The sequence below is a fragment of the Corvus cornix genome, chromosome 17, assembly GCF_000738735.6.
Source record: "Corvus cornix cornix isolate S_Up_H32 chromosome 17, ASM73873v5, whole genome shotgun sequence".
In the NCBI taxonomy this organism is placed as follows: domain Eukaryota; kingdom Metazoa; phylum Chordata; class Aves; order Passeriformes; family Corvidae; genus Corvus; species Corvus cornix.
In genome coordinates, this window is record NC_046346.1 from 6,949,838 (window position 1) to 7,093,535 (window position 143,698).

General features: G+C 45.6%; 1 protein-coding gene and 2 long non-coding RNA genes across 4 annotated transcripts; 2 read left to right on the forward strand and 1 right to left on the reverse strand.

Annotated features, from left to right (window-relative positions):
- The first annotated feature begins 4,911 nt into the window (after positions 1-4,911).
- On the forward strand, positions 4,912-92,609 carry BRINP1 (BMP/retinoic acid inducible neural specific 1). Of its 2 annotated transcripts, none has more exons than XM_039561678.1 (8): positions 4,912-5,361; positions 32,753-33,020; positions 65,256-65,446; positions 70,855-71,024; positions 72,296-72,401; positions 79,146-79,382; positions 84,708-84,930; positions 90,095-92,609. In XM_039561678.1, exons 2-8 carry the CDS (start codon positions 32,803-32,805, stop codon positions 91,233-91,235), a joined length of 2,286 nt encoding a protein of 761 aa, XP_039417612.1. In that variant the 5' UTR covers positions 4,912-5,361; positions 32,753-32,802; the 3' UTR covers positions 91,236-92,609. The 2 variants fall into 2 exon arrangements, with proteins under 2 accessions (XP_039417612.1, XP_010395953.1); XM_010397651.3 differs by lacking the exon at positions 4,912-5,361 and adding an exon at positions 18,639-18,663.
- On the reverse strand, positions 5,134-7,945 carry LOC120410906. Its single transcript, XR_005603249.1, has 2 exons — positions 6,701-7,945; positions 5,134-6,428 (listed from the first exon to the last, which is right to left on the reverse strand). It is a non-coding gene; the product is annotated as an uncharacterized LOC120410906 (long non-coding RNA).
- A 19,606-nt stretch (positions 92,610-112,215) lies between the features above and the next one.
- On the forward strand, positions 112,216-114,244 carry LOC104688247. Its single transcript, XR_751655.3, has 3 exons — positions 112,216-112,436; positions 113,299-113,405; positions 114,016-114,244. It is a non-coding gene; the product is annotated as an uncharacterized LOC104688247 (long non-coding RNA).
- The last annotated feature ends 29,454 nt before the right edge of the window (positions 114,245-143,698 follow it).

A 143,698-nucleotide genomic window follows, 5' to 3' on the forward strand; every position in this document is an offset into this window, starting at 1 on the left:
TTTAGAGTCAACACAGAGAAAGAGAACTTCAGAAGGCAATTCAAGCCATGTCAAAGACATGTCAAAGATAACAGGAAGATTACACCTGTAGAATTAAAATTACCACTTTCTGTTAACTGCAGAGAATGTTTAGATGAATACCTGAAACCAAATGTCTGGCCTGTTCTAATTCCCCATTAATCCAATGGACCAAATAATTAATTTGTATCATCTAGTCTTGGCCAGGAACTGTCATATCAGTGACAGTCAGGAAACAGTCTTCAGAGCTGGGAAACAACCAATTCCCACTGTTCTTTCTGCCCACTACATTTTCTGAGAGTTCACCTCAGAATGGTCGCTGCCTTATTTTAAACTTCAGTGAAAGAAAAATCACTATTATTTCTTTCTCACAAGACATCTGCTAAGAAGCAGAACAGCAGGGAAAAATACTAGAAAAGCTAATTAGAAAGCTGGATTTCAGGAAATTGAAAATCTCATTCTGCAGCTTCAGAAGTTCATGGTGCTTAGAACAAGTGTCCTGAAAGGTGCTGCCCAGGACAGCTGGAGTTCAATTCTGAAGTTAAGGCATTCTGCCTTTGTTAGTTTGAAGCTGGAAAGAGATTTATCTGAAACGATAAATCTGGGATATGTTAATTTAGGAACAATGCAAAGGTGGGGAAGTACCTATTTGGAAAGATTAATGAGTTCAGAATTTTTAAGGTATCTAAGAACTGCACTGAGGATGATGCTTCAGTTTAATGCAGGGGAACTAGATATCAGAAACTCCTTTTAGAAAAAGCCCCAAACATTTCCCAACTGCTTCTTCCCACCCTGTTGGGACCTGCCAGCATTTTGTCTTGGCTGGGGATTCCAGCCTTTCCCCAGCCACTGCTGAAGATTCGACTTACACCTTTAATTCTGCATTTGGGGGTGGTGGAAACAGGCTCTGCTTACTCCTTGCCTCTTGGCCTGACCCTTGAGCCCATTCACAGCCTTCTTGCCATTATCCATCAGAACAGCCTGGTAGTTGTCTGGCCACAGAGCCCTTTGTGTCACCCATCCTGCTTGGGGAACACTGAGACACTCATCCAGGTGTTCAGGGATACCAACAGCAGATGAATCTGGTTGGTGCATAGGATATCTCTGCAACCAGCACAAAGCACAGTCTGAGTAAGATCACTGCTTGCTGTGATATTGTTCGCAGAGGAGAAAGAGGAAATATATTTCACAAGAGACTGGGAAAGCACCAGAATATCAATACAATGCTCACAAAGCAAATTTAATCCATTTTTAGCCTGTAATAAACAATGAAGTCTGTGAAACCTTGACAAGAATACATTGTGCATTCTCAAGGAGGACAACACAACAGGATATGTAGGAAAGAAAAGTTTGCCAGTAGCATGCGAAGAACTGAGAGTGGAGTCTGAATATCTTCACCAGCTCAAGGGACTCTGGAGTGAGTTTTGCTGTAGAATCACAAATAGAGATGAAGAATTCACTGTGTGCAGCTGGCACATACAGCTCCTTTTGCAAGAGACAATAATGGCACTTTGTGCTGGCCTGTTTGGGGTAGAGTGAATTTCCCTTATAGCAGCTCATAGGATCCTGTTGTAGGTCTGTGACCAAAAACTGCTGTTCATACACTGATAATTTCAATAATGAACATCATGCTCAGCAATGGAAAGGGAAAAAAGAGGATTTTAGTTAGATTAGTCATCTTTTGTTTGAGATCCAGCTAGGTATTGATCTACCTGTGAGATGTGGTGAGTGATTGCCTTCATCTCACTTCTTTTGTTTTCTTTTAGTCATCTTCTACTGCTTCAATTTTGAAAATTTTTTCTCTTGACCACCAAGTTTTCTTGCTTTTATTTGCCCTTTCCTCTTCCCCCAGGTCCCTGGAGTGAGGGCTGGAGGGCAGTGAGGGGATGACTATGCTGTGTTGAGTTGAACACTGGAGTTAACCCATACCCACAGCACACCTGGCACACACTGTGGGAACCTCTTTGTTCATCATTGTGGCACTCTTAAGTGACCAACTTCTCTGCTTTCTAGATCTCTCAGTTCCATGTGTTTTCTTCCTAAACTTCTAATAAAGAGTACAAATTACTGTTTCCCCATCCTCGTCACTACCACAATTTTTTTTTTTCCCAGTGCTTGCAAATTGGAGACTCTCTCTTTTCACCCTGTGTGTTGTGAATTTCTGTTCTCATTCATATCCTCTCCTGATACACTGGTCTCTATTTTCATCATGGGAACAATATTATAGTTTAAAGAAGTCCACACATTGCTTTTAAGACATCTGTGGAAAGAAGGGCAAAAAAAGTGAGGATTGGATGTGCTAAAATTGTTAAAAGCTCAAAAAAAAATTCCTTACTGGAAGAAGATATAGAAATCCTTGTTCAATGGAGCTTTGCTGATTTGGGGTGAAGATCCAGGCTTTGCTCGTTGTAGGGAGAAGGTGACTTGAAATACCCCAGACTAAAAACAAGAGACCACTGAAAAGAGAAAGCTACTGAAGTGAAATAATTTTGTTTTTAAAAATGGCATCCAGAAACCTTATCTTTGACACATAAGAACAGACACATAGCTAAATATACTGTAACCTGCTTAGGTTTCCAAAGCAGCAAATTAAACCAGTGGACTATGCAGTGAGTGTCCATTCAGATGAGCAAAGCTCATTGAACACAACAATACTGTAAGAGAACATGTTGAATACTCAATGCACCAAATAATCCGCTTTTGATACAGAGACAGTCACAGCTGTGGGAAAAGATGCAGCAACAGTGTGTGTGTGATTTGGGGGGGAACAGGGAAAACATTCTGGACAGGAAAATGATAAGCAAAACGATTCTTTTTGCATTATGTTTTCCTCTAATTATATTTTTATTATATTCATAGAAAATCTTATTTCCAGGCAGGACAACTGCCCCAGGAGTTGGTTGACTTAGACTTTCTGGATGGAGGTGTTACTTTGTAGAGTTTTTATCACAGAATTACAGAATCATGGAATATCCTGAGTTGGAAGGGATCCACAGGGATCATCCAGTCCAACTCCTGCTCCTGCACAGACACCCCAACCATCCCACCCTGTGCCTGAGAGTGCTGTCAAAGCACTCCTTGAGCTCTGGCAGCCTTGGGGCTGTGACCATTCCCTGGGGAGCCTGGGCAGTGCCTCACAGCCCTCTGGGGGAAGAACCTTTTCCTGATATCCTCCCCTGACACAGCTCCAGCCCTTGGGTGATGAAATGTTCCCTAGGTCTGTGAGACCTTTGGGTGCCTGAAGAGTATCATCTCACTTGTTTTCTCTCTCTCCCTCTTCACAGGAATATGAAATGTCATTCTGGGTGGTGCCAAATCCTGCCAGACCAAATCACAGAAGCCATCTCAGGTGTACTGAGGAAAGACACACAGAACTGTTGCATTGGTTGAGTTGGTAAATCCCATGTGGCTACACTGCAGGTTAATTTCAAACAGCCTCATGTAGGACACAAAGGTTCCTCTTCTATTTCTGGTAAATGCCAAGAGCATCAATGAAAGAACACACTGATGATAACCCCAAGCACCATTTATTTGTTTAAACAACGGCTTTGACCTTGTTTATAGGTTCTGTATAAGACCCAGTTCCTGAATATTCCCTGCTGTGGAGTTTCCTCTGAGGCCTTGCACCAGGGGAATCTGTGAGAATGATTTCAGACTATTATTTGAGCCAGTGTGACAGAATCCAAGGTGGCTTACCAGGAAGTGTGCTTTGTGGCTGAACAGTCACTTGGAAAAAGGCACAACTCGGGAGATTTGGGTATTCTGTAACTGAGATAAGCTAAGCTTTAGCCCTGTCGGAGCAGCTTGGAGTTTAACAAAACAGCTTCTTATTCTGCTTAGGAAAGATTTGCTGAAGATTTAGCCTAAGACAATGTTCTGTAGCCACAGGGGATGGGTGAGAGAAGGACAGAATGTCCTTGCAGGCCAGAGAAGGGCTTGTCCTTGCAGGAAGGAAGGCGTCTCCCATTGCCCTCCTTTCCCCACATACCCTGCACGAGGTGGCTGATTTTTTCCCTGATTTTTTTCCAGCCCAGCCCAGCCCAGCCCAGCCCCGCCCCGCGCCTCCCAGCCACTGGCTTTTCTTAGGGGTCCCTGTCTGGAAACCTCACATCACAGTGTTGTGACGCTCTGCTCGTACCCTGGGCTGCCTTTGCTGAGCTGCTGAGATTTATCTGGGTGGGTCATGCCCTTGAATCGGCCCCATCTCCATTCCTCATCCCAAGTCATCTCCATGCCCAGCGGCGGGACTTTCCCCTGGGGGGCACAGCCGGGCCGGGAGCGCAGCCGGCTGCCGCTGCCTCCAGCCTTGGCTGGGCTCGGTTCCGCCCGCGGCAGCTCAGCCCGGCTCCGCTCGGCTCTCCCGGCTCTCCCGGCACGGCCGCCGCTCTCCGCGGTGCTGAACCGCGCCCGCCCGCCGGGGATGCGGAGAGGCTCGTCCCCACCGCACCTCCCCAAGGAGAGCTGGGATCCCTCCAGCGTGGCGCCAGGCTGGGAGCATCCTGCTCTCCCATCAGCTCCCAGCTCGGCCGAACGAGCCGTGCGCTGTCCGAGTCCGCAAGGAGAAAATAGAAGGCGTGGGGGTGTAGGAAAAAAAATTTAAAAAAATAGATGGGGTCTTCCTGGAATGGCAACCAGCGCCGCTGCAGCCTCCTCCCCAAACCCCCTCTTATTCCCTCTCGGCAGACAAGTTTTTACCCCTCCCGCAGCTCCATCCGACGGCCCTTCCTACTCCCACCCTCCCTTCCCACGGCCCAGGCTCCGTCTGGCCCGACCTTAAGTCCCTCCTTTTTGCCACCGGCCCCTCCCCTTCTCTAATTATGTACGAAACACTTCTTAGAATAAAATGGCCAAGCTGGGGCTCCGCCCTGCTTTCCTCTTCCCCATTCATCCTCTCCAGCCCGCTCCAAGTCCCTCCTCCGGTGGCAAGCCCAGCCTCTCGCTTCCCTCCTGGAGCTCTTTTCATTTTTATTTCTAACCCCCTCTCCATTCTTCCTGCTGCCTCTGCTCTTTCCCCCGATGGCTACGAACTGAGCAGCAGAAGAGGGGAGGGGGGGGGCACAGGAAAGGGGGAAAAAAAGCAAGAAAAAGGAAAAGGAAGAAGGGGAGAAAAGGAAATTTTTTTTTTTTTTTTTTTGCCCTTAATGCCCGCGATCTGGATCAAGGAAGGGGATTTTCTGTCTGAGCATGAAAAGGACTGCTAGAGCCCCAGGATTTTCACGCCTGCAGTATCAGCCCCGCACCCAGTATGCGAGCTGGACAGAAAAGCTCTCCCACAAGTTCCTACCGAGCCGAATAAAACCCACGGGCGACCCGATCTCCGCCAGGGAGGGACATTAGCATCAGGTAAGGCGAGCGCTGCGCTGCGGCTGCGGCGCTGCCCCTGCCCGGGGCCGGCTCCCCCGTCCTGCCGCGCGTTGTGTAACGCGCCCGCGGCCCCTCCGCTCCCCCTGCCTGCACCTCCGCCCTGGGCGGCGCGGAGTGACGAGGGGGGATGGATGGCAGAGTCCCGCGGATCCGTTAGCCATTCTGCGTGCGTGGTGCTGAGCGAGGGGCCGAGATTCGCGCACTGGGAAGACTGGGAGCGCTGGTTTTTACTGGGGCGAGACGCAGCCCCCCCGGAGGATGCCCGGCAACTGGGGTTCAGCCCCGACTCGGCTGGGCTGGCGGCGAGGCGGGTATGGCGGTGGGGGTGGGAGACAGCCAGGATCCATCTGTATTCCAGAGTATCGATACATCCCGGAGCAGGGGGGACCGTCCCCAGGGAGATGGTGTCATCTCCACTTAATCCACTGCTCCGCTTTCGCAAGTGACAAGCAAATCGCGGAGGAAAAGGAAAGTCTGTCGCCTCGAATTCCACACTGGGCTGATTGCCTCTACTTCCAGCGGGGATGGGAGACAGCGGCAGAACCGGGGGAGGGCAGCGATGGCGGGGAGCTGCACCCCACGGTGCTGGAGATGGCTTTTCCCCACTCGGCATTCAGTGCTGCTTGCGAGGCTGGTGTGGAGCATAACTTTGCCTTTTTCCAGTCCTTGGGGAACGGGGGGACGGAGAGCATCTCCATGCCATTGCATCATCCCCGAGGTCCAGCACAGCCTGGGTCTAAAGACTCAGAGACGATCTAGAGAGAGGAGGGAGGTTATAGGTGTGTGTGTTTTGGCTTTGGAGAGTTCCCCCGTGCTGGTACCTGGGAGTGGGTAAGGGGAGGAGGTGTCACTTCTTGGATGCAGTCTCCTCTTCATGGAGGAACCCAGCAGCAGATTAAATGCTGGCAGAATTCGTGTTTGAATTTAGCCGTGTGATTGACATCTGCACTAGGCAGGACAGGAAGGTCCTTCATGCTTTACTCTGGCTGCTCATCTGGCTGCATAATAATAATTTCTTAATGGCAGTAAATCTGCTTTCCCAGGAGCTGTAGAGAAGTATTTGGGAGACAGTGAGAGAAGGAGGGAGTGAGTAAAGAGGCTTTGGTGTAAGGAACATGAAAGATTTTTTTTAAAAAAATTCCTTATAAAGCAAAAATATCAATCAGCTCTCCTTGTGAGTAGCAGGCAGACAGCCCCGGACTCTCTCCCTCCCACACACCCCAGACAAGCCACCGTGATCTCCCTGAAGCATGTACACGCCAAGCAATCCAGCACATGCTGTGGAACTCACAGCCCACCCCGTGCTCAGACACAGTACCTCGGGCTTGCTCTCCCGTGGATGCAAACACCTCTCCAAGCTCTGCGGCCCCACAGTTCCCACACGCTCAGCCGCACAGGTGGGATCCACGCACACTGGAACGTGCAGAAATAGCTGCATTGATATTCTTATTATGTAAATCAAACCTTCAGAAGTTCACATGAGCACACACATGCTGTCTTCTTTGCAGGGCTCGCAGTAGGTGGTTTGTTCCTCCAGTGTAGTTTTCTATCTTGTAGTTGGCTCCTGGCATTGATTTGGGGTTTGTCTGACTCCAAAGCCCTTTTCAACTCAGCAGAAAAGCCTACTACGTTTGGTGTGTGTACGTTTGTTTTATGGCTCTTTGCAGATTCCCAAGACTCTGGAATGATTTCACTACTGGAAAGGCAGATGAGCAGCAGACAGGGAAGCAGGGAAATGGCTGGGGGCGCGGTGGCAATTCCATACCCATCATGCCTTCTCTGATCAAGAGCTGGAGTCTGGGAGTATGGGAAGAGCTCTGCTGGAGTTACATAGCTTTTTAATGTGTGTGAGTGTGTGTGTGAGCAGAACCACACACACATCTATGGCTAAAACACACAATGCAAAGCTCCACTTCAGTCTTACCCTGGTTCAGAGCAAAATCCTTCCGTCCTCAGGGGACAGATACTCCCTTTGCAAGCCCCTTTGGTGAGAAATGACAGAGTAGGCACAGGGGAGATTATGTCCCTGGTGTTAGAGGTGTTTAACATCCCCCTCTGACCTTCCTCCTCTTCCCCTCTTTCCATAGGGCCTAGTGAGGAGACAAGCCTCCAAGAGCAGGAATATAATGAGGCCAACTAAAGTCTGTGTTAAAACTTTGGAGAGGAGGAACATATGGTGAATTGGCTTGTTCTAGGTAAAACGTGTCCCAAAGGAAACGACACAGAATGTGTATCTGTTCCCTCCTAGCCACCACTGTTTACTACGTTGGAAGTATGTGTAAGGCTGATGCTAAACACTATGTGGGAATGGGTCTGCCAGCAGACAAGAATCATTGTTGTCTGTATGACAGAAATAGTTCAAAGCCAAATCCTCCCATCTTTGCTCAGGCAGGAGCCCCACCACCTTCTCCAGGCGCATTGCTCAGGAGAGCACGGCAGGAACTGACTCCAGAACCAGGGATCCGTGCCCAGCTCCCTGTCCACCTCCAGGAATGGACGTGGATTTCCTTTATCCAGGACTTGGTATTTACAGCTGATGCAGAGATGTTGAGAAAGCAGGAAAAAATTGATCGGGTGGGGTGGTGGGGGGGGGAGGCGGGGAAATCGCTGAAGAACAGAAACGAGGGTGAAGAACTCCCCGAGCACCGCGAGGCACGGCATTCGGAGGTGGGCAATCAGGGAGGGACCCCCCTGGGAAGGGAGCACCCCCCTCGCCCTGCGCAGCCCCGCGCAGCTCCGCGCAGCCCCGCGCAGCCCCGCGCCCCGCTGCGCCAGCGCGGCGGGCGGGCGGCGCCGCCGGGCCCCAGGAGGGGGCGCTGTGGCTCCACGCAGCGCCGGGCGCGGAGCAGCGCGGAGCGGAGCGGGGCTCGTCCTCATCCCTGCGCGCACCCCTGTCCGCACCCCTGCCCGCACCCCTGTCCGCACTCCTGCCCGCATCCCTGTCCGCACCCCTGCCCGCACCCCTGTCCGCACTCCTGCCCGCATCCCTGCCCGCATCCCTGCCCGCACCCCTGCCCGCATCCCTGTCCGCATCCCTGCCCGCATCCCTGCCCGCACCCCTGTCCGCACCCCCGCCCGCATTCCGCGGCAGCATCCCCTGTCCGCATTCCCCGGCAGCATCCCCCTCCCGCATCCTCGCCCGCATCCCCTGCCCGCATTCCAAGCCGCGGATAAAGCGGAGGGGCCGGGGGTGGGCGCTCGGTGCCGGCGGGGCTCTGCTCCTGGAGCCCAGGTGCGGCTGGAGGGGTGCGGGCCGCGTCCTCTCGCTACGGAGCCGCGGGGCGAGCGGGAGCCGTACGGGGAGCCGGCCCGGTGCGCGCAGGGATCGTTCACCCGGTGATAAAATGCAGCTACTTCTGGGACAGAGCCCAGCAGCTTTTCCGTGCCAGCAAATACTACAGGGGAAGTGAAAAATCACTTCATGCATTGGAAGTGCAGAGATGAACTTAGTGAGGCAGAATATAAATTACCCGGACCGAGGGAGCTTGTGCCCAGTTGTTTGATTTACACCATCCTGCTTGCAAAAGTATCGTGAGATTTTTAACAATCATAAGGACCTTGGCCCATTTCCTTCCAGGCCACACAGAGCAACTTTTCAGAAAGGAAGAATATCCACATACACAGACAGATCTGGCCTCTAAACACATCCACGGACCGGCGGCTGGTCCTGCGGTTCTCCCCATCTTCCTCAGCCTGGAATATGGCTGCCAGGATGCCGAGGCTGGCTGAGCAGGATGCCGAGTTAGGGAATGGTGCTGAGCTAAGTCAGGGCAAAACATCTCCCCCCAGCAATGTGTGGTACTCCAGTGTGTTCTTGGATGCCAGGGAAGGTTTTCCCCTGCTTGCTGTGCCTCTGCATGGCCATGTCCAGCAGACGTGCTGGGCCTGGAGCACGTCAGGCCAGGGCTGCAGCGGGCTCATGGCTACAGTTGGTGTGGAAAAGGGAAATGTTGTCAAGCAGAGAGACCTGGGGAAGCAAACTGGATATATCTGCTAGGAACTTCTGTCTGGAGAGAGGATGGGTAGAGCTGGACCAGACAAACGAGGTGACATTCCCAGGGTTTGGAGTAGGCACAGGACAGCTGTTGCTGGCTTGATGAGCTAAGCTATGCAGTGCCAGGGAAGGAAAAGTCCTGACTGGTGGGAGGGAGGAATGGGAGAAAGAGCAGAAACCAGAGGAGCAGCTGATTTAGACTGAGCTGAAGGCTATTGAAGGACTTACGTTTATTTCAGGAATGCTGGATCACATCCCAAGTGGAGGTGGCATAAACTGGGTATATGAACATGTCATTTTGGAAAGAAAACAAGACTCAGGCCCAGGATTCCCCTGAGCCTGGGCTGGGGAATTTAACACAATGTTTACAGCCCCCTGCTCAGGGAGCTGTTTTCCTGCAGCCTTGAGGCAGGACCTGCAAGCAGCTTCACAGGAGAAAGATGCTTATTTATTTTTGCTATTTGTTCTTCTGAAGTCATGTGTTCTACATCCATTTTATTGTTGCCTGCACAGCGCAGCTGGCAGAGCTCAGCTCTGCACAGAGCTGCTGCTTTGTCCGCTGCAGTGCTGGGTGAGAGTGGGACCCATGTTGGCCCCAGTGGTGGTGGCATGTTTCTGGGTGTTCACCTAGCATTCCCCAGTGCTTGAACTCTCACACACATGATTCCTGGCTCTTGTTCCAGAAACACAACCAGTTGCACTGCTAATGGATCACCTCTTCCAGTGGCAATAGGAATAACAGTAAGTCATAGAGGAGTGAATAATTAAACCAGCTTCAGAGGGTGGCCTGCAGAGGAGGATGGAGTGAATTGCCTTTGCCAGACACATGCTGTTGTTCACTGTACTGGGGATGGAAATGCTGGACAGAGGTAGAAACTGAGGTGCCAGAAGCACCAGTGCAGCTTTGAAGCCCTGGAACAATTCTGTGTGTGTGTGTTAGCAGAGGGCACCATTCGGTGGAGTATTTCCATCACAGAGACATCTTCCCTTCCAGAGAGTCATGAATTACAGCAAAGTCAGCTCAGGGCTGACACACACCAAGCTTGCAAACGAAGCTGTGAGAGGTTCTCACACAGAAGCTCCAGAAAACCAACAAAACCCCAACAATTTGCTCCAGGGCTTTTGGTTGGATATCAAAAGAGAATATAGGAGTAGAGGGAGCTCTCACTCCCATCTGTTCTCCGTACTCCCAGCTTCCAGTAGAGTAGCTCTGGATCTTGTAGTCTTTTCATGCCTGGGACCTGTCTCATTGCTATCCTGACAGGAAGCATGTCCTTTACCCTGGTATTTAGAGAAGATACATCCTGAAGCCTTACAACAGGTCTTCTTACAGCCTGGAGTTTTATATCTTCGCATGTTACAGCTGGAATATGTTGTACAAGCGAGTTCCTGTGAAAAGCTCACAGCCTCTTGCTGTAAATCACTGCAACCTGTCGAAGCCAGGGCTGTTAACTGGCTCTGTGGTGAGTGAGGATCTCTTTCTTAGGCTTTGATTTAAAGTGTGATTTAGATCCCAGCCTGTGCTCTGGACTCCACTGTGGCCATCATGGTTTTGGATGCAGTTTTGGCCAGAAGTCCTGAGTCAGCACAACTGATTCCATTTAGCCATTTCTTTACCCTGCCCTAGCTGCGTGTGGCTGTCAGATACATTGGTAACACTGGAGACCTCTGTGGTAATTTATCCTTTCAGCTGTTGATGTTGACTTGCTAAGCAGGGTGGAAGACAGGGAGGGTGAGCTTTAAAACCATTGCCTCATGCAGGCAGCACATTCCAGGTGAGGCTGCAGAAACCAGAAAAACAAATAAAAGGAGTTTGTGGAAAATTACAAAGAAACTAAAACTAACCAGGGAAGAATGACCAGAAATGAGCTGTTACTCCAGGGAGGAAGCTGGGGATTCAGAGCAGGCAGGAGGACCAGGATGAGCAGGTGTGAATCCTTAGCTAGACTTCTGGGATCAGTGGAACAGACACCAGCAAGGCAGGATGCGGGTGCTGGAGCAGTCAGTCTGCTCTTGGCACGTGGCTGCTCTTCAGGCAGGTGCAGATGGTGAGTGGGTAAGCAGAGCCCTCAGACATATGCTGGGGTATGTATATGGCTCTGGGTCCCTCCTGGCTCAGACCATCTCCCTGCCTGGAACAGGAGTGTTATTCCAGCCATTTCCCACACTGCTCCATTCTGGGTGAGGTTTACAGTCAAAATCAAAGGTGTGTTTTGAGGCAGCAGCAAGAGCTTAGAAGGTACAAGCTGAGACCAAAGAATGCCTAAGAAATACCAAGAAAGTCAAAGAAAAGAACTAAGCGCAGTGTTTGTGCTAAAATTGTGAACAGAGAGAAGAAAGCAGCAGCAAGGATCCCTGTAACATAGCCTTAAGACCAGCAGCTATTTCTAGAATTGCTTATTGTCATGTCGTCCAAATTCGGAGTTGCTTCTGCAAAACAACTCCAGGCTTTGCTGGGATTTTTTGCTGGAGAATGCTAATAATGTGGTTTATCTGCTATTTCCACTCTCCTAAAAGAGAACTGTAAAGTATTTGAAAATGATGGACCATGTTTTAGTCCAGTGAATAGATAAATCTGGTCAACCAGGGAAAAGAGACCAGTTAGGATTTTCCCACAATACTTACCTAAAGTAACCAAAGACTGGAAATTTCTAGAAATATTTAGATAAAACCCTTTCTGTTCAATTAGAGATACATATGCAGCAATCCTTTTATTTGCTTCTTGGGGGGAAGAGTTAAGGTAAAAAGACTGATTGGAACTGGAAGTGTTGCTCAGGGAGTTTGCTGGAGGATGAGAGATGAAGGAGGGATATATTTTGCTGATGGAGCTGGATTGGGCCTTGTTAAGACTGGAAAAAAGAAAGACATGGATGAGCGCTGTCACTCCTGGGATAACCTTTCAGCCGTGTGGCGACGTGCAAAGTCAGTGGTTGTCTGAGGACTGTCATCTGCAGTGCCAGCTGGAATATCCTGTGTGTGACTACTTCTTTATTGATTCCTTTCATGCTTTGTGTTTTCATAACATTCTGCAGTAATGGAGTAAGTTACGAGTCATCTATGGAAGTTCTTTTTTGGGGGAGGTTTTAGATCTGGTACCACATAATTTCCTTGTGTGTCTCTCAGCTTTCTATGGGAAAGAGAAGGGGTGAATAACCATATCTCAGTTCTCTCCCCGCTTTGTGACGGGATAGATGCCAAAATCACTCCTCTTGTCTCAAAAGCCCTGCTGCTGCTGGATGTGTCACTGAGTGCTCAGATATTGCTCAAAATTTATCAAACATAGACTTATTTTCACACCTGGGCTCAATTGTCAACTGACCCAGAGCAATCACAACCACAAAGACCCCGATCCTGCAATTGGAATCACACAGAAATTTTTAATTACAGCCCCATGGACATAATGAAACTGATTTCCAAGATCAAAGCCTAAGCAACAGCAAATCCATACACAGGCTGAGTGCAGAGTGAATCATGTTTATGGTCCATCAGTGTTCAGCTTCTTTGTTCCAAAATGCTGGTCAGGAAGGCAGAAGAAATATTCCCCGGGATATTATAAAGACTAACATATCATCAGAGGGAGAATCAATGGAGATGGATGGCAAATTAGATGGACACTTGAGACATTAAAAGGAAGGATGGAAAATGGAAGTGATATTATAATTGAACCATATTAATACATTTTAAATTGCTTTACAAATATTAACAAGTTAAATAAGGGAAGCCTGGAAATAATAGTTCATCTAGTCTAGGAAAGATGGGAGTGAGAAGGGACATTCAGGTTCCAGTACAAAGGTATATGAAGGTTAAAATGAAAAGTGATCAGAAGCATTTTAACACTTTGATGATACAAGAACAAGAGGACACATCAAAATTAAAGGGCACAACTTTTAAAGCAAATTAAAAGGAAATAGTCCTTTCTTCAGTGTATAGTGAAGGCAGACAATTCCCTGCTGCAGGATGTTGCTGAGATGAAAGTCCGGATGGATTTGAAGTGTAAAAGGCTACATAACTTTGTAGCAATTAATAGCATTTGCAGCCCTACAATCTGGGACAATGGTAATCAGGTCCCAGGCTTCAAAGCAAGGGATGACCATCTTCTGGGGTCAGGAAGGACATTTTCTGTCTGCATAAAAAGAACATAATATGGTTGGCCAGGTGATGTGACTGCCTATGGTCAATCCCGCTGGAAGCTAAGTCAGCAAGAGATTAGCAAATTGCTTCTGTGGGTGCTGGATTAAGGTATTATAAAAAGGTTTTCATCAATGCCAGACAGAATATCAATCCAGCAATCTCCTCTTCTGTGTCAGCTCCCACAAAAGTAATTTCAATGATTAGAGTAGATATTGAAGTAGGACATGAAATGGGTGGTTATAGGTGGCAGCCGTGACCCTGAGTTGCACAACTCAGTTTCCTCTATCAGAACCGGTATCTGCGGGCTGGTGCAGAGCTGGGATGAGCCTGGAGTCTGCCAGCACCAGGTTCTGTATGGATACAAGCTCCCTGACCCTAAGGGCCTGCTGCCTGGACAGAGGAGGGGGAAAAGAAACAGGGAATGCTGTTACCTCTGCTCAGTACCAGAGGAAATGCAGCACAAGGCTCGGAGATCAGGTCAAATCCTGTCAGTAGAAGCATTTCAGTTTGCAATTTTGCCTTGACGGATTTTCAAAGTAGTTGGTGGCAACGTAGCAGAACATTATAGAAAACAGGACCTTAAATACTGCCGTGGGATAGGGGGAACATTTGGAAAATCAGCCTCCAAGGTGCTTGTAAGATGTCACCTTAAAGAATCAGCCCAAGCTGATGCAGGGAGGCTGCGACAAAGGTAAGTGGGTGCATGAAACCTTGAGACTTAACCAAAGCAGCCTGGTAGGAGTGACAGGGCGGACAGAGATCAGCTATGGAGCCATCTCCTCTCCCTATATTTTCCCCACAGTCCCATCCCCCTGAGGGTCCCAGGGTGACTCCCCCTGTCTGCCTTGTGTTGGGCACAGTCCTGCCTCCTGCCCAGGGTCATCCATTATCACCATGCTGATGGGAGGAAGGAGGAATGTGCTTTTCTCCATAACTTTCCTCTCCCATCAGCCATTCTTTTCCTGCTGTTGAAGACAGAGGTTGGGTGAAGAGAAAACAAGGCTGTTGAGTACAGACAGGGAAGTTCAGCTTCAACAACTTCTGCAGTGGCCATGAGCATCTCTAGGTGAACAGAGAAGAAACTACTCTCCCCTGGTCAGGTAATACAGCAGTACTTCTTTCAGAAAGGTGGAATGTGTGGGCAGCTGTTGGCTGTGAGGAAAACACATCAATAGATGGGATAAAGTTCTGACAGGTGTGTGACTGGGAGGAGGGAAGGGGGAGCTGAATGGTGGGAACACAAAGTTCACTGGTGGGGCAGGTGTGAATGCTCAGACAAATTGACACATTGGGACAAACGATTCCTTTGCTTCCTGGATCGAAACAAGAGAGGGATGTGAGTGGCAGATGTAAATCTGCTAGTGAGGTGTTGTGTAGGTGTGATGATTACTGTGCTCATGGCCTGGGCTGGGAAGGATGGACAAAGGAGTTTTTGTTCTGCAAAATTCATCAGAAAGATGCATGCAAAAAAAAAAAAAAAAAAAGCTATAAGGTAGGACTGCAATTTACCTGCATCACTGGAAGATTGATTTCTGATTAAAGGAGCAAAAAAAGGAGGAGAATAAAATTTTATGAATGGCAAGAATGGGGATCAGAGGTCTAAAATGGGAGCTGTTAGTATTCTTGAAGGATTGGTTCAAATGGGACTGCAGAGACCAGTGCAAGCTTCTGATTTCCAACCACTTGCATTTAGAAAAGAGAGGGAGACCAGCAGGCTGGCCTCAGTGAAATTCTGCTGGATTTCCCCCAAGAATCAGAATTGTCCCTGCATTTCAAGTACCTGAAAGCCTTAAAACTGACAAGGCTGAAAGGTGAGGTGAGGGTCAAAAGCGAGAACGGCTGATAGGAATAAGTAGATTGTAGTCTAGGCTGCTTAATTCAGGGATCTGTAATAAAACTGCCCAGTGACAGATAGTGAATAAAAGACTACAGGTATATTATGGTTTACGGAGCACAGGACAGATGTGTCTCTAAGGAGGATGAGATAAGGAGAGGAAGGCAGCAGCGGACCGGGAGCAGCAGCTGTTTTGGGATGCAGCAGCACTGTGTGAATAAAGCAGCGCTGTAGCAAGATAGTTCAGTTGTGGTACTGTCACTGACATGTTATATATGACCTTGAGTAGGTCACTTAGGCTGGGAGCTTTTCAGAAGAGCTTTTTAAATGCATGTGTTTCCATGCACAGGAGCTGAATCCCTTCAGTGCTGCGGCTCTGAGATTCCAGCTCACACAGCGGATGGGAACTACCCAGGGAGCTCAGATCCAAGTTTGGCATGAGGGAAAATGTGGATTTTTTTAAGAATTCAGCAACCCCTGTACTCATGAAATATAATCCCCCAAAGCCTGGTAGTCAGCAGTGCTGACTCTTTACACTTCCAGTGCTGGGCAAAAGCAGTACTGGTTTGCCTCTGTCTCCCCTCCACCCCAGTAAAATGGCTCCATCTTCACAAATCTGGCCTGAATGAATTTCTCTCCTCATTGCCTAAGATCACTGGCAGAGTTGGCCTTTCACTGGAATAGATAAGGGAAAAAGAACATGCTGACTGCATCTTTTTGCTTCCCTTGCACACAGAAATGAGTGTGTTACATACACAAAATATAAAATGGAGTTTGCAAGTGCACACACACACACAGACATGTGCATTGTGCTTTAAGAATGCTGAATCAAGGCTGCTGTTTCATATTAATCTTTTTACCAACTTCAGCATTTGCAGTAAATAGCAAATAATGATAAAGCTGCTTGCACTAAATGGAAGAGCAAAAGAGGCTGATAGGTCCTTCCTACCAGTGGATCCTCCTGCAGTGCTTCTCATTACTTTGTTAAGTTTGAAGACAGACATTTTGTCCGTGGCTGCACTTTTTTTCTCATTCCTGCTCCTCTTAGGCAGCTCTTCTGTAAAGCCTTGACACCAGTGAATGCAGTCCCCAAACCCTCGTGTCTTACACCACAGGGATACATACCCCTTTGATGCTGGGGCATGACCCTCCCTCGGGGGCTGTGGCAGTGGTGAATGGAAGGGCTGGGGACAAACACACTCTGCTGCCCTTGCACAGTGTTGCTCTGGTCTCCAGACCTCCACCAGTAACATTTGGAGTCAGGGAAAAGGAAATCAACAGGACAGCTAAGACACACTCTGGATTTTATTTTTAGGTGTAAGTTTAAAATTCCAGGCACTTGAAAGGATATGAGGACTGATTCCCAGCTCAGTAATACAGTATTTTTGTGTTAAGAGACTCAGGGTGCATTTTCCATGCCCCACATGCAGAGTGTTCAAGCTTGCAGCATCTGCTGGGACAATGCTGCAGGACTGTGGAAGATGACAATAAACCACTGGAGGATTTGTGCTTGCTCATATTGCCCAACACTGATGTTAATAAAGCGAAATATACCCAAAACTGGGTTATTTCTGAGGGGAAGCTTGTTTCCTCCTGGAGAAACTCCAAGAGCAAACTAATACAGGGAGCTGAGATCTTTGGCAATGTAGAAACATCCAGAGATATTAGATGCTCAATTCCTACACACATACCTAGTTTTCTTAAATCCTCTGGATACAGGAAGCTGAGCAGCTGCTGCTTCCCTAAATACCCCTGGGACAAAGACTGCTGTGAGCACCGTCCTGTGCTGGAGAAACCAGACACAAAAATGGGTGCGGACACTGTCTGAGGAGCAGGATCCCTGGAACAGGCTGTTCCCATCCCTGCATGCCTGTGTCTCACTCCAAGTGCTCTTCAGGGGCTTGAGTCAGGGATGGCTGATGGAGGGAGTTCTGCTGCTTTTTTTTTGGCTTAATGTCTTAGGCACTTGGACGTCACACGTTCCAATTTTCTGCTGGGACTTTGTGCCTGTTTGGTTCTGTGGTGATTAAAAAAAAACAAACAGAAAGCCAGGAGAAGTGAAAAGGAGGAATTCAGAGAAATAGAGGGTAAAAAGGGATGGTGTCACCATCTTAAAATAAACCAGAAGCATATGACAATTTCTAATGGAAGAAGTGAATTCACTCTCAGATTATTTCCTGGGAACTTTTCACTCATTTTTTATACAGGGCTTTGCTCATCTATTTTGCTGTAAATCTAATTATTTCATTTTAAGTTCTCTGTTGAATGCAGGTTTAGACTAGAAGAGAGCAAAGGACTCTGAAAGTCATCAGCTTAAGGAACTCACAGAAACTCAGCCTTGCTGAGATCCCTCATGTTGTTATGAAGATCTGACAGACAGTTATTGGAATTCCTGGTAGGAATAGGTGAATAATGATTTCTCTCTTTTTTTTTTTTTTTCATCAGTTTAGTTCTGGAAGAAAAAATGAAGGGAAAAAATTACTTTTAGGTATTTAACTATAATTAGTGTGGTGGGGGAAAAATGAAAAGATTTTATATTTGAGACTAAAAGGAAAAGAGAGTAGAAAATCACTTCAAAACGTAATTTTTTCATAAATGAATAAATTTTTTTTCGTGACCATAGTATTTCCCTTTTGGTTGGTTTATTTTTTTTAATATTTCCTTCTAGATCCACTTTATAAACATCTCATCATGAAGCATTTAAGCTAAGAAATAATGCAGTCATGTACTTTGAATATTTTAATTTTTTCCCATCCCACTTTTTGACAGTAACTATCTAATGAATTCAATCTGAGTTAATAAACATTGGCAGACAATCCCCAAGCACTTTTCTGAGCCTAATTTTAGGATGTGTTAAAAACAATGTCTTGCATCCTTTAGTGCCTATGATTGCAGTTTCCTTTATGCTGCACGTGGTTAAAGACAATTCCTACCTCAAATAACAGATACTCAAAGGGTCCAGAGTGATGGGAGATAAAAGGAGAAAGTAAAAAGATCTGTCTGAAGTCAGTCAGGAGCAGAACCATTTAGAGAAGCGTATGGTCTTGACTTCATTCCCTGCTTTCTCACCAGCCTGGGGATTAATTATAAATCTCTTTCTCACCCGTTAGATTTTTCTCATCCTCCTTCTACTCCTGCACTTTCTCATTCACACCTTCAAGTCTTTGCTACTCTTCCTTTAATCCAACTTTCCTGACTCTCCAATTTTTGTACACTTTCCCGTTTTCTCCTCTGCTCCTCCTGGAGAAGATTGCAAACGAAGTGGCAAGTGTTAATAACACGTCTTGGCTGTGCCTGCTGCGATGGAGAAAGGAGGAGCAAGGTGGGTGAAGGAAAGTTGCAAAGAAGGAGGGAGGGGATGATCTGAACTGATTTCAGACTCTGGGCAAAGGTGCAGGAAGGCAGAGGAAGCCCCTGCACGCTCAGAAACCTCATTGCAATGGGAGCAGAGTCTGAACTGATTGTCTCAGGAGGAGAACATCAACATATCTGGAGGGTGGGACTTGTCTCCTCAGGGATACAGGGGCCAAAGCAAAGACTTCCAGGACTGGGAGGTATGTAAGGGGAACCAGCAGGCCTCTGTGCTGTGCTGTGACAGGAGCTCAGACATCCTGCACTTGATTTGTGTGGCTGGGTTTGTGCACAGGGACTTGTGGTGCTGCTGGAATAAAATCAGCTGTGGGTGTGCACATTCAATGAGACAGGGCTGATGGTGCTCCCTGTGCTGCTGGCAGGGGTTCCACAGCCATCTGCTCTGGGCCACCCGCTCCACAGGGCCCCACCTGAGCCCGGGATGTCACTGCACCTCTTGCTGGCTTCCTCGAGTCCTACAGGATCCCCTGCTTGTCACTGGAGCCTCTGCTGTGTGGTTGCTGGGAAAATCTGGGCAGAACCTGTGGTTTTAGGGGTCTGAAGTGTTTAAGGGGTACACAGGAGAGCCCCTGTTTTGGGCTGGCAGCTGCAGCTCCCTGAGGAACACAGGCTAAGCCCACAACAGCTGGTGGGGACAAACTGTGTTGGTCCTATTGGAACAGAGTTGTTGTCTAGTCTGCAGGAGGAGGGATGAAACAGAGGTGTAAATTACAGGGAAGTTTCCTTGAGCTGCTCTGGTCTGAGAATGTTATACCAGAAATAAAGTGTCCAAGAATAGCTGCCTGTCATTGTAAACAGTCACATAAGCCATGATAGATAACTTCAGGCTGTGTCTTTGTGAGCACAGCAGACTCTAAATACTCTTCTTTCTTTGGAAACTCTTTCCCAACACCTTTGATTTCACAGGGATAAGCCAGCTGTATTTCTGCTCTGCATTTAATTTAACACTCATACAAAATTATGTATCTAGCCAGCTATTTATTATCTAATTTGATGTCTGCAGTTGAGGAAAGACTATTTATCCTTTCCCACAGCAGTGTCTCTTTCTCTGGCAGCTCTGACTAGCTGCTAGGTGCCCTGGGAAATGTCAAGGCAGAATTAATTAGTCATGACCAGCCATGGAGGTGTTTTTCAGATTTGGATTTGGCCAGCTGATTGCACGGGATCTTTCTGGGAGTCAGGCTGTTGAAGACACGTGTGATGCTTGCTCTGGATTGCTTTCAAAGTCACTTTAGGAAGCTGCAGAGGCGTGCAGGATCCATCCAGGGTGAGGAGTTCTAGCAGGAGAATGTGTGGTGGAGGGGACTGCTCGCGGCCTTTGGCAGGACACCATGCCAGGGAAACTGTAAAGTACCACTCAGCATGTCCTGTCCTTCCCCCAGCCCACAAAGGTGTAAATCTCTCAGCATTCCCGTGGAAGCTTTGTAGGCATTCATTCTGAATGTCCTCCTTGGAGCGGGAGGAGCTGTGATGGCACCTGGCACTTGCCAAACTGGAAGTCACCCCTCGGCCTGCCCGCGAGTGATGGCAGCACCAGCCAACTGCACAGGTTGTGCTGAAACTGTAGTGTTTGCTTTATAAATAGCTCTGAATTCTTCCAGACCTTCTTGCCTGCCTTTGTAGAGCCTGGTCGAGCATGTGCTGTTCTTCCTGGTCAGTGATTTCCTCCTGGCATTGAGGAAAGGTCAAGTGTCCACGCCAATTCTTTTGGATCTGTCAGCAGCCCTCAGTCCCTCTGGCAATGAAGGGCTAATGATTTGCAGTGTCTGGCTCGGATGGGCAATATTTCCCTGCAGGAGCATTCCTCCTTTCCAAAGACACTCCACAATGTAACTTGGAATAATATAGCATTTCCCTCAAGGACTCTTCCAGGGGGTAATTCCATGCTCAGTTGTACTCTTGCTGTCAGAGAGATGGGGCTCCAATCTTACAGATGTGCTGGTGACAAGGGGTAAGGTCAACTTTCAAGTAAATTATCCAGAGTTTTCAAAATTGATCATCCTCAAACCTCCTTTCCTGCCTTCAACTTGTTCCATTGTTGCCTAACACAGACAAATTGAGGCACTTTGCTCCTTCCCCACCCCAGAGATAAGGCCGTATGCACAGAAACGTCAGCTGGGATGGGATGGAGCCATTTGTGGGGCGGGGAGGTGGGAACATCAGCTTTTAATGGAAATCTCAGACTCCAGCAGTGCTCACTATTAGCCAAGAGCTGTAATCCATAGTGACAGGCCAGCTGGAGCACGGGGACACATCCAGGCAGATCTGCATTCAGAGGTGCACTCCTGGCAGCTGCATGGGGGAATTCAGATTTCCAACCATGGAGCCTAGCGCTCCAGGCATGTCCCGTTAAGAGGAAAAGCAGACAGAAAAGCCCCTCTTCCACTGTAAATAAATCTCCAGAAGTTTGGGATGCTTCTTTTTATTCCCAATTCACAAACACAGCTCTCCCTGGGAGAGGTGGTGAGGACTGATCCCTCTCTCTGAGGGTGCTGAGCCTTCCATGGGAAGGAGCAGCCCTTAGCATGTATTGGGACTTCCTTTAATCCTGTTGAGAGGGAGGAGGGGGAAGGAGAATGGTCGTGCATGACCATGCTCTGCTATCTCTCCATCACCATCCCACACAGCCTCGCTGGGGTCCTGCCTCTCTCCACATTTAGAATGGGCTCTGTGTCCTCCAACCATCCAGCACTGCCTCCGTCTCTTACCGAACCTGTGGCTGCACAGGGGACCTTGGGGACATTTTTCTCCTTTAAAAGAGGAATCGATGGAGTTGCCTCTTGCAGGCTCAGCTCCGTGCTGCTGTTCTTGCCTTCCCTTTTGCCACTTGCTTTGCCCTTCTTTTCAACCCACTTTTCCCACCACCTACACAGAGGTGGCAGCAGAAATTCACAGGGAGCGATTCCCCTCTGCTACACATGGAGGAGCAGACATGTGGTTTCAAACAAGCAAAAAAAAAAAAAAATCAGGTAGACTTCCAGGAAGGAGGTGGAATATATCTCTTAAAAGTACATAAGTGGTTTGAAAGACAAAGGCCCCAGGTGGTCAGTGATATTCAGATTTTTAAATCCCTGATGCTTATGAAAACATTGCATACAAGTTCTGCTCTGGGAAAACCTGCATTTTCTTCTTCTTCTTTTTTTTTTTCTTTAACAAGTAGAGAAGTTGGTTTTCTGGTGTGCAGAGGGGAGAGGAGCTGTACTATGCTGTCATTGACAGAGCTGCTTGGAAAATGGGCAATTTCCTTGGGAAATTCCTGCCTTTTGATTCTTGGTTGGTTTTTTTTAAACTTCAATGTGAAGGAGAACCATGATCCCACAAGGCTCTTATGACCTAAAAATTTAAAAGCAATAATAATTTGAGATCACTGATATCTTCTGTTCCTGTGGTGCTGAAGCACTAAGATACTGTGGGAAATATTTAGCACTGTATGATAATACATAAAATAAACAGCACTAAATGTTTTATGCAATATATAATGCATTCTAAACGTGTAATACAATACATTCTAAACATATATCAATACAATACATAATATCTGAAAATGTCAAAACAAATTAATTGAAACAACACAAAAATAGTGTGTTTATTTCCTCAAAATTAAACATTTCAACATGACTGAAATGAAGAGAGAAAATCCAAATTATTTGTTTTGACACTTTAAACATAAAAAAGTTTGTCAAAATTGACATGTTCCCATGCAACGTTTCGATTTTGAGGGAACTGTGTTTTCCTGCAAAAAACTGTTCTGTCAAAATTTTTTGACCAGCTCTACTTACAGTCTATCTAAACAGACAAGCATCACAGCCAAGACTCTCAAACACTCCAGGTGGTCAGGAGATGGATTAAGCACAGAGCAGAACAGTCTCAGAGAAGGAAATAAATAAAGCTCACAGCTAGAGGTGGCCTCAAACGTGGGTACCAAAGGGCTGCAATGTTTGAGATGCTCAGACCTGAGTGGTGTTGAACTTTAATCCCACAAAGGACTTAATTCCTTCAGTTTCTAATTTTTTTTAGCATATCTGTGTTGCAGAACTGGTGCACTGATGGGAGAGGGTGTTTGTGATGCCAGTGCAGATCCTCAGTATCCTCTGGGATTTTCCAGTTCTTGGCTTTGGTTGGAGTTTAGCTGGTACCAGCCTTCTGTGCTTGACAGATTAATACTGGTAAGGATGAGATGGCTTTATTTTCCACACATCCTTCTGGCCCAGTGGAAATCCCAGGCTTAGAGCTTGGGGAATAGGTAGAAGTGCAGTGCTCCAGGTGGATTGGCTCTGGGATTCATGGCTGAGAACAGCTTTGGGTAGGTGTTCTCCCACCTTCATGGTACACAGATTTTAAATCTTCTCATTATATAAATGCAGTTCCAGGTTAATGTGAGTTTCTAATTTAATATGTTGTTCCAAATTAAGAGTTAAAATGATATTTGATTATCTTTTTGCAGTGAGATCCAACCCAAGGCTCATTGACTTCAATAGACCTTCCAGGAGAACCTGCAGTGGCAGAGCCTGCGCTTCAGATTTCTGACTTCTGCTGCAGAAGCTGCCCATGAAATGCTGTTATTTGGGGCTAATACTCATTCTAGCTCACATTCCTAACCTGAATTGAAGTGCAGTGCATCTAACTTCTCCTCTGTGGGGTAGCAGGGCTGCAGAAGGGGCAGATCCTGGGTGTTTTCAGCCTCAGAGCAGTGTCCTGCATACCTAAAGCAGTGATTTGTGTAACTCACCTTTAAGTCATCCCCCAGGGAATTGCAGGGATACCAAGCTCACATCAGGGACTACCTGTGCTCACCCTGGCCCTACCTGCAGCTCTGTTTCTCCACAGACGCCTGAGCCATGCCATTCTCAGCAGATCCCACCCTGCTTCCAGAGTGTCCTGGCAGGGGTATGCACAAGGGTGTGAGACAGTGGCTGCAGGAGCCAGGGGGACTAAATGCACAGAGAGTTTTATGGCCACAACAAATTCCTGATCCACTCAGTGGGATAAGGAAGGTGGAGCTGCCCAAGGCTGGAATTTGCAGCTGCCAGCTCAGAGTCCCTTTTCTCTCCCCTCTTCAGCTGCCCCTGCTTCTCTTGTCTCCATCCAGCTGAGTGGTGGCTAAATATGGTGCCCTGAGGAAGCTCTGATGGTGCTTTTCATCTGGCAGGCAGGGCTGGCATTATCCAAGCAGCAGGAGCTGTACCAGGAGGATGGCTTGTGGATTTTAACCCCTTCAGCTCCTCCAGCAAGAGTGGAGGAACACAATAACCCAGTCAAAGGCTAAGCTCCTTTTTGAGGGACAAGACAAATGGGAAGATAAACCATTTGCGAGGATCATTAGGCAACCTCAACTTCTTTTACTGAAAGAAGCAGTGGTAGTTAGCATTTCCCAAGCCCTATGGAGTGGGATCACTCCATGTGGCTTCAGTGGTAAAGTCTCTTCCCAGGAATGAACTTCAGAACAGAAATACTGCACAGACTGTCAGGTGTGGGATAAGAGTTGACTTTCTTGGATTGAATATTACATTATTGCTCTCCAGAGGAGTTCTGGCATCAATTTTTCCTTCAGCCTCTCAGCTCACAGGTCTCAATCGTTGCAGTGGAATATGTTAGAAAGGCAAGACTGGCACCAGGACAGAAGAGTAGTGAAAGCAAAGCCCACGATTTCTGGACTCTGTCACAGGCCTCATTAAACTGAGCATTCAGATTACTCTTTCCGAAATTTCTAGTGAAAATTGCAGGGAATTGCATGATTTTTGTTCAGTTTATTGTGTCTGGTTTGCAGGTGTTTCTTTTTCCAAACTGTAGGAACAGTATTAAATGAATTTGGATATTTCCTCTTGTGCATAAATTACAAAATCTATTTCAGCTCAGTCAAAACACACAGCTTAAGAAAACACTTCATTTTGATTTTGAATGTATGTTACTCAACATGTAATGAAAAACAAAACACAATCTTGAACCAGTCCCTTCCAAACAGAACACTCAACACATTCTGTTCCAAAGAAAAGCTGACTTTATCAAAATGCCTTTTGTTTCCCCCTTAAATCAACAAATTTCTACAAAGTATTTTGCCTCTGATGAATTGGCATTTTCCTGACATGAAATGAGCAATCCAAAATAATTCTAAGCAGCTCTGTGGCAAGTCCCAGCTAATTCTGGAATAGTAGCATGAAGGTGCGTAGGAAGGGTACTGCAAGGAGATGTAGCACTGAGCTGAGACGTAAGAAATTTGGGTTGAATTCCTGAAGCAGTTTTAAAATGATCTGGAACAAGCCATTAATGTACCCTGTGTCTCAATTCCCATCCTGCAGAATGAAAAAAAGCAGCGTTTCCCCATCTAAAGCTACTGCAAGGATAAAAATCTACTAAAGCTTGTAAGGTTACTGGACTTAGATGTGAGGTGTATAAGTAGTAAGGAAGACAGAAGATAGAGCTGCATTTTTGTATAACTTTGAAAGAAATTATGGGGAAGTGGACTCGCTAGGACAGTACTTTAACAATAGCAGGAATAATTCCAAGTTCAGGGCAGTGCTTAATAGAAATCACTGCTCAACACCCACCATATTTTCTTTTTTAATAAGCAGCTCAGAAAAGTGCAATTTATCATTATTATTATTATTATCATCTATATTCATTCTATCTCTGCCATTTCATAAATGAGAGGAGTTCCTCACAAACATCTACAAAAGCGAGCTCATTATCCAGTCTCGCTATTTTTAACTCTCATTTGTGACAATAGCTATCAAACTCTTGCCAACAGTTGGGCTGCTGGTGTGCTGACACCGCTGCTCCACAGCCCGCTGAGCGGGATTAGCTCACTGTTCCCTTGCGTTCCCCCATCTGTCCCCGGCCATCTGCTCTCCTTGCTCTCCTAAATAGATTGTGTGCTTTTTGGGGCATGGACCGCCTTGCTGGTTGCTGTCTGTGCAGCACCCACTGTTCCAGTCTCGGATTCAGCAGGACTGGCTTCAGAATCACAAAATCGTGGAATGTCTTGAGTGGGAAAGGACCCACAAGGACCAGAGTCCAGCTCCTAGCCCTGGCCAGGGCACCCCAACAATCCCATCCCATGCATCCCTGAGAGCGTTGTCCAAACATTTCTGGAGCTCTGTCAGCCTTGGGGCCGTGCCCATTCCCTGGGGAGCCTGTTCAGTGCCCAGCATCCTCTGGGGGAAGAACTTTTCCCTGATATCCAACCTAAACCCCCCTGGCCCAACTCCAGCTGTTCCCTCAGATCCCATCACTGGTCACCAGAGAGAAGAGATCCATGCCTCCCCTTCCACCTCCCCTTGTGAGGAATCTGAATACCACAAGTTCTCCTGAGTCCTGTCTTCTCCAGGCTGGACAAACCTCAGCAGCTCCTCTTACGGCTTCTCCTCTAGACCCTTCACCATCTTCATAACCCTGTGACACTTCACCATAAACCTGTGTGCATGAGCAGAAGTTCCTTTTAACTAATTTCCCAACCTATGGAGCGCTGTGAGAAGGTTTCCAAGCAGAGCCCTGACCCAAGTGTCTGTGGAGCCTGGAATTCAGAGCAGTGACTTTGGCACCTTGACCAGTAGATTTATGATCAGGACTTTTGGGGTTTGACTCCTTCTGTCCAGCGCCACCTGATTTTGTGACTTGGTGGAGGTACCTGCTACTCTTGTTTGGTTGGAAGCTGCCCCTCATCCTCCTCATCATCACACCAGGATTTTATAATTCGCTGAAGTGGAGGGACAAACGAGCTGAGAGCAGGTACAGAGCTTTTTGAATTCTCTCCTCCTTAAAGGCAGGGAGTAATTGGAGTTTCTGCACAAAAACTGCTCCGTTTAGGCTGCTGGTTGAACTCCATTAATAAAAAAGGGTTTGTGGAGTGGTTTTGGTTCACTGAATATTCTGACAAGTTGTAAGCAAAGTGTTGACAAACTGAAAAGAAGAAAAAATCTCTTCTCCTACAAGACATTTGGGGTCAAAAGTGATATTTTTATCACTGTTCCATCTTAAGGGGGTGGAAAGACAAATCAAAAGGAGAAAAAGCTCCAGTAATTTCAAATAGAGATTTGGAAACATTTCCCCTTTGAGCTCTCACAACCCAAACACTGACATCTCCCAATCATTATTTTTTTCTGCATGAGCAATTTGGCAAAAGTGAAGTGAATTTGTGGACTCTGTTGGTGTTATTGAAGAAGTATTTCTCATCTCCTTGCCTTTCCTCACCCAAAAATATTTCGGCGGATGAATATCCCGCAGGTCTAACCACTCATGCATATTTAAAACTGGAGTGGTTAAAGAGTAATGCAAATTTAGACACTAATCAGAACAGAATTACGGAGATTTGGGGAGGCATTAGCCAATCACTGCCTGAAATAGTGAAATCCCACTTCCATAAAGAAATAGCTTTACAACCATTTGGGATTTTACGATGCTGTATGCCACAGTCACCCAGAGAGTCAGAGCCACTGCTGAGTTGCAGCTCCAGCCCTGACTCAGGCAGATATCAGTGTCTCCAGTCTGAGCTATGAAGACATCTAGGTCAGAAGTGGCCAAATTCTGTTTTCCCAGAGCTCAGGTTTATCCACAGCAGTTCATATGACTTAAACTCTGCCAGATTGGCTTCCCTTTCCATCCACGTTCCCTGTATTCCTCTGGCCCTGACAGAGGAAAGGTGTCCCCAGCTGGGTTGGGTTGCTGGGCAGGGTTTCCAAAGGACAAGCAGGGCTGCTCCTGGCTGTTGTCTTTCCAATACTTTCAGGGGCCATCTCTCAGTTAGGGGCAGGACAGAAATGTTACTGCTCCACAAGTTAAATTAAATCGTAAAGGTGTGGGGCAGTAATTACCTGTCCAGGAATCTGAGTGCACAAACTCGAAGCAGGGATAGCTGAATAAAATCTAGAGTAGCACATCCCATACTTAAAATTAAGGGTACACTTAAGCTGCTCACTGAAAGGAGGTCAGATGTTCGTCACTTTACAGGGTCGAGCTCTAAACTAACATAAACTGTTTCATCTCTCCCCTGACACTTCAGCCTCTTACTAATTTATCAGCATCCCAAAGCAGTGTGTGAAGTTGCTGAAGAGCAGAAGTGTTTCAGATACAAATAGCAATTGTTAGCCTCTTCCTTCTGGTAAATGGCAGCAGGCAGAAACCTCTCTCAACCTGCCAAAGACCAAATGTAGGACACAAGGAAGAATTATTGGTGCGTGAAGCTTAAAGAGATAGGGGACTTATTCCTTTACTGCAAATAATGTGTCCAGTAATTTCTTTTTCCTGAGTCTGCATTTCTGATGGAAATAGTTCACACAATGAGCATGGGAAAACAGAAGGGATGTGTTTGAGATCAATTTGGATCTAATGGAAGGGATAAATGAAAGGTACAGGGGTTAGAGGAAAGGTAGAAAATCCCAGGAGGCAGAGGAGTGTTCACAGCAAACGATGGAGAGTCAGAGCACCTGCATCCTGTCTGCCTGTTTATAGCAGGGATCTGGGGCTGCACAGCCTCCCTTGGATGAAACAGACCTTGCAATATAATTTTGTGCAAAATCTATCACTCTGAGCTCTCCCACTGTATAAAAATTACCTTTTAAGTGGCTAAGTAGACATCCAGCTCTATTCTTCTTATTTCAAGAAACAATGGGAGTAACTGCACTTGCCTGCCTTACTAGAGTGCTGAGAGCTTTAATTAATGTCTCTAATTCAATTTGAACTCCTTGGATAAAAGGCACTGCCTTGTGACAGCAAAGGTATTGCCAAAAATAGAATATAATTAACACACAGATATCAATCACAAAGAAATTAAGTGTACATTCAAATGCAACTTGCACTTTACAGAAAATACTTGCCTATTTTTCCTCCAAGAATCCTGAACACTCATAAGATAAGGAACATTTAATGTTCCAGGCTGAATTTGTATTAGAAAAAGGGCATCTTAAGCCACCTAACAAACTCCAAGGGGTTTTAAGAAGGATCTCCATGTGCACTGGGGGATGTGCCTCCATGCTGGACGGTGCTGGAAAATGACTGTACTATGACTCAGAGTCAGCACATCCAACTTTTTCTTCTCCCACTGCTTGTTTGCTGTGAACTGGAGCCATGTCCTGGCTCACCCACAGATCATGTTTATTAACAGATGTGATGATTGCATGATTGTGTTTGTTGACATGAGCCAGAAGGACCCAGCTCACTCACTGCTCATGCTTCTCAGTGGAAATGGGCTTTATAGCTGGATATTGTTAACAGCTGCCTTGCAAAGCTTGCTGAGATGGTTGTCATTCACTGCTTGTAGGACAGAAACACCACTGGAGTCACATGGGCAGCAGGTTTGTGTTTCAGGAGGTGCTACAGCCCGATTCGGGCCTCTCCAACAAGTTCATGATACAAACAGTCACACAAATGTGTTGTGGCTCCACGTTGATAATTGGAAAGTGAGGCCAAGACCCCACACATAAGGGCACTGCCAAAGGTCGTAGGGGGTGTTTGGGGCAGAGTTGAGCAAAACACTGGATTCTTGGATCAAAACTCAGTGTCTGACTCCCCTGAGGCTACCCTTTAGTCCACAGATTGCTTCTGTGCCAGATTTAGCTTTTAGTTAGCCTTGGGTCTCCCACCTAAGAGCTCTATACTTGGAGACTTCCCCTCCCTGCTTCTTCCCTGGTTCCTTTTGCCAAATCCATGAAACATATTTCACATCACTGGAGCCCCATAAAGACACCTAAAAAATTAATTTCAGATTCAAGCTTGTTAGGAGGTAGATTGAATGCACCTCACAATATTGTCTTAGACACAAGATAATCCCACTTTAGTAAGCTTTATAGCTTCCATGGGGACCAGCCCTGTGGAGTGGATTAATCTTTAATGTGAAACAACATCTCTACAGCAGCTACAGGGGGGAAAAAGACACTACTAAAAAATTAAAGTTGATGGTGTGATAGTAGTCTGGACCCAGTTGTGCTCCACCATCCTCCATTGCCTCAGGCACCATTCCCTGCTCTCAGAACTGATTCAGGCAGCTTCCATGCTGGAGATGTGATCACTTCTTCAGTGGTCTCAAGGCATGTTCTCCCCATATCTTACCTCTTGGATAAGAACATCACAGCCCAAATCATCCTGACTCCAACTGTGCCCCAAAGGAAAGGAAAAGAGGATGAAGACGTGTGTGTGGGGAATTAGGGACTATCTCCTCTCTTTCACAAGCTGATATTTCTCCAGTGTATGATATTCACATGTAGGAGGACACACTGGGCTTTCTCTGAGGCCCATTTTGTTTGGCTCTTCTCATATTTCAGTTCTCACTTGCATCGTGCCGGGAACTGGAGGCGGGGCTGTCCCCAACTTGCGTACATAAGAGCTCCCTTCTCTCTGCCATAGAAATCCAATAGACAGTGAAATATTTAAGGGAAAACTGATCCAGGCTGGCAGATGAGGGGAGTAGCTATGGATGAGTTTAATGAACAGACAACCAAGGAGGCTGGGACAGCATGTACAGAGCAGCTGATTGTTACCTGCACACCCAGCTCACGGCAAATATGCTGAGTTTGCAGCTGCTCACCCTGATGGGACAAGAGCAACCAGGCAGGGAAGGAACCAGGGTGGAGAAGCAGTAGAAATACACTTCTGAACTGGAATTTGGAGATCCTGAGGTGGGATGTAGCTGGGAGCATTCCCCAGTAATCCCCTTGGGCTCATGAGTGAGTGGAAGCAGGGATGTTCTGTGGCCCACTTGGAATGTGCTCTGTTGCCCTCAGTTTGAGGCTAGAAACTATCCTGTTTTGTAATGTAAGGTAGAACCAGTCCTTGTGTGATGTGAGGGACTAAGCACTGAGAACTGCCCTGTTTAGGGCTGAAATAGGAGTCAGTGGTGAAGGCTGATGTTAAAAACATGTCTCCAGAACGGGAACAACCTCCTCAGCCAGGAGCTGCAGGTACCACCAGGTTTAATAACAGTAATATTCCATCTGCAATTAGAAAGAAGTTTACATGAGACCAACAGAAAAATCAAACATTGGCTGACTTTCCCATACTTGATTTTTTTTCCCATTTCTTCCTGTAATGCAACAGCTGAGTGTCGTCTTTAACCAGACGTACACAACTCGGTTCTGGCAAGTGCTGCTGAGCTTACTGCAGCTCCTCGAACACATGCTGTGCACACGTGCAGGCTCCCACACACTCTGGCACACACAGAGGGCTCCTGAGCTCCCCGGCACACCCAGGGCTCCAATCCACCTGCACAGCAGCCTCACACACTCATTGCCATGGGATGCAGCTCCGACATGCTCCAGGGAAAGCTCCTGGAGCAGAGGAGATAGCCATGCTGACCACCAATGCTGATGGCCTCTGGTCTGTGCTCTGCTGCTCACACCAGCCAAGGTTCACACACAGTGCTGTGAATGCGGGTGGCACCTCTAGCACACCTCTCCTACACTTTTAGCAAAACCTTTTCTTTCTGGGAATTACAAACTTTTCAAATGCTTATAGAGGACTCAGACTCAAAACCAGAAGGTCTTCTGGAGATGTGCAAAAAAGCCTGACGTGAAATCTCACTGTGGCAAAGCTTTGAGTAGCCTAATTTCTCCTGCTTTAAAAAATATCTGTAGTCTCTCTGCACTGTATTTTACAGGAACAGGTGGGTATCACCTGTCCTGAGGACAACTTGTGCTCCCAGAGTTGGGGGAGCAGCCTTAAGATCACTGCTGGCCCAGCTATGCCCACAGTGTTGGCATATCCTTCACAAAACCCAGAAGGCAGGAGGAGAAACCAGTTGTAAGTGTGGAGAGGACTTTTTCCAAGGAGCTCCCACGGGCGAGGAGCACAACCCGACAGGCTGAGCTGCTGCAGCCACGTAGTGCTTTGGAAGAAGGAGGGGACTGTGCTGGGTGTGGGGTGACAGCTAAGCAAGCCCCTCACCTGCCACCACAAGAGCACATGGCTTTGCCTGGAGAGGGGCACGGTGCCAGCAGCCCGACTGCGGAGGCGGATGAGCTAATGGCTGAGATGCTGGAAATGGGAGTCAGGAGACCAGGGCTCTCTTCCAGCTGTATCCATGGCTTGCTGGGTAACCTTCGGCAAGGCACCTTACCCCCTGGTTCTCTTCCCACTCACCATATGTCTTGTCACATGCCTGGCAGAGGAGCTGGTGTGGCGCAGGGCTGGCTCTAGCCTCGCTTTGCCGGGGGTGCAGCAGGACAGCCACTCTTCCACCACGGCAGTGAGAGCGTGTCCTGCTCCAGGTGCTGGGAAGGATCCCCTGAAGCTCCCTAGTAAATCTCCCTTGCTGAATATGCATGTTCAGCATTCACTGTGTCATCTGCAGAGCCTTGATCTTGGGAAGAGCCTCGAGGTCCCACCATATGAAATAGCAACAGACCCCATCCCCTGCACCACACACACCTCCCCAACACCGCAGCAGGAAAGCAGGGTGAGGACATTTTTATCTGTCAGAGTCTGGCAGGATTTCATAGTTGTGTGTGTCTGTGTGTGCGTGCCTGCGTGTCTGCGTGTGCTTGTCGCTGAAGCCTGGGTAATTATTTTGTTTTATTTCTTTTTTTGGCAGCACTTGAAAGTAAGAGCTGGGTCTTTATAGATTGCTCAGGTTGCACAGAGTAGATTACAGATCATCAGAGAGACATGAAAGCAGAAGACACGTTTCTCTGGCACAGCATTAAAGGGACAATAAAGGGGTAATTGTAGCCTAGGGTGCAGCCACCTCCTGTACCCAGCCTTCACTTGCCTTTGCAGCACTGTGGAGAACTTCATGAGGGAAATGATGGAGAAGTTGGGGTGAGGATGTCTCAGGTCAGGACCTGGTTATTTCAAAGGTGATATATGCTCAGGAGGTTAAAGGCACCACTTAAATACATGAATAAAACACTGCCAAATACTCTAAGCTGTAACACAGGCAAACCAAAGTCTTTTAAAACTTGATTTTTCACGTCTGTTTTCACCCTGAGAGATGGTTGTCAAAGGATCAGAGCAATTCCCGTTTTTAATCTCTCTTTTTCTTTCCCTCCTCCCTCTCCTCCCTTTCATTTCTCTTTCTCTCTCTCCTTCCTCCTATCCCCTCTCTCTTTCAACAGGACTCCACAGAATGGAGCAAGAATGAGAGGAAAAAGGCAGACAGAAAAGCATGAACTGGAGGCTTGTTGAGTTCCTCTACCTCCTGTTTATATGGGACCATATACTCGTACAGCCCTCCCACCAGGACCCAGCTGCTACCAACCAACATGTCTCCAAGGAGTTTGATTGGCTTATTTCAGACAGGGGGCCTTTCCACCACTCACGGAGCTACTTATCCTTTGTGGAAAGACATCGTCAAGGATTTACAACCAGATATAAAATATACAGGTATGCCGGGTTCCTGGGGCTTGGATGAGTTTTTAGGTGGTGGGAACTCTGCCAGTTCCCATGGGCTCCAGGCTGGGAGTCAATGGGAGATGCACTATTGTCCCTGTTCCACCTGGAAATGCTCCTTTGGTTCCCCATGGCCCTCAGCTGCCAATGCAAATTGCTTCGAAGGCTCGGGTGGAGTGCTCTGCTAGTGAGATGAAGGCACTGCAGTGTCATGGCAATGTGCAAAGCACAGAGTGAGATGAAAAGGAACTGAGGGGGTGGGTGTTCTTCATTCGTGGTGACAGACAGTTCACAGGCAGGTTCCCAAGCAGCTTTTTCAAATCAATGGAGCTCTGGACAGCCCAAGCCTCTGTACCAAACTCATACATGTGAACTGCCAATAGCTTCAGGTTCACATAAAGATGTCACCATGCACGTCAGTGTGACAGTTCTCACGCTGCTGTGTGGGAGCCTTGGCTGTGTGCTGCCTACCACAGACTCTCTGAGGATTTATCTCCGTGTGTAAGTTGGACTTGCCTGCAGAACTGTGATCTTGGTTTAAAAAACTACAGAGAATTAAAAAATCCTACAGAGGATAGGCAGAATTTGGATTTTATTTTGCCTTCTAGGTTTCTAAGCCTTAGTTGTTGCTTGTTTCAAACTCTTCTTGCCAGCTTTGCTATCTAGAACCACACTTTTTCCTCTTCATTTTAATCTGAAAAGCTGGGGTGCCTACATGAACATCCTATTAAATCAGCAAGCACTTTGGAGTGAAGGGGAATAAGCCAGCAAGTGTCAGGAGATTTGTGCTAAAACCCAAAGAGACTGGAAAACTCTCCCAGGCATGTGTGCATTTACATAATTATATGGTCCTGTTGTGCTTCAGAAAGACACTTGCAAATGCAGCTATGCAAAGTGGTGGGCAGGGAAGTGCTGGTGAACAGCCCATGGCACTGTGAACGTGGAGACATGGACATGGGGATGGGGGAGCAGGGAATCACAGAGAATCGCTGTGTGCAGGGGGTGTTGTCCCATGAGCACGGAGCCAGAAGCAGAGTAACAGAGATGTGTGAGGCATCAGCTCTGTGTGGGGAAGAAAAATGAGTTGTTCTTGTCGTGCAGCCTCCAGGGAGTGCAGCACCCCCTCCCCTTGCAGCAGCAAGGGCAGGTTAAAAATATTGTCCTGGCTTGTCCTCTCCAAAACAGCTCAGGGGGAAGACAGCCCCAAAACCTAAAAAATATGCTGCCTTGCTTCCACTGGTGAGGTCTCACTGCCTGTGCACAGAGAAGCAGAGAAAATGCCTTTTCCCAAAAGCCTTTCTCCCTGGCTGTGCTCTGCCCAGCTCCCCTCCTGCCCTGCCTGCCAACACACACAGTGACCCAGCCTGCAGATCCCTGCCCTGCTCCTCGCCTCTGGCACTGGCTCTGCCCTTTGCTAAAGAGCTGTGCAGCCTGGGATGCCACCACGGAGTCTGCAGGGGCTGGGGGGAGAGAACCACACGATGGATGTGTTCAGACGCATCTATGAACTGTCAGTGTGGGTCAGGCCACAGATCCATCAAGCCTGGGATCCTGTCTCTAAGCATCATGGAGAAACGGGTCTGGAAGGACCTTGAGAGGTCATTTAATCCGTGCCTCTTCCCCAAGGCAGACTCAGACATACCTGTGTCATGTCTGGCAGAGGTTTGTGGGGAACCTGGAAGGTTTCCCGTGACAGAGGATTCACACCCTGAGCAGGCAGCCTGTGCCGTGGCTTTGCCTCCTCCACTTTCATAAAGGAACCAAAATCTTGTTTTCATGTGAAGCCTGTGATTTGTTGTCCTATCTGTCAGGGGGTAAGGAACAAATTCCCTTTCAGTTTGTAGGAAACTAATATGAATTTGAAGTCTTACCTCAGTTCAGGATGGACTTTATGTGGAAAGGGATCTGTTTTCTCTGTTTCTGCTGAGTATTGCTGAACCATTTACAAAAGCCACGTGGAGCAGGCAGAGAACACAACACCCTCCTTCCAGCATGGGAGAAAACAGGCATCAGCATTCTGTGTGTTAGGGAGGTGTCTGAGAGGGGTCTTGCAGATGGTGACCATACTGGAGAAGTCACCATTCCCAAAAGAAACTGGAGATGAGACAAAGTCCAGTGGAAGTCATTAGGGAGAGAGTTTAGAGAGGACTGCAAGGGTACCCAGGGCATCTCATGGTGAAACCCCACACACTGAGCTGCAGGAGGGATCTGACTGCTTGGGGAACACCAGCCATGTGTGTGGTGGTTGGAGCTGCTGGGAGCTGAGCACTTTGGAAATACAAGTCTGGGACAAACCTGCTCCCACTGTGGTCAGCTGAGGAGGAGGGGAAAGCCTCATGTGCTTCAGCAGAGCAGATGGAACGATCAGGTGGGAGTCTGGCTGGATGCTGGAGGGCTGTTTGTTTTTAATATCTGTCTCTGCTGGCAGAATTGGTCACTTAAAAGCTGAACCCATGCATTTTTGAAGGGATATCAGACTCAGTCTGGCTACAGAGAATTAGTGGAACCACAGTCAATTCTCACAGTTAAGAGCTAGACCGTGCACACACTCTCCCAGAACATTCCATTTTACTGAACCCCACAGGGGTAAAATCTCATTTTGTGGGCTCCTTAAATTGACTTTGAGAATCTGTACAGCTGCTGGGATTTTGTCAACTGTTTAATTCCAGCATAGAAGCCTCTTTCCTACCAAAAGATGTCTCTCAATTGCTCTTTGCACTAGACTAGCCCAAGGGAGGCACATATCCTGCATTAAGGACATCACTCCTTTCCTTAGAAAAGCAGCTGATATGGAGCACGAGAATTTTCTGTGCAATCTTCTCCTTCAATGTCCCTTTCCTCCCATACTCTTCTAGGTTGGCTGGTTTTTAGTTTGTTGCTCTGTCAGGCAGTTCCTTGGGGCACTTGTGATTTTGTTGAGTGAGGTTTGGCCTGACCCCTGCTCTTCTCCCAAGGCCAATGGCATCAGATCTCAAACCAGCCACAGTGACCAAGGGTTTGGAGAGGATGTGAAATCAGGGAATCTCTGGGAGCTTCACCCATCCCTAATTGAAACGCTGTTGGCTGTTTAGTGGTGATTTCCCCGGTGTCCTGCTTTGTGGGAACATGGACACAGCACATTAGCACCATGTCATTTACACTGGAAAACCACCAAGACAAAGCCACTGGTGGTGCTAAGAGCAGCATAAGGCAAAATGCAGCATTTTCTCCTTTTTACAGGTGATGCTATAAAGGAAGCAACATAAAATCACGGAGGAGTCCTCCTTCCATCACTACTGAAGTCCAAAGGTCTGTCAGCAGCAAGCACACAGGGCTATTTTATATTCTGCATAAGCGGAATTGCTGTAGAATCTCAGAGCTGATGAGCTCTTTCATAGGAAGCCTGGATCCAGGTCTACCATCCTAGCATGGAAAGATGCTTCACTGTTACAACCTCCAAAGTCCTGTTCCCTCCTTCCATGCATTTCATTTCAGTGGATTTTAGGTCTGTTTCTTGTAAAACTTGGATCACTGATTCTCCTGGTGCCCTCAGTCAAGGCTCACACCTTGCACGTGGTGTTAGGAGGAAGACAAGCAAGGGGGGAGATGTTCTATGTTAAATCATGAACAGTAGGAGTGGATACCATTGCACGAGGGAAGCACATTAATCAGCATTGATTCATACTAATAAGGTGGTTTAGGGGGGCCTCTGGCAGGAAAATGCTGCTTTGATCATTATCTGTGCACACTGCTGCTAATGCAGATAGGATGGCAGATGCTGAGACTGGTTTGTGGGATGTCTGAATATTCATTGTCACCATCCTTGTTCCTAGTCATGAGAGCCTTGGGTACGAGGTACTGCAGGAAGGCTGGAAAACAGATGAAGCTTGGCTTGGCTTTGGGACTGGGGTTCTGCTCAGACCAGAAAGCATCCCTGTTACCACTGAACAGTTAACAGCTTCAGCCCACTGCTTTGAAGTGTGTTGTCATGTTGTCCTTTTTTTCTTCTCTCAGAAGTTGATTATTTAGCTATAAGGTAAAGCAAAAAGTGGGCTGAGCACAGGAATACTCCATGCAAATAGCCAGGCAGAGACACGGAGACAGGAATTTCCCTGATGATGCTGCTCAGTTGAAGCAAGTTCTCGAAAACACAAATATTTTCTAGAAAAAAAGAAAGAAAAAGAAAAACCTTTTCTAGGAAAAAAAAAAAAAGAGGTTTTGTTGTTCAATGTCAGAGGTGGGAGGCAGAGGGATGAGGTGAGATGGGCTCATCCAGCTGAGCAGAGAGGCTGCCACTGCCAGTTCAATGGAAAACAGGGACAGGACACAGTGCCTTGGAAAGAGGAGCCCGCAGGCAGGATGGCAGAGAGGTGACACAAGCAGGATCTGGATTTTTGTCCCAGGCTCGTGGTGTGGCTGTGGGTGACCTCATTTCTGTGTGCTTCAATTCCCTCCCCACCCCCTGAGAAGGGGAGATGAGGAGATGACAGCACTTGCCTGCTCTGCATTGCTGGGCAGACTTAATTAAAAGCTGCAAGACGTTTGGACATAAGGGAAAACAGCAATATAAAATGGATGATCACACGGGGCTGCAAGTGGAATGTCCATGTGCAAGAAGAAATGCATATTTTCTATGCGTGGGAGTTTAATTCCATTTTCTACAATGACAGTGGGGATGGGGAAATCTGGCTCTCTGTGTAAGAGAGCAGGGAAACCCTGGGGTATAAAAAGGAGATCTGCTTGCCTTGCAACTTCTTCTGCAGTGGGACCAGTTAGAGGCTGCCTAATTTCACAAAACCTGCAAATAGAGAATCCTTCTGAGACCTCTGTCAGGTCTGCTTAAAATACACCAGCAGATTCAAAACTTAGTGGGGGTGGTGACACCAAAGCAGTCAGTTCTGCCCCATCCCTCCCTCTGCAGAGTGACAGGACAGATGTATGACAATTGCTGACATACACTTGGTACAGCAAGGTCCTGGTTAGTAAAAAGGAAAAGGAGCTCCTGAGACAGGAAAGGTTAAGGTAACTTGCTGCACAAGCTGGACAGAAATTGGTTGGGATGCTGCCTGGAGAAAGAAGCTGATTTTATTTTTCTCCCAAAATGTTGTTTCATCAGGAGAACAGTGCAGGTCTAGGACAAGTCAGTGGAGAGGTGGGAGGTGTCTCCACCCACGGTGGCTTTCAAAGCTTGGCTGGACAAAGCCCCAGCTGATGTGCTCAAGAGCTGGTCCTGCTTCCAGTGGGAGGTTGGATTAGGGACCCCCAGGGTCCCATCTAACCAACATTTCTGTTATTTCCCTGTTTCTCCAATTCAGAGTGGACACTAAACTGTGTGCTCATAAAGGGATTTGCTCTAGTGAATGCATTCAGCCACACTAGAGATTTTTATTTAGTCCTAGGAAACCCACAAATCTGAGCAGCTACATGCTCCCTAAACATGTCACTCCCTCAGTGAAGAGGAAGAGAAGGATGCTGAAGCCAGAATCTTTGCTGTGCATGTAGCACAGGCTACAACACTTAGAAATGCATATGCTGTTCTACTGCTTGAATTTTCCCTTCAAGGAAAAAAAATAAAGGAGAAAAAAGATTGGTCTCACAAAACTGTCTCACAAAACTTTCAAAGTTTTATGGCACCACAAATTAAAAACAATGAGCCAGATTCTCTGTGACTTAAATATGTGAAACTGTTGACTTCAAGGAAAATTCACCAGTTTATTGGCTGGAGAATGTGTTCCAGCACATCCAGCACTGCCCAGTGCCCAGAGCTGCAAACACAGGACCAGGGTTTGTACGGCTGCCTGCCTTGGCTGGGAGGACAACGAGCTTTTATTATTTCTGGGCAAAAGCAAAATGTGACTCTTATGTCAGGCACTGGGCTTGGCCAAGCTGGTCAGTGATTGTGAGGGTTTTATGGGTGGTTTTATATCAGAAGCACAGATCACAGAATTGTTTTGGCTGGAAAAAACTTCCAAGATCTAGTCCAACCTGTGCCTGATCCCCAGCTTGTCACCCAGCCCAGAGCACTGAGTGCCACATCCAGGCCTTCCTTGGACACCTCCAGGGGTAGGGACTCCACCACCTCCCTGGGCAGCCCCTTCCAAGGCCTGACCACCCTTTCCACGAAAAAATTCTTCCTGATGTCCAACCTGAGCCTCCCCTGGCACGGCTTGAGGCCATTTCCTCTTGTCACTTGTTCCTTGTCACTTGTCACTCCTTTCAGGGAGTTGTAGAGAGAAAGAAGGTCCCCCCTGAGCCTCCTTTTCTCCAGGCTAAAGTTTACTCCAACCTACAGAAGTTTGGCCTTTCCTGACTGGAACTTCTAGGCAGATTTCATGCAAACCTGTGATTTCCAGAGCTGAGGAACTGATCTGGCAGAAAAAGCAGTCTGACAGGTAAAAAAAGGAAAAGAAAAAAAAAAAGTTAATTTTTAACTAGATCACTTTGTGGTCTCATTCATTCTGTGGTCAGGGGATAGCAAAGGAACAGGGATGTGTGGATGGAGGCAGGAGGGTGACAAAAAGGACTGGTGACGCTGCTCTTTCCAGCAGCAATGTGCATAAATTCTTTTGAAGTGGTTGTGAAGTTGTTTTGGTTGTGCTAAGTTCTGGCAGAGACAAAATCTATTAGAGCTGCTTCTATCATCTTTTCAGGCTGTTCTTCTCCCATCTCTACATTCCTCATTGACTCTTTTTGCTGTCTCTCTATTGCATTGAATTTAATCTACTGGTCACTAGAGCAGTACAAATAATTGATTTTGTGGTTCACTGGTTGTACAGAACAAAAATAACATTAAAAATGTGTTGATATGAAATGGATGTTTATTCAACTTTTCAGTAAAATGAAAAAATTAAAACATTTCATTTCAGGCTCAGTGAAAGTTCCAAGCCTTGCTGTTTATTTTCACTTTATTAATCCAGTGAATCTTTTTTTTTTTAATTTTTAAGGTGCAAAAGTTCATCTCAAGACATGAAGTCAAGTAGTGCCACTTGAAAAATGTCAAAAGAGAAACAGTTTGATTTTCAGTGTATTGTGTTTAGCTGTTTGTTCTTCAGTTTGAATTTGCAAGGAGTTTTTATATCCTTGAGTTAGGGAAGGAGGGAAAAAAAAAGACTGTCCTTGTTGTTCGCTCTTCGTGACTTTGAAATCTTGAAATTCCCTAGGGTCCAGCTTTGATTTTCCCTGGGTTCAGCATCTTAGGAAAAAAAAAAACCAATAATAATTTCCCCAGCACGGCTGGGCAGAGGAATGAGAGCCAAGATGAGCAGCCGGAGTGCAGCTCTGCCTGGGAAGGCTCGTGGTGCTTCCCAAACCCAGGCTGGGTGCTGGGACCTGGGTGCTGTGACTGTGACAAATTATGCCACGGCTGCACTCACAGATGCTCTCTTCACACACACACCCTGGCAAGCTTTCAGTCCTGTTCCGCTTGTTTGGATGCCTGAAGCATCCAAGAAAGCGCCGTGAACGTTCTTCTCAAACAGCATTAAGGTGGTGCTTAGCTCTGGTATGAATTGATAGGCGCTGTTAGGCCTTTTAATCTTTGCTTGGGCTTTTCTGGTTGCGCTGGAGTTCTGCTGACAAGGTTTTCTTATTAGGGGTTTATGCTATCTGTTTAAAGGGGACATCAACTTTGTTGTTTTCCAGTCAGAGGCAAGGCTTTTTTAGGAGAGACAACACAGCAACTGAAGGACAGAGGGAGCTGAAAGAGATGAAAGGAGGTTCTTTTCTCCGTGTGGAATGAGCAATGGAAATCCATACAGGCAAAAATACAGAATCTCCCTGGTTTATGTTATGCCTGTAAATGAGCAATGTACATTGGTTTGTAATCAGTAAATGCTGTGTAAATAAATGTGTGTAAACCAAAACCTGAAATCCATTTCCATAGTGCTTGTAAACAATGAAGCCTTCTAGTGTTGTCTTCAATGTAAATGCTAATCTAAAAGTGACATCACTACACGTTTATGCAACTTTATGAAAGCCACAATTTACATTCCTGTCTCAGCATCTCTAAAAGCAGTTTGGCAAACAGAAGCCATTCAGTGATGGGCATAAACCAGACAATTCCATCACACAGCATCTCCTTCAGCCCCAACCTTCATTCTTCATGCAGTGCAGGGACTGCTGTGTTTACATCCCCTGCATAATGCAACTCCCTGCATATGTGCAGCTTTTCATGGATTTGCACGAGCAGAATAAGGCAGGAGTAGGGGCTGGCAGGGAATGGCTGGGGCTGAGCTGTGCAGAGCTTCATCCTGGGGTGTCTGAGCAGGCACAAAGCTTGGCTCTGGTCAGGTTGGAGGAGCAGCTGCTCTGGCTGCCTTTGGATTCGGATGGTGATAGCTTGGGAACATCCCTGGCAGCTGCAGGACTTGACAGAAGGACACACCTCTCCTTCTCTTTGATATTCTTGAGAACAGAGGGCAAGAGGAAGGATAAGTGGCACCAGCCTTTGATATGCTTGGAGCTGCTGAGATGTGGGAGCAGAAAATCTGTCCAGGCTTGGGGAAGGGCAGCCCCGCATCCGAAGGCAGCAGCGCACACCCTGTCCACCACAGGACAGCGTGGAGGCAAAGCAGTTGATAAGTTCACATTCTGATAAGGCTCCTGTGGTTAGGACAACGCCAGTTCCTCTGGAGAAAATCACTGCTGTGAGCTGTGTGCCTGCAAAGGCAGATCAGTGCCTGCCTGCTGATCCAGGGGAGCTCTTAGCTGCATTGGCCAAGTGCTAGCACAGATCTGCAGAGTTGCGTCTTCCAGCACAAAAATTCCCCTTCTCAATCCATAAAGAAATATTTTGATCCTCCTTCCAGTGAATCCCAGAAGCAGCACAGAAATATTTTAGTCACTGAACCTTTCCAAAGAGATCTGCATCCTGCTGGGCTTGGACAAGGATGTCCACATCCTGTCCCCTTGGAGACTTCTCGCACGGTGAGGGAGTATTCCCCTCCACATGTCAAGCAGAGGCTGTGCCCAGCAGGGCTGCTCCCAGCATGCTGTGACAGCAATGACTCTGCACGTTCCTCTCAGATTCCTCCAGGGCAGCAGACTATGGTCCAGTGGCTTGGGAACATATTTTAAAGGCTAACAAGGCAAAGAGAAGCTTTCATTCTCTTTCTTAAAAAAAAAATATTTTTAGCTGTTTTTTTTTTTTTTTTTAATGAGCAGATTATTAATTCTGTTTTCAAATCAGGCGGATGCTTATTTCAGCAGAGAAGCTGTTATATTAAAATAAAAAGTGATCATGTTAGATGGACAGAATAATTTTGTTCTGGCACAAGTAGCACTGGGAGAAGGCATTATAAGGGTTTTTTTTTTATTTCTGAATCCCTCCAATGTTTCCCTTAGGTTCCAGAAAGTATGTTTTTTTCCCTTTCTTTTATGCTGATTGCCACCCACTAGGCTCTGTAAATGGAACAAGATGTGTCCCACCAGGGCAGCCGGAGCCATCCAGGCAGTTTTCCTGGGCTAAGCTGCTAAGAGCAGGTACAGAACCCAAGGACACAAAGAAACCCTGGAATCAGCTTTGCCTGCAGCAGGGTTTGGGTCAGCCCTTTGTGCCAGGATCTCCTCTGCAGGCAGTGTGATATCAAATGTTCCTGTGCAGAGCCAGCACTTTGTGCTGCTGCCCACGTGTGCCTGGAGAAGGAGCTGATGCAGCATCCAGGTGTCCTGGCACAGCCCAGCTTCCCTCAGGAGAGCCTGGGGCAGGTGAGACCTGCTCTGCTCCTCAGCACGGGGTTGATGGAGGCAGCACTTGGCTGCCAGGGGTGTGCACCAGGGCTCTGTTTGCTGCTGGCCAAGCCTGGGAGCTCTTATGAGCAGACCCATTTCACACCTGCAGCTCTTCACCCTTCCAGAACTCGCATGGTGGCCATGAAGTATTTACAGGAAGCTGCCATGAGGTTTCCTTCACCATGGAATGGTTTTTTTCCTGGTCAAATACATCCCATCAAGTTAAAAGCATGGAGAGAGGGAGGAGAGGGGCAGGGATGGTGTTTACACCCACCCAGCTCTCTGGGCTGAGGCACTGCAGTGCAGGCTGCTGGCAGCTGCCGCCTCCTCCTCCTCCTCTTCCTCCTCCTCCTTGTCCCTCCCTGCCAGACTCCTCGCAGCTGCCTGGCTCTGGAACCACTATTCCAAGAAGACAGAGATCCTCCCCCTTCCCACGCTCTGTGGCGTGGGAAAGCCTCTGACCTGCTCCAGCACCTGCCTGAGAGGGAGCCTTGAGGTCTGGCAGTGGCAGCTGCCAGCAGGGCCAGGCTGGGGCTTCCAGAGGGATGGGATCCTCTAAAGGATCTGTGATGCTTCTAAATCAAAGTCCTGCTGACAACACAGAGTACTAAATGCCTGCCTGGGGATCTGCTCCTACAGTCATGTGATGACATCAGAATTTAAGCTTTAATTAAGAAATGAGTGCAGGCAGGGAGGAAGAATCTCTAGTCCTTATGGCTACAAAAGAAAGCTTGGCAACATGACCTGAGTGCAACCAACATCTGCTTTAATGTGCAGATGGCTCCCAGCAGAGGGGTGAGCAGCCAGGAGAGGAAGCCATTCCATCAAATTCTCAATCAGGTCAAGCCAGCTTGTGCTTCTGCTTGCAATGAAAGAGCTTTTTTGGAGAGAGATTCCAAAAAAGCTGTGCTACGACAGAGTTAAATAGAACCGTGGAAGCCTAGAAAGGCTTGGGTTGGAAGGGACCTTAAAGATCATCTAGTCCAGACACCTTGCCATGGGCAGGAATGCCACCCATGAGATCAAGTTGCTCAGGGCTGTCCTGCAGCCTTGCAGGGCCAGGTTTCACACTGACACAGCCCCTGCTCATGGACAAACGTCTGGAGGTGTGAGAGCTGCCTGATTGGACCTGCCAATGATGTGCAGCACTTTTTAGGCAGCAGCATGGAAATTATCTGCTCTGGGATTGAGGCAAGAGGTGTTTTGCCTCCTGGAGTTCCTTAAATTGAAGGGACTCCTTTAATATACCCTTGCTGGCCCAAAACCCCATGCTGTGCTTTCTCCTGCCATCAGTTTCAGCAAGGGTAGGGAGCAACCAGGCATTTTAGAGGCCAGTTAAAGAAAAACCCCTGGATACTGTCCATCTCCCAGGGATATACAAGGCTTGTTGAAGGAGAGCCCTGTTTGATGGCTATGCTCTCACCAGGGTCTGGAGGCTCAAAAATGCCTGATATTGCAACAGCCTCTCATTCCCCTGTGTGAGTGTCATGGAAAAGCCACTGGAAGGGTACCCCTGTAACTTACAGGGGGGACCAGTCTCTGGACTCTGACTCAGTGAAGCATCCTGACACTGGAAGCCTATGCTTCTGCAATAAAAGTGCCTTTTGCAAGCTGCAAGCAGAGGTTTCATGGTGGCTGGCAGCTCTGCTGGAGCATGGGCTGGGCTTGAGCACTGGTTTGAGATCTGAACATCACGGAGCATATCGGGCATTCAGGTTGGATGAGGATGCACTGACCAGTGAGGGACACTTCCACCCCATGGCGACCTGCAGGTGGAAGAAGCTGTGTTACGTCAGGAGAGCAAAGGTGTTTTATTGCCTGTGCATCCCTGCAAAATTGTTTTCATCATCCATGCATCTCTGAAAGGTATTTTCATTGTCCATGCACCCCTGAAAGGTGTTTTCATAGCCCATGCACCCTTGCCCAGCCTCACTTTGCTTTCCCTCCCCTTTCTCTCATACTGGTTAATTTTTTTTCAGCAAAGGCAAACCTGCCCATCGAGTATTCAGCATTAAATATTTCAGTGTTATCTTCCAGCTCTTGAGCGAAAACCCCAGAAAGAACATTACTTTTAACTCCCCTCCAAATGTCTGGGGCTGTCCCTGGGGAGTGCAGGTGCACAGCCAGGGTGAGGCTAATCAGAGAGCTTGGTACACAGGGAAAAGCATGTGTTGCATGGTTAAGAGCAAGCAGGAAATACAGGAATAAGACAAAAAGTTTTTTAGCTTCCTCTCTGATTAAAGTGAAATGAATAGTCCCACAGTCCTTGTTCTCCTTGTTTTCCTTCCCCTGTTTTCCTCCCCTTCTCCCCCATTCATGTGCAGACTGTGGAAGTGTCAGATTCCCCCCTCCCACCCATAAAAGACTCTTCTCTGTTCCTTGGGAGTATTTGATATTTGGAGTCTCTGCTGTACTGTTCAGCAGTGAGTGTTGCCAAGTCACATGATGAACTGTATCTCAAGACTATTTAATGTCTCTTCAAAGCCCACACTTTCAGAGTCCTGTGATTATGTAAATGTCTCAACTCAATTTTTAAAGTAAGTTTACGGCCCTCATAATTGCAGAGGAAAACTTGATAATACGACTCCTACATACTCAGAAAGCAGAAAGCAAAAAAAGAGAAGAAAAAAACCCTCTAAAGTTTATCAGATTTTAAAAGTCTCATGAATTTTAAAACCAATCTCTTAATTCTTTTTTTGAGCTTGACTCATGATTTTCAAACTGTCACCAGTGTGGCTGTAGGGATTGTACGGCTGGTTTGTTATCTTATTAGGTAACTTACATAAAATATCCAAGCCCATGGAGACTCAGAAATGGAGTATTGCACTTCAGTGCCCATCTGGAGACAACAGTGTCTTTCCTTCTGTGGAGTTGCCGAGGATCTCCTCTTTAATCCAGGTCTCCAGTCATTACTGCAGCATAAATATTTCCCCAAATTATATTAGTGTTAATCATATGAATGAGAATAGCCATAATATTGATCTTCATAATACTTAGGTTATTAAATTTGAGTTTGAAGGTAGTTCTGTGGTGCAATTCATAATAGCAAATCTCCTCAGCATGCATAAGCAGGGAGAGCAGGCCACAGAGCAATAGCACTGCAAAGCCAGGGAGAAATATATTCCAGAATTTTCCATTCTACCACAGGATTGGAGAGGGAACAGACACTTGTGGCTAAGTTACCGATGCCACAACTGAAGTTTTGCTAATTGTTTGATGATGTCAGATGAACTGAATTGATCTGAAAGGACAAAAAAGCCTCTGAATGTTGAAATGAATAGTTCCAATATTTCTGTGGGTATAGGCACCACCCAGGGGCTCTTTACTCGTCACAGAATCACAGAATGCTTTGGGTTGGAAGGGATCTTAAAAAAAACCCACTTCCAACCCCCTGCCATGGGCAGGGCCACCTTCCACTCTCCCAGGTTGCTCCAAGCCCCATCCAGCCTGGCTTGGGCACTTCCAGACGTGTGGCATCCACAATAATATTCCTGGAATGTTTACAGACACAAAACCAGGGATGCTGGTGTGGCAAGATGAAGAGGGATCACCAGTGTCATCTGCCTTCCCCATGCAGGCGTACTCAGGCTGTGTCATTCTATTTAGGAGCCACACACACTGAAGGGTGGGGAGGGGACAGAGCAAACAGGGCTCTGCTGGTCACTCCTAAGTGACTCCATGCCCACAGAACCATTGATGTCTGAGGTGCACACAGCTATTGAGGTGTCTGCAGCATCTTGCACAGCCTACAGTGGATTAAATGAAATCTGAGAATGCTTCCCTGTGAAATGACTCTGTAATAAGGGACAGAAATTACCAGCTCTTCCAGCATGTAAAAAAAGAGGAACCAAGAGTGTGCAAGAGGGTGAGTGCTACTATGTAATAAGCTTACAGGATAATTGCCAACTGTACTTGGACTTAATTTTTTCCTGCAGAAGAGTCATAAAAATAAGTTTATTGTTTTCACTCTGGGGAACTGAGATATTTGGATCAGGTCTTTAAAAAAGACAGTTCTTTATCTCCCCCTGAATATATAAGCTCCACTGGTGACCATCTCCTGCACAATTGTGAGTGAGCACCCAAAGGAAAAGATTTTCTGTGCACAGTTGCTGTCTGTGAGCTGGCATAGAAGTATCTCAGCTCCTTGTCAAGGTCTCACAAGTGTTTGTAACACTGAAGCAGGATTTTCACTCATAGTGGTAGGGACTGTGCACCAAAAGGGGAGCAGAACTGATGAAATTCTATGAGCGTGGAGGAAAACAACAGAATGGCAAAGTCTTTGTATTTTAGGTGCAATAAAATTGTCTCAGTGAAGTAGAAAAACATTTTCTCCACAGTAAGGTTTTGTCAAAATGCTTTATTTTGTTAGCAGTAAAGTGTTTCAGACTGATGGATTGGGTTCAACATATTTTTGATGTGTGCCTCTCTGGGCACCAGTGACTATGGTGAAAGCAAGAGATCTAAGAAATGAGCTATTTTGACAAAATTTTGTCTAGTGAAAACATTACAAGCTGTTCCAGATTGTTCCAACATGGAACAAAGACAGATTCTGCAGGCCTGAAAGTAGCTACTAAAAGGAATCCTCTCCTGGGCAGCTCCAGCCACAGCTGAAGCTGGAGCTCTCCCAAAAGTGAGCGATTTAAGCTTTGTCTGGAGACACAGAACTGGAGCCCTTACCAATTACAGATGAGTTATCCTCAGGTGCCACGGGGAGAGTGCACGGGGACCGAGGAGTAAAGGATTAGCCAGTGCACACAGAAATATTGAGCAACTCACTACTACCTCCTATTGTGCTCGTGCCAGTGGAAATCCTTCTCAGAATGGCATATTTTATTCAATTTTTAAGAGCTCTCAATTTTTCATTTAGGAAGGGAAAGTGGAACAGCCTCCGATCTGTAATCAATCAGCCCCCTCCCTCACAGGAAAGCTCTGAGGAAGAGCTCTTGCTCTTTGGTCCTTTATCTTCTCTGAGAACTCACAGAAATTGTATTTCTGAATGGGATTGAGAGTGAGGGAGAGAGAAAAGCACAGCCAGGGCAATCCTCAACTAAATCTCACAGACCTCCGTCCTGTAGTAAATATCCTGTAGTAACTAACCCTAGGGACAATATCCCAAACAACATTTCTTCAGTCAGAATGTTTCAGATAAGCTTGGCCCAGACTTAAAAAAGATATTTAGGCACATTGTGTGGGTAAATAACTACCTAAGTACCAAATTCCTGTAGATTTTAGTGGGCATTACAAAATCAAGAGTTTTTAAACAGGATCTGCTACTATCAGAAATGCAGCCATCCATAACATAAGCCATGAATTTATTGTCCCTGGTAATAAATCACTAGAAATACACAATGATAAAAAGAGGAATAACAGACATGGCTCATCCAGGGATCTCAAAGCCCTTTGCAGCCATAAGAGTTCTTTAGGATAGTGGAGGAAAAGGCTGGGCTTTGTTTGTTTGTTTTGAATGAATAAATTAATCATTAGTAAAATATTATGCAGTTCATCAGATATATTATTCACTAGCTATTTGTCAAAATAACAGCTCAGTCATATATCATCAGAACTAAACATTTATAATGTGTGTATATCTAGTCCTGAGATGATTTATTCAGGCTTATGGTATTTTAGTTATTGACTGTTAAAGCTCTGCTCCCTAGGGAGGCAGAGACATGGAAGGTTGGGAGCTCATGGTGAACTTGGACCCTCTCTTTTTGCTGAGGTTTTGGTCAGGACCTGATATCACAAGCAGAATCCCACATCTGCGTTTTCTTTTGGCACTGCCTCAATAGATCAGCCTTAATTCTGGTTATCTCTAGCCAATGCTAGGTCTACCTCAGGTAGGGAAATCCATCCACTTACTCAAAGTCAAACTGTGACCTGAGTTCTCTGTGTTCTCTCAGGACCAGTGTTTGACCCCAACACCAAGGTCCTCATCCCTTCTGAGTTATCTCAACTGTTTAGTATCTCCCCACCTCACAGCTGCTGTGCAAGAAGGTTTAGGGATCCCAACTCACTGCTCCACGTGATAAATCACAGTTTTGGAAATACTGGGGAAGAACAGAGCAGTCTTCTACCGGGTCCCTCCCAGCTCCCTTTCCTGTGCCAGTGAGCTGGACTCCTTCCAAAAGTGCCTCAGCAGGGGGAAGCTACGTGACTGACACTCCCAACTCCCCTTGTCATTCATGACCAGCATCCCAGAAGGTTGCAGGTGCTTCCAGACCTTTACTGGAGTCAAACATTGCAGCCTCTCCCCTGGGTTTTATTCGGGAAGCTGGTGCCAAATCACCCAGCTCCCTCCTACTCAATAAAAAATGTTTATAACCCAGTAAATTCTAACATATCAGCAGCTTGTTATGGAGGGAGAAGGTCACTGGGAGAGAAAGGGAAAAAACGTTACCCTTCCATTTGAAATGCTGGCTGGGTACAGATGAAGGAGTCAGCACTAGGAAAATATCTTTTGATATGATAAAGTCTCATAATAGAAAATGTTGCTGCAGTACAGGCCTCGTTTCTTCAGATAAATATTTAATATAGATCACTAAAGATTAATCGAGTACAGAAAAGTGTCTCTTATACGGTTGGTGTAAAGAAAACATCTTCTCGTTAATTTATTATGGAGCCTGAAATGAGAAAAACCCTATGGAGGGAAATGCAGGGTACGGTTTCCATAGAGAAGCAGAGCGCCACACCAGAATTTATTTAGTGTGTGGGCAGAAGACTTCCCAGAACCAGCTGCAGCGTGGCGTTTGCATGATAAAAAAATCCCAGTGTAGGAAGAAGCCTCACAGAGACACTCGTGTCTTGCTGCTCTGACTCCTGCACATCCCAGGGGTTCCTGAAATGGTGAGACCAGAGGACCTGTGGGCATTCCAGAGCTTGGATGAAGACTGTAAATGCCAGGTGTAACATCCCAGCTGCTCACTCAGGAAAGGGCATTCAGTCCTTTTGGAGTAAGGTGATGCCCTAAGCTCACTGTGAGGAGAGGAGCCCCACATCCTGGAGGCTCCTTGCTTTAGCCAGGATTCCCAATAACCATCCCCCTGACAGTCTCCAAGACACTGTGGCATTTCACAGTATTGGGCAGTAAGGAATTCAGGGTGCTGCTGGGGATTCCCATCTCCCACAGTGCTGGGACATATTCAGTCAGTTCCTCTGTGATGGGTAAAGGACAGGATCCTTCTGCTTTCTTCCACCATCCACAGAAACCATCATCCCAACCATTTAGCAGCATTAAATAGGACAGCGACAGAGAATAAATCATAAATAGCAGCAGATACAGTATGAGGGGGAAAATAAGAGTCACAGGCAAGGGAGGAGAGATAAAAGATCCAATTTCAGCTGAGACTGAAATGGAACAAAGTCAATGAGATGAAGAGATACACGGGGTTTGTTCCAGATGGCCAACTCCACTGCCATGGAGCCTCTGGCACCACCAGCATCTTGTGATGAACTTGTGAACAAGGTACCTCTTGTTTTTAGCTGAAGTGGGCAGGAAAATCCAGCAGATCTGTCTGTGCTCAGGAGTGGGGGAAATAGAGGAGCTCTCTCCAGAAATGCATATTCTAGAGAGCAGAAACAGCTCTGGAGAGAAGGAGGCTGGAACATTTTTCCACCTCTCCAAGAAGCTATGTCTAGTTGTTTCTCCAGAGGTAAAACTTTCTTTTTCTCCTTGGCCTTTTTCTGAGGACACCTTCCCTGTTTTAGGGAATGTTTTTGCCAAGCAACTGACAGAATGCGAGTCTGCATGTTTAGTTCTCCCCGAGAGAGAGGCTGAGGGGAGGAAGGTTGAATGCCACTAGTCACACCCTCTGTGCATGACTGGGAGGTGAACAGGGAATGGAGCTGGGAGGAACATGGGAAAACCATGGCTAAAAGGGATGGTTACCTCCATTTCTGGGCCATATGCAACTCCAGGGGTGTCTTCTGGCTGAACTCACAGTATGCCATTTGTTTGTCTCACATGGAAGGTGGTGGAAGGACAGAGTGGCTTTAGCACCTGGTATCTTAACCCAAGGAACATGGCGCTAAGAGGACCCACCAGGGTCACAGCTTCCCACCTCCCACTCTTCCATTTGAAGAACTGAAGTCTTAAACCTCTGGGATGCTGGGGGTGCTCTCTTTGCAGCCAGCATCTCTCAGGTCTTGACTGCTCCCAGAACCCAAGGAATAACCAAAATCCTAAACAATAATTTTCTCTGGTTCTAGCACAGGCTGTTGGACTCTATACAGGTGCAAATGAACAGCAGCTCTAAGCTGGGACTATCTAGAGGAAAGCCCGAGAGATTTTTAATAGCAGTGGGAACTGTTGCAGTCATTTAATATGAAACTATTCTGTGTTTAAAACATTTATTTGTGGCAGATGGCATGGATCTGGCCAGGAGAATTGCAACAGCTAATTATTAACAGTTATCCCACCCATCCCACCCCCAGTATAACCCACAGCTGACCAAGGGGCTCTTGTTTTGTCCCCTGCAAGCACCACAACCGCACTGCAGCTCGGTCCCTGTCACCTTGGTCTCCGACTCTGCCTGTCATGCTCTGCACTCCCGCCGCAGTGAGCCACAGATATAATCTATGGAACACAGATATGATTTTATAATAAGTTTTCTATGCAGCCAGGATAAAATGCCAAACAGAATCAGAAAACAATCAGTCAGTGAAACTCTGCCCCAGCGATGAGTGTGCTGCTGGGCACGGTCCAGTGCCCAGGAAGATTGAGGTTTTAAATACAGGTTCCACATGCCCATCCAGAGATGGGGATAAGTGGGGCAAGGAGAGACAGGCAGGGGAGGTGGGACTACCCCGTGCATCTCCTGTTGGGAATAAGTTAAACCAGGAACAGTATCAGAGCTGCACAAAGACACCTCAGTACGGGGTTGCTTCTCCCTATCCTGTCTCCCTGCAGCTGGGATTTGGCAGCAGCTGGGGTTTAGCCGTGGCAGTGGAAGGAGCAGGGACAGGCAGGGCTGATGCAGGGACAGATCTCAGTGAGATAAACATGTGCTTGTTGTGGAGGCCTCTGGGTGCTGCTCTTGCACAGAGGTGGATAATTTATTCCTCCCACAGTTTTAGGAGCCCTCCATTAGGTTTTCAGGTTGGGTTAAGTTTACATCAGGTTCTATGTCCTACCACAGAATATGGTGTGTAGGACCCTATGTCTGTCCTGCTCTGCATACTGAAGGAGCTGCGGAGAGAAAAACAGAAAGGATGGCTGGGAATCATGAGGAGGGAAAGGAACTCCACCAAAAGGCAGGAGAAAGGAGAAAGCTGGATGCCTCAGTGTAGAGGGAAGTGCTGAAATGCATCCCACTGGCTGGAGCATCACTCAGCTACTCTGAGGGTTTATCCTAGTCCAGGGAGGGCAGAGCTGTATCCCAGGGATAATGACCTAGACCAGGGCAAGGAAGCAGCTGTTCTGTCCCCCTTCCTCCTAGCACTTGCTCAGGCACTGGGGATTGTGTGGTTTCCAGTCAGTAAGAGAAAAGATCAGGACCCGCTCTCTATTAGACTGCAAAGATACTGCTTTTTATTTTCTGTTCCTCCAGTATTTGTAAGAGTTGGGGGATTCACATTAGCTTTTTTCCTGTCTTCTTTAAGCACTCCAGGCTTGAGTCATATAATTGTATAACTCACAACTTCCATTTAAAAAATAAGAATAGGCTGTCTTTTAGGATTGCGGAGGAAAGCCAGAAAATACAAGTCTTTAAATCTCAAAACACAGAAGGCAAATAAAAAGCATTGCAGATATGGTTGTTTTGCTCGGTAGATAAATATATACATATGCATATGCTTCTAAATTCTGGGGTCCAATTCATTCTTTGGGAGCAGAGGCTCAGATGTGCAATAGCACATAATCCCTAACTCAGGTGTGCGTGTATCTTGAATTAGAATAGGAGCTGATAATTTAACTTTGCCCCGTCCTCCCCTCCTGAAATAGCCATGACGGGAGGTTTTTCATGGAATCCCAGAATGGTTTGGGTTGGAAGAGCCCTTAAATATCACTCAGTTCCAATCCTCTGCCACAGGCAGGGACACCTTGGGGTCTCTCCTCAGCTTTTCTGCAGCATCTGATGCCCTCAGACTGAATGTTCATCCTCAGAAGGATCCTGTCTTTTAACTCAACACAAACCAAGAAGTCTGCTGTGAAAGAGAGCAGCACAAGAGAGAGGGGAAGAACCAACCCTCCAGGAGTTCCCAGCCAGACTCCCCTACATGGGAGATGATAAGTGCTAGGGGTGTGCATCTGATCCCTCTCACTTTTGGTATCGATCAGGTCCAACACCCTCCCTGTGGTATGACTCCACTCACTCCACTGCTTGCACATGGCTTTTGTGTCCTCCATAAAGGGCTGAGATTTGGGAATCTGTGCAGTGGTGATTTTTAATAGACATATTTCTGACAGGACGTAAGGGAATGGCCTCAAGTTGCACCAGGGGAGGTTTTAGGTATTAGGAATTGTGGAACAACAGGCATTGGAGGGGCTGCTCAGGAAAGTGTTGGAGTCACCATCCCTGGAAGGGTTCAAAAACTGTGTGGATATGGCACTTAAGGACATGGTTTAATGGTGAATGTGCTGGTGGTGCTGGTTGATTGTTGGACTGGATGATCTTGGAGATCTTTACCAAGTTTAATGATTTAGTGATTCTGGCCCTTTTTCTGCTCTCTGTAGCTGCTGTGGGGTTGTGTTTGCACAACCTGAGTGAGGTGTGGAGGCAGAGATGAACTGAGCCCTGGGCAGGCAAAACAGGGCAGCAACTTCAGCCATGACCCCACCATCTACTTTAGTCCTTGCTGGTGAAATACTTTGACCTGTCTACATCTGTATGAATTTTCTTCATGGTTGTGCTATATTCTTGATCTTTTCCTTGGAAAAGTTGTTCATCTCCTGCTGCTTTAGCTTCTCCATCTACAGTGACACATTTGCTTAAAGGTGCTTTGAGATCCACATATCAAAGTCACAAATAACAGCTAAAGAAAACATGACTCATGATAGGGAAATTGCCAAGCATGTGCCTGAATAACCAAGTGCCTCAGAGCTTCACAAACAGATCCCAGGAAACAAAAGCATTTGCATTCACAAGTCCCTGTTCGTTGGCTAGGACAGGACAAAAATAAAGCTTTCTCTTTATGAAGTGTTGCATAAAAAGCATGGTTATCTTTTCATTGCAGGCCACTTTGCAGCATGCAAAGAGATTGCCTTTCTTCATGAGTTTGTGAATTTTTATTTTATTGCAGTCTTTTTATTTCCTCCATCAAAACATGCCTGAGTTTGAAATGGCATGACTAGGAATGAAAATTAAATACATCAAAACTGATTTTTGTAGAAATGAGATTTTGGAGCAACCAGGGAATATTCAAGGCTTTCTCACAGCTTGTGTTCAGTTTTTTTGCTAAAGAGGGATGTAGTCTGAGGAAATGGGTCACCTTTTTCTTAGAGAAAATTTCTTCAGTTTTACTGTAATTCTGAAATGTCGTAGGCTTTTGGGAACTTTTTTTCTTTTTTAATCTTGAGCAAAGCACAAATGTCTCTGATTATGTATGACTCAAATTTTGCTGCAGCAATACTCTGCAGCCTAATTTTTTTTTTAGCCCTTAACCTCTTATCTTATGCTACTTGCTAGTAATTTCAGACCCAGTCACCATCTGAATCCTATACTGAGAGGGGACATCCTCTGCATACAGCCACTGTGGATATTCCTGCTTGCTGGATGCCACTGCTTGAAAAGCAACCCTTGGCCAGTGGCCTGAGTGGAACAGCGCAGCTTGGAAACCAAAGAGATGTGGAGCCCCAGCTCTGAGGGTGAAGGCACAGAATTGAGTGTCCTGAGGAATCATGAGGAAGAACCACTGTTTTCTCCTAAACCAACCTGGAGGAAATAATGTCCCAATACTATGGAAATTAGGTGGCAAGGATCAAAGTGGGAGGGAAGTGTGTCTTTGTTTTACTATTTTAACACAGTTTTTGTTCACTTGCTCTCTCCTACTTCTGCTGTGTACTCACAGAAGCTTCCTGCAAGATCCCTTGCAATGGCTCAGATGATAGAGGATATGAGTCCTTATCCCATCCCCTGTGCCATTCTGAGGCTGGTGGCCATCTGTTGGATCTGGGGGTGCCTTTGCAAGCAGGCAGCGCTTAGTCTGCCTGTCCTGTTGCACCCCTGCAAGTTGTCTTCCCTGCATATCCTCTCATGCAGTGTGGAGGACACCCTTCCATCTGAAGGATGGCAGGGAAGGGGCTGGACCCTCCTCACTTCATTTAACCTGGACAAAAACCCCTTGGCTGCTCTGCAGCAAAGGATCCCTGGTGGGAACAGGTGGCTTTGCCAACTGGTTGCCTTTAGGCATCCCATCCACCCACCAGCTCCTGCCTTGAGTGCTCAGTGGTGTCTCCATCAGCTGAGGATGACTCAGGGCCGAGGCTTGGGTGAGAGGGGACAGTTTCCCATCACTGCCTGCTCTGCCCACAAGCCTGGCAGCTGTGCCCAGGTGGCTCTGCCAGGACCGCCTAGAGGACTCAGCTGGGTAGAGGAGGCAGGAGCAGCTTTGTATTTAAACATCATCTTTTGGGTTTTTTTCCCTCTTAAATCAGTGATTTTGAGCCTTTGCCAAGTGAGGAGCACGACTGACCGGAGGAGGTGTGATGGCTCCATTTTCTAACAACAGTTCGAGTTCTGAAACATGGCTGCATGCTGTGTTGGAGAAAATTTTGTACCTTTTTTTGAGAAAAAGGGCAATCAAGGCTAAATTCCTGATATTGCTTTCCAAGTATTGACAAATGCTGTGCTGAAGCTGCCGGCGGTGCAGCAGTCAGGTACCCTTGCTTGCAACGTGAGGAATTAAGGTTCAAGGCGACATTTCTCAGTTTTTTCATCTGAGCAAGCTGTGAATCATGATAAGTACAGAGCAAAGTTTGGGGCTGTGGTGTCACAGGCTGAGGTTATCAGCTTGCTACAGCTAAAATTAGGAAAAAAAGCCTGTGGTCGACATACACCTCTATCTTCAGGAAATGAAGCAAGTGCAATTTAATGAAATGATTTGTTCCAAACTGTGTTCTTGTTCCAGCCTTTGATTGGTGCCATTGTGCTCCTAGGAGCACTGGCAGGCTCTGAATCCACATGGTGAATTTTGGGGCAGGGTAGGCACCACTTGCTGACAGGGTCCATGGGGTAACAAGGGCTCACCAGGACTTAACATGGGCCAGTCGCCCCTGGGTGATTCGTTATCTGCTCTATAAATTAAACTCTCCCTGCCTGTCTTCCGTTGCAAACTTGGTTACAAAAGCAACAGATTTAAATATTCTCATGTACTACTTAGCCACAAGAGGAGGGACTTCATCAAGGCTGTAATCTACTAGAGTCCCAAAAAACACATCAATGTGAAAAGGTCTCGTTTATCAGGTGTTTTTTTGTGGATTTATTGTTTATTTTGGGGTTTGGGGTTTTTTGTTGGGTTATTTTTGTGTGTTGTGTTTGTTTTGTTGGGTTGGTTGGTTTGTTTTGTTTGGCTTTTTCTTTGTTTTGTTGGGGTTATTTGTAGTTTTTTCTTGTTTCCCGCCCCCAAACCAATTGCTACAGCACAAGACTGAATAGTTTGGGGCTTTTTTCTGTCTATGTCACATGTTCCTATACAGCCTTATTTGTCTCAACATCCTGTGTCTTGGCTTCCCTTCCAACCTGTTTTGGCTGATGTCTGCCCTCATCCCCCTGGATTAGGATTGTGTGCTGAGCAAAGGAGTGTCCAAGGAGGGAATTGAAAGAAGTGTGGAGAAGAGAACCTACAATCATGTCAGCTATCCCACCTTTCCTCAAGAATACCTAAAATTCCTTAAATGACTCAGATGTTTCCACCCATTGCTTCAAAAGTGTTGTTTGAAAGCTTCTTCTTGGCAGCTCCTTGACATTCCAGGATCAACTTGATTGGGAATTCTGGGTCAAACTCCTAGAAACAAAAATCCAGAAGACCCTGCTATGAAAAATAATACCTGTCATTGTATTTGTAACCAGAGACCTCAAAATGCCTGATTCACAGATGAGTTTCTCTAGGCTATATCAGGTATTTTAGTGGGAGAGCTGTTCCGGCTGCATCTTCCGTGATTTTTTATCCGAATTCACAGTGAAGGACTGGGTGTCTCTGTGTTGTCCATCCCAGTGCTGGAGCACAGGACCCCACAGCCTGTTGGAACAGCCTGTTGGAAGCTTCCTCAGTAGCTTAATAAACCATGTCTGATCTGGGTGAGCTTTCAGGGAGAAAACAGCACCAGAGCAGAACATTTGCTATTGTTAATAATGTTTGTTAAGCTATGGTGGTGTGAACAATGCTGGGAGCTCTTGGAGAGATGTCACTCCTGCTTCCAGCAGCTCTCATCAACCCTGATGGAAATTATAGTGGCTTAGAAGTGCCGTCAGCTGAGGTGATGTTAACAATCATGGGCACCACTCACCATCACTCGTCTGCTGGGTGGCCAAGGATGACGGAGGCTGGTGTTGGGAAGGGTCTCTCCAGTGCTCTAGGTGTGGGATTTTTGCAAGGAAATCTGCACAAATAACATTACAGGGAGAGCTGGGGGAATAAAAGTCCACAAGCTGTTAACACTGGAACTGATGGGTGAGATGGAAGGGCATTGCTGCAGCTGGCTCTGCTGGGATGTGGGAACAGATCCATAGAGGACTGATGAAGGCAGCTGTGTTGAAGAAGTTCAGAAGTTACTGTGTGTTATTGAGGATGCAGAAACCCATGACCTGGACGTGATGCCAAGCAGGTGAAAGGGTAGAAACTTACTCTGCCATGTTTTCATGTTTTGGATTTGAAGTCAGGGTTAAGAACCACAGCCACATCCTGGCCATGATCACATTTAATAATAAGCAAACTTAATAATGATTAAATTTGATGACCTGTCTTTTAACTTGTTCTTACCTATGCTGAATCACTCTGCCTTGAGTCTCTAGTAATAAATTTATTCCAGCTTTTTTCTAAACAAATTGATCTTTTGGGCACCCAACCATTACATGTTTCTTCCTAAGAGACCCAAATGCAGGCCTATCCTGAGAGAAAACACAAGACTTGGAATCATGTTTGTCTGACTGGATTTTAATTCAGTGCTGGAACAACCTGTTTACCAAGGGGCTTTCAAAGTCACATGAAATCCCTCTAACTCTGAAATAATTTTATTTCTTTTTGATTCTTGCAATCATCATGTTGTTCTGGACCTATTTTTTACCTCCATCTCTCTCTCTTTCTCCAAAAAAAAAAACCCTCAGAGTTTTCAACTCTGGAACAATTTAATATCTTTAAAAAAATGATTAGAGAGATGAAAACAAAACTCTGGAGCAGGCTGAACTGCTTGCCCAAAAAAGGGGGGGTGTTTGAGGTTTCAGACCCCTCAGCCAACACCAAGCACATGGCCAAAGGACAGACCAAGGGGAAAAGCAACAGGAGATTCTTCCTTTGTCCTTTGGAGCCAGGTGGAGGAGGAAGTAGTCCAACAGCATTGCTTAATTTCTGCCATAGGACTCTGCTGAATGATTCAAACACCGATTGTCCTCTCCTTAGTTCAGTCCTATCCAGGTAAATGCCCTTATAGCAATAAACCTGCTGCAGACAGCACAGCATTTATCAATAGATCAATAGTCAATTTATTTACCTCATTCACCTGCCAGCTGTCATAAGTGAGCCTGTCTGCTTGCCTGGTTGTTATGCAAAATGCTGTTGGACTTTCAGCTTAAGTGATTCTTTTTTCATACTTTTCTGGAATTAAATTTTTAGATTTTTTTTTTTCTTTTTTTCATGGCAGAGATTCAGCCTCTGTCTAATTTGGAACTAGTTTAAATCTACAGACTGGAGGTTTTTTAAATAGATTAGGCGGGATGAGTGCCAAACCCTCACAGAAAACTAATTCTTGTAGGTCCTTTGAAAAGCTCAGCTTTGAAAAGAGTGACTTCTTCATGCTGGCCTAGATAGGGAAGAGGCCAAGCTGCAGAGGAAAGTGCTAAAAGAATATTGCACTGCTCAGCCTGGGGCTGTCTGGCATTTTGAGGGCACAGGCTGGAAATGAAACATCACTGACCCCACCATAATCACAGATACCCCACAAAGACTTGTATAAACCCTGATCTGGCAGAACAAGATAGCATTATAATGCTGTTGTCGTGCTCAGACCCTGTCCCTTGGCATTGTTTGCAGAATCCAGGGCTCACAGGAACCTGAAAGAGCCATCATCCTGAGGACTGGAGATAACCAGGACTTTGTGCAGCCAGTGGGTGGGACAATTGGGCTGAAAAAAGGAATGGCAAAGCAAAACAAAACCCCCAAACCAACAGCTCTGTTGTAGGAGCATCTGGAAGGATTCTGGAAGATTTAGGGGTAACACAGAACTTGTTTCTTACCCAGACAAGGCCTAAAATCTCTCTGGTTTGCTTCACACTAGTGACAGTTACTAATAGTTGTCTGCAGCATATACAGACATGTCCAAAAATGTCTGTCTTAATGACGGTGAGGTGCTTGAAGGAAAACAGGGGCAGGGACACCAAAATCCCAGGGAACATCTCTCTGACATCAGGGAGTTCTGGTGTCATCACAGTCAATTATGTGGGCAATATGCCAAGGAGAGGGCATGAAATAATGTTTGTGTCCTGCTGTTACTGAAGAGCGTGTTGCCTTCAGGAAGGCTCATCACCTTTGGGAGCAGCTGGTGACTTTCAAGATAAATTTTATAAAAGAAGTAAAGAGCCATTGAGCAGAAAGGAGCTGGTGCCTTTTCCTTGCCCAGTTCCCAGGAAGGGGTGACGCTGCTCCTGTTTGGGTGTGCACTGGGTGGGCTGCCCTGAAGGATGTGCCTCCAGCACCAGGAGGGGTTGGGGTGCTCTACTTATGCTTTGTTCAGTGTCTTCCTTCTCTGCTATTTTTTTTTCCTTTTTAAAACTGTGTCTGTCTTGATCATTATTTGATGCATTTCATTTCTTTTTTCTTTCAAGCACCAGGCTCCAAGGTCTGTGCTGAACTTGTTTCCTCACTTACATGCTTTGGTTGTCTTGGCCATTTGAAGATGGGGAATTTAATTTGCTCTGATGGACTCTCTCCCTCAGACTTCCCTCCCTGGGTAGAGATGCTCCCACCCTTGGATCCTGCTGTCCTCTGTGATGGTGCAGAACGGGGTCTACATGATGTACCTATTCCAGGCTCTTGACTTTTCCTCCCTCTTCAGCAGTTTTTTTCCCTGTTTTTCTGTTTCCCTAGAGGGGTCATAGTGCTAATGAGCACTGAGACATTCCTAGTGGCTCCTTCTGCCCCTGACATGCTGGCCTTGATGGAAGCTCATTAATGCAGGCTTGAAGGGGCAGTATTTTCTCATCCTCAGCCCTATTCAAATAAAGTGTGTCCCCTTGCTGTTACAGGGAGAAAAGCCTTTACTAGGTGTATGTGCCTCCCTGAGGCAGTACTTCACCCCTCATCCCTCTTCCCTCTCACCTCCCTTCCCCCTTCAGCACCTCCTACCCCTTTCAGCCCTAAAGAAAGTCCTCTGGATTTTCTCCAGAGGGCAGCTGTCCTGTGCTGGCCTGGAAGGTATTTCCTGGCACACCCCAAATTCCCTTGGGCTCTCAGCCCTGCTGAGCCAGAGCACCAGCAAGTGCCTCTCCCCCACTACTTAGACCTTGGGTCAGAGTGTGTCCTTATCCCATCTCTGCCTCAGGGATACTGACTCTTCCTTCTCCTTGCTAAGAGGTTTCTCACCTTAGAGGTATCTTTCCAAAGCCATTCAAAGCTTCCCTGCTGGCAGAAGTTCAGGTCCTTGCTTGGAATTTCCCCTGAGGGTCAGAAGACTGTACTAATCCCAACTGTACCAATCCTAGCTGTACCATAGGGTGCCCCCTAATCCTGGTCAAGTCTTTGCAACTTCTTTACCTGGAAAGTAAGTGATGCACAGGGCAGTATGTCTCTTTTTAAATGCCTCAATACCTGTAGAGGCCTCACCTCTGTGTCTCAGGTGGTGGCACACAGACTGGTGGCTCTGAGAACCAGAATGAAAGGTAGCCCAGAATGGTTTTGTGAGGAAAGGTTTCAGCACCCATTATCCATGAATCCAAGGCCTTGGTAAATCCTCCCGAGATTCACAGATGGAAGGATTCAGTGGTGACAAACAGACAAGAGTATTGTTTACTTAACCCAGCATCCTGAATTAATTTTGGCTGATTTTCTGCTTCTGCAGAAAATGCAATTAAATCTAGAGTTGAAAGCTAATCGAAAACCTGTTCTTGGAGGTGTTTCTTCAGAGGCTTCAGGAGTTCCAGGCTGGAACATTCCCTAAGGCCGAATCTATGCTGTTCCCTGCAAATATAATTTTTTTTTTATGACCTCAATAATTCTAAATGATTTCAGTAGCCATATCTATTAATGTGAAGTCTATTTTCCAAAATTGTACCTCAGTCTTGGCCTCAGGTGCATCTTGCAGCAGAGGGTTCTGTAGGTTGCTTGGAAAATTGCTGGAATTAGAGGTTTGCTTTCCATGCAAAATATTGGAATTCAGTGAGCCAAGTTTAAAATGTATCTTTTGGACATTAAACAGGAAGCTTAACAAGACCATATCATTTGCTTGACCATTGAGGTTGGAACAGATGATCCCACTGGTGTTCCCTTCCAAACTTAACCCTTCTTGGATTCCAATCCCAACGAGTCAACAGCATACAAAGAAATAAAAGAGCCAAATGCTATGCAAAACCTGTAAAAAAGCTTGAAACATATCACTAAGTAAATTCAAATAATGCATAACTTAGAGGGAATTGCAACTGGTTCATGGATATTCTATGAGCAGAAGATAAACATCTAAGTTAGTTGCATAAATTATTCATCATAACATATTTGCTCAGCTTTTCTCATCAGCTGGGAAAGCCACACATCCAAGCACAGGAGGAGTACAGCAGAACTGGGCTTTCACCTCCCTGATGTGCCCTGGGAGCAGGAAGCCCTGGGGAGAGATAGCATCAATAACAATTGATGGTGGGAAGAGTTTCCTTCACTGCCATGCTTTAGAGGTGAATCCTGCTCAGGGCTCATCTGCTACATGAATAGGGACTGGGATTGTCCCTTCGAAGCAGGAAAGGCTGAGGTTATGACAGTGATTTCTTTTAAACTCCTGCTTTTGCCTCCTGCTAGTGGTGTCATGAGGTGATGTTGGACCTGGTGTAAAAAATGAACCCACTTTCCCTTTGGACACATTATTTATCAAAATTTCAACCTCCTTTCCTGCCTTCTCCTGCCTTCATTGTCCATCGCTTCCCAGTTTGCCCTGTCCATCTCCACACCCTGAATGGTGACACTCCCAGGGTCTGGGTGTTGATATATCATAGAATCCTGGAATGGTTTGAGTTGGAAAGGACCTTAAAGACCATCTTGTCCCACCCCCTGCCATGGGCAGGGACACCTTCCACTATCCCAGGTTGCTCCAAGTCCTGTCCAAACTAGCCTTGGACACTTCCAGGGATGCGGGGGCAGCCACAGCTTCCCTGAAGGAGAATATGGATCAGTACCTGACCAGTTGCACGTTTCAAATCTATGGTCTTTGCTGCTAAATTATCTATTACTAAGCAGCAAAACCAAATTGTCTGTACTTTATTGGGAACATGAAACATTCCCTCAGCCCTTTCTGAAAACATGCTGGCTCTGGAGTGCTCTGGTCCCTCCTGACTTTATGGATACTGCAGGAAGCAGGAATCCGAATGTGGGCTTGAGTTTTATAGGAAGCAATAATTGTCTGTTTGGAGAGGAAGCACAGATGGCATTCTTTCTATGCTTGCTAGTTATGATCTTTCTGATGGGAACGGGGGCATGTCTATTTATTATAAAACCTTGCCTGTCTTTAAGCATCCAGCTCTGCCCCTTCCCATGCAGTGCAACTGCTGAAGGGACCATTCCTTCCTCAAAGGGGATTTCCTTGTGTAGCGAGGTCTGGGATTGAAACTCTAATCTGGAATGATTAGAGAAACCTCCCTGTAGCGTCAGAGAGAAACTATTTGTCTTTACTTTTAAAGTTTTATCTATCATTAAAATCAACTTTTACACAATTCTGGAACAGCAGATAACACCCTCTGCTCCATAAAGGGGATACACTGGTGATGTATTTGTTATCTGCAGACAACTTGGGAGCCAATGATCTGTTTCAGTCACTCTTTGTGTTAAGAACCTGTTGTATGGCGGGGGGGTTGCCTTTAGACTGAGGTTTTTCTAGGAAAGATGGATTGGAAGATTGGAAGGTTTGACACTAATGACACTTGTAACATAGTAAGAGGTGTGTTTTGTTTTGGCATTTTGACTTGGCTTGTGAAAGCAAGGAACTACAGAGGGGGCATTAGCTCAGGTATAAGGAGATATTTTGAAATAAATAGTTGGCACTTTGCTATTTTGATGAATGTAACTGCTGCCAGGCAGCGTGTAGTGTTGTGAAGGGGCACAATCCAAATAAATACCTGCATAATTACATTTAGTCAAATAACCTGACACACATTGAGTGGACTGAGTATAGAATCAACCTGGGCAGAAAAGATCTGGTTTGTGATCCTGGCCTTGCAACTGAGTCTCCTAAATCTGCCTGTGAGTCAGGGTCTCTGCCAGCCGGGTGGGGTTGTTGTGCTGGCTGGACACACCGTGATGGGACATGCTGCCTCAGTGCCAGGTGTTGTCATTCCTGGTTTGGACTGGGTGTTATGGATTTTTCCACACCAGCCAGAGTAACAGATTTGACCCCAGGATCCTTCTGGGAATGCCAAGTCTGCTGGAAGGTTTCCAATTAGTCTTTCCTGGATTACAATTTGAGCTGGGTGCCTCCAGGGAGGACCCTGATCCCAATTCATGCCTCAGAATTATACCTGTACCATCTAATCACCCAATCCTCAAATCCAGCCCCAAATCCTTGATTCTGATCAGTGGTCCCTTAACTTATTGTTTCAACTGGTCGCTGGGCTGGCCTTCTTCTGAAGTGACTTCATTCTCTTGGAATAGTCTCCTTGGTCCTTATCTTCATTCCACTTGTATCTGCTGAATTTAGCTTGTTCCTTGTTAGCAGCATTAATTTTCTCAAAGAAGTTTATCCTTGGTCAGTTCTTGCATGTGAAGGCTTCCTCTGCTTTAGCTGCTACTGCTGAGCCACACTAACGCTAAGCAAAACTATTCCCAGAGAACGTTATTAAATGTCTTCTGTAACACTGGGATAAAGTTAAATTTTTTCCAGGCTGGTATGGGGCTGCGTTTTGGATTTTGCTGGACACAGTGCTGATAGCACAGGGGTGTTGCTGAGCAGAGCTTACACAGGTCAGGGCTTTTCTGCCTCTCATCTCACCCCACCGGTGACTCAGTTGGAAGTGGGGAATGGATTCCTTGTTTTGTTTTGCTTGCCCGTGCAGCTTTTCCTTTATCTGCTAAACTGTTTATCTCAACTCATGAGTTCTCTCACTTTCACCCTTCAGACTCTCTTCCCCTTTGGGAGGAGTCTGTGGCTGCATGGGGCTGAGTTGCCAGCTGGGGTTAAACCACAACACCTATAATCTAAATAAAATGTTTGTCCTAAACCCAAGTTACTGGAATAAGCGAATGAAAAGTGACAGAGAAGCCTGAGTTGATGGTCTGGGAGACAGCTTAAGATAGAGCAGGTGCATCGTAGGAGAATGGGTACAAATAATATCCTCTCCTTTAAGGAAGGCTTTGCTCAATATTTTTCGAAAGACATTAATAGGTTTCTCATTTTTCAGGTGCTCAGCTGGTGATGTTTCAGAGGCTTGATTTTTAGATTGCAGGTGTGCAAGCTTTTCTCTAGGCATTTCCCTCTGTCGTTTCAAAATGGATACCTGCAATAAAGCACTGCTTTTGCAAACAGTAACTTTATTTTTTTTTCTCCATTGCTCTGAGTTTAAAAGCATGGATTTGAGAATCACTTTGGTTTTTTTTTTCTAAAACACAAACAAAACCTCTGCTTTCATCCTGGACTCTGCTGATACCTGAATCCATCCTTTTACATGGTTTGTCTCAAAAATTGTTTTCCAAAATGCTCTTTTGCCATACTCCTGAAGATGAAGATGTTTGGAGAAAATGTATTTTCTCCAGCTTTGCTTTGCAAAAGTGTGCCAGGAAGGCTTGTGGGCAGTTTGGGCTAGATCTGTGGTTTAGACCTGCTGACAGAGACCAGAATTTGCTGTTTTATGGAGAAGTGCAAGACCCCAAAATGTGGGAGGGTGAAAGGACCAGCCTGCTTTTGTTTTAGGGAAGTCCAGCTCTCTGCCAGACACCTCTGATGACTCCAAGGGCACCTCCTTACCAGCCTGATCCTCATAGTGTATCGTTACTGTGCAATAATGTCTCGCTTTTCCTCTTCTCCTCCCCTTGCCGTCTGTCCAGCCTTGTGGTCTCACGTGTGTATCCATGTAGGAGTGTCCAACAGGATTGGCCCCGTCTCCATCCTCCTTTCCTGCTCCCAGTGATTCTCCCTGCCCCTCCAGACTCGGAGGCTCACCCCTGTTGTGTTCCTGTGTTGTGGCATAGGGAGTTTGCCCGTTGGAAGGTGAGGAACACAGCCATCGAGCGGAGGGACCTGCTCCACAACCCACTGCCCCTGATGCCTGAGTTCCAGAGGAGCATCCGCCTTCTGGGCAGGAGACCCACCACACAGCAGTTCATTGACACCATCATCAAAAAGTACGGCACCCACCTCCTCATCTCTGCCACCCTGGGAGGTAGGTGGCAACCTGGGTTGTTTTCTGATGAGGGGGGTTGTGGGGAGTTGGTGAAGGCACTGGGCAGTGCTGGAAATGTGTCCAGTTTGGCATGGAGTTCCTGGAGTGAGTCCAGCAGAGGCTATGGCAGGGGTGATGGGACTGGGGCATCTGTTACGAGGGAAAACTGAGGGATTTGGGGCTGTTCAGTCTCAAGAAGAGATGACTGAAAGGAGACCTTGTTAATGAGTGTAATTATCTAAACGGGGGTGCCTAGAGCATGGACCAGGCTCATCTTGGTGGTGCCAGCCACAAGGACAAGAGGAACAGGCAGAAACTGATGCCCAGGAAGTTCCACCTGAACTTGAGGAAGAATTTCTTTCTTGGGAGCATTGGAACAGATTGCCCAGAGAGGGTGTGGATTCTCCCTCACAGAAGATATTCCAGAACCAACTGGACGCAGTCCTGTGCCATGTGCTCTGGGATGACCCTGCCAAAGCAGGGAGGCTGGACCAAATACTCCACTGTGGTCCTTTGCAATCTGAATATCCCTGTGGCTCTGAAACCATGGTGGTGCAGTGGGGGCACAGGCCAGGCTGCAGCTCCCCCTCCCAAAGCCCAGCTGTGTACCCAGAGTTCGAAGAACCTTCACAAAGGAATTCAGAGTGTGAGGTGGGAGTTCAGCCCCTGTGCTACGTGTGCCCCTGTGCTGCTCTGACCACCATGTGTGTCAGGAGAAACACGTCCCTCAGCTGGGGGACTGTCCTGCCAGCCCTGCACCACTGCCCTCAGCCTCACAACAGAATGTGTTCATCCCTCTTTTTTTACAGGATGAAAACAAACACAGGGGGAAAAACATCCTTTCTTGCTGGAACTGGAGGAATTTTAAAGAGCTCCAGAAAAAGGGAGATCAAAGAGTTGGGCAGGGAGCGTGAGCAGAGGGGAAGAGATGGTCAGAAGGCTGAGTGCATTACCATGGATCAGACTTCTGCAAAAACAGCAGATCAGTAAAATTCAAAATGTGTATGCAAGGGCTGCAGAGAGGTCTGTGCGTGCACAGAATGTGTCAGGGATGACATCAGGGAGAGCCCTGGAGGGCCATGAACTCCTGAGCAGGCGATGCTGGTGGTGCTGCAGGAACATTTTGAGTAGTAACTGTTGAACACCGGAGGGGTGAAAATCAGCAGCTCCTATTGTTATTTGCTCCTGGTTCTTTTTTCCCCCTCAGTATTATTTTCACAATTCTTTTCCCCCTTTGGGGTGGGGCTTTCTTTCATTTAAATGTTCTTCTTCCAAGAACTACTTTCTTCCAAGAACTACTACTACTACTATCTGTGAGAAGGATTCTGCAGTGTTAAAGGCTCAATTTTACTTCAGAATTTGTTATTGTTGCTCCTTCTAATGTACCTCACCTCAAGCCTTGCCACATTGCCATGTTTGTAGTGAACTTTGAGGAATTTCTGTCCATCTGTCTGTTCCCAGAGCATTCTGCAGACACTGGGATGAGATTAGATGTGTATGTATGATTCATGCACAAATTAGGCGGTAGGTGAATTGGCACAGTTCCCCTGAAGTCAAATGGCCTTTGGTGTGGTAATGTCCTTCAAAGATCCTTGGGCTGCTCTTCAGTCCAGGCACCCGAACAAGTCCATTCCATCAGCAAGAAGTGTGAGAGAAAGGGGATTTCCAAGCATTGAAGAGCACAAGTGATTGCTTTCATCAGGCCTTAATGAAGTCTGAGTAAAGATATACTGCTTTTTTTTTGAGGAACTCACTTTTCAGGATGATGTTTTACAGAGCCCAAGAGAGCCAAGGAAAGTGAGATTATTTTTTTTGGTGGGTTTACTTTTTCTCCATTGACATTCCTCTTTTTCTTGCCACTCACATCCGTGGAAATTGGAAATAGGAAAGACCTTTGATGGTAAAATATATTTTTAATTTTGCCTGGGTGAGGTTGTAAATTATTCACAGGGACTTGTTTCTTCTCCTGATTTTACAACACAACAACTTTAAATATGCAGAGACTTGTAATGAGAACTGGTGTTAGAGGGGAGAGCTAAACACTCCACCAGCCTCAAGCATGGTGAGCAATGGCAGGGAGAAAAGGAGGATTTATCTTGGCAATGGCAGTCCCAGGGAAAATGTAGATGGAGCTGGGCATGCATTATGCACGGAAGACACGCTCTAATCATAGTCTGTGGGCTAAACAAGAGCTCTGGGATATAAAAGCAGAGTGTCCTGGCACACTGGCTCTCCCAGGAGCTGGTGTCTCCTCAGCAGAGCTACAAGCAGTTCTGCCCTGGGTTACAGTTGTTTGTAGTTCAGCCTGGTGTCTGAGGAGGTGGCAGACGAGTGACAAACACACAGGAAATTGTCTGGCTTTGAAACGCCAGCTGCTGCACGGGCCCCAGGAGGGTGGGAGATAGAGCAGCACCTGAACACAGCAATTTCCACACCTGGCCACAGGAGGAACAGCTCTGGTGCCTTTCAACCTACAGAGCAGCCAGGTCCCCTGAGAGCCCAGTAAAAACCCAGGTCTGCTCCAGTGTGGTTCTGACAAAGGCATTGGTGAAGGGTCACTTTGAGGGCATCCATGCTCTGGGATGGAGCTGAGAGCCAATTTTCAGGAAAAGCCCTCAAGGAAAAACAACTTTGAACATAGCATTCATTTAATAAAGGAGAAATTAAGACTTAATAATGCAGCAAAGTTCTGTTAACCTCTCTTGATCCAAGAGTTGCTTTCCCGTGTGCCCCCTCCATGGGGATGCTGTGCTTTTCCAGCTCTGCACAGAGCTACACAAAATAGGTTTCCAGCAGCAGTGTCCCTGCTCAGCACCTCTCAATCCTAGGGACAGCACTGATCCTTCAGGAAAAAGCATCATCGCTCATGGATTTTAATTCTCTCTTCCTTTGGAGGAAAAAATGACAGCTTTTGTGGGGAAATCACTGATCCCTACTGTCCCAGAGCACAGATTTCTCTTCTCTGTTGTGTTTCTTAGTGCCTGGTTTGTGTTGTGTAAGGATCAAATCCAATAGGAGATCTGCTGGTGATCTGACACCAGTGCTGCTGCCTGATGTGATTCCACCCAGGCTTCCTGCCTGCCCTCTGGCCAAGGCATTCCAGCCTCATTCCTCTAGTGAAAACGAGCTAGTCTGGAATGAAAAAGTCCTGATTTTTGTGCCTTGGCTATTAATATAAGGCATGATATTTTTCCAGAAAAAGTTGGTTTTTTCCAATTATTGGTGGAATTGGTAAAGAGTTGATGGCTGTGAATCACAGTTAAGGGAAGAATTATCCCAGGTGTTCCTTCTCCTGCCACAGCCTCACAAAATGGTGGTGAAGCATCATTTCTCATTTCTCTCTACTGCATCTCCTTGCAGTTAAATGACTCTGTTACATGAGAGATCCAAAACTTCTGGCTCAAAATACACTTTCACACTGATCCAACCTCTTCAGTGGCAAATGAGTTGACTCATGAAAACTGACAATGTTTTTTCAAATCCTCCTGAAAAACACAAAGAGATGAAACTTGAAAAGGCACTGAGAGTGGTCAGTGCAGTGACCACTGTTCCTCACACTAACCACAGACATTTTATTACCTGTATCTTGCGGGCTGTTTGTTGTATTCACCTGTTGTGTCTCATCAGATACAGGGGGTTAAATCCCCTGGAAGATGGATTAACTTTGTTTGTGTGGACAGAGCCTGATGTGGCAGAGCCTTGATCCCTGCCAAGGTCTCCTCACAAGTTCAACACACGATAATGGTAACGGTCAGAAAGGAAATCAAAGCAATTGTTTTTGTGAGAGGTAACAGTGATGATATTGTTACTACCACAGCTTTGATCGTGGTCAAAGGCCAGTCTGTTATTTTTAACAAAATATTAAAGACAAAGTTTTACATGCCAAACTTCTCCACTTGGGTCCTGCGAAGCCAATTAAAAGATTTCAACTGATCAATTCTTTTGATGAAAAGTACCTTCTTTCCACAAAAAAAAAAGTCCGTTTTTCGTCTCAAAGCCAAAGGCTGAATCCTCAACACAACTATTGCTTGAAAAACTGAAATCTAATAAAAATATTTTGATTTTCATCCAGAATATTTTCGGTTTGTTTTCAGGCATTTGGCTTTCAGATAAAAGCTGGAAAATTTCCAGGGAAAGTGAGGGGGAGGGCTTACCGCGATTTTGGGTTATTTTTTTCAGATATGCAATAAAAGAAGTAATTTGGATGAATTAAACTATTTCAGCTAACAAGATTTTTAAAGAAAAATAAGTTCTTGTTCTCTTAAAAAAAAAATTATGCAAAGATGATGAAGACCAAAATATTTTTTGATCTTGAAAGTGGTGGTACATACTTTTTGGACCATGCTATCACTGCCAGAGGCAGTGAATTCATCAGTGGTTCATCTATCAAATAAGAAGAAGCACCATTCTTCTCATTAGGAGAGTTATGCAGAAATGGCACATTCCTCCCATAGCTGTGTCTGCTCTTCATTTATTAAAATCCAAGTTTCACATGTTAAGGATGCAGGATGGCATTCCACCTTTTTAGATCTCTGACAGTGCCAATCTTATGTTAAGAATGAACTGGATTTTAACATGCCTCACCCAGCACAAATTGAACTGTTAGGTAAATATGCCTTCTCGGCTTCATGTCCTTTTCAGATATGTTTTGTTACATTCAGGTCTCTGCTGATGTTTATCAGTTCTTAACTGCTTCACTCCCAGATCTTCTGGGTTAGCATTTCAAAATCACCTGCTTTTGTCCCGTATCTAGTACAGTATTTTCACTCTCCACTTATATTCCCTGAATGAGACTCTGGGAGAGGAAAGAAGGCAGTAAGGGTGGTTAGTTTAAATTAAATTTCTTATTTACTCTTTCCTCTGATTACTTCTCTCTTCACTCATCCCCTTTCCCTTCCCCTTTTGCAAGGCCACTGGAAGCTGAAGAGGCCCAACTAACATTTGTTTGTCCACTGGACCTACCCACACACTGTATTCTTTTTGCAGTTTTCCTTCTAGCAATCAGGTCACACAGAGACTTGCATAAAGTGGGATCTTGTCCTGTCAGGTGTGCATCATTCTAGAGGCACTACCCACAGAGAGGATGTTCCTCGAGTGGGACAGATGGGCTGAATCCTCTCCAGCAGTTGTGTCAAAGCTCTGCTGGCTAAAAAATATCCAAAATGTTGTCTACTCAATTCAGTGGAGCTGATTTACTTGTCTGGTGGACATAGCCTTGCTGTCTGGATAGAGGAGGAGGCTTCTCTACATCCCCCTGGGGTCCTGGTGCTGGCGAGGAAGGGCAAATTCCTCCGAGAGTGCTTTAGGTGTCGGACTTTTCTTTCTCTAGGTGCAGTAGATGACACCACTTGCTCCTGTTAAGATGGCCCTACCTGGCAGCCTGAAATCTCCTTTTCTTTCTGCTGCAGGAGAGGAGGCCTTAACCATGTACATGGACAAAAGCCGCCTCGACAGAAAGTCAGGAAACGCCACCCAGAGCGTTGAAGCTTTACACCAGCTCGCGTCCTCCTACTTTGTAGATCGTGATGGCACCATGAGGAGACTCCATGAGATCCAGATCTCTACCGGAGCAATTAAGGTACCACATACTGCCTTAGGAAGTGGCAAAAGATCGTGTGTCTATACGGATTCTCCAGGGATTTGGGGCAGGACTTTGCCGGTCTGATATCTTTGGTCACAAGTTGTTTTGTTCCCAGGGTTAGTTTTTCTCTTATTCAATTGAAGAATTGATCTTCCCAGGGCCACAAATGTCTGGAAAGAGGTGGGCATTCAGTGTGGTGGTTGTGTAGGATGGGAGACTTTCACTAAATTTGACAGGGACTTCTGGAAGGGAGAGAGGGAGCAGAGGACCCAGATCATTTATGGAGGTTGGAAGGGAAAGGCAGGTCTGTGAAATGAACAACCCTGTGCCACCTAGGAGTATTTGTCTCCTGGGGGTGTAAGGCTGCAAAACATCTCTCAGCTGAATTTGCTACAAGAAAAGGTGAAAAACTCAGTGTGGCATTACTGAGGCATCTGGAATGAAACGGACTGAGAGACAGCTTGGGGGGTTGCAGCAGGAAGAAAGGGAAGCTGCTCAGAGAATACAAAATAGGGAAAATGGCTCTGCAAAGGCTGCCTTCTCTGAAAGCAATCATCCTACACTGGGCAGGGATTTTATTGTTGCTGAGTTCACTCCAGGGAAGGTGATGTGGATGGAGTCATCATTGTTAGCCATTTCTGAAGGGTTTCAGCTCTCATTACTGTTCTGTGCTGTCTCATGGCTGAGTCTGTTCCCTTCTGGATGGGAGATTGTGTTGAGATACTGAACCAGTGACAGCAGATAATCACCTGTGGTGAATTCCAGAAGGGCAGCTCTCCTCCATGGCTGGAAACCAACAGCAGCAGCACTGCAGGTCATCTGTGCCTCCATCCATCCTCAGCACAGGGCTGGTGTTCACATCTGTTGTGGGAGCACCAGGCACCGCTGTGGGCTGGCAATCCATCTCTGTTTCTTGCTTTGCAATAAGAGAAGCCAGGGAATAATTCCTCTACAGGCTTCTGATGTTCTCCAGTGGCGATTGTCTATGAGAAACATCAATAAGCAGGATCCCATTGCCAAGCCCAGAATAACCTGAGGTACCCTGAAGAGAGCAGCCACAATTCATTCTGATTTTTCAGCTTGCCACTGCGCCAAACGTTAGCAGTGTCTGTGCAGGGTGGGGCCTTTTTTCCCAACTAGGGAAGATGTGCTTTGGGTTATATCAGCTGGTGACAAGGAGTCCTTTGAACTAAAAGATTTTAAAAGCCTGGGGAAGGTGTGAGGCTGCAGTCAAAGGGAACGTTCTTTCTTTTCTACATCCTGTGTAGGTAACAGAAACTCGGACCGGCCCCCTGGGCTGTAACAGCTACGACAATCTGGACTCTGTGAGTTCTGTCCTTCTACAAAGCACTGAGAGCAAACTCCACCTGCAAGGTAGGGCCCAGGAACCAGGGAGTGGGGTGGAAATGGGAGAGGGGTGCCCTTTCTCTGAGCCTTTTCCCCTCTTCTCTTTGCTGTGATACTGTTGTGTCTGGAAGTTCCCTGAAGCTTCTGGTGGCTTCACATGAGGCTCAGCTGAGCAGAGCCACGGCTGACCCCAGTGAAGTGTCTGAGTGCCCTCTGCCATTGAATTTTGATGGACTTCTGTGTATGATACACACACCAACATAAAAAAATGTGACCTCTTCCATCAATATTGAAGGAGAATTCTGTCCCCATCTCTCCATCCCTCCCGAATCGCTGATTTGTGTAAGAGGTTTGCATATCAGCTTTTGGGACTCTCTAATGACCATAATCTTTGGGAAAAGTCACAGAGGTTTTATTTGAATGCTAGAAGCCATGGCTTCAGTCCCAGATGGGGAGCTAGTCCAGAAGTCAACAGATAGAGGTCATGGCTGAATTAATAAATAAATACATGCTGGTTAGCAAGAAGTCAGCTTCAGTAGAAGGAAGAAATTCACTGGGCATGTAATTTACGAAGGTTATTCCCAAGTTTTTTACAAAATAAGGAAATGTGGTATTTAATTGCTCATTTGCCCAGATGGTTTTATTTCTGGAATCCTTGTACTTGCACAAATTTTAATTTTTCAGATGAATGGGTTACATTACATCTTCCGCTTTGAGTATAATTTGGCAAGTGCTGTTTTAATCTTTGGTTTCACAGAAACTGGGTTTCATTTACCAAGTAATGTTGTGGATATAATATTATTGTTGTTATTATTTGCCATTAAAAATCATAGGCAAGTTGTTTTCACTATGCCAGTGATTACCCAAATCACTGAGTTCTGGTTCTTACCTAATTAACAGTGAGCAATTTGAGGGGTTTTTTACACTGTGCTGATAATGAAAACCCAAGGATGACACATGAGATAAGTGGGGAAGCAGCTAAATCAGCAGGCAGCTTGGGTTTAGGCAGACAAGTGGGTAAATCAATAGACCTCTATTGGTTATCTGATCCTACAAGAGAGGAGATAAACCAAGGGGTGGGGAAGGAGGTGGAGGAAGAGGGGAAAATTAGGAGACAGAGGGGATGAGGCTGGGATCTCTGATGGGAGCAGACAGAGGACCTTGAGGGTCAGCCACAGGTGGGTTTCATGCTCCATGGCTGAACCCAGTGCAGGGAGGGGCTGGAGCCAGGCCAAGGGAGACAGCAAGCGAAGGGAGGAAGGTAGGAGCTCTTCCTAATAGATCAAAGTGACCTTTAAGGCTCCACCTGCATTTTCTACCTAATCTGGAGTGTGGTTCTTGGGATAATTACCCAGGATCCTTCCTCTGCTCTGAGAGGCCTCATTAGGAATTAGTCACAGGGCTGCAGCAGGTAATGGATCGTGACCAAGTCTCCTCTGATCTGATCAGCAGCCAAGCATGAGCTGCTGACAGAAATCCATGTTCCTGCCTTTGTGTCACTCCAGCTCTGAGCCTGGCTCAATAAAAGAGCAGCTTCTTCATGACAGGGAGAATTTCTCTGTCTGAACTTGCTGCTGCCCAGCCCTGGGAGTTGGGGTTTCAAAGCTGTGCCTTTCAGGAGAGACTGGGTGGACTGTGGCACTGATTGCCATGGTCTGGTTGACAAAGTGGTGATCAGTCAAAAGTTGGACTCGATGATCTTGGTGGTCTTTTCCAACCTAAGTGATTCCATGAACCCATGTAGGGTTTGGGCAGGTTGATTTCAGGGGAGGATGGTGCAGGGTGTCTGGTGCTGCACTTGTGGTTACTGGGACAGGAAAGAATCACTAATTTATAAACCAGTATCCTGTGGGCCCAGTATGCCTGACATGCACTGGGGTATATATATACACATATATACACAATATTTATCCCAGGAGCCACAGAAGGTCTCCCTTTTTCCCAGCACTTCCTGGAGCAGGATCCCTGTGGTGATGCAGGGCAAGAAGCCAGCAGCTCTACAGCAACGTGGTGGGAAAAGGGGAATTTGTGCTCCCTGGGCAAGTGTCCTGGGCAGAAATTGGAAAATTTGACTGAAAAAAGCAACACCTTAAAAAATTTCAGGAAATCCAAATTTCAGAGGCACATCCTGTTGTATTAATACTGTTATTGACAGTATATGTCAATATTGGAGCATAGCACTATTTCAGTGAGGTATAATGCTTCTGTGCTGTTCTAAACTGTGCAAATAAACAGGAAATGTTGCATATCAGGTCATTTGCTGCATCAAATATGGTCATATGTTATAATAGTATATATAATGCATGTTATATGCAATACTTATATAATATTACATATATTATATTACTATATTTAATATTATATTATTATAGATCTGTAAATACCCTTCTATATTATACATATATAACTACATAGAGAGATATATTATATACCTATATAATATATATGATAGTATAACATTAGAATTTACATTACAATTACTATTAAAGCTTTTTCCAAGATGGGCAGAACAGTAATGACCAAAATGGGCAGAATGGTAATGAAAGCACAAAACATTTCAGCTTTTCAGTGCAGTGAAATGAGGGAGTATGAAAAAATACATTTAGAAAGTCAAAAGTGCTTTTGGAGTCAACATGCTCTCACAAAATGCTTCAATGAAACTGCATTTTCAACAGAGAACTCTTCTGTGGAAAATATTTCAAATAGCTTTAATTTAGAGCTGGGGAAATTTACCTCTTTTAATGCAGGAAGCCTTTTATATACAGTCTAAAGCCAACATCTCTCTCTAATAGTTTCTCTAGGTGAATTAAGGACATGTTCCCTTGTCAGACACTTCATATGCTGCCTGTAGTTATCTAAGATAAACTTATACCAAATTGGTGCCTCTCTTCATTTTTAAAGAGGAAATTTATGCTTTACAAAGTGGCAGAATTCCCCCTCTGATCAGTAAGTTACCTTCAAACCTAAGATATTCAAGTCAGCAGCAAACTTACTGTGTGCATCTGTTATCATCTCCTGAGGCTGCTGTTGGGGATGAGCCCATTCCTTGTGCCCCCTGGCTTGGATTGAGGGATTGTCCCCATGGAAATGGTCCAATATTCCAGTTTTTAAGACCAGCTTGCCTCTCTTCTTGGCCGCTGACAGGAGGTTGTTTCATCAGTAGACAACAGTGAAAGATTGAATATATATGTGTTTTTCTGTATGCTTGAAATACCCAAATAAATTTGTTAGAGAACAACACAGCATTTGGGATATTTTATTAGGGTTGTGGCTGGCAGCAGGGCTTTCCCAGCTAGCACAAGCTGCTCTGTGGGGCTGTTATATTCCTTGGGATTACAGCTTTCCTGCTTTACAGATAGAAACTGTAGCACCAGAGCAGTGGTCTCAAAAGATTGATGCCACCTGTGCTTTACTGACAACCATAACCCACTGAATTGCAGCAATATTTAGTCCCTGGGCATGGGCTAGAACTACACATGAAAGGGAGGATTCCAGGACTCGGTGAGATGCTGCTGCTGGCACAGTGCTTGTAAAATCTCTTGCTGAGGTCTGATCACAGAGATGCTCAAAACTAAAGCAAAAAAATTGATATGAATCTACACTTGTCTGGGGATGATGAGGAATCTGTGAATATTTATGTGTGTGTATATATATATATATGAAAGTACTTCTGTGGAAATAGGCACAGCTGTATTTCAGTAACACTGATTTCTTCCACAAGGAAATTCTTGGCTGGAAGATGTGAGTCACATGTAAGCCCTACAGCCTGTTTGAAAGTCAGGGGGTTGTGTTTGGAGTGTGCACACTGGTGCTCCTATGAGTGGCTGGATTTGGGTGTCACCTGTGCAAACACAGCTCTGAGTGTATGCTTCTTGTCAAATGCTTCAGGTAACTGATGGATAAAGCAAAACCGCTGATGAAGTTAAGTATTTATATAAGTGCTTTGATGAGTTGGTGCTAGGTCAGAGGTAAGAGGTCTGATTGCCCCTTAACATGATATTATTTCTTACAAGATATTGTAACATGATATTATTTCTTACAAGAGGAGGTTATCCTGGAAATGTTATTTTTTTCCAGAAAGCATGAGTTTTATGGGAAGAAAAAGAGTATCCACGTGAAGCACTGAAGTGTTAGAACGTGTTGTGTTCTGGAGATTACAGGGTATTCATGTTTCTGCATCTGCTGGAATGCATGGAGGATGTCCCTTGGAATGGGAAGTGCTTTCCCTGAAACTTCAGTTGCTTTTTTCACCCTATTCCCTCCAGGAAAAAAAAAAAAAATCTCCAAAGTCAGGATCATTCATAGATGGGACCAAACAGCTTGTTGTGCTTTACCCAAGTTAAAATTCAAAGAGAAACTATGGAGAACTTAAGAGCCTGAGGTCATTTGATCATGTTCGAAGAGCCAGAGCAGGTTGCTCCTCCATGAAGCAGAGTGGAAAATGTATTCATGGGACTTGGACCATGAATGAAGAGTCAATGCACATCAAGAAGTCCAGCTCTGCTCTCATGTGAGCTTGAAAGCTCAGTGAGTACAGCTGCCTTCAGGCTCTCCAGTCCCCTTTGTGGATCAGTTCTCCAATAGCACTGCACTTTCATTCCATCCTGAAGGAAAGTTTGGATCCTGGCAGGTGGGACCATCACTAATACCCATGTGAGGATTTGACAAGGGACCATCCCTCTGTTGTGGTTGTTTCAGATAAATCAGAGAATCCCAGAATGGTTTGGGTTGGAAGGAACCTTAAAGCTCACCCTGTTCCACCCCCTGCCATGGGCAGGGATACCTTCCACTATCCCAGGTTGCTCCAAGCCCCATCTTACCTGGCCTTGGACACTCCCAGGAATGGGGCAGCCACAGCTTCTCTGGGCACCTTGTGCCAGGGCCTCACCACCCTCACAGGGAAGAATTTCTTCCTAATGTCAAATCTAAACCTACTTTGTTTCAGTTTAAAGCTGTTCCCCCTTGTCTTATCATTACAATCCCTAGAAGAGGCTGACCTTCAGGACATCCTGAAGACAGCAGGAAGAAATCTGAGCTTCTTGTTGAGACACATCTCAGAAAAGACCAAAGGGACCTCATAATGATGATCCTCTGCAGGCCAGTTGTGAGGCGTTTGCAGGGATGCTGTACTGGTCGGCTCTTTGTGTGTTCCTTCCAGTCCCCAACAGCAAAGCTGAAAAGGCAGCAGGATCTGTGCAGAAACAGTGCCACTGAACGCCAGGCTTGAAGTCCTTCCCTGTGCAAGTGTCACAAACATATTCCCAGCTGGACAGTGCTCCAAGATCATCCTGCCTGGAGGCTGCCAGTGGGGTCAGGCAGAAGGGCAGCTTGCTGCCACCAAGCATGGTGCTCACCTAGACCAGGGGGAGAGGAAACAGGGCTCCCTGGGCCTTCCACAGCCTCCTGAGCCCCCAAACCTGCTCTTCCAGAGGGACCTCATTAAGGCTGAAGTGCATCTCTGGATCCAAAAGCAAAAGGGTAATGGGGGTCCCAGGGTCACCACCCGTGGCTTTTCTCTTGTCTGAGGTGAACACAACCCATCAGAGATGGACCTGCACACCTGAAAGGGGTCACAGCCCTTTTTGCCATTCCTGCACACTCTCATCCTCTGAATTATTGTCTGATTTTCATTCCACTCCCATGAGCTGTCAGGCACAAATCCAGTAATTCAGCACAGCAGAAACACAAACAGATGGGTAATTGACCTGCGTGCCTTCATTACACTGGAGTTCAGTGCTGCCATTCAGGCCATAAACTCCTCTTGCTGCCACTCCAAAGTCCCTGGCCTTTTCCAAGTGGGGTCCCGTGAAAGGCTCATTTGGAGTCATTGTCCTCTGCCTCTGCACCACAGACACTGACAGGGGCTGACAGGCAGGACTTGCCAGATAGAAACAAACAGCTGTGAATCCTCAGGGAGATCCATAGATAGTCTGGAGGAGGACAGGATGGAAAACCATGTACACTGTGCACAGGGCAAACACTTAAACTCTTAGTACGTCCTCTGGTACCTGAGCATGGGTGCACTTACACTAATGCCTGCACAGATGGATGGATACACAAACACTTGCCATGGAGAAAGGACAAGGGGATAGATCTCCCTGCTAATGTAAATCTGCTGAGCACCACTGAAATCATTGGCACTAAATCCATTTGCACTTTTATAGGATTTGGCAAGTAGCCTTCCTAGCAGGGAGCAAGCTGTGAAGGCTCAGGTACCCAACTCCTGTATTTATGCTGTGGGAGCTGGGCACTTAACTCTGTGAGGGTCTTTTACAAATCCACTCTTGTGTTATTTACCTTTCTTCTGTTTTCCATTCCTTCTTATTTTCCATTTCAGTGTGTATTTTCCTTTTTTCTATGGTACCAAACCCATTTAGTGTCTCTCAAAACAGGTAAGAGCAGCATAATGCTCATTGCTTCTGAACTAGCACTTGGTTTCAGGAGACAAAAACAATCACACCTGGGATTAAGGGAGGCTTTGCATTCAGGGGCTTTGTACTGTGCTGGGATCTGGGAATGGGATGAAAGGGTGTTGGGAAGAGAGAAGTTACTTGTCGCCCTTCTCCCACACACAAGATGGGCTCTGTTCTCAGCTAAATCACTACTTCCCCTGGAGGGATGCAGGTGGTACCTTCGTTATTCATGACAGCTTTTAATTCTTCACCATAACTTTCCCAAACTGCTAATGAAACAGGTTTTGAGGAATAAATACCTGAAATTACTTTTTAATTTACTTTTTTTCATCCCATAACCCTCTTGTTCCCTCTCCAGGTCTCCAGATCATCTTCCCTCAATATTTACAAGAGAAGTTTGTCCAGTCTGCCTTGAGTTACATCATGTGCAATGGGGAGGGCGAGTACATCTGCCGGGACAGCCAGTGCGGCTGCCAGTGCTCTGAGGAGTTCCCTCAGTGCAACTGCCCCATCACCGACATCCAGATCATGGAGTACACACTGGCAAACATGGCCAAGACCTGGACAGAAGCCTATAAAGATCTGGAGAATTCAGGTAACTGAGCAAAACTCACTTCTTCAATTCATGGCTGATTGTATCAGGTAAAAATATTTTATTCCCTCAGTATAATGCTCTAGTTTGGCTAAAAAATAGAGGATATTGAGCTCAAACCCAGGATCTTAGCCTTGAGAGAGTACCCTTTTTCCCTCTATTAAACACACAGACAGGAACACACACCACACATGGTATTATGTGTACAGGGATATTTTCCATGGAAGTGTGTGATTGGTCAAAAATCTGATTTTTCATACCAAACCATCTCCAAATCTCTCTTTTAATAGTTCTGTGGAGAATCTTCCATAATACGAATGATGCAGAAATTGCTTTTCAGATTTGCATGAATGATTTATTCTGCTTTGGTGAAAGCAATTCAGAGGGAGAAGAACACACAGGACAGATGACACCTCCTTTGAGGCAGGGAGAAGAAAGGAAAATGACTCCTCTCTCCTGCAGGGCAATGTCTGCTGCTGGGAACATTTCTCTTTTCTATTTTCTCCGCAGGTGAGGCTGGGGGTGCCAGCAGAGTTTGTTCCACGTTGATGCTGGTAGTGGGAGTAGTTTACCCATAGCAGGTGTGTTGTACTCATGAGATACACACTCTTGAGGGCTTGAGGTAGGAAGGAGCAACACTTTCAGTGAATTCTATCCTTTAGCAAGTGGCCTACTTGCCCCAAAACCACACAGGCACCAAGCAGAACTTCATCAGGAACTTGTCCTTGTGTTGACTCTCATCTTTCAGTTTAACCAGCTACTTTCCAACACATTTTCTTCAATGATTATTGTCACAACTGCCCAGATCTCCATGTCAGGGAGGAAAACTCTGAGAAAAGAACCATCTAGCTAAATTCAAGAAGAATTCTTCCTAAGTTTTCATTCTTTCTTCATGTTGAAGGTCACCATAATCCCTTTAACAGCTGAAATGCAGTAGCCTGTGATGTTTCCTTGAAGGGCTATTGAGGATTTTCTTCATACTTCAACATGTGGCCCCTGCTGGTGTTTCTGATGCTGCATAGATCCTTATGTCCCACTCATGCTGTCACCTTGGTGCTCAGCTGAGCAGTCAGAGTGGGAATTAATGGCCTGAGGCTAATGCCCATCTTGACCAGATCGCCCCATGTACCTTGGGGAGCCACAGGGCTGGGCAGTTCCAGGAGCAGGTCACCAGCTAACGAGGTCAGACGTTTTCTGTGAGTTTCTATGGGTTCATGGATGGGGTGGGTAACACCAGGGTAAACCAGAAATGTGGATTTCAGGAGCTTTTGCCAGCTCAGTACTACACAAGTTTACAAGGATTGCTTGCAGTGCTGGCCAGCACAGCTCTGCCACTGGTTATGTGTTACCAGTTGTTAGTTCTGGCACAGGATCTTCACATAAGGTGCTCAAGAGTCACAGGTTGGTCTCATTAAAGCCCTTCTCTTCCCAGGGGATCTAACCCAGGCACTGAGAAGGTGGGAGCCCTGTGGAGAGGGGAGTTCCAGTCCCACAGTCTCTGTCCCTGTCACATTCTGTCCTTGCTGCACTCGATCCAAGCACAGGCCAGGGTAGATAATTATATTCAAGCTCCCTCCCCTTGAGATTTGAACTGGGGAAGGTGTTTTTCATTTGCCATGTTAAAGTGACATATTGCAGTGCAATTTCTGCCATATTCCACCCAGGGCTGGAGGCTTTTCAGGGCTAGATGGAGTGATTATCTTTATGTCTAAAGATGCTGCATCTGATTCATCACTTTGATGCATCATGCGTGAACTTATCCTTTGAGATGGAAGTTGCTATCAGAAAAGACTGCAGTATTAGTGTTTTGCTTCTTTGTTTTAATAAATATTCCCAATAACTAGGGGATTTTCTTCATTATGAACAGCAGAGGAGAAATCTCTGATGACATCTGAAGGCTTTTCCAATAAAGTGGACTGAAAGTCACAGGAGTGCTCTGAAAGCAAATACCATTTTGCACAGGAAGCTACTGAGAGCCTAAAACATTTGTATTCTGCTTCTGGTCTGTGTTGGATCCTCTGTTAATCTGAAAAAATCATGCAGGGTGAATCAGGAGTTGGTGTGATTTGGAATAGTATCTTCAAAGTCAAGGAGGATGCAGTGAACTGAAGCTGCTTTGAATCAGCTCAGGAGTTTTTTTAGCCCTGTGCTTCACTGCTTGTGTGTAAATTGAGAAAAATAACACTGCTTTATTCTTGGCATTTTAGAATGGCTGGTCAAAAAATTCTGTGACTGTGGATTAAAAAACCCCAACTTTTAATTAAGTCATTAAGTCATTAAGTGGAGTTTTATTTGTTAATTTCTTTGTTTTTTTCAAGACTTTTGCCTTCTGATGTAAATGGGATTTTTTTTTTTCTTTTTAACTCTGGCAAAAGGAAAACTTAATCTGTGAAAGGGATGTCTGACCTGTCAATTCCCTGCGGTGGCACTTGTGATGCTGAGTCATTGCCATGGGACTGCCTTAGGGATGGGGTGACTCGGCAGAAAGAGGGGCCAAGCTGCATCACGGGAGGTATAGTCCCAGACATCAGCAAGGTTTTCTGTGCAGAGGAATAAAATAACAATAAAGGCAAACAGACTTTTAATTAATTGGAAATTCTTAGGGTTAAAAATGAACTATTCCCAGAAATAATGAATATCCCCATCCATACTGTTGGTTTCCAGGCAGAGTTATAAATAAATATAAATAATGAAGAAACGATGTTGGTTTTAAAGTACTTTTTTTCCTTCATCACCCTAATTTTAAACAACCCCATCCAGCTTTTATTTTGCCAGATTTGCTGCTCATTTGTTTTTCCCCCAACGTTGCACTGCGGTAGCAAAACGTACACACTGCACTGAAACTCCTGCCTTGCCCGTCTCGATGAAAAATGTAGCACATTCATCATCAGAGGGAAAAGAGCCTGGGCTCCTGCACAAACAGGCTTTTGAGGAAATTGATTTATAAGGGGCGGGAAGCAAATGCAAGGCTTTTACTGCTGAAAGGTACCTGGAGTAATCAGCATGGTCAACAGAAGCAATTATACATGATGGTACTTTCAGAGACCCGCGGAAAAGCAGAGTCAGGTTTGGGGAGGAGAAGGGCACTGGAAGCAGCATTAAAACCAGAATGAAAACCTGAGAGATGGCTTAAAAAAAGGAATCTCTTAGTTATCTTTGGGGGAGAAAGGAGATAAGCAGATGTCCCATGGATGCTGGTAGTGCAGTGATGATGATGATTTTTATGAGGAGCTCAGTTACACCATGTGATGAGTAGGATGTGAACATCCATTTACCATCCATGTCAGGATGGGACTGACTAATGTACAGATATCCTTTGTTAGGCAGTTAAGTATGAACTGCAAGTTGATGAATAATAGGAAATCTGTTATGCAAATATCTTTAACTTTGTACTATAGGATGTAAATTATCTGGTCAGATTTTCTCCACTAATTCTGTGGATTATTTCTTTTTATTTGAAAAGATGTCAGCCTTTACAAGCTCTCCTTTTCTGACTTTTTTCCTTTGCTTTTGTCCTCTTTTCCTTCTGAAAAGAGGATGAAGGAATTAAAAAAAAAAAAAAGGATTGGGAAAGTATCAGAAATAATGTAAGTAATGTACAGGAAAAGATGGCTGTACTTCTTGTTGTCTTATTTGAGAAGTTTATGGCAGGGGTCTAGTCCAGCCTCCCTCTAGAAGCAGGACCATAGCCAGCACTAGGTCAGGTCAGCCATGGTTTTGTCTAGCAGAGTCTAAAATGAGAGATTTTTATACATCTCTGATCATGTTCCAGCGCTGCGTTAACTCCAAGTGAAGAAAATTTTTTAGTAAATCATTTTAATTTCTCAAGCTGCAAACTGTGTATTGCTCCTTGTTATAGCAACTGTCTCTAAAAAGAGGAGTTTTGTTCATAAATGTGAGTACCTTCTGAGCAGTTGCTGCAGTAATTATTTATCCCTTGGCCTCCTCTTTACCAAATGAAACCAGTGCAGCTCCCCACACCTGACTTTGCAGAACTTGTGCTCAGGCCCTGGAGCATCTTGGTGTCCCTCAGCTCTGCCCTCCCTCTGTTCATCCCTTTTAGGTGGGTGCCCCAGGTGTAGCCTCAGTGGTGCCAAGAAAAGGTGAATATCAACTTCCCCAACCAGCTGGATTCAGCCCAGTATGACATTTTTTTCCAGTGGAACGGACTGTTAACCCACCTCATCCCCAGGACCTTCCTCAGCTGGTTGTGCCCAAGCCTGTGCTGCCACATGGGGTTTTTCTCTCCTGGTATAAAACGTTGCTCTTGTTGTTATTGCATTTTATGGAGTTCTTATTGTCCCACTCATTGCATTTCTGAAGGTCTCACTCTGTCAAATATGGTTTTCTACCATCAAAAATTGAGTTATTTTTCCCTGAGAAAGTTGAAACCATCTGGTTTTTTCCCATCTGAGGATGTCCCAGCCTGGTAATCAGAGTCTGAGCAAACCACCCTTCTCAGGGAGGAAGGAAGGGGTGATCATAAACAGAAACAGTATCAGAATTTCTGATTGTGATGAAAAAAACCCCTCCAACAAACCCTGCATAATGGTAGGTTTTTTCATTATCAAACAAAATAATATGGAAATAAAGTGATCAAAAAACAACAAACACAACAAACAGCAACATTGAACAATATATTTTTCGATCAATTGGATTTGTTCCCTTTAGCTAAAATTGACACCTTTTGTTCTCACCTGAGCTCTGCAAACTATTTTATTTTATTTTCCTCATTACAAAATGCAACTCATTTAACTTCAAATGGAGTTAAATGAGAGGAAAGAATCAGAATGCTCTTTTTAAAAAATGCGAAAGCAGGACATTTTAACAGCATCCAAACCTTTCCTCTGGGGAATTTTTACAGCTTTGTTTTTTTCCCCTTTTTTTTAATGACACAGCCAAATGCTTTGCCTTCAACAACAAACAGCATTTCAGGAGCAGCTAAAAAACAATATAAATGGGAACTCTTTAACTGACAATGATTACAACTCCCAGCTTTTTGTTTATAACCCTTAGACTATAACCTCATGCTCCAGGGAATTTCTCTCTTTTTTTTTCCTCCACCCTGTACACTTTAACTGTGTTGTTTCACCTTGATATTCACTATAGGGTTTTTTTTTTCCTGTATGGGAGCAGCAACAGCCATGGAATTAGTGGCTTCCTGGGGCAGAGTGACAGAACAGTGAGTTAATGGACATCACCTTCCTCTGGCAGCGCTGATGGCCTCATCCATCACTGCTCTTTCTCCCTCAGCTAATGAAAAGCTTTGTAACTTTGTTACAGCTCCGAAACCTCCATATTTCTCCCCATTTCTTGTGTGTGTTCCAGATGAGTTTAAATCCTTCATGAAAAGGCTACCTAGCAACCACTTCCTGACCATTGGGAGCATCCACCAGCACTGGGGGAATGACTGGGACCTGCAGAACCGCTACAAGCTGCTGCAGAGCTCGCTGGAAGCCCAGCGCCAGAAGATCCAGCGCACTGCCCGCAAACTCTTTGGCCTCAGTGTCCGGTGTCGGCACAATCCAAACCACCAGCTGCCTAGGGAAAGGTACCTGCATCCTTCCTCGGGCACAGGGGGGCTGGGCTGGGGGGCTGGTGGAGCTGAGCTCGGGCTTGGACCTAATCCCAGCAGGGTGTGTTTGGATGTGGGTTGTGTTGGCATGGATGTTTGGGGGAAACGGTAAAATCTGGGAGTGGGTTGAAATTCCTGGAGGTGTAGGTAACTTTTGTCACATTCCTGATTACACTCACATCCCTTCAGTGTGGTTTTACCTACCCAGGGGAAGGGCATCACTTATTCTTTAAGTTCTGCAAGAATATGTTTAGTCTGTTCTGCAGACTAAGCTGCTTTTTTGTGGTTTTTTCCTCAAAATCCACAGCCAAACTTTCAACCTCCACTTGCTGTTAAAAGGGACGTGGAGCACAAGGTGCTTCAGCCCATTCTTGAATTGTGCTCCTCAGTATCTCCAGAGTGAAAGAGAAGCTTTAGTTTCACTTGGAATACATCACATTGCTGCTGTGAGAGGCAGAGTGGACCTGTAAAATCTCACTGAGCAGAAGCCTTGCAGGGTTATTACAGGTGGAGAGAGCAGATTTTCCATTACTGCTACAGCAACTATTGATATCTAATAATCCCCTCCTGCTGGCTCCTTTCAGCTTTAACCTGTAGCCGAGTTTGCTTCAAGTCCTTTTTGGAGACTTGCATTTCTGGATTTTAATAAACATCTCTTGCTGTGTCTTTCTACATTGTCTGGAATGAAGCAATACTGAAAATCTTATGGAAAAAAATGAGTCTGAGTACCTTTTCTTCCAAGCTTCTCTTGGAAGGGTCAGGCCAAGTTAATATTTGAAGAGAAACTGTTTGTCCACTTCCTTCGTTAGCTAAATATTCAGTTTCAAGAGAAAAATTGACAGATTGACTGCTGTCTACTGCTCTCATCCAGCTCCCTGGCTGCTGAACACGCTGACTTTTCATTTCATGCTGGTGCAGCTCAGAAAACTCTTCCAGGGCTTAACACCTCTTTAATTACCAAGAAATCTCATGTTTCAGGACAAAGATTTGATGGACTTACTAGGGATGAGGAGAAATATCTATTAAATGTAAGAGATTATGAAATAAAGTCTTTGGAGAGCTTCCTAAACCTGGCCCATCTCTGCCAACTGGCTGAGCTGTTCTGACCAGGCTGATGCTGGAGGAGCCACAGGCATGTCCAATGTGGATTTTATAGTTGTGCCACAACAACAATGACAATAAAGTGAAACAGCAGCAAGGAAATCTCCATCCAACCACGTTGCTCCAAAACATTTAGACAAATATATCTCCAGCATTTCTCATCTATTTTAAAAACCCAGCCAAGCAGAAAGGGAGCCTCCAACTACTACAATGAAATCTGGGGGAAGGAGGATGGAATGGATGATGGCAGCTGGGTTTTTAAGTGACTGATGTGCTTGATTTGTTTAAGTCAACATCAGCAGGCGTATTATCATTTCTTTTCTTGTTTGTCATTCTGCATCTGCAGCGAGGCGGGGGGGCAGTGTGGTAGGAGCTCTGTAGTGGAAGAGGTGCAACCCATCTTTCTCCTCACAGAGCTGGAAAATCCTCTAATTTTCTAATTGTTGCAGTACAGAGTGACAGAAGCTTATCAAGCATACCAGTGGCTTTGAAAGGATGGCAAGGTTCTATTAAGAGCAAGCCTCTCTCTCTTTAATACACAAAATTGTAAGCCTGCATTATACATTCAAAGGCAATGTAAAAAAAAAGAAATGAGATTGCTGTTGATTGTCCTCAGGGAGAGGAAGAGGTGGTGTTTCCAAAAGGAAGATAAGGAAGGAAGAGTAGGCCTTCTGGCAATTAGGCTGATTCTCCATGACCCTTTGCAACAGCTAAGGAGACAGAGATATATAAAAATATAGATAAAGATATAGATAGACAGACAGACAGACAGAGGTATATTCGGTCTGGACTTTTTTTGTAAAAACCCAGGAAAGTTTACAGGTTTAAAACAGAGGCAAGTCTGTTGGTTTAAAAAGGAGACCACTCCTCAGTTAATAAAGCCTCGATGTTGAATGATCACCTGTAGTTTTATTTTAAAATACCGGATGTAAAATAGAAATAACATCCAATGGAGAGAGCAATTATACATGTTCTGGCCTCCAGCCAGAATATATCTCACAGCTGCTGAGAATAAAAATAGCATTTTTTACTTCACTATTCTGTACAGAAAACCCAAAAGTACCCCCAGAGCAGCCAGCACTGGTTGGAAAGTGAAAGGTGAGTTTACAAAGGCAAACTTTTCACGTCCCTGCCTTTTTTCCTTGCAAATAAAAAGAAAAATCTGTCTGGCTCCCTGTTTCCAGCATTGCCAGGGAACCACGTGTCCAGTGAGCAACAGTCAGAAAACACTGCAAAGTAATTCTCACTCAGAGCTTGGCCTGCATGTCATATTTATTTTCACTTTAGAATCATGGAATCATTGAGGGTGGAAATGACCTCCAAGATCAGTGAGTCCAACTTGTGCTTGATCCCCATCTTGTCACCCAGACCAGAGCAGTGAGTGCCACATCCAGGCGTTCCTTGGACACCTCCAGGGGTGGGGACTCCCACCACCTCCCTGGGAAAATTCTAAATGAAAATCAGTGGCTACTCTGGTACTGGATTTTAGCTGTTAAACAGTGGCTCTTTCCAGCATCCTCCTTCTCTGACACGTCTTAGGTACAGTGCTGTGAGTTACCTTCTGTCAGCTGAAGGCTTTGGCTGGTCCTGTGTATATTCTTAACCTGCCCCAGTTGCAAGAAAAAATGGGGTAATTTATACCACTTTTCTTCTCTCTCACTCTCTCACACTTCACACTGTCGTGTTTGTAGTCGATGCCCAGTTCTGCCCTGGATTCTGTATTTTCATTTAATTACATCCTTTATTGCTGCCATCAGCAGATGGTAGGTAGTCTCCTGTTTCATTTTCTTCTTGTTTTTTTTAGTCCTACTTGTGTCTTTGCTGAAAGCTGAGACATACACATGCACACAACAAAAAACAACCTCCCATCCTTCCTCCACAAAGCTCATCTGGGGAACAGGAATTTTACTGGTGTCCATTGCAAGATACCAGCTCAGGTTTCTTTCCCATTTTATTCTGCTGGCTGCTAGTATAAAGAAGGACAGAACGATCCAGTGATTTTTTTTCTAAGACAGAACACACCCAAAATGGACAGAATGTGGTCACCTGACTCTAATTTATACTGTGTCCCCTGCTTTGGCCTAGCAGTCCTTGGCCCAGGAACTCAGGGGCATTATCAACCCCTAAAACCTGTGCAAAGCATCAATCCAGCACTGCACAAGGCTTCAGATGGGTGAAAACATGTTTGTATTGCTGAAAAGTGAGTAAAAATTCACCTGTGAGCAGAAGGCAGCCTCAACCCCCTGGGATGGTTTGAAAATTCTTGTTGCTGTCAGCTTGCGGCTGTGTTTTGCAGCCACTTTGTGCTGTGCTGTCCCCTCCCTCCGAGGCAGAGCTGTCCCAGGAATCAGGAGGAGCCCTGTGCACTTTTTCGAGGGACCTGGGCTGTCACTGTCTCCCTCTATAGCAGATATTTATGGAGGTCCCTGCCTTGCTCCCAAGCTCCCCAGCCAACCTTGTCCTTTCCACCAGCAGAAGAGCTCCTCTTGGTTGGGAACAGGGGAAAGAGACCCTGGCAGCCCTGTACCACAGGAAGAATGTGAAAATTGTCTGTTCCCACATCCAACACTTCCGAATTTTTCGTCTAATGCCCTTCCTTTTTCCTCACCCTGGCTTTTTTTCCCTTTTTTTTCACTCCTTTTCTTCCTGCTTTTCATTCCTGCCTGTTCTCTTTCAGTTGTTGGTGTTACTGTTTTTCCCTTTCTCCACCCCTGTTACTCCTGCCCACTGTGTTTCTCTCTCATTTTTCCTTTTACCTGCACATTTTCCTCTCTTTATTTCCAACTTTTCTGCTTCTGCTCCTTGATTATTTCTTTCCTTCCAGCACTTTCCTCTGTTTTACACTCTCATCCCTCCACTCTCTCCCTCCCCCGAATCATCTTGCTGTTCTTTGCTGCTGTATCATTTAATGCCTTCTTTGATACAGCCTACAGCTTAATGATTATTCGGAGGTCAGGCGATGCAGGTGCCATGAATTTCACTAATCCAGCTCTGAGAGCCTCTGTCCATAATCACTCCTCCCGTTCTACAGGGGCTGAATCCTAATTTGTCATTAGCCAGTCCTCTCACTGCAGCACTACCAAGAACTTTTTGCCCAGAGGAGACAATGAAGTATTCATTAGCCAGGGGGAAGACGGAGGGGAGGGAGCAGCGGCTGCACAGAGAGTTCTGCTGAAGACTGTTGAGAAAGGAGTCGCTGTGCCCAGCTTTCCTGGGGCAGTGGGAAGGGGGAAAAGGGGGAAACAAGGCAACATGGCAAGTGGGTTGTGCAAAAAGTGAATGTGGGTTGCATTGTCATTTTCTAGGAGTTGTTCCAGGGCTGCAGGATGTGGAGTTGAAGGTGCTGACACAGCAGCTGTGGGAGTGGTGGGGCTCAGGGGTGGGTGAGTGGGGCTGATTTTAAGGGAGACTGCAAGAGGTGGTTAATTAGCAGCAATCTTTTGGGTTTGTTTAAGGAGGAATAGTTTTAGCAGCTTTGTCTCTGTGCATCCTGGCTTCCACCCTCTTTTCTGCTGTTCTGAGCTCTGCACCACAAGCAGAATTTGCAGCTTGCTTTGCCTTATCCTGTTATGGGTCTGTTTTTTAGAGGGTGGGGCCAACTGCCAGTGACCTGAAGAGCAGTTTTCTCCTGCTAGCCTGGGAGTTCTGCTGCCCTTGTGATGTCTGATAGCCCCACAGCCTCTGGCATGGCTTTATCAGCTCCATTCCCATGTCACTGTAGCACTGCTGGGATCCTTGGCAGAACACCGTGCCTGTATCAGCTCCTAGAGCAGAGTGAAGAGAGAGAGATCAGATGAGCATTTCTAACTGGTAGCTATTTCTTAGAAGGCTTTTGCTCATCACCAAAGGAGTAAACAGCAGATGAAAGATTCAGTCTAGAAATAGACTGGAATAGCTCCCAGATGCCTCAGCAGGGTATCGATGTTCCGAGAGCTCTGCCTCAGATATATCCCTGAAAACACTGTAGCTCCAGCAAGATGCCAACACCAAGTCCCTGTGAGGCCTTACTATGCTAATTCTTCCTTCTCCCCACCTGCAGGACGATACAGGAATGGCTTACCCGAGTCCAGTCCCTGCTCTACTGCAACGAGAACGGGTTCTGGGGGACCTTTCTGGAAAGCCAGCGGAGCTGCGTTTGCCATGGTGGCACCAGTCTGTGCCAGCGCCCCATCCCCTGCATCATCGGGGGCAACAACAGCTGTGCCATGTGCAGCCTTGCCAACATCTCCCTCTGCGGCTCGTGCAACAAGGGCTATAAGCTTTACCGAGGCCGCTGTGAGCCCCAGAACGTGGACTCCGAGCGGAGCGAGCAGTTCATCAGCTTTGAGACGGACTTGGACTTCCAGGACCTGGAGCTGAAGTACCTGCTGCAGAAGATGGACTCTCGTCTGTATGTGCACACCACTTTCATCAGCAACGAGATCCGCCTGGACACCTTCTTCGACCCGCGGTGGCGCAAACGCATGTCCCTCACCTTGAAGAGCAACAAGAACCGGATGGACTTCATCCACATGGTGATCGGGATCTCCATGCGCATCTGCCAGATGCGCAACAGCAGCCTAGACCCCATGTTCTTTGTCTATGTCAACCCGTTCAGTGGGAGCCACTCAGAGGGCTGGAATATGCCTTTCGGGGAGTATGGCTACCCGCGCTGGGAGAAAATCCGCCTCCAAAACAGCCAGTGCTACAACTGGACCCTGCTGCTGGGCAACCGGTGGAAAACCTTTTTTGAGACCGTCCACATCTACCTACGCAGCCGGACTCGGCTGCCCTCCCTCCTGCGCAACGAGACCGGCCAAGGGCCCGTGGACCTTTCTGACCCCACCAAGCGCCAGTTCTATATCAAGATCTCAGATGTGCAGGTCTATGGCTACAGCCTGCGCTTCAACGCCGACCTCCTGCGCAGCGCAGTGCAGCAGGTCAACCAGTCCTACACGCAGGGCGGGCAGTTCTACTCCTCCTCCTCCGTCATGCTCTTGCTGCTGGATATTCGGGACCGAATCAACCGCCTGGCGCCTCCAGTGGCCCCGGGGAAGCCCCAGCTGGATCTGTTCTCTTGTATGCTCAAGCACCGCCTGAAGCTCACCAACAGCGAGATCATCCGAGTGAACCATGCACTGGACCTGTACAACACCGAGATCCTCAAACAGTCTGACCAGATGACAGCCAAACTCTGCTAACCCCGGACTTAGCAATGGACACCTTGGTGATTGATCTTTTTGCTGTATAAAAAAAAAAATAAAACAAAACAAAACAAACAAACAAACAAAAAAACCAAAAAAAAACAAAAAAAAAAAAAGAGGAAAAAGTAAAAAGGAAGAAGGAAAAGTGGGGGGAAAGGAAGGAAAAGAAAAGGGGAAAAATAAGATTTGTAAAATGTAATTAATATACAAAAGAGAAAAAAAAAGAGGAAATTCTTCATTTGTTGAAAACTAAACCCGTTCTAGCAGCTGTATAAAACTGTCAGGCATGTTTGTTATTTCTATATCCGTCATAAAAGGGTAACACCGTACTCTCTCTTGACCTTGGGGGTGTTGCTTGCGAGTCCTCAGGGGCAGAAGAGGAAATAAAGGGAGAAGCAGAGAGAGGGGCAAACTTCTGTACTGAACTGTCAAGTTTTCTGCTATGCAGGTGCCAAGACAAAGAGACATAAAAAAAAAAAAATCAAAGCAAACAAACAAGAGTTATATGTAAATGTAAAAGAGCTACCATTATTCCTATAGTGGGAGTAAATGGTTAAAGATAAAAGATATTTCTTCTGTTGAGATTTATGCCAGCTTTATATTGAGTTATTCCCACAGCCTGTGCTGAGCTTTGCTGGAGGACAGGAGGGGATGGCAGCCCCTGGGGAGTAAAACTGATGCCTCCTTGGTGGGACCACACAGAAGAGGTGGAGGGTGGGTGAAGGGCTCAGGTGTCCTCACTTTGGGATTTCCATCTTGGAAGATGTTTCACCAGAGGTAGAGGCTCAGCAGATGCTGGAAAATGGGATGTGTGGGGTTGTTTAGCTGACCTGCAGTTTGTGCCCTGCATCGGGCTGATGTTGCCTTCTGTGGTGCCAGAGGAGGAGCAGCACCTGTAAATCTTCACTCACTCATCTTTAAGGCCTTCCTACATAGTCCCTAAAGCAGAGAAAGCCAAAATCATAAAGGCAAAGCTGAGTTTGTCTTTCTGCCTCAGGTGCTGGGTTTTTCAGTAGCACTGGGTAACCCTCATCACCACAAAAACTAAAGCACAATGCAAGGGAATACATTTCCAAGGAAACCTGGAGACACTGAAGGGTACATAGGTCATTTTTGTTCATTGGGAAAGGAAAAAGTCCTTTTTACTTTCTTATGTTTCTGTGGCTGTGAATAATATCCTTGTCTCACTTACACTTTGTCCACAAAAAAAAAAAAAATTACAGCAAATATATGAGAACATTTTATGAAAATATATGCAAAATTAGTAAAACGGAGGGGTGGGAGGGAAGAGCACAACAACCAAACCTACCCTGAGTTTGCAAGGATAAAGCCAAATTAAAAAGAATTGAGTTATCAAAAAAAATACTAAAATAACCAAAAGGTGGGTAAATTTTTTTGGAATGTGTGTGGACATGTGTTTGGATTTAAATGAAAAATAGGATGTTGAATGGAGTGTGTGAATGTAGGATCAGCTGAGCTGGGTGATGAAGCCTGAGCACTGTGGGAGGTGAGTAGTGAGGTGTTTCTCTTAATTTCACTGGTTTTTTTTAGTTAAAGTGGATTGAGAAGTGCTAGTGAGAGATTGGAATTCCTGCCCTCCAGAAAGGGAGAAATAAATCTCTGATCCTGATGGCTTCCAGAGCTGGAGGAGCATCCTGGGGAAAACAGGTCTGAGCAAGGGGCACAGCCCTGATCCAAAGACCAAGATTCAGGTTTGGCTCAAGATTTAACAAGTTGATTCAACTGACCTCCAAATAGTCTTGTAGGAATTTTGACTTTATTTGAAGACTTTGGCTGAGATTCTAAGACTAACATCAGTTCTGGAAAGACGTGAATGCTTTGTGGTGTTTGTCATGTGTCACCAGGGACTTGGGCAATTAAGGCTGGCTTCAGGTTTAATTCGTATGACTTAGGTTGATCTCATCCAAATTCCCTGAGAAGGACCTGGATGCCTTAAGGAAAATATACATTCACTGAACTCTCCTCCTGAGCTACCAATTGAGGGCATAAGAGAAGCAATTTGGGTAATCAGTAAAACTCCAAAAAGGGGGATTAGTCACAAAAGTCTGTCTATTGGAGAATGGGTATCAGAAGAAGAGCTGGGTGAATTAAACAGCAAAGATGTTTATAGGGACATTTCCTTTAGTAGTAGCTTTTTTTCTCTACCTCGTATCAAGATCTCTCTCTCCCCTGGGCAGCCCACGCAAGAGGCCTCAGGTTGCCCATTTTTCCCAGTGTTTGTTTTTCATTTGCCTGGTCTTTGCTTTGTGTAGCAGAAAATCATATTAGACGCCACCATTCCAAGAGTGTTCTTTACAGATGTGACATTTCTGCCTCAGCTTTCTGATAAGAGAACATTTGGCAGCAGTCGTATGCATGGAGGTGAGTTTTAAGCAAATAGTAGAGAGTATTCATGGGAAATGAATGTCAAATTTGTAATTATCAGTAGAAATAATGTTCCTGACAGTTACATCCATCTAAGCAGGGAATAGAAATGTACTGTTTAAATTACATGTATGACCCAAAGAGCTGACACTGGAAAGAACTATAGCTCTAAAAATACTGTCTGCTGTTTCTGAGCAGCCTGAGCTGCAGCCTGCATGCAATGATGGGATTTGCTCGTGGCTGGGAATAGTGACCGTGCCAACACAGAGTGAAATTAATTCGATAAATTCCTTTCCTTTGAGATAAGAATCCAGGTCTAGTGAGTAGAAGACAAAGAAGCTGCAATTAAATCTCAGATCTCATGGGTTACTAGCAGCACATTACCTAAAGTTCGCCTGGTGTTTCGGAACTGGTAGGGATAAAATCAATTGCCCTCATGTATCTTTAATGATGACTTGGGATGAGCAGCCCCCAGAATTTACTGCCTTCAGCAACGAGGGCAACTCCATAAACCTTAAGCAAGGTTTTGGGTGCCAACACAACATTAAATCCTGGCTGGCCCATCCAGAACCAAGTGGATGGTGTGGAGCTGAGAGAGGCACGTGAGGTAACATTCCCATCATGGCTGGGAAGGGGGAAGCTGGAGTGTAGGGAAACAGTGCAGGAAGAGGAAAGGAATTTTGGCATAGACATGTTCACCATATGGAACTCACCTTGGGAGTACCTGATGGTGCACCTGAATATGATGGCACATCAACACCACACAGTGGAGCCACGTTCCAACATGGTTACATGAAATTTTGTGAAGGAATGCAGCAAAAATGCCAAGAATAAACTCCCATGTCCTTCAAGGTAGGGAAGATGAAGCTATTTGGCAGCTCTAGCACAATTTTGGGCTCAAAGCTTATGTCACTGAGAAAATGGCAAAAAAGCCAAACAAGCCAATCAAGTGTGGCCTGGGTGATGCTTTTGATGCTAGGAAATAAATTAAACAGGGCACATGCTCTGCTTCCACTGCTCAGTCCCAAAAGCCCTTCCCCAGGTAAGGGGCAGTCTGTGACAGCCAGATCCAGAAACATCCCCCAGGTTTGGTTTAGGGAATTTGTTCTGCAGGCAATAGGAGATGTGGAGGCATCTGACATCTGTCTCAGCAAGAGAAAGCAGTTCAGATCCCCCAGGGAGGCCACACCAGTGCTACAGTGGGGTTAATGGGCTCCTGAGGAAATGATGGTCATAAAAATGTGTTTGACAAGACAATGACTGGAATGGAGGGTAATTAACAGAGCAGAATTAGGTGAGGCCAGGAGAACACTTTCACCATAGAACTTGACCCACTAACCTGCATGATCAGTGGGTATTGTTGTAGAGTTTAATGATAAAAGGGATGTTCATACTCTCAAATCAGAGTAGCCATTCTCTGACTGTATGAGAACAAAACCCAGCTTCCTTCCTTGGCACAAGAAGGAGTTAGGGAGCAATTCATCAGATTGTCCAGCTTGCTCCTTGCTGTCCTTAGATTAGGGACCACATGAAAGCTGGAGCTTCAAAATAACCCAGAGGAAAAAAGAAAAGCCAATGCCAGGTGTCCCAAAGCCAAAGCATGGAAAAAGCAGAAGGTAGGGCAGAGTCCCGCTTCCCTTCAGATGCAGAAGACTTCTGGGACCACTTTCCTCCAGTCACATGACAGAAATGCATTGGGAGCTTCCCAAGAAATCTGCTCTTTTTAAATTATTCAAATTTAGGCTCACCAGCCGGTGTGGCAGAAAGCAAAAGACGTCAGCAAGTCTTATTAACATGCTGATGCTATGGCTTCTGGAGTGTGCTGAATGTCCATTTGGATCAGGGCTAAGAGCACAGCATGGAGTTGCCACGGAAACGTGGGTAGGCCATTATTAGCTATCACATGGAATCATCAGGAAGAATCTGGACCTCAGCAGATTTGGCCTCCTCAGGGGCAAAGGGCACATCCCCAGAGACCCCCCCAGTCAGGCCCAGTGACCCCCCTGCACAATTCCAGGAACAACCACATTCTGGAGCAGAAATGTCCTCTTGGAGGGATGAGAAGTAGGTGGACAAGAAAGGGGAGGGGGCAACAAGGGCAGAAAGCAGAGAAATAAATAAAGCATGGAGATCATCTCCCCTTTTTCTTTTCCCTTCCCTTCCCTTCCCTTCCCTTCCCTTCCCTTCCCTTCCCTTCCCTTCCCTTCCCTTCCCTTCCCTTCCCTTCCCTTCCCTTCCCTTCCCTATCCTGGAAGCCTGGCTGCTCTTACATAAAAGAACACAAGAAATCTGCTACTTTTTGAGATGACAAGGCTTATGCCAGTGACTTCAAAGAAATCAAGAGCAGCCCCAAGGCCCTGGCAAATCAGATTAATGGAGTTTGCATCTTCTTGGGTGGGCTGCACCTGGGATGAGGGAACTCCAATGCTCCCTTAAAGCCATCCTGCTCCCTAAAGCTGTCTCAGGCCATGCTAAACCAGGAATCTCTTTCCCCAAAGAGAAACATGGGCAAGTAAGAGAGGCTTCTTGGCTACTTGCCCAGCCTCCCTTCAGAGCCAGAATCCTGTAAGCAAGCTGTGATGGACTTCAGCTGCCATGGATGGGATGTTCTTTTTAGCTCTTTAGCCCACTTGCTAAAACATGGCTCAGGAGGACATTTGGCAGATGGTGCCTCCTGCACAAGGGTGTAGCAAGATCCCCAGCCTGGCTGCTCAGTCCCAGTGCTGCAGGAGACACGCTGGGTGCCAAACCCAGCTCTGTGCTCTGTCTCCTAAAGCACTCCCCTTGAGGAATTTACCCTCATTGAAAGGAAGAAATGGCACAAGGAGGAGGTGCTGCAGGTGTGAGAGTAGAGACACAGGAGGATGGTCTGTGGTGTGTGTGTTGGGGAGAGGCTGAAGGGAGACACAGCAGACAAGGCATAAGGAGGTCACAGGGGAGACACTTCCATGTTCTTTCTACCTTGGAAAAATTTGAAATCATAGATTAACCCTGTTGGAGCCAGTCAGATTATAGACTTCTTGTCCAAGAATCTACACATCAATTATCTCACTCTCAAAATTTCTTTGCCTTCATCTAAATCTTCTCCTAATGTCACCAAAATGATTATTCATCTGTGAATTAAATAAATATGGAAACCAGTGAGGACTAAAATACTATATAAAAGCCTTGTTGGACACTTCAGTCCTTCCTCCTGAATTTTTAACTGGCCCAAGATGGGTGCTTTGTACAAATACATTGTTCAACCGAACCTTCCTTCAGTGTAACAAGAAAAAAAGGCAAATTATCCAAGTCTCTGCTCCTTGGATATTAAAGACATCTTCAGGAACAGCCCCAGGTACTGTTACCCATCTTTGTGTACCCATCCTGAGCATTTATCTGTAGAGCAGTGCAATCTCCAGGTGGTTCCTGTTGACCTCCAGCACCTGCTTTTAAGCCAAGAAGGAAACTTGACCTTGTGTAGAGACCTAAAAAAAACAGACCATGGGTTCCTCCCCAGGAGAACTGCAAAAGGTATTGCTGGAAAAAATCACCACGGCAGCAGAATCTGTGGAGGAGTGAGATCTGGTGAAGTGACCCCTGAAGGATACAGGCAGGCACAAAAGAAATTGGATTACTGACCTCAGTGTTCAGGGAGGACTCCTTTCACTCCCCCAGCCCATCTTGTCTCTCATCACCTCCTCGTTTCAGTTTTGGCTCAGTGATGAACAAAGCCAGCCCATTAGATATTATATATAACACACAACATGCAAGCACAGCTTAAAATAATATTTTAATGCTGAAAAAGTCAACTAAATCAAGCTGAGCAAAAAAAGCAAAATGAAATGGGAAAAGCACACCAGCTCATTTTGTTTATTAGGGATGTTTTTGCCAGTGATAAATCGCTGTGAGATACCTTAATTTTTAACTATACAACAGCTTCCAGTAGAAAATGTCCAACTGAACCATTTTGGCTGAAATTTTAGGTAAAAAAGGATACTTTAAAGTCAAGATTTCTTGACTGACAAATGTGAGATGGGTATTACTTTTTGAGACTCTGAGTTAGCCCTGTGTCTTAATACTGTCAGTCATGTTGTCTAGAATGTAGATTTGTCTAAATAGGAAAGAGGAGTTCGGCTGGGGTGATTTTCCAAGATGCTCACACATCTCCTCAAACAGGGTGTGCCAAGGGGAGCTGAAGGTCAGGAGTTCTCAAAGCTGCTGCCAGGAATAGAGTGAAGAACACCTGGATTATGGTGCTGTTGAATTGAAGCGAGGGAGCCAAGAGACTGAATGTGACATCAGAAGGACAGAAACACAATTACACCTTCTGTGTTTCTACATGCAGGTTTTTGTTAAGTTTGATATGTGTATATTATTGATCTTTTAACTTATTAACAGACATCTATTAATTTATCTATTAATCTACCTTTTGAGGTCTCAGTGACAATCCAAGTCTCATTGTGTTTATTCCTGGGCATACACTGAATTAATACAAGTTTGCCACTTATACAGACATGGTCAGTTTAGGACTACTCTGATTTTATAGGTGGGAAAAAGAAGTCCAAAATGGACAAAGAGTGACTTGCTCTGGCAAAGCCTGCACAGAACTGTACCAGAGTCTCTCTGGAGTCTCAGCCCTAAGCCTGACCTTTGTATGAAGATGAGGAGAATGTCAGCGTGGGAATGTCTACTCCAGGTGTGCTTTATTTCCACAGCCAGTTCCTGGTGTCTGACTGCCCCACTCACACAGGCCTTGAGAAAGATGTACAGTGCTGTGCTGCCACAATGCGGGTTTTGTTTCAGACTTCTGACATCCCAAATGCTCAGGTCCAGCCTGAAGGAACAGTCTTCACCTGATTTTGGGGTAAAGTGACCCCCATAATGGACATTTCCTGGAGATGAAGCAATCCTTATTTCAGCCTGTTTTCTGGAGCAGGCTCCTTAACCTCATTCAGCATCTCCCTCTTTTGTGGGGCTGTGCTGTAGTTTAGGACTGAATCTTATTCTGCCATGTGGTGACAGGATCATATTCTAGAAATGTCAGGCATCTAAGGGCTGAGATCTGGCTTTCAAACTTCCCTAAGACATTTAGACTCAGGGTTCTGTTGAGATTCATTCCAGGATGAGAAAGAAAAACCTGGATATTGCCTGAGTTGGATTTAGACACTAATTCTGACCTTTTGTGTTTTTACAAGCTACTCAATTAAGGTAGATCACTCCTGCCTCACTCCAGGATACTTGTGAACTATCTCCAGACTTTCATTCCCTCTTGATATGAAAATCTAATCATGTCCATTGCTCAAAATCAACTCTGGTTGAAGACTAATGCAAAAAAGCTCAGCTTAAGCAAGCAGCTTGTTCAGGAAATGTAGATAAGAAACCCTGGCGGGTTGCTTTGAAAGTCAATAGACTTGGATTTAGGAGGATTAGTGAAGGGTTCAGTCCTGCAGGGTGCTGAGCACAATGGGTTGCAACACTGAGGGTCTGAATGTGTGTGGCAGATGCATGAAAGTCAAAGGGATTCTTCAAACCCCTCAGAGTTAAGATAGTGCCCATAAATTATTTTGGCTGGAATTCAGAGTTCTCAATAACTGGTAATGTGCAGGGAGAATCCCAGGTCTCTGGGCTGTAAAGGCCCAGGAGTCCCAAGATCAAAAACCCAACCAGCCAGCCTGAATTACTTTGTTCATCTCAGCAGCTGGTTGGGTGTGGTGAGCCTGGGCAGCTGTGATGGAAAGTGCACAGAGCCTTTCAGCCCAAGATGAAAATCACAGGGCACCCAGCAGCCAGTGAGGGGCACAGCACGTGTCCAAATGAGCACTGATTGCATCATTTCTTAATGAGAATTAATATATCTGATGTAGCACTGAGGGACCTCAGTTGCACACCAAAACCCCACAGTAGCTGGTATTTTACTGAGATGTAAGGAAAAGGAGATCTGGTGTCACAAAGTCTCTGAGAGGAGCACTGATTAAGAGGAAGATGCATGTAGCACCGTCTGAAGTTCCCAGCGGGTTTTCAAGGGTCAGTCCCATAAAGGTGGACCAGTCCTTCATCTGTTTTAGGGTGGTTTTTGCTGTCCCTAGAAATGTTGGACAGGAGCCATTGCTTTTACCATTTCAGTATAATTCCATTCAGAAAGTGTTTTTATACCTCTCTGATATCTTTATAGAGTGAGCAGCATTTCCTCCAGGTTAGCATTACTTGTACATTTATTACAGGATCCACTTAATAAAAATAAAGGCCAACAAATTCAGAACAAGAAATAACATAAAAGCCAACCAGACGACACAGACAGGACAAACTCATGTGCTAAAAAGGATTTGTTCAAAACAAGAAAGAGGGTAGAAGTAGATGTTGAAAGAGTTGCCCATGGTCACAGAGTTAGGCAGCGACAGAGGGAAAGGAAGGAAAATCTAAAAATTGATCTCTTGCAGACAGCCCTGGTTGTACCCATCCCATGTCTGTGGTTTTCAAAATCTGTACCTACAGGAGCAAGAGGTAACAGGGACGTTTAGGGTTTGTTGCCAGAGTGAAGGGAGCTAAAGAGCCAAAACCACATCTACTGTGTGACTGCTTTATTCACCAGTTGTGGAATAGCTTAAATTTATTTGAAATATCAGGCACTGGCCAGAGGCAAGGTATTTCAGACCAGGGTGCCCAGCTGTTCTAATGACCCTGGCACATTCTAACTTTCTGTGCTCTCCTGTAAAACAATAATGCCATTTCTCCCATCGTTATGCATCACAAATCAATCTGGCTGCTCATGAACAGTGCTGACCTGAATCTGTCACTTTACAGAAAACTCCTGTAGGATTCCAGGTTTACTGCCATATAAGTGCTTTATTAGACATGGAAGGCTGTAATAAGCTGATTAAGAAACCTTTCTTTTCCTTTTTTTTTTCTTTAAAAGACTTAATATATACTTTTCTGTCATCAGATAAGTACAAAATAAACCTGAAGCTTCACCCAAAATACATTATGCAAAGAAATCTGTCACTATAAAAAGCCTGAACCACGCAGGACTCCCTGTACCAACTCCTCTCTGCACTGCCTTGGCTGCATAAGAGGGAGTCCTGTTGTGGCAACTGTTAATTCTTTAAAAGCCTTGAGTCAAACCATCCTTTCTGTGATTCAGCTGCTGCAAGGCACATTTTCTCCCTAGAAATGCAGTTTTCTGGAGCAATAGTTTCATTCCAAGAAGGGAAGTTCTAAAGTTAAAAGGAAAGCAGAATTCTCAAAGTTTTGGGTAAAAGGCAACCTCCCATCATATTTCATCTCAGGAATCTCAGGACAGGCTTCTTGAAGGGAAACTTTGGTGAATGATTTAAGAGGGAAGGGCTTCTTTGCTGGGTTTTGATTACTTCACAGCAGATGAGACAGAACCAGCCAAATGCTAAACTGGAAATGAAGTGTTTCAATAATTTCCCATTACAAATGTCAACAAAAATGATATTTTGCTGAATTTGCATTTCTGTAGGAGAAAACTGTTCAGCTGGGGAAAAATGAATTGGTCAGCTCTGTCAGCAGAGCTGGTTATGAGAAGTGAAGTTCATCCCATCTGGGCTAATGGGGTGTGAAAACTTGGCCTCGCTGAGTACATGTAGACCTTTCTTAGTGCTCCTGAGAGGCTTCTGGGAAGGAGTGATTCTTGATTGCTCTGTCTCCTGTCTACACAGCTGGAATGTGCTGCTCCAGACAGGGATAGGGGGTGAAAACCTCATGGGGTTGCTTTATATATTTCCAACTCCCACCCTGATAATCAGGCAGACTGCAAAAGCTGGTCTCCATCACACATTTCCATGGCTAATGCTCCAGAGATGGAATTAGCCACGAGGGCAATACATCACCTGATTTGGCTCTTGCCCTTGGGCTTCCACTGCTCTAGAAAATGATTTTGTGTGTGTATGTTTTCGCGTCAGAGCAGTGGAGCTAGCAGGATTGTGTCCTAACCCTGCTGGCACAGCACAGAGGACATGTCTCGGGGATGGCTGGTTGTGGTGGGAAAGAAAGAGCACAGTCTGTTCTGATAGTGGGGAAGAACTGTCCTGGATAGACAGAACCAAACCTGGCAGACATATGGATATCCAAAATAGACCTAGGAGCAAGATTTCCTGTAAACTACAGCAGTGTGGAACTTGGAGGGAACAAGGTAGCTGCTCCAAAAGGAGCTGGCTACTGTGTGGGATGTGATGGCTCTGGATATAGGACCTGGGAGCAGGATGGTGGCACATATGGCCAAACAGAAGAGTGTTTTTTCAAAATAGAAGACAGAATTGTGAGTATCATCTACAATATTTTAAAGCACAACTCGACAAGTTGCAGCCCAACTTGAAAGGTAGAGAAGGTATTTTGAGTGTCACATTAGGGCCATTGATGGTGGCAGGGTTTTGCAGTGTGTGCTCTGGAATCAGGGAACAAAAGCCCCAGATATTTCTGGCAATCAAAGCCCATCTTTTAAATCAGTTATTGAGTTTTTCCTCGTCGCAATCACTGCCCGGCGCAAGCTGAATTACAGTGTTCTTTATTAACCAGCACTGCTTGCTCCACCTTAATTAGTGCAGACCACTGGAGTTAAGGTGAATGAGGTGAACATTAGATGCAATTTTATCTTTGATGTTGAAAAGGCAACCAAACCTCAACTCTTCTCCCTGTGAGTACCTGCCTTGCCTTTGTGAGATGATCAATAGCCCTTCCACTGGAGAGGGTGGGCAAAGCACCTTTCAGAACCGATAATTGTGCAGGATCCAAGTGTTTTCTAAGAAAATCTTTCAAAACCTTCACAAAATTTCTACTGAAGGCCAGATTTCCTGGGACACCTATAATTATTCAGAGCATAAGAGAGAAGAGATGAGAGTTATCAACCTCTTTCACTTAAATAGGCCCAATTCAAATTAGGGACCAGAAAGACCAGGACATGGATAATCAAAGGAGAGAGAAAAAAAAGAAATGATAATAATAAATAATAATAAAAGAACAAGGATCAATATCTTGCAGGGAAAAAAAAAGCATTTAATTTTATACCAACCATAAAGTGTACACACATTCTGTGATTTCCCAGAGGTCTTCTAACTGATTCTATTTTCTTGTAAAACCCACATCTTTACACACCACATCCCCAGCTCCTATCTTTGCAATACAAATGTACATCCAGATTGCAGGACACCCCAAGAGATCTGTTCCCATGAGGCTGCTCTTCCTCTTCTTTTTTTCACATTTCAAAGTCAAATATTTATCTTTTGGCATCTTCTATGCTTTGCTTTGATCCCTGAAAGAGAAAATTCCTTTTCCTTGCCCTTACTCTGGAAAACCATGAAGGCAGAGGCATCATGGCTCTCAGTGAAGTGGCCAGCAGGGTGCAAGAAGACAATCAAATTCACACAACAGATGGGAAGATGGCTCAAAAACAATTGTTTTCCCCAAACTATGGCAACATGTCAACATATTGACACATTCAAAAGCTTGGCAGCCTGGCAGGAAAATTGCTAATTCAGGTTGAGGAAGACACTGGGACATCTTCCCTTACCTTTGAAATTATCTGTTTTAAATTCTCAGCTTACATGTTACAGCACAATGTGGTTTATGCGGAATTATTTTGAAGATCTGGCCCTTTCTAGAAGAGTAGAGAGCCAAAAAAAGTGTTTTATACACAGCTGAGTCAGTGCATCCCAGGCTTTTTTCTGCAGCATTAGAGGGGAATGTCTGTGTGAGGCCTGTCCTGGATTTATCCTGATCCAAAGGTGTTTTCCGTTGCGGCCGGGTTGGGGTCTGTGGCTCAGACCCTGGAAACCGTGACAGCTCCAGAGAGGGTGTCCCACAAGGGACAGCCTTCCAGAGGTCTGCGGGGATCCCTCAGCTGCTGGGGTGCCTCTGCAGAGGGGTTCCCTGTCTCAGCAGGCTGCCAGCTCTCTAGGGATTCAGTGGGAGTGATTTCAGCTCTTGCTCTGTGAGGCAAACCCCAGGCTGGACCAGGAGACAAGAGGCTCCTTTAGCAGTTCTGCATGGGGCAGCTTTATTAGCCCGCACCCCACGAAGGGAGGCCAGGGACGAGCTCTCCAACTCAAAGGGGGAGAAGGGTAGATCTTACAGGGATACAAGGGTGGGTGTGAGAGGGTAGAGGCCAATGGGTTACAAGGAATCTACACAGGGTCTCCCAGAGGATCATGGTTCTTGCTTTCCCTCACCCTCACCGAAGTGCTGCCTTTTCCAAGGCGATTCTGCTGGGAGGTTGTGCAATCTCCTTATCTCAGCAGGCCTCCTGCCAGGGCAGGGGCTGGGCACACCCCACAGTTTTCCTACACTTAAATTTGCCTGGACTGTTGACCAGACTATGAGAAATGATGGTATTGATCCCATCTCCTTGCTGACAAGGTGTGACATGGACAATTGGTGAAGCTGAGTGGGAGAGTGTGCAAAAAGAGGATTAAAAACCCAGTGATGTCCCATTCTCCCACCACTGGCAAACACACCCAGGCCCCTTAAGCAGCTCTGCCTGGGTCTGCTGCCTCCAGACTGGAGGTTGGTGGCACAGGCCTCTGATGGAGTCACTGCTCCTGCCCCACATGTGACACCCCCGTCTATGATGTTCCAGCCAAAGGTGTGTCCTCCTGGCCCCAGGGAAGTCAGCCTCTGGTTTCTTTTCCAACATGCTGGCCTGGGGAAGCTCGGCTCATCATCCTTCCACCTCCTGTGAAGGAGAAAGGAGACCAAAGAAAAGGATGAAAAAGAAATCAAAGAGGAGGAAAAGTACCTACTTAACAACTGGAGATCTCCTCAAATGTCCATACAAGCACCAGACTTTCTGGGGTGCCTCAGTGAGAGCAGAAATGACTGGAGGTGGGAGAAAAAAGGAAAGGAAAAAGTCATTACACTGAAAACTCACTTTAAAGAAGCCAGGGAAGGTGGGTCTGAGCCAGGCTGAAGCTGCCAATTTGAGCTGTGCTTATCACTCTGTGTAGTTCAGGGAGCTTTCAGGTGATTGCTCTAAAAATACCTTATCTGCAATGGGTAAAAATAATTTTCTCCTTTCTATTTATTGACTTCCCTCTTTACTTTTATGACCTCTCATTCCCAAACATCTTCCAAGGATTTAAAAATAACAATCTGTCTTTCTTCCTCCCCACCTAATTTGATTAATGTACACAGCTCTGTTTAATTGGGTGTGTGTGGAAAATGAAAATCTGAAAGAGGAGCATTGCGTTTGGTTTTGGTTTGTCACTGGTCTGACCTCCCAGAGGAGTGAACAACACTCCCTGCACGCTGTCCCTGGGTATGTTTTGGGTGATTCAGATATGAACTGCTGTCCTTTGAGCTGCTGCTTTGTTGGTCTGAGGAAGAGGGTGCTAAGGGAAAGGGAGGCACACCAGATGGAGGGGAGAGCAGAGAGCAGCAAACCACAATCACTTGCTTTGTACATGGATTAATGGCTGTACTTTATTCCAGGTACAACTTTTTCTGGCTCTGCCTTCTCTTGCTGTGTGCATGGCCCAATGTCTTCACAGAATGGGTCAGGCTGGAAGGGATCACAGTGGAGTCACCTGGGCCAACCTCCCTGCTCAAGCGTCCTAGAGGTCTTCTCAGACCTTGTTTAATTGTTGCCTCTCATGCTGTGAAGTGGCATTTACTTCATGTTCATCTTCTGACAGCAACAAGAAGAAATCTTAAGCTCCTCAGAGAGGATGAATTCCACAACGCTGTCACTTCAGACTGAATTATCTCTTTAAAGCACCAGAGAGTTTCTTCAGACGTTGAGTTACATAAGGGAGAAGGCTGTGCCTGTCGGAGCCCTCAGGTGCAGGCATGGAAGGAAGGGCTGTGCGGGATGTCTGTCCTGGATGGATTTGGAAGGACAATTTAGAATTACACTGTTCAGCCTTTGCTAGAGACAGGATATTATTTAGCAAGAAATAGTATCAAACACAGGGGGAAAAGAGTCCAGCAGAATGGATACAGATGCAATTCATTTAATTTAGTACTTTCCTGCTCCTCACTCAGTGATTGGGGACGCAGAGAACAGCAGCCACTTCGTGCTGCAAGCACAGCTTTTTATAAGGACTTTGCAGTTCCTTCTGCCCTATTAACACTTGCTGTATTCTACTCCCAGGCTTAATTATTCATCTTATACCCAAAAGTGCAGCAATGATTAAACTGAAGAGCAGTTAGGCATTTTCAAATTGAAGTAATGCTGCAGTGGTGGAGAGAGACGCGTGTTTCAAGGGTACGAGTTTGTCCCTCTCTCCGTGCCCAGATCTCCTCTCCGCTGAGCTCTGCCTCTGTGTTCCTCCTCTGCTCAGGCTTTAAAGCACCTCTCTTTGTTCCCCTTTCTCCCCTCATCTCACGATTACGTCTTTTAGCTCTCTCATGCCATTACCTTTCCCCTCTGTTGATTTGCTTCTGCAGCTGAATTTCCTCTATTGCTTCTCTGCAGGCTTGGATCAAAGCCCATTGAAAACAACTGAAATTTTCTTACTGACTGTTGGAAGATATTGTTGAAAGAAGGAAACATTAAGAATAACAAAACTGAACTGCAGTTTTCTGCCTGTGGATTGGGGATGGGTCAAGTGACTATTTCCAACAGCCTTTAATTTCTCTGACTCCATGAAACTCGAGCAAACCATTTCAGCACCATTTCTGAAGGACAAAGATGTGCAGATTCCAGGAGAAAGCACAAAACAGTCCTATGAAGTGCCATCAACTGAGAAGGAGCCTTCTCACCTTGCTCTAAATTGTGAAAATAACTTTATAAAAATGCTGGTGACACTGAAGATGGCTAACTTCTGCCACTGTGAAGTCAGGCTTTCAGTTGTAACTAGTTATTTAAGACAGAAAGAGACTGTTACCTTTGGAGAATGACTCAACCCACCCACTTCAGACACTATACATTAAAAGAGGTGACTCATGCTCTGGAGATTCCTCCCTTTCTCCTCACAGCCTGTACAAGAAGGCTAGATCACTTGCTTAGACATTTAAACTTTTACAGGACTAAAAATGGGTAAAATTAATCCTCCCTTAGCTGAAGAAGACGCAGATATTTCTGTGCTTCACAATAAGCACTGTGATGGACACCAGAGCACTGCTGCTCTGTGCCCTGCACGTGGAGCTGCAGGATGGACCTCCTGTCTTGTCCTAACCAGGTCTGAGGTAATTGATGCCCAACAGGCAGTCAGCTCAGGTTCAAGCTGAATCCTCCTGGGAGACAGCAGGAATTCCTTCTCTGCTTCCTCCTACAAGGTCGTAGGTGGGCACTCAGTGTCCAGCTTGATTTCAAAAATCTCTTTTCTCTCTTTTGCTGCCCCACTTGTACATTGCACCCCGTGGTGCCTTCATTCCATAGAGCTTCTCATCCTTTGTCACCTCATTCTATGTTGATGGTTCTAACAGGTTTGGCTTGATGTCCCTGACTTAACTAGGACATCCCAAGATCCTGGGGCAGGTGGGAACAGGGTGCATGACCTGGTTTTGTTTTCCAAATGTCCCTCCAGCTGGGCTGTGGCTACGCTCCCTTGTCTCTGAGTGAAAGGATCCAGTCCAGCACTTCACACAAATACTGGAGCACAGCCAGTCCTCTGGTGAGAGAGCATGAGAGCAGCGTCCAGATTTTTCATTTCCAGAAAACCACATGATGGTAACAAAGTTAGGACTTGCTCCTGCTCTCTCTTGCTCATAGTTTCTCCCATGCCTTTTTCTGAGGGCTGCATCAGTACATTCATTTGTAAAACTGACCTGAAGACAAATGTGCACAAGCTTTTCTTGCCTTCCCTCTGCTATCTTGGAGGCAAGGCTCCAGTTCTTAACCATATGACACAGTAAGATAAGCCTTATAATAAAAAGCAAACAATGCAAGGCCAGCCCCGGGTGTCCAAGCCACGATCTCTGTTTGTTCAGCATTTTCCCAGGAGGTTGTGGGAGATACCTGTGAGTAAGGCTGAATGCACAGAGTCAACTTTGCTGAAGCAAAGAGCACAGCATTCTGGGTTATTAAACCAGTTGTCTTCCAGCCCTGGGGGAAAGGAGTTTGCCAGGGAAAGTCACAAATGGGCTGAGTTTGTGTATCCCAAGCCCGTTTCTCCCCATTCCACTGTATCCCCCAGCGTGGCACCTTTGTAGCACAAGCACCAACTTCTGGTGAGAAGGGAGCAGGGACTGAGAAAGGCAAAAGAAGGATGTGCCTGACAGTTTTTGAAACTGTCTCTGGCTCTTGTCTGCCTTATCTCCAGATCTCCCCTCAACAGTGTTTTTTCGTTGTTCATGATAGGTTGAGGGTTTTTTTTTCAACACAGACTTATAAGAAGAGTTAATACTGTCAAAAAATTCACTCTTGGTGTAAACTATATTCTCTGTGGCATGATAATACAATATGCTGTTAAATTCTTTCACTCAGGAGGGAATAAAGGATATTTGAGCATAAATGCATTATCCACAATCCACAATAGCACAGCCTATACCCCTGTGGATAATGCTATTAGTGCTACATTTCAAATTAAAAAGCATATGCTCTTCTTCTTTCAAAAACAAGGGAGTGCTGCCCACTGCCTTCACTTGACTAAGAACAAAAGCTTTTAAAGTGATAAAACAGCATTCATTTGATAAAAACAACCGTCTGTATCTGATTTTAAAAAGTGTTCATATTTAAAGACAAATTGCTGTTTTGGGAAAATTAAATACAAGTGGGAAGGTTCACTTGATATGACCACAAATTGCTGTCTGCTGTCCCCAGCAGCACTAACCCAAATTCTCACACTAAACCCTGACCTTGAACAGCAAGTCTTGTGCAAGGGCTCTTTAAATAATTTTCTTAAAACCCTTCAAATAAACATGTTCCCAAACTCACCCACTGCCTTCCCAACTTATTAGTCTGTATTAGTTAAAGTGGATTGCTTATTAGGTTTTTTTTATATCTTCAGAATAATTTGGAAAGACACCAAGCTCTTAATGTACCAGATTTTCATAATGCAACTTGATATTAACAAACATCAAACTCCATCAATGATCTGTGCAGCAGGCACCCTTAAAGCTTGTAATTAAGATAACAGGAGATAATATCAGCCACGAAAAAAGGAGAGTGGAGGAGGGAACACAAATGGAGTTTTTCTGAGGAGGCAGCATTGAGCTCGATCCTTTGAGGTCAGGACACAGCAGCAACATGGGAACACTGAAAATGGTGCTGTGATAGTGCACCAAGCTGAGATGGGTACTGTGATCATCCTCAGAACCACAGCAAGAAGCCCAGCCAGGGTAGAAAATGAATATTCACATACACATGTGTCCTCTTGGAAATGGTTATGCAGGCTCTTGAGGAAAAGTCCTCAGGTGTTATAACCTTTCCTTGATTTTTAAATCAGTGATGAATGTAACAAAGACACAGGACCCACCTGTTAGTGCTTTTATCAGTAGACCTTACAGGCTGTGCAGAGAGGGGCAGTATTTTGAATGCCACACAAATTATCTCCACTGCTTTATTTCCTCTGCCGCTCTGCTGGGCACTCCCAAAGGTGGATGTGCCCATGGAGGGGGTTGAACTGGAGGGCAGGGCAGTGCTGGCAAAACACAGTGAAACCAAATTCAATGCTATTATCACTTTGTGCTGCCAAGAATCACCCAGAATCCCCCATCTGCTGGGCTATTTCTGCTCGCTTTAGAAGGAGAGAAGTGGGAACAGTACTTTCTTTCCAAAATGTTCCCATAGGCTTGGAGAAATGTTTGTGGCTGTGCACACCTCCTAATCTCTTTTCTCTGGTAAATGGCTGGATATTTTTGTGCTGGAAAGTGTGGATGTATGTGCTGTTCCTTTCCCTAACATAACCGAATACATCCATACACAACTGAACATTTATATTTAGCTGTTAAATAAAATAAAATAAAAATTTAAAATCCCAGCATATCGTGATAACAAGTTTATTTCTAGCCAGAAGCTTCCATCCACTTGGGCAAAACTCACTGCATTTCAAGGCAATAAGAGACAAGGCCAAATACATATTTTAAATAACATCAGAGCAGAGTTTACCCAGCATATTTCAGATGCATAAGTCCAGGCTAATAAACCCCCTTTCCCTACTCAGAACCCCCCGTGTCAGGAAGAAAAGTAAACCAATTTGTCACTGCTGCTTCCTGGTGCCAGGATAAAAGTGTGTGCTATTCCCATCCCTTTGCCAGAGGTCACTGGATGCAGTGCCTTGAAGCCAATCTGACGGAAAACAAATGAGTGTAAACGTTATAAATTGAACAGAAGGAGCTCTGTCATAACTAGGGGAAAGGCAGGGGGATGATATCTTTGGGGGGAGCAGGAGGAGAAGAGCTGTGCATGGTTCATGTGGCACAAGAGTGCTGTAATCACTGCGCTGGGGGATGGCTGCTTCCAAGGACAAATGGATAATACATGTTTTGCCAGGGCGATGGTGAGATAGCGAGGAGCTTTGAACACACTGATACAGCAATTAAGCAAACTCCTGTCCTTGGGCAGCTACTGAGGTTTCTTAAAAGTGCAGTTTTAGACAGCACTTCAAGCCTTTCCTCAGCAGCAGCAGGGATGCACAGAAAATGTGCTCCTGTGTGTGCTGGCAGGAGCAGGACGTCTGTCCAGGGACACCATTCCCTCCTCCAGGGATATAGTCAGGGACCACAGAGCCCCAACCTGGCATGTTCCCTACTCTAACCTGCCCCTTCAGAAGGTTAGATTGGATATTGGGAAGAAATTCTCCCCTGTGAGGCTGGCGAAGCCCTGGCACAGGTTGTCCAGAGCAGCTGTGGCTGCCCCTGCATCCCTGGAAGTGTCCAAGGCCACTTGGTCAAGGACGGGGCTTAGAGCACCCTGGGATAGTGGAAGGTGTCCCTGCCCATGGTAGGGGCTGGGAATGAGATGTTCTCTAAGGTTTCTTCCAACCCAAAACATTGTTTGATTCTGGGATTCACAGGGGAAGATGAAGGGACACCTCGATTCTGATCCCATGTCAAATACAGAGGTGCTTTTCAGTGTTATGTGGTAGCAAGAGAAACCATGAACGTTTGTACCCTTGAGCTGTTGCCTGTAGGATAAATGAATCCACAAAAATGTGCAGCTGGGCTTGTTTTCCTGTGCAGCTTGGACAAATTTGTTTTATGGTCTTATTGAACTAGATCCTTCTTTTTATATCCTGAAATGCACAGGGATGAGTCCAGCACTGCCTGTTTCAACCAGCAGTGCATGCACAGCAGATCTCTGACGGTCTCCAGAGAAACAACAGCACAACAGATGCCATTTTGGCTGACCACAGAGACTGGGAAAAGAGCCCTGCAAAGCTGGAAGTCTTACAAAGCTTAACAGCAGGTTCTACAAAGCCAGTGTCGTTCTCCTACCAGAAACGGATGGGTACACGTGGAGACAGCTGTGGTCTGGTGAGCAGTGGGCTGGGAGAGTTTTTTTGTCCAGACTGATGCATCCCCACTGAGTCACTGTCCATGCTCAGCAGCACCCTGAGGGAAGTGACACCGAACCTGAGCACTGCACTGATTAACTTTTAGCCACAGGTTTATCAGGCTAATTTTGCTTTAGAAATTCTTTCTAATTTACTTGACTGATTTTGCCTTTCTGTGCGTTATCCTCCTACAAGGGATTAATTCTTTGCATTTATTTGCCAAACATTTTTTCATGGAATTATATTTTCTGTGCCATAACTTGGTTGAATTGTAAGATTCTGCAGGTTGCCCTTTTTGTTCTGTTTGTAGTCCATCCAGCACTTTGACTGGGGGCACACTGTCCCTCTGTGAAATAGATAGATAGATAGATAGATAGATCTATATATATATATAGATATATATATATAAAATAGGCATTACATTGTTAGTACTCTGCATCCCATGTTCATGTTGTGCTGGTTGGTTCTGACACAACCCAGAGCTCCCATGCTGAGTATCAGCCACCTGATTTCATACACATTTCTCCATCAAAGCAGATCGTTAGGGCTAAAGCTTAGAAACAAAGTCAAGTTCCCTCTAATTCCACAGCAGTCATTTCCAAGCACAGGAAAGGAGGTTCAGCCACTGAGCAAACAATGGCTGTATTAATTAGGCTGCTGTATCTGGCAAGTGTTTTGAGGTATTTTCTCATTGTTATTTTGTTCCCTTTTGTGGAATGCCTGTGCCTTGTGACCCCACCTGACACTCTCACCACCATCCTTGCTCTTTCAAGGTATCTTTTATTGCCAGACAAAGGGAGAAATATCTATTTGAATGTGGCACCAGATCACTGCTAACATCTCTACAATAGAAAAAGGCCCTGAAGAATAAAGCCATCCTTGGTATTATCAGGAAGCCAGGTGAGGGCTGAGAGGGCTGAGGTGTTGTCACACGTGGCAAGGATTAAAGGTTGCCAGCCTTGGTGTTGGCCACACTAGGGCTGTTCTCAGCTGGTGTGAGCTAAAGTACATTCCATAAAACAAAAAAATATTGAACTGTGTCTGTTATACCCCATGATTTCACTGGAATTTCAGGAAACACATGATGGAAAGAGCCCGCAAAGGTCATCGCATCCAGTCCCTGCTATCTTGGGCAACTGCTCCACGCACACCCACTCGAAAGCAGATCAAGCTTCATCATAAAACCCATCAGGCTGCTGCCTGCCACCCACTCCTCCTGCTGAAGGCTGTCCTATAGCTTCCCTCCTCTGCTGGCTGCAAACCTTCCAGCTTTCAAACAGAATTTATTACATGGAATCCATCCCGGCTCACTTTCTGAATGCACAATTTTAATCCAGCTGGGGGAAGAAGCAGAGGATGGTGGGGCCTCTTTGCATTCCTTTGTTGCACAAATCTGGGAGAGCATTCCCCTCGTGTGGGGAGCCCACTGCATGGATGAAAGGTAGGGCTCAGCTTTCAGTTCCTACATTTCCTCCTCTATTAACTCACTGCACTATTGAGCTCTCTGCTATTTCATTGCAGCCTTTCCTTCACAAATCACTTCTTTTTTTTGTTTTTGTAGGCAGAGCTATTTCATCATAGCAAGATGTATCTCAGGACAATTAGTAGCGAGGAGACAGTATCTATGCCAGTTTGCCTGAAATCCAAGATTCACCACAGGCAGTTCACTCACCAGGGGGGCACAGGATCACCAGGCCAAACTTGAACATGGTTAAATGCTGTGAGCTTCAAGATGAGGAGAAAGCTGGGCTCTTTCTGCCTCATGCACCCTGAGCGTCTTATGACCATTTAACACGCAGAATTAATCACACTTTATTCATTCAGATTCATTTCACTATGATATTTCATATTGGGTGCACCATAATTTTGACCAGCTGGGAACATGGGGCAACTTTAACACCATCAGGAGCATCAAAGTCCTCTCAGTCTTAGCAGGTTAAAGCCTGATCCACCAAGACAGCCTGGGCTCAGCTCCTCCTGAGAACACTGTGGTTATGCTCAGTGAGGAAGGCTTCAAAGCTTGGATGCACATTGCTTTTCTCTCTGCATAGAAATAAGCCATTTTTGACCAGCATTTTCACCTTGCTGAATGTGGAAAATATCAAAGGAAATGTGCTTTGTATATGTAAAAAATCAGCTCAATAAGAAAGATTTCTCCGGAGGGATGTGATCAGAAGGGAAAATTCACTGCTGGACTTCCATTTGTCTGCAGAAGTTATATCTTTGTTTTTGCTAGGTTTTTTAGGACTAAAATGACAGTGATTAAGAGATTCATTTAGTAAGCTTATGCTTCTTCCTTTCAGGCACACTCTCCCTGGAGGAGTTAAATTGGAAATCCAAGGAGACTTCTGAGGGTGGGGAGCTCAGAGGAGGTGTGGAGAACATATTTCAGCAGCTCCTGAGGTGGCAGGTAGTGATTTCAAGTGAGGAAGCAGGAGAAGGTTGGAGTCTCTGATCAACCCTGGCTGGCTTCCAGCTCTCAGGGCCCAGGAATGGGTGTAACCATGGACCCAATTCTGCTAAAAGAAGAAATTCCTCCCTGTGAGGGTGGGGAGGCCCTGGCAAAGGGTGCCCAGAGAAGCTGTGGCTGCCCCTGGATCCCTGGAAGTGTCCAAGGCCAGGCTGGACAGAGTTTGGAGCAACCTGGGATAGTGGGGGGTGAAAAAGAAAAGCCTCTAAAACACAGCCCCAAAATGTTAAGTAACAAACTGAACCCAGCTGCTTCAGGAGGAAGAAGTACAAACCCTTTTTGCTGTACTTTTTCTTGTTTCTTTGTCTTCCTCAGACTAATTCTTCATTTATTTTCTTCGTTTTGCCTTCTCTCTTTTCTTCTTCCCATAAACATTTCTTCTTCCAACTCTATCTCCTGCAGCACAATTTTATGCTAACACCATCTTATTCTCCTATTCTTCTCTCTCACTTTTTTCTGTCTTGGTCTGACACAGCAAGTCCCATTCTCCTGCTGTACTCTTACTTTCACCCTTTGTTCTTAAGCCAATTCCAGTCCTTGCCCCTCACAGGTTTTCTCTGCCTGGCTCCAAGGCTGTCCCTCTTCTGGGCTCCAGGGACAAGGGATGCAGCAGCTGACACGAGGAGTTTGAGCCTGGGCTCAGGTGATGCTGCCTGGTTGTGCTCTTTGGGAGCCGTGCAAAGTGAGGTCATTTAACCAGGACAGAAGGACACACCTGCCCCTAACAGGCTTTGAAAATTGACTTCAGATGCGTGAAATGGGTCAATAAAAACAAGAAATGAAACTGATGTCAGAGGTTGTATTTATTTGACAATAAATTGCTTCCTATGATCGAATTTCTCTCTCAGTTGGGAGGCTCATGGCTCTTGGCCAAGGAAATGGGCCTTGCAGCAGAGGGAAATGAGGAGAGAGACTCTGAGCAGGGGACAAGAGCTGACAAGGCCACCAGCTGCTTCTACCTGCCCAAGGTGTTCATCATTAAGCCAGACAAAGATGTAATAATATATTTGTATTTAATTATTTTATTAATGCATGGCAGTATTTTAGATTATAAAATAATATCAGAGCAGGGGTGTACATAATAACTCGCAACAAAAAGCAAAACTGCTGGAAGATTTCCCCTTACAGGTTTATTTTGTCAAGTATTGTTCCTCATTTACATTTTTCGCTCTTAAACTAAGAAAGAGATCCTCCCTCTGCATTGTGAGCAGCACCTTTTGAAGACAAGGAAGAAAGAGTGGGAATAAAATGACAAAACATTAAATAAACCCTGGAGCCCATGCCTCTACTGTTATGTGAGAAGGGGTTTCAAAGGGAAGCATTTGTATTTAGGTTTCTGAGCAGCAGTGCAGAGCAGCCTCACCACCGCTCCTTCCTGCTGGCTGCGGCTGTGTTCCTGACAGAAGATTCGGGAATAAGCCCGAGAACAGCAACCCAAACCCCTTCAGCTACTGAGTCAAAGGAATTCTGCAAGTCACTCCATGACTCAGATCAGGGCTGTCTCAGCCTGGCTCTCCTCCACATCCCTTGGAGATGCCAGATCCTGTTCCAGTGAGGAAACTGCCTCAAGCTGCCACTGACACCCTCCAAAAGGGACCTGTTGCTGAGGCAGACAGCTGGATGTTGTTTATGCTTTTCCTACAGCACACTGCAGGGGGGCACAGCAGAGCCTGGGGGGACACCTGGAGCAGATCCAGGTCCCCCAGGATGGGTTTTGCCAGGAGAAAAATGGTTTGACCAACATCTCTGGGCCCAGCCTGGCTGCAGTACCTGGACAGCTGTACCCATGGCATGTGACATGGCACCAGGATTTTGTTCTGTTGCAGCCTTCTCCAGCTGTAGATGGCACTTGCTGTGTCACTTCCTCACTAGGCTGTGGTCTGGAGGCATTTTTGCTGCTTCCAAGCTTGATTGCAGACTTCAGTGGGGGAATTAGGGCAAGCTTTAATTTTGCCAGAGCTCAGTGGTTCTTTATCTTCTCAGATAGTGACACAGTGCGTTTCCACCTCCCAGCTTTGTCGCTGCCAAGGACCACTGGCCTTACTCTGCTCCATGAAAAGCACTCAGTCAGCACAGCAAGGTGAACCTAATGCTCTGGTTTTAATTAATTGCAATAAGATCCCCATCACCACCAGCAGCCCCCTATGTCTCTGAGATATTTGAGTGAGAGAAGTACTGAACAAGGCGAAAGTATAGTAACAGGGGCCTGGCTGGATGCTCTTCACCCCCTTGCCCCACAAGTGTTTATTAAAGGTGAATTCCTGAGGGTGTTTGTCTACCTCTGGCTCACAGAGAAAAAACATTGAAAGCTTTGATGAGACCAGCCTGAGCTTCCAAATTTCTGAATCTATACGAGTTTTTGAACTCCTGAGTGGTTAATACATCCAGGTAAGAGAGTGGACAACTAACCTATGTATATCAACCACCCATACCACCACAGCTGGAGCTGCAGGAGATGATGTGGATCACAGGACACCCCTTTCACAGTCCTTGGGCTCCTTCAAGCCCTTCTGCAGCCCCACTTCCAAGGTGGAAATAGCAGCAGCAGAGGTAGGAGTGCTGCGGGATGGGTACGCCCTCTACCATCTCGTCCTGCCTTTGGGGGAGCAGGGCTGCTGCCTCTCACCCTGTCTTTGTGCAGCACAGTGCCCAGCACTCAGTATTTTGGAAAACAGATGATTTCTGCAATACCAGGGCAGGGGTTTGGCCCACACCATCAGTGCCAAGTTTAAAGACTTAATTTGAGACTGGGGACCACTGAAAGTGGCTTTGTCTCACGAGAGGACCCTCCTGTGGCTGCTTCCTTCTCAATCAGTGAAACACCCTAATCCAAGTCTCTTCTTAATGCAGGATATCACCATATCCACTTTTCCTGGACTTTCCTATTTCTGCTCCCTTTGCTTGAACTCCTGGTTGGCAGGACCTCTCCTAACTTGTGAAGGTGTGGGCTGTCACAAGATTTGTCATTTTTCCTTGTGCACCTTTGCTCTTATACAATGAGATCCAGGCTGTATTTGAAGTCTTCCCCAAACTTTATATAAATATCAAAAAAACCCAGGGAGTTATATCTGAAATATTCTGTGTAAACATCTTCTGAAAGTGAGCTCTCCAGCCACCACAGCCTAACAAATATGATCTCCCTCGGATTTGAGGAAGTGACACAAGTTCTGTATCTTAAACTTCAGAAGCTTTTTCCATTCTGACTCAAGTAATTCTAAAAGTGTAAAGGGTAAAAATCTTCACCTATGGACAATATGGAGGATGAAGGTTTGGAGCAGAGGGATCAGAAATTAACTGGCTGAAAACCACAAGGGTCCTGAAAACATCCAAGCTGAAGAGCTGCTTTCCCCATCTCCCTTCTTTTGTCATTCTTTATGGTCTGAGATGAAAAGAAATTGCAAAAATGTTTTAGAGTTTAATTTAAAATTCGGACGTTACATAACTAGAGCCATAATGAGAATGGTGCCTGGACACACAAGGACAAGAACCTCCTGGGTCTGACATGCTGAGAACACAACCAGGCGAGCTCATGCAGAAGCAGGACAGAGGGAGGGACCTCACCAGCTGTTCCCCACACAAACCTTGTGTAATTAACAGGTGCTGTAAATGAAGCAAAGCCAACATGACAGTCACAGCTGCATTAGCTTCCTTGCTGAGCTCTGTCTCCTCCTGACCAAGTGCAGACATCAGCATCCCTCCCCTTTCTGGGGCATCTCTGAAAGCCCTTGAGCAGCCCAGCTCAGGCCTGGCCTCTTTTTGCTTCCCAGCCTCTTGCAGAACTCACAGGTCTGCCCATTTGGGATGACCTTTGCTGAGCCAGCCTGGCAGTAGCATCCAACAGCTTCTGCTCATCCTGGGAGATGGATTCTCCTTTCCAATCCTGTTTTTGTTCTCTGCTGCTGCACAGCTCCTTTTATGTCAAGCAGAAAAAAATGGATCAGGTGGAAATGCAGGGAAATGAACTCACAGGTTATTATGATGGCAATAGTTTCATTTCAGTCAACTTTATCATTAATCCCCTCTCAGGATCTGTGGTGTCTGCGTCTCCTCCTCACAGAGAGCTGGTAACTCTGCACACCCTCTGTTCCCAGGGACAACTTCCAAGTTCACCCAGTGAAAAGCAGGGGAGTGGGAAAGCCAAGCTTTGCCTGCTGAGTTCTCCTCCCTGGATGTACACAGAGTGTTAACAACTCTTCCAGTGGAAAGATGTATCTCCCCTTTTTTCCTACCCCTTCTCCAAACCCCTTGCATTGTCTCCTCCACACAGCTTTCTGCTCCCTGCCAAAATTCTTCTTGAACAGGAGCTTCAAACCATTTCCCATAGGAAATTACTCCATTGAGGGGGTCTCCTTACTCCCAGCTGCTGACATGCTGCTCCCAGGATATCCGTGGCCTATTTAAATAAATTTATTCCTCCATCCTCCCCTGCTGCAGTGGGGAAGTTCTCTGTAGTCCCATGGATGTCCTTCCCTTTGCTGGAGTCGGTGGGGGCTGCCTTGGGCTCTGGGCAGTGAAGGGATGATCCATGTCCCTGATTATGACCCATAGTGAGACTGAAGCTCCACAGGGACACAGGGGATGCCCAACCCTGGAGAGGGAAGCATAAAACCAAGGTGACAAACGGCATTTGGGACAGCCACAGGAATGGTTCAGAGGTGGATAGTGATGGGAATTACAAAAGCTTGGGTTCTTCAGTACAGTCCCCATCCCTGCTGATTACATTTCCATGCTTTCCTGCTTCCCCCTGATCTACCCTACAAAGCCTGCATGTGTCCCCTGAGTTGCCAGCCTGGCAGCCCCTGATGATGGGCTGCTGATCCCACGAATTGCAGAGCTCCCAAGCCCTTTCTCCTCCCTTCCAAACACATCCCTTGGCTCTGGATGATGCAGGGAGCTTCTCACACATCTCTCAGTTGCCTGGTTACCAGGTTAAGGCTGGTGACAAATGCTGGGTGACAGTTTGCTTAACACTGCTTCCCCCATGACCTGGGATCCAGCCCTTTCCATTCCCAGCCTCCTGTGGTGTCAAGTCTTCAGATGCTCTTGTTCACAGTCTCTTTTTGGTAACTTAACTCCTGAATCCTCTGTTCAGTCTGGTCCGTCCTGTAATCTCCAATGTCCTGCAATTGAATTATCTCCTCCCAGACCAACTTCCCCAGGATCCCTCAAAAAACTTCTGATTTAATGCCTCAATTCTCAAGTAGGCTGTTGCAGGAAAGATCAATATTTTTTCTTTCCTCCTGCACTAGGAAGAAGATAAATCTATATATCATTGATCCCATAACTTATAAACCCCCAGCCTTGAGATATCTATCTTGACACGTTCACATGTGACCTCATACAATAGGATACAGTCTCCCTGTTGCAACTGTGTGATAAAGGAATAATAATAATAATAATGCACAGAACAACCAACATCTCCTTCCATCACTCATATGCAGATGATGCCCTTTAAACCAAAGCCACCTCTCCTTCCTTCATTTATAGAGTTGAGTAAAATGTGGATCCCACATGTACCCCTAATGCAAATAGGACATGGAGGAGTGACAGGACAAGCAGGGATGGGGTTAAACTGACAGAGAGGAGGTTTAGATTGGATATTAGGAAGAAATTCTTCCCTGTGAAGATGGTGAAGCCCTAGCACAGGGTGCCCAGAGAAGCTGTGGCTGCCCCATCCCTGGAAGTCTCCAGGGCCAGCTTGGACAGGGCTTAGAGCAACCTGAGACAGTGGAAGGAGTCCCTGCCCATGGGACTTTAAGACCACTTTCAACCAAAATTTTGCCATGACTCTATGAAATAAAAGATGTCTTGAAATCCAGATTTCCTTTTACGTCTAAAATGTGGAAGTTTTCATATTCCTTAATTTCTTTCTGTGTTTTTGTCCTTTGTAACACCATTGGAGATGCTGAGTGAATGCATCTGCTTTTCCAGCTCCAGAACTCCCTCTCAGAGAAGACAACTCCAAACATTAAATTCTCCCCTCTCCTGGCCCAGTGAGATCCTGCTGTGCCTCCCACCCTTCAGAGCATCTTCTTCCTCCCAAATGGGGCATCCATCACCTCAGAGCCAAAATCACTCTACAACTGAGTGGGCTGTTGCAGAGAGTTGTCTCAGGCACTGTTGAAGAGGCATTTGTCCAGCTGCAACCAGAGTGACCAAAACACATTCTATTCGTCCCCTGCTGAAGCCCAGAATTTTTGGATGAATCTGAGCTTAACTATTTATAATTGACCTTTGCACAAAAGAACATGAAATTTTTATAGCCTAAATCCTCATTTATTAACTTTACTGGAGTGTAAAATATTGCTGTTTGCTATAAATTTGTACCAGGACAAACAATATATATGCTAATTAGTGGCTGTGCAGCCTTTCGGGGCGTCTGTGCTCACAAGTCCTTTCCACCAGGCAACAGAGAAGGATGGAACAGACAAATGACAATTGAGAGGTGTGATGCTCTCTGTTCAACCGGTGGAGTCTGGAGAGGTGAATTAATGGTGTTCATTATAATGAGTCCATTTCCTTTCCATTTCCTCTATAAATTAGCCCAGGTGCCATGCTGTGTCCCTGAGAGAGCCCATCAGAGGCAACCTGCTGAGATGCACCTGCAAACCCATCGCTCTGGAGTTCTTTTATCACTCCTTATTCAGCTTTCCCCTTCCTTTGCCTTCCTTCAGCCCATCTATTCATCTTCTCCATTCTGTCTCCTCCATCTTTGCTTTACCATCCTTTTAGCCTTTTCCCTATGTTCATTTTTGCATGACTTTATTGTTTCTTCCTGCCCCTCTTTTCCTATTTCCTCTTTTTTCCCCCACTTTCCTTTATGTCTTCTCCTGCTTGGTTTTCTTGCCAAACATTATCCTACTAGTACTTTGAGGATCTCATTGTTACTTTATAAACTTTGGAACACCCAAGGACACATATCCCTAAGGCTCATCAAAACTCAACATGAAATAGAACCACGGAGAGAGGGAAATAGAGAATGAGATGTGTTCAGTTTCCTGTGGCTGAAGTAGCTATTTCATGGTTAGTTGGCTTTTGCTGCCAAAAAATAAAGTGGTGGGGATAATAAAGGGAGCCTGTTGGAAACATCTCAGATTTTCCAGGATCTGCAGCTGCATCTGATTTCCTGTTTCCGTGTTTGCCCTGGAATGTCAGCAAATACAGGCTGGAAAAAGGAGTGGCAACCTGCTAGGAATTAACATGGATGCTCACAACAGTGAGGGTGGGGAAATGGGAGATCAAAGCCTTCTTAGGGCTGAGTGGTCACAGGATTCTGACATGGACCTGAAATGATGCTCCTCAAAGTCTGTCCTTCCTCTTCTCCTGTTTCCCTGCACCTCTCCAGTTCATTGTCTGCACGATGCAACAGGACACCCATAGGAGGAGCATCCAAAATTGTAATAAAGCTCAATCATCTGTGGGGACGGCTCAGATCAGAGGGGCCAGGACCAAGGAAAATCCAGATATAATAAACCCAATAAAAAAAAAGGTGTGCATATTTCTCCTGGATACAGATTCCAGATGCTGGTTTTCATGGAATTTAGACTGTGCAAGGAATCTAACTGAGTTCATTGAATTGTGGGAAATTGCTAGGGATTTTCCATCAAAATATTTGCAAAGTGGTAGTTGGTTTCTATCAAAATAAAAAAAAAAATCAGCTGAAAAATACCAGCGTTGCAGAAATTGCTTCAACATTTCCTTTGAAGTAGGCAGGTACAAGCCCTACTCTGAAGACCGTGGGAGAGAATAATGTGCCCCAAAATATCATTATCATGAGGCAAAATGACATACCTGGAGGATTTTAACTCAAAATATTTTTTTTTGCATTTTCAAACTATCCTTTAACTATTTTGCAGCAAAATTGCATTTCTGTTCAACTTTTTCTGCTATCAGTCTTATGGGTACATTGAAATACCTCAGAGGGGAAAATTCTGCATGTGAATCAGGTCTGTAGTCTGGTATAAATGTTAAATAAAAATATCTCCCTAGACCCACAAGCTTTCTGCTTCCTAGGGAGTAATATAAACCCTGCTGTGAAGCTGTCCTTGGGTATTTGTAAAGGTAAATAAACAACAAAATACTTAATTAACAGAATGTTTGTGTAGAAAAAAAAAATAAAATCAGTTCATCAATCTCTTTGAGTTTATACATATTGAAATAAAAATCTTCCTGTAATGATTTTTGTTTTCTTATTTTTCCCCACTAATTTTAACAAACTTTTAATGAACACAACAATGTACCAGAAGCTCCAGGGTTTTCAATTCTAACAGACAGTCTGCTGAAGCCACAGCTTTTGCTTCCTTCTCATTTAAAGACAGGCTTCCACCTAAAGCATAAGGTTGAGTTTAAGGAGAAAATTATTTCAATGAGCAGGATACGGGATTTGGGGTTGAAATCTGTATTGTTTTTATTGAAATTTTTACGTGCGGGTGTCCCCTCCATAGGGCAGTTTACCCACAGAAGAGGGAGGACGCAGTGTCTCTGAAGCAGAGACAACTTTGGGTGGATTTTCTCTCAGTGTCAGTTGTTTGGGAAGTGTGGTCTGGGTGGTTTGACAAAGGGGAGGGACACTCCTTCTCTACTGCCAAGGCTCCAAGCAGCCCAAAGGGAGGGAGCAGAGGGAACAGTGGTTAAACACCCACTGCCTTCAGAGATTATGTTTTAAATTGCTGGTCACGAGAAAAATTCTGGGCCAAATTGTCTGCTGATGTAGCTCATCTCAACTCTAGCAGAGTTATAGCAGGAGAGATGTCAGCTGGAGCCAGAGCGTGCCCAGCTTTCTGTGTTCAAACAGCATGAGAATGGCTAAAAAATGCATTAGGTTGTTACAAGTGTGTTTCGGATTCTCATTTATGTGTCTTGTCCATTTAAAATCTTTAGGTTTTTCTGGGAACATGGTGGTGGGGAGCTGTGGGTTTGTTTTTTTTTTTCCAGCTGCATATACAGAAAAAAAAAGCAGTGCATGCTTTCCTGACCAAAAAGAGAAAATAAAAGTATTCCTTAATATACATCACTAAGAACTGGGGATTTATGTGAAAGATCAAAGCAAGCTGGGACCATTGGGCAGCAGGATGAAGGAAGAGATGTCTGGGATTGCTGTGTACAGGGCAGTGATATGGAAGTACATTCCTATTAATCTCAGGGTCACCAATACTCTCTCCAGTTTCCTCTCACTGGAACTCTGCTTTACATGAAAGCAACCTGGAGATCTCTGTGATCACAGAATGGTTTGGGCTTGAAGGGACCTTAAAGATTATGTAATTCCAACCCCCTTGCCATGGATGATCTTATTGGCACTTCTTTACACAGCCTCAGCAGAATTGTTAATGACCCAAATTATCACCCTCAAGCATTGGACTGGCCCAAATCACAGATGTGGACCTGGCAACTTCAGACCCTTCATTGTGTCATCGACTTGGTATTAGCTGCTACATTAAATTCATCAATAAAGAATTTAAAAGATCTTCCTTCCATCCTTTTTATTGTCATATAGGAACTGCATTATTCACATGTCTGGACACTTAAGCATAACCTGAGTTTTACGATCACTTTCATTCCATTTTTTTAAGGCAAACAATATATCAGTGAAGGCATCATCATAAAAATATTGACCCTGTTCATACCCGGCGTAAAATGCCATTGATTTCAGTGGGGTTGTGGGATTTGGCTCACTGCTATAAACATTTCCCATGAAGTCCTATTCAACAAAGTACCTGCAAACCCTCCTTACTTATGCCTTACATAACCATGGTGCAGCAGCAAAGCCTTGGGGACATTTTCCTGTGTTGGGGAGCTGCTGATTCAAACCTTTCCCCAGCTTTATGCAACTCTCCTGCTTTACCTCTTCCTGGGATGACGTGCTGGAGCCAGGGGAGAGTTGGATGCAGTAAACATGTGGACATGGGAAGGTTCCTTCAGCCCAACTCCCTTCAGTCCTGCTCCCACACAGCTCTGCCTCGCTTACTCCCTACACCTGAGGCAGATGAATGTCATGCAAAATGCTTTCTCACTTGCTTTCAGTTGCAGAAAGTGGCCTTTAAATGTAATTCTATCCCCAGTCAAATTAATAGTGGCTAAGATTGGAGCAGCTCAGGCAGCTTCAGAGCTGGACAGCGTTTCTGGACCACAGTCAGCACCTGACAGGCCTGGCAACAGCGCCCAGCTCTGAGTGCTGTGAGTGAAGAAGGCACTGCTTGCCTTGACTTGTCCCACACAATGGCTTTGCTGCCACTGCTAATACTTGAACAATGTGTTTGCCAATTACGTTAATAGGAACAAGTTCCCTGGAGCCCCAGGAAAAGGCTGAGCGAGCCCAAAGTGAAAGAGATGCTGCTGCTCTGGCTGCTCTGCAGAGATTCCTGCTGCAAGGCATGGATAAGGCAGAGTTTTCTGTCAGATCCCCATCTCTATGGACAAGACCAGCAGGAATGATGCTCCTCTTTTCAAAGGTCATTGTGTTTCCAGCTCCTTTTCACTTCAGTTCAGAACTGGAATTTCCTCTCCCTGGGAAAGCAGGGACAGCTTGAGAGCACCGCATCCCTTCCAGCGTCAGAGCACACACATCCATGTCCACATGCACATCCTGGCATTGGAAATTGGCACAGACCTCCTCACTGCTTTTCTTGTGAAACACAAAGTATTGCACAGCTGGTTTCATGGCATTTAAAACTTCCATTTGGAGCCATCCAGGAGCTCAGCCTCACCATTACATATGTGCTCATAAAGCTGTCATCATGGATTGCCACACACTGCCACCACAGTGCCCAGGTCACATCTCCAGGAAGAGGAAGGCCACTTTCACCTGGGCTCCATTCCCACATCTGGAGATGTTTTTAACATTCCTTTTTATCCCTGAGACAGCACCCCTGGCTTCTTCAAAGAAGCAGAAAATCCTCCTGCTGTACTGAAGTCCATGGTCTCCCTGTTCTTGTTTCAGGTCCAAATGCACATTCATCTCCACCCATTTCCTAAATTATGCCTGAGCAGCTTCCATTTGTTTCCTTCTGAAACTGCTCAAAAATTGTGAGTTTAAAAGTTCACCTCCAACCTGGCCGTTAGTGGCTTTGGTTCCACTTAGGAGAAACTGTGAACAACAGGAGCAGAGAGGGGCAAGTGAGAGTCCAGAGAAGGAGTAAACAAATTAAATGCCAGCAGAGCTCTGAAAGGTATTTTCAAGCTCAAATAAAAAACACATCTTGCCCTTTCAGTTTAGAAAAGAAATAGGTGGTTATTGGTTTTTTTTTTTTTCTTTTTTTCCATCCCTCCCCCCCAGTTTTAATGAGTCATCCTTAAGGAGCTCAGTAAGGTGGTTGTGGAAGGGATAGATGGAAGTGAAACTATAGCAAACTGACAAACTAAAATGAAGAGAGTACCAAGATCTGGCAGGCTGTCCCTGTCCATGGCATTACTTCTTCCTCAAATGAATTCTTCTTGCCAGTGTTTCCCCTTGGCTGTCCTCCTCTCCCAGGCCCTCCCCTCTCCATAAATCAATCTTGTATCTCTGTGCTTTGGTCCTACGTCCTTTATCCTTCTTCTCTGCCTCAGGCCAATGCTTCTGGTTTTCACAACCATCTCTGTGCAGAGTTTCTTCCTTCAAAATCCTCAGTTCCAGTCCTTCTCTCAGTTCCTGAGATGCCTCACTCCTTCCCTGACCTATTCATGTTTATCAGCAACATCATGGATCTGGCAGTTTTGCCTTTGAATTAAGGCCTTTCAGAGATTCCCTCTGACTTCTCATTTCATCCCATAATTCTATTTTCTGTCATTTTATGGTTTCCTCCCTGTTGTCCTCTCACACAGGCTGCCCTTTACCTTCAGCCCACGCTCCTCCCTCCATGAGCTGCCCATCACAGCTCTTCCCCTTTTAGCCATTCAGACTCAATCTTTTCTATATTCCAGAGTAACACCAGCTTGAAGACACTCTTCTGCTTCAGGGTCCACTGGTTTGCTGGTATTATATGCACCATCACGCCACGCTTTTCTCTCTGGAGCTCACTAAAGGCATCTCCTGGGTGACCTCAGGCTCAGCTCTGCTCTCCAGTGCTGTGTTTTGAAATCCCAGCACATACATAAGGGAATTTCTTCCCTCACATGATCTCTCTCCCAGTGGCTGGCTCTTGAAGCATGAGATTAGGGGAAATGGGAGGTATAAAACCTCACTTGGAAGGGAAATGTAAACAAACCCCAGCCCCAGTGAGGACATAACTGGAATTCCCTGGTGAACACCAGGACCAGCTGGGCAAGGAGGGTGAGCACTTCACCACTGCCAAAGGGCAGGAGTCAGGCAAGAGTCCAGAGGAGGATTGCAGGGAAACACACTGTTGTATATCTGGGCAGGTACATACAGATATATAGCTGTATTCATAGATAACAATCTATAAAAAATATTTATAGATTCTCTCCCTTTATCCCACTGAATTGCATCAATATTAGTTTTAGCTGGGATCCAAGAACAGCAGCAAATCTGCAGCCAGATCTGTAGCCAGATCTCAGCAGCCCAAGTGACAGTGGGCTTGGGGACTTAAAAGTCTACGTATGTCTCAGGAGACCTTGTTTCCAGCCTTGTTTCCTGTACATCCTCAAACTCCTGAGTGCAAAGGGCTGCTGTACAGAAGGGTGTTTCTATGGACCCCACTTCAAATGCCAATAAAAGACCCTTATGAATGTCTGCAGGGAGAGCAATTCAGATCAGTGTCATACTGAGAAAACCTTGTTTGAGAGCAGGAGAAATGGAAGGACATTAGGCTTTTCTGCAGGTTTAATTTGGAAATATTCTGAGCAAACTGTGATTTATGCTTCTTCATCAGGGCATTTCATCCAGCAGTAAATAACTTGTCACAACTTCCCTACTTTTAGTTTACCCATAGCCATTTGCAATCCAGGGAAGGAGGGGTTATATCCCCTCTCCCTCCTTAAGAAAGAAATTAAACAATGACATGAGCTGGTTACCACATCCTGCTTTGCAACCATAAGAAAGTTTGCATTCTTGTGTTGCTGGGAGCAGCTGGGCAGTGCTATGAATGAGTGGGCTCATCACTTCATCCTTCAGAGCCTTGCAGATGTCTGAGAAGCTTCTCAAGAGCCCAGTGGAACATTTAAAAGAGAAGCTGCAGCATTTTCTTTTAGAGCTGCTATTCTGTCTCCAGTCACTTATGGGAGGGAGAAGCCCTCTCTGGCTGTGCTACTTCAGGCTGGAGTCCTCAGGGAGCCTCCATAAACATCGCTAACAGGACACAGCCTAATGAGCCAGGCAGCATTTCAGGAATCCTCCTGCTGTGAGGGCAGGAGGGTCCTGCACAGCCAGGCCACAGCCCACCCTGTCCCACTGACAGTGTCCCAAGGGATGGCCACTCCACACCTGCCTCTTTGGGAGCTCTCTGGACTGGACACCAGCAGGAATTTCTCTTCCCACAAAGCATCCTATTACTGAGCTGAGCAGAGGCAGTTTGTGGATATTTTTCATTCAAGCAGCAGCTGAAGGAGCTTCCCTGCCCAGTGCTGCTGTTCAGTTTGGTGCCATCTAAAGAGGCTGTCCCTTTTGGCCCCTCAGCCTTTCATTCATTGCCCACTACAGACCCCTCTGCCCACCTCCTCCTCAGCAGTGACTCTGCCAGGTCTCAGCGCCAGAGAGGTCTGAAAAACCAGACTGGGCGTCTCACCAGACATTTGAGATGCCTGCCATTAAAAACACCCACTAATTAAATTTCCCTCTGGATTTATTATGTACTACTGCATGACAGTCATCTTCAAGAGCCTCTTCCTGACTTCCTCCCAGTCACCAACCAGAACAGATGTCTTTCTTACAAGGACTGGAATTTTGGGTTTCTCTTTGCACAGGGACAGAAGAGGAGGGGGAGGAGGGGAAAAAAAGTTTAAATTAAAAGAAATATAAATCCTGAAGTCTTGCACACCACCAACCATAGCAATAGCATCTCAAAGCTGCAATCTCCATCCTCCCTGTGCTTCTCTCCAGGGAACAGATCCCTCATCATGCAGTGTGTCACCTCAGAGAGCAATGATGTGCCCCTTCATTATTGTGGCTGCTTCTAACTTTGGAGGGACTTCCATGACATTCCTTGTTATTCTGAAAAATCCCAGCCCTTGGAGTCATGTTACTTTGTATGAATCAAATCAAGCTTTCCCATTCTGTCTTTTAAATACATTAATATTTTATTGCTTTTAGAGATGACTCTTATAGGCCTGCAACTTTCAAAGATAAGTAAGGGAATTTATAGAAACTCTCCTTATTTACTAATCTTTTAAATAAAATATCATTATCCTTACAGTGAACTCTTAATTTTTTGTGAATTTGTCACTTTTTGGGGCTGGAAGTGCTACTACCAGCTGTGACCAGTTCAGCTTACTCACCACAGTAAATACTAGCTGTAGTAATAAAGATTAATTAGTAAGATGGATCATAGCCCATAAATGGCCTTCTTTAAGATACCATCCAGAGCTCCTGGATCTCTGGGAATGAACCTGAGGGCCAGGGAACCTTGAGCAGGAAACCCTCTCAAGAGCCTCATCTGCAGACAGGGCAGGTGAGATTGAGGCTGGCAATTTCAGCAGTCCTGGAGAGAGAAGTGGAGATTCCATGACATCCATTCACCTTTCACTCTCTGGTAATGATTAATTATCCCCTCAAAAGTAGGTTTCACCTCCTGGCTTTGTGTCTCCAGGAAGCCGCTGTGTGAACCCTGTTCCTGTGTGTGTTGTCACGCTCTAATCCTAAACAAACCTTCAGGTCAATGATAACATCCATCAAATGACCACACAACGTGAAAATCCATTGCTGGGTGTATTTTTTTTAGCACTGCTATTGAATAAATTAACCAGGTAGCACAGCGGTAACCTTGGGATAAATTATTAGGTGGTTTTATTTTTTATTTGGGGAAAAAAAGAGATGACACAGTTTTATCATATTTATAATAAAAATCATTGACATAATAAAACACTCCCATCACATCAGTATTCATTTCTGCAAATAGAGCTCTGACGTTTTATAATATTAACATGTGCTATAAATGTCACAGATATATTAAGATTTTTCAGTGTCTCTAACCAAAAATATAGAGAGATGACTGAGGAAGAGATGACTAATTCTAAAAGATTAAAGAGAACATTTTCCCATGCAATTAAATAATCTGCTGGTGACTGAGCTGAGGGTAACACACAAAAGTCCGATTCTGTGATTGTAATTTTTACCACCAGCACAGAACGGCCTGGAGCTCTGAGCAACTGGGATATTGGGAGAATTTGGGCATGTTAGGAAGGATGTGAGCTGATGAGCTGGGCAGGCTGTGCATGGCATTAGAGGATGGCTACACATGCTGGGGCAGTTTGGACAGCTCAGGACGCTGAGAAGGCGCTTTGGGCATCTCCTTGCACTGGGAGACACAGGATGAGGGCTGGAGATCTTCCTCCCATACCCTGGAATGTTATCCAGGAAAAAATCCCTGGAGCAGCTGCAGGGAGATGAATCCTGAACGGCACATTTGCAGTTCCTGGGAATGCCAGGGAATGCCTGGGAATGCCAGCCTGTGGCACAAGCCGCTCCTCTGGCAGTGGGGAAGAGTCCAGCTCACCAACAGGAGCACAACTGGAATGTGACAGGGACAGCCAGGGCCAGGACACGGTGTCTGCTGGAACAAAACCTCAGGGATGGACTGTCAACAGGGCTCTGCCAGGAACAGGAGCCCCATTTAATGACTGAGAAACAAACAGTGGGCAAGGAACAAAGCAGTCCCTTGACTCCATGACTGATTTTTCCTAAGAAAATCTTCCCATAGTTCCTGAGTCCCATCAAGCTTTTGTGGAACTTACAGATTCTCCCAGGCCTTGGGCTCACAAAAAAGCTCTGTGCTAACTAAGTAAGTTTATGTTTCAAACCCAGCAGATTCTGGGAGGAAATCCAGAATAAATTAACATCTAATAATAATAATAATTTAATCAATAATTATGAACTCATTTGTTCTTCAAGTTTGAACTTCCTACATAATCCTGTCTGAGAATTTCATCCCATGATTTTTGCATTACATCTGGAATTTTTGTCTTCCTATTTTTATCAGAAGGAGCTATTTGTGTTTTGAACAAGGTCAATACAGATTTTTTACACCAGCACAGTTTGTGGCTCAATTATGGGGACTTTTCCTCTTTTAACCAACAGTTAAGGCAGTGCAGCACCTGAAATACATTCCCTGGCAGCTGACAAATCAGTATTAATTATTTCTCCTCCTCCATGGAAATTACATCTATTTATACAATACGTAGTTTCCCTAAAAAGCTTACTGCAAAAGGGTGGGAGAAAAGAAGCAAACTGTAAATCCTTTTTATACATCTATATCTATGGATATATCTGCATATCCATATCCATCTGCCCATCAATCTTTCTTAACCTCCTCTTTTCCACTGAGATGCTGACATCTTCAAAATGTTTGTATCAGCTCCCCAAATGAATATCACAGACATTGCCAAATTTCAGTTCACAGGAGAGAAAACGTGTGTACTCTATTTTATTAATTTATATGCAGGGAAACAGTGCTGGTGGAATTATGCCTGCATAGCTAGAGGGGTAGGGAAGGCCTAAATAAATGTATTCCTAGGCAATTGGAGTAACGAGTTTTAATTAGTTTTGCAGCTTCTTCTAGTTATGTTTTGCCAGTGTTGCAGCTCCTGGTCTTTGATTGGGAGCAGGCAATGGGAACTAAACCCAGTAATCAAGTTACACACACACCTTGTTGACCTTCAGCAGTGACACCCTTAGTTACTGCAGGCTGGAGCATTTGTTTAAGGCTAATTTGATCATGGGAGTCCTCCTGGGGTTCCTGCTACAGGTCTTGAGAGGGGTCTGGCAGGGGTTATTTTGTCACTTGTCAAGGTTTCCTCTCCCGGGAGTCCCAATTACAGCCATGGCAGGGAGGTATAAATTTAAATCTCCAGGCTCCACGTTCTCTGCAGATGAACTCATTGGTACCCACAAGAACTGTTCCCATTATAAAATATCACGTAAAATGACAGAGACCTTGGATGGCTGAGAGCAGGAAAAACAATAAACATCCCACAGAGAGGAAATGAATTTCTTCTCCCCCTCCTGCCTTTCCCTTTTGCTCCAAAGTATAATAACGGGGAATGTTTGGATTGCAGGGGCTGCTGGGGCCATGGGCGAGAGGAGGAGGGAAGGAGAAGCAAAGGCAGCAGAAATGGAGATTTTGTACTTACTAAAGCAAGTTATTTTTCAACCTGCTCACAGCTCGAAAGTTCACCACTGAATTATTAAGTGTGGCAGGTTTAGAATCTGCTTCAGCAAATAACAGCTATATTTCTTTGGGAAAGCAGGGGAGCCCAAAACTTGGGACTGTGGGAAAGCAGAGCAACTCCAGTGTATGGAGCAGAGCCAGAACCTTGACATCATCCCCAGGAGGAGGTTCATGGTCCAGAGTACTTCACTTTGTCACTGTCCTTCCCCCACTGTGGGCTGCTCGTCTCCTGCCTCACCTTGTGGGGAAGAAGGGATCATCTTGGAGCTGGCAGCAGGAGAAGCAGACGGAGTATGTCAGAGGAACTGGAGCCATGTGAAGACTTCTCCTCTAAAGAAAAGATCAAGATTAACGGACTGATAGGGATAGAAAAACAAGGTGATGTAGCTAATCTTACACTTATCTAGGTGTTGCCAAAAATCCCATTTTGCAAACAGAAAACACACAATCATGCACGTTCCTGTCCAAATGACATGAGGGGCAGAAATGCCATCTCCCTCGCTCTTATCCACACACTGCACTTGCTTAAACCAGCCACTGCATAATAACAGACCCTGCTGATCCCTACAAACATCTCTCTGTTTATTCTTTGACTGCAGGTGCAACTCTTCCCATGGCTGACCTGGAAGCAAAGCACCTTGAGGTTTCCATGTGGTTGTTACACCATTGGAATGAGAAGAAAGCTCTGAGCTGCTCCCGCAGCTGAGCTGCAGGCTCAGGCCAGCATCACTGAGAAGATGGTGTTTGATTCACACTGTGAGGATTCCTCTTGCTACTGAAGTGCTGAAGACTTAATTACGTTTTTAGATGATAGCTTAGATCCAGGAGCACAAGCTGCATTGTACAAACAAGGGAGCTGACTCAAGCAGACACCCGAGACAGCCCAGCCCAGCCCCCTGGCAGCGATGATTGCTTTCCCTGTGAGATTAAAAAGTGAAGCAACATGAAGGGCTAGTGTGTTTCACAATGAATTCTGATTTATCAAACATGATTAGTGGGTATGAATATGGATGTGATTTCTTAAACCAAAAGAAAGTTTGTGTGATTCATCCTTCTTTAAAAGATTAATTTAAACTCAAGAAGCTGTAACAGCCATACAAGTTGATTGTGTGAAAGTCAGGAAATACAGGAGTGAGGGAGGAGAAGATTTGGAAAAATCTGCTAAGCTCTAGCAAATCAACAGTGTCCAGGGATTTACTGGTGTCTTGTACAATTAAATACAGTTTTAGAAGAGAACAGAGCTGTCCAAAATCTGTTTTGACATTTGTTATTAACCTTTGTGCTTTAATTTAGTGCCAGGAGCTCAGGTTTGAGGGAGGGAGTTCTATCTCAGCCGTGCCATTTGTCTTTCCTCCTTTTCCCCGCAGACACAGCCCTCAAGGTGTGGCATCAGTTCCCATCTGCAGGAACCGTACTGGACATTCTTTATCACAGACTTCCCAGAGGCCAGTGATCTTCCTCCAGATGCTTAAACTGGCCTTAGAGCTGAATTACAGCAGAAGAGGGGCATAAAAGAGCAATTAGGGGCCAAGAAGAGGCCCAGTGTGGTTCTAGCAGGGCTGTCTGAAGATGGAAAGATGGTGTTTTCCAAGTGTGGAGCTGAGTGTAAAGAGTAAGGCTGATGATAACAACAAAAGCATTTGAGAGCTGGCTGCAAACCCACCATGTCCTGGACACTGGAGAGTTCACCATGGCTAAGCCCAAAATTCCAGGTTTTCTGCCCAAAAGAAGAATGAGTCTTGTTCTCAGATCAGCACAAACACAGCCAGTGCCCACTTTTCTATGCTGTGGACAGGAATGAAGAGCTGCTCCTCTGTGTGATGACCTCATCCCTCCAAGCAATATCCCATTTCTCAGGATGGGCTCTGGCAAAGCAGACAAGGTCTCTGCTTATCTCCATGGTATCTGAGTGTCTCGTTTGTTATAGAAACAAACAACTCATTTCAGAGAGAAGTTACGGTTGCTAAGTGACAACAGTGTACTTACTTATCACATCATTTGCAAAGCCCTCACACTTAAAAACAGGGACATGAATGATTAAGGACTCCTGAAACCCTATACTGCCCACATAATAAATATATGTTTTTAAGCAGAGTACAAAGAAGTGCACTTTTTATTTTGACAAAACAACCTCATGCTTAACCTGTGAATTGTTTTCTTTTTTTTTTCCTCTTTTATGTGGCATTTTTATTTCATTGAATTTGGTGTACAAACATTATCTTTTAAAGAATATTCTTAGGTGGTAAATACCATTAGTTAGTTGAAGTATTTCTAAGTACCATTACTGTTAAGTGATACTGAATTTGCAATAGGTGAATATGTGCCCATATTTATACTAAAAAAAAAAGGATTTCCATAATATTGTTTGTCTTCAAATCAATATTAATTTTGTAGGTGTATTTCACATTTTTTAAAAAGGGTTTGCTTTCTGTTTAGATTCTAGAAGCGATGATAGAAAATCATCTCTCTTGGTGCAGAATTAAGATTGTGGAGGAATCTTATGACACGTTTCACTGTGTGCGAAAAACCAATTTAGATAAAACCCAAGTTCATCTAAAGTCAAGAACTTTGACGTTGCCTTTGGATGGGTCAGGATTTAACCTTTTATATGCTTTATATAGGGCATAAAAGATGTATGATGCTGTTAATTATTTATCCCCTGGCTTTTAAGCACTTGTGTTTTGTACCTAATGTGATGGGGCTGAGGGAGCAATGCTGGTACTTCATTGTAACTTGTCAGAGGAACAAAACTGCTGTTTGTTTCAGGATTCCCAAGATCACTCAAGTGTTTATTTCTGCCTTTCTATTTTTTAATTCTGTGTGGATAAATTGAAATCCAGGGTCTGCCTTCATTTGTAGCTTAGAAAGGTGTGAACCTACACCACTGGAGGAACCTCCCATGTGCTGGGAGCTTGGGCCTGAATGGGTTAAACTCAAGTTTGTGGCCAACCCTTGTTGAGCTGATAATCACAAGAACCCAAAATCTTCTCCTTGCACTGCCTTTGAAATTGCTGAGGATGTGATTTCCATCAGGGTCATGGATAAGTCCAGATTCTTGGGCAGTGACATTTTTCATGCCTCTCTCTGAGCCACACCGTGGTTGAGATTTCCAAGCAGTCAGGATGCAAAGGAGAGGGCTGATTTTCAAAATCACTCCCATTCCCTCACCCCTGCCATTACCGCACTGGCACGTAGAGTTGTGAAAGGATTCGGTGCTCACTGAGCTGTGCTCTCTTGAAAAATGTGTCCACTTGCTTGGAGGTCTAAATGGGAGCTGGGTAATGTCACTTTGGTTGCTGGAAGAATTAGTCAATGACAAAAGGGCAATCACAGCAGGTCTTCTCCATTAGCTTCATCTTTCCTCCAACAATATCAATTATGGAAGCTCTAGCCCAAGGTTTCAAATAACAGCTATTTCTCTACAATGTTATATTATTTTTTGCACATAAAAATGCCTTTTGCATGAACCACTGTCAAGGTCTAATCTGATCTATTTATCTGTATTTACGAGGCACTTATCTTCTGTAGCACCTAAGAGCTCCACATGAATTAATAGACAACACTCATCCCAGTACCACAGAAAAATCTCCTGGACTAATATCTTCCCTCTTGGACCCCAGGGAAAATGAAAAGCACTATTAAGAGCACAGCCATGCAGGGATCAAGACAAACACCATGTGCCAAAACCTGCTGTCAAAATTCTTGTGGGTACCAGTGGGTATGACACCAGCAGGGGCCAGCAGGGGTTTGTTCTCAGCCCAGCACTGCTGTTAGCATCACCTGTGTCAAGTTAGGGCCTGGCCTCCCCTTGGTGTCACCTTCTCAACACGGGTGGTGTCCCCCCAGACCAAGAGTTTCTTGACACAGATCCTGGGTTCCCTCCAGATGTGGGGTTTCTATAGCAGAGAAAGGAATTCTGATTTCAAACCTGCCCTACAGCTCCCCCAAATCTGCTCTACAGCTCCTTGGTGCCCACAGTGCAAACCTGGGATGGGTGTGGGGTAGCCAAGTGATGCCTTCCCCTGTAAGAGAAAACACCTGGGAATTCTCCCCGAGGAAACCATGAACTTTTCACTGTGTCTGGGACAGGGAGGAAGAAAAGGGAGACCAGGAAAACCCTTGTCCCTGTGCTTGGGGAGGGCAGACAGCAGTTCTGGAGGAGGCTCTCCAGGACTCTGCACACCTGAGGGCTCACTCTGGGTTTGCTCTGCTGTGATTCAAGAGGCTCAGTCTCCAAACAAACAAGGACTTAACTGAATCATAACTAAAGCCAGCACCTGCATATTCCCCTTCCTCCTTTCAAAGCATTTGTCTAGTCTGTATTTTTAGGATTCCATTTGCCTCTGATGAGTAGTTATGGCACAGAATGGAGAGAAAAGTGTCTTCTTGTTCAACAGCTCCTTATCCTTTTCACTCTCTACCACAGGCAGAATTTTCCAGCCAGCAAGGGGCCCAATGCCCCTTATTCCTGAATTCTGCCTCTGGACTGTGTGATATGGCTGGACAAGAGTGAAAGAAAAGTGGAAAGAAAATATCAGCCTTTAACACAGCAGTAGATAGATATATTTTTAACACCAAACCAGAATAATTTCCAGCTCTCCCTTTCCTTCATCCTTAATTTCCCTAAATGAGACATTTTCTGTGATGAATTCTCCCCAGGCAAAATAAAACCAGGTTTTCTTCTGATTTTGGTTGCCTGGGTCAGGCCAAAACTGCCTGACAAGGCCCATACATCACAGGGCAGGCAGAAGTAATGGGGGAACTGGGAAGAGGGGGAGGTGGACAGCACAACAGGAAAATTAAACTCTGCATATAGAAAGGAGAAAATGGAGGGATTTTGGTGAGGGAGAGATAAGGACGTTTCCACTGCCAAAATTCCTCTTGAGAAGTGGTATTGTGTGGGAGAGAGGAATGGCTTAATGAGAGGTGGAAGCAAAAGATGTTATAATAGAGCCCAGGCTGAGCTCTCCATGCTGGAAATACAGGTATCCAACCCCAGCTGAACGTGGAGCAGGTTCTCAGCTGCGAGAGAAGGCCCCGTTCAGAGCAGCTGTCACTACAATCTCCTAATTGGAAATAATTGGGATTCTGTCTGAAACCACAAAGCCCTGAATTAGCCAGTGCAGCCTCCACCAGGAAGCATCTGCTGCCATCTCCAATGGTTCAGCCCCCACCGCTCCCTCCAGCCACCAACTGGCAGGAGGTGCCCCTTCCAGCCCCAGCATCCTGGGCAGCTGAGAGTGCAGAGGGAGCCCAGGGAGAGGCAGGAAGAGGGAAACAGCCCTGGGATGCTGGGGACAGCCATGGTAGGAGGGTGGCCAGGGTTTAGAGGAGGATGGAGGGAGGGAGAGATTGGAGCACCAATTGACAGTGGCTGTTCCAACATCACATGCCATGAAGGGCCCTGGGAAAGACTGCTGGAATTAGGGCTTTTTGCTGATTTTTTTCATGGCTCCTTTGTGCTGCTCATATGTGCGTGTAAAATTAAGTTGGGGCTCATTTATTTACTTCTGGTTTTGCATGATGAGGAGGAATGGAAAAAAGAGTGACAGTAGTAAAGAAAGATAAAAAGAGCAGTTGAGCCTTTTGGAGTGTAGTTTTGGTGGGGTGGGGAACCAGGAACAAATGACAATTGAAGATATTTGTAGCAGGAAGGGGTGAGTGCCCACTGAGTCTTGGTGGGTGAGAGGCAGTGAAATGTTTGCTTGTGGAAGGACAGGAGTCCTGAGAAATCTGGGGAAGCAGATCACCCTGGGATCATGGATTTGCTTCTTCACATCTCCCTGTGGGCTGCATGTGCCACATTCAAGGGTTACAGCTTCACATCACCAGCATCATCCTACTCCCCTCTACGCCTCTTTGTGCCACTCAGATGGAAAGTTGCTGGCCAGCTGGGCTCCCCTGCTCCCCGGGAGTCCTCCCACCACAAAACAGGCAGAGCCAGCTGGAAAACTAAAGGTGGGAGGGGAGCCCACCAGGCAAATGTGAGTTTGCAAAGCCTTCTGTGGCCAGTGCAGCAGAAGCGAATCCTTCCAGGAGTCCTGGGTTGTGTCTTGTGAACAAGCAGGGGATGAGTGATGCTTTGGAAACCACAGGCCCAGACTCTTGCACAGACATCCCCCTGTATGGAAGAGGCTGAGAAGAAATCAAGTGATTACTACAAAATATGCTGTGCACAGTGCTCTGCAGTACCTTCCCCTGTGCATGCTCCAGGCTTCCTTCCTTCCATCCATCCACCAAAGTACTGAAGTCCTATAAATGGGGATTGCAGACAGCATATGAAGTAATTTTTACAGCTGAAAAGGAGTACAGAGTTAACAGATGCTTTTAAAGCACATTCATGTAACCTCAGTGCCTTGGAGCCATTTTTGCTCTGGAATTGCACTCAGAGGTTTTTCATCCTGGAACTTGGGAGACTAAAGACACCATGGAGAAGTCTGATGTCTCTTGCTAACAAATTGGATCAAATTGCCTGGGTGCTCTGCCTGGGGCAGATGCTGCAGTGAAGCTGCAAAACACTTGGGAAAACCTGATTCCCTTCTCTGTGATATCTCCATGATGCTGGGGTGTAGGCTGGAGGAAGAGGGGACTTTGCTGGCATTTCTTTGGCGTAACAGATTTTAATAACTAGTGAGTTATTCCAGCCTTCCTGGGGAAGTTTCACCCATTTTGCTTCCTACCCTGGGTCTTAATTAGCTGAGCATGTCTTGAAGTGTGTGAAGTTCAGCGCTTAACAAACACAAAAGTGATTTGTTTTCCAAGCCTCTTGAGGATACCAGCTTACTCCTCTCTCAGCTTCAGACAAGAGGAAGGGGGATGAAGAGCCTTTGCTTTCCTTACAGCTGTTATCCCAGCACTTTATAACTCTGATGAGATCAAGGCTGCTTTGTCCTTAGCACTGTGACCAAAGGGATCGTCCCTGTCTTAAAATGATTACTCAGCATGGAACAGGTGAGATGGGAAAAGGAAAGCCAGGATCAGCAGAGGCTGCCATCACAAGGGGGGCTGAAAATGTGTCTCCTGAGGCACAGGCTGGTTTTTAAGCCCTCAGGGACCCCTTTCTTTTAGGCTGTCAATATCTACTCACAGAACACTGCAGGTTTCCCCTGCCCAGGAGTGGTGATGACTGTCAGAGGGTGGGAGAAGGGAAGAGAATCTGGAAACCAATTTACTGTGTCTTGTGGATACTTATATGCAAAACTCACTTTTTTTCCCCTGAGATGTAGTCATTTAAAAAATGTTCTCATCAGCTCCCCAAGTAAATATCAAACCAATTGCTAAATTTGGGTTCACAGGGGAGGGCAGGAAACTAGTGACTACCTCGAGTGCCAAATGGCAACAAGGCACCTTTAGGGAAAGCTGTTGTAGTTGATGTTCTAGAGGAGAGAAACAGGAACACTGGGGATATTTGGGGCTAATTTATGGGTGCAGGGGGAAGCAATTTACAGCTCTGTAACTGAACTTTCTCCCGGTCTATCTGATCCCAAACTGACAGCTTGAGGTTGTGTACTTATGCTCATGAGAACCCAGCATAAAGCAGCAGAAGTCCAGAAAGGACAGAGCTTGGAAGAAGTCTTCCTCACTACAGCAGAATTCAGGCCACTGTACATACGGTGCCTATATTTCCTTTCCTTTTCTTCCTCTAAATCCTAATCCAGTCTCCAGTTCACGCAGTTCAGGATATTGCTTTCCATTCCTGGCCTCTGTTCTATAGATCACACTAATCCTATCCATAAATTAGTTCATTTAATGAACATCAAGCACAAAACAAACAGCATGATGGTGTCTTTACCTGGCCATAATCCTGAATCAATACCATTTCATTCTTCTGTCTAAATCAGCCCTGATGATCTGCACCACATTTAAAGTGCTAATGGTCCATGGTTAAGTGCTTTACAGATGGGATCTTGATGGGAGATTGGGGCATTTTCTGCCTGTATATGTGAGATTACCAGCATTCCAACAGCTCTCCCACACTACAGACCATGTGTGGCCTGAAAGTCCACATCATTTGGAAACTGAGCTTTTCTGTCCTTGCTAATGAAAGCTGAAGGGGGAAATGTGCTTAGGAAAATCCTGAAACAAATCTTTGTAACTATAGCTGGGTATAACGTTGGAGGTGAATTTTTTGTTTACTGTAAAAGTAATTTCAGGGTGCAGGAAGATTTTCACAAATTTGTTTTGACTCCCTCAAACAGCTAATCTGGAAACAAGAGCAAGTAAGACAGATAATATCCCATTTTGGCATTTTAGAAATGAAGAGTCTCTTCAAAAGAAAACAGGGTTTTTCTGTTATCCAAATTGTATTTTTCTTGAGCTTAAGGATTCCCAAAGACAAAAAGAACTTTACACTTAATGGAAAACAAAAATTTTCAACTGAGCCCAAGAGAAATTCTGCTTCCCTTCTGTTTTCAGAAGGAATGACTAAGAGGGTGGGGAAATGAATAATCTCTATCAGTTTAGGTGAATACTCAGCATTTGTTTTACCCCCCTGCTTTGCCCAGGAAAGCACAAGAGCAGATTTGCGGAGACACTGCTCCTAAAGGATGCCCCACTGCAAGGAATCTAGGAGTTTTGAGGCATGAGGCTCCATTCTTTTCTCCTTTATCCCTTCACAAACACACTGAAAACAAGCTTTATAAATCAATCAGTCACCAAGGACAGAATTGTTTGCTGAGACACACATGCCTCCTGCCTCATTCTTGGGGACAAAGCCTCGGTGCTTGTGATGCCGATGCCGTGTGGGTGCGACTCATCCCCAGCAGGGATGTGGCAGGGAAATCACTTCCCATTTGGGAAGACACTCCATTAACTACACTCGACAGGAGTGTGAGGACAGAGCTGGTGGCCCTGAGCCACTTGTTAGTCAAAGAAGATTGCAGAATGCCACAGTTTTGTTATGAGCATCAGCAGAGGCAACAAAGGACTGGCAAGTCCTGGAGGCAGAGAAGAGCCCAGGAGGTCATTCCCAGGACAGCGGCTCCTCAGACACTTTCTGAGGTGGGAAATTACAAAGTGGGAAGATATATTTTTGTGCAGGCAAAATATTTCCTTTCTCTCCTGCTGTCTGGTCTTGCTCTCTACGAAAATTAAATGTAACGTGAGCAGTTCAATTTTAACAAGGTCTGGCAAAGAGTTATGCAAAATTTTAAGCAAAACTGTAGTCACTTGTATTATCCATAATTATTTCTCTTTGCTACCAATCAAACTGTAAAGACAGCTACTGTGGCCCCCCTCCTAATAATAATAATAATAATAATAATAATAATAGTAGTAGTAGTAGTAGTAGTAATAATAATAATAATAGTAACGGAAAGTAAATAAAGGATATCAGTGTTTTTCACCACAACTTGCTACCAACACTTCCCTGTTAATTTTCAGAAGAGTCAGAGCAGGAAAAAATGATGTGAGACTGACACATGTACTGTGTCCTGTGCTCAGGAGATAGGAACACCACCAGATTTTATTATTCTTACAATCTCTTAGATCAATGTAGCCATCACAAGATTCCTACAAAGCATCCAACACCCTCAGCACAACTTGATGCAACATTCCCCACCTGCGTGCAGTTATGGATGGGCTCCAGCTGCCAGAAGAAAAGCCCAGGCTCCATATCTAGGGAATAAACTGGTAAAAACATGAAAAAAACCAAGAAGAAGCTGAAATGCAAACCCATGCTAAGCCATTGGTTATTTGGACTCCTTGTGGCTGTCAGCCAGCTTGAAAAAAGGTGATATTGTAGGAAATTGCAGTAGACACCTCAAGCAGAGTTTTCCTAAGCAAAAATAAATGCACAGTGGGGAAGGAATCCAAGGCTGAGCCATGATGGGTTGTAGCAAACTCTGCTGGCAGCACTCCTGCACAGTGGATATACAGGGGAATGCATGCGAGCAAAAGCACCTCGGTTTGGTGTGTTCCCAGATGCAGGTGAAAGGAAAACCTCAGCCTCCCATCATCATTTCAGAGTCCTCAGCTGGAGTTCCTCACTGGTCTCACCAAGGTGGATCAAAGTTGATTCTGGTTTCCCATCCTTTCCTTTAGGCTCAGGGGCGCCCTTGACCCCATTGCTCCCTAGAAATGGGTCTCTTGGATATTTGGAGATGGTTTTTGGATACCCCTTCTTGAAAAAGTTCTCAAGTTGGAGGCGGAGATATGGGAAGGAACACAAAGGGCTCTGACTCTATTCAGCTGTTACCCACCCTGATTAATTTTCCAGCTAATGATTCTCCAGACATGGTGATGTATAGGGCTCTGTCGGTGACAAAAAAATTGAACCTTTACTAATTAAGTAGAACATCTTCATAGGGTGAAAGGTTTTGCTAACGAAAGTAACTCACAAAGAATTATGTTGGCTGGAGACTGCAGCTGAGATCCTACAGGGAAGGGAGGGAGAGCAGTATAAACTGTTCACTGCAGCTGCCAGGCCAAGATTCAGTCCCAGGTTGTCTCTTCACAGACACCACATTTCCTGGGCTCCAGCCCTGTCTCAGAAGCACCAGGCTGACACTCTGTGCTGCATCCCTGACTGAATGATGGATGCTGTTCAGTGGAGCAGCCTGCATCCAGCACCAGCAACGAGTGTTATTTGTGGCAGTCGGTGTGTGAGGACACACAGGGTGGCACAAGGCCCACAGTGGTTCAAGATGTGATTTTTCTGTGTTCCCTTCCTATGGGTGTCACTGATACCATACAGTGGGTGCAGGGCACAGCTCCCTCACCTGGGCAAGAGAACAACCTCAAATGTAGATCAGGGTGAGTGAGAACATGGCCTTCATGACAGTGACACATTGAGGGCTTCACATTTTAACTTTTGCCTCTGTGCTGGGCACTGGTGGGGCCACACCTTGAATGCTTTGTCCAGTTCTGGGCCCCTCATCACAAGAAGGACATTGAGGGGCTGGACTGGGTCTGGAGAAGGGAACAGGAGAGCTGAGGAAGGGGCTGGAGTGTCAGTCATGTGAGCAGAGGCTGAGGGAGTTGGGAAAGGGGCTCAGCCTGGAGCAAAGGAGGCTCAGGGGGGACCTTGTGGCTCTGCACAAGTCCCTGACAGGAGGGGGCAGCCGGGGGGGTCGGGCTCTGCTCGCAGGGAACAGGGACAGGAGGAGAGGGAACGGCCTCAGGCTGGGCCAGGGGAGGCCCAGATTGGGCATCAGGAGGAATTTCTTCACTGAAAGGGATCCTGTCAAAGGAACACATCCCAGCAAAATCACAGAGGAGGGAACTCTGCTCTGCTCTTACAGAAAGAGCAAACTGACCTAGTTTTTCCTCCCAGCAAGCTCTGGAAAGGGGCTCCTGAAATGAATCAGTGGTGATTTCCACCTGAAGATACTCCACAAGTTCTGCAGCTTTGCCTCTTTCCACTTCCCTCCCCTTTCCAACCAACTTCTGAGTTGCTGCAATGTGTTCCTTTGTAATTCTATTGTCGCCCTTTCACAGAGAGATTTGTGGTGTTTTAACCCAGAGCTTACATTAAAATATCAAAACTTGCCATTAAATATTTATTTTCCTCAGCTACTTGTAAAGGCAGGAGGAAATTGGGGGGAAAACTGTCAGAAAGCAGCACAGTATTCACATTTTTTGAAGAGGCTGTTTATGGCTATGTTGCCTGAGGGACCCTGCAAAGACAGAATCACAGAGGCCATGGTGTTTTTCGCTCCTTGCGCTCTCTTTCCCTTTCCAGTGGCCTTTTTCTATTCTAGGATTCAGCTTGCTGTGCTCAATTCTACCCTTTCTATCTCCTGTGCAAATCAAGATTAACTCCATTCCAGTCAGTGATGCAGCCAAAGACACAGATTCTCAGCTGGATGGAAATATGGAATTGACCCTCACCTGTGTGCCCCTGGACAGCCCTCCTGTGACTGTCCCTTCTTCTCCTCCCCTGTGATGGAAACCAAGTGCAGCTCTGCTACAGGTATTAAATAAAATGACATAAATGACATTAATAAAAATGACATAAAAAGTGTGACACCTGTGTCAAGCCCGAGGTCTGCACTGTCTGCACAGTCTGCTGCAGCTGCACATGGAGGTGGGGAAAGATGGCAGGAATTATCTTCAGAGGTAGTGATGCCTTTTCCTGGTCTTAAAATCAAGAGTCAAACACAGTTAGAAGAGAAAAAGGGATTTTACCTTGGTATTTATTTTAAGGATCCTTAGGTGCACTCCATCCAGGTTGAATGCACAGTGCAATGCCCACCCCCAAAAGATCTGGTATAACATTATAGGTGTTACTAATTAGCACATCTATCAAAAATTCCCCAGTGAGAGGCTCGAGTGAGCCCCCCTCCCTAAGGAACCTTCCCCTGGATGGTTCTATCTCAGTTTACAGAATGTGTTCTGGAGAGGACCTTGGGGTCTGGGGCACACTGATCCCTAGCTATGCAGCTTCTAAAATGTTGAGTCTCTTAGCTGAACAAACAAGTCCAAGAATGTAGGGAAAAAGCACTAAGAATACAGAAGTTGTAAAAAGCTATAACAGGGTTATAAAAGAAAAGGCAAAAAATCTTCCTGGCATCAGTAGAAGGCAGCAAATCATCATTAGACAACACTTCCTAGGAGGAAACTACCATGGGATCTCTAATAACACCAAGTGCTGGGATCTCCGATAACACCAGACACCATCCAAGAGGCTGCTGGGACTGTAGCTGGGAATATTTTCATAAATTTGCCCTTTACCATGGCTGTAAGGGTTTTCTCTGTAATTCTGATTTCTTCTATCCACAATAACAACTCCTTCTTCCACAGACCTCCCTCATGACCAGGCTGAGAACTGCAGGCAAATTGCTGCTCTTTAAGAGCAAAGATTTTTACAATGTGGGTGGTGAGGCCCTGGCACAGGGTGCCCAGAGAAGCTGTGGCTGCCCCTGGATCCCTCGCAGTGTCCAAGGCCAGGCTGGACAGGGCTGGGAGCAACCTGGGATAGTGGAAGGTATCTGGGACTGGATGACCTTTAAATGTCCCTTGCAAGCCAAACATTTCCAG

Bases quoted from the DNA above. Each gene is read 5' to 3' on its own strand.
- BRINP1 (XM_039561678.1), top strand. From the start codon at position 32,803: ATGAACTGGAGGCTTGTTGAGTTCCTCTACCTCCTGTTTATATGGGAC. The intron at 71,025-72,295 runs GTACCACATACT...CATCCTGTGTAG, and splicing joins TCTCTACCGGAGCAATTAAG to GTAACAGAAACTCGGACCGG. The intron at 79,383-84,707 runs GTAACTGAGCAA...TGTGTGTTCCAG, and splicing joins TAAAGATCTGGAGAATTCAG to ATGAGTTTAAATCCTTCATG.